The sequence below is a fragment of the Lytechinus variegatus genome, chromosome 4 (assembly GCF_018143015.1).
Source record: "Lytechinus variegatus isolate NC3 chromosome 4, Lvar_3.0, whole genome shotgun sequence".
Classification (NCBI taxonomy): Eukaryota; Metazoa; Echinodermata; class Echinoidea; order Temnopleuroida; family Toxopneustidae; genus Lytechinus; species Lytechinus variegatus.
Window position 1 is genome coordinate 41,361,585 of NC_054743.1, and position 112,685 is coordinate 41,474,269.

General features: G+C 36.0%; 4 protein-coding genes and 1 non-coding gene across 9 annotated transcripts; 3 read left to right on the forward strand and 2 right to left on the reverse strand.

The window, feature by feature from the left end:
- Positions 1-5,650: 5,650 nt before the first annotated feature.
- On the reverse strand, positions 5,651-38,704 carry LOC121414063 (sentrin-specific protease 6-like). Of its 5 annotated transcripts, none has more exons than XM_041607116.1 (22): positions 38,567-38,704; positions 35,488-35,614; positions 32,854-32,953; positions 31,820-31,971; positions 30,307-30,525; positions 29,606-29,683; positions 28,669-28,932; positions 27,844-27,946; positions 26,472-27,354; positions 25,220-25,303; positions 23,103-23,170; positions 21,741-21,951; positions 20,580-20,762; positions 17,952-18,071; positions 16,950-17,184; positions 16,041-16,160; positions 15,125-15,346; positions 13,252-13,834; positions 11,308-11,465; positions 11,024-11,092; positions 9,375-9,525; positions 5,651-8,261 (listed from the first exon to the last, which is right to left on the reverse strand). In XM_041607116.1, exons 1-22 carry the CDS (start codon positions 38,601-38,603, stop codon positions 8,127-8,129), a joined length of 4,302 nt encoding a protein of 1,433 aa, XP_041463050.1. In that variant the 5' UTR covers positions 38,604-38,704; the 3' UTR covers positions 5,651-8,126. The 5 variants fall into 5 exon arrangements, with proteins under 5 accessions (XP_041463050.1, XP_041463049.1, XP_041463051.1 ...); XM_041607115.1 differs by having other exon boundaries at positions 23,103-23,167; positions 27,844-27,944; positions 28,664-28,932; XM_041607117.1 differs by having other exon boundaries at positions 17,958-18,071; positions 27,844-27,944; positions 28,664-28,932.
- A 42-nt stretch (positions 38,705-38,746) lies between these two features.
- LOC121414065 (U3 small nucleolar RNA-associated protein 14 homolog A-like) lies at positions 38,747-52,802 on the forward strand. Its single transcript, XM_041607119.1, has 13 exons — positions 38,747-39,177; positions 40,995-41,073; positions 43,016-43,086; positions 43,464-43,531; positions 44,328-44,470; positions 45,272-45,427; positions 46,256-46,378; positions 46,833-46,927; positions 48,030-48,153; positions 48,835-48,912; positions 49,254-50,311; positions 51,659-51,758; positions 52,221-52,802. The coding sequence occupies exons 1-13, from the start codon at positions 39,161-39,163 to the stop codon at positions 52,515-52,517; spliced, it is 2,409 nt and encodes an 802-aa protein (XP_041463053.1). The 5' UTR covers positions 38,747-39,160; the 3' UTR covers positions 52,518-52,802.
- A 3,650-nt stretch (positions 52,803-56,452) lies between these two features.
- LOC121414066 (centrosomal protein of 57 kDa-like) lies at positions 56,453-74,052 on the reverse strand. Its single transcript, XM_041607121.1, has 9 exons — positions 73,963-74,052; positions 68,728-68,959; positions 67,962-68,147; positions 66,662-66,903; positions 64,338-64,415; positions 63,132-63,290; positions 61,902-62,116; positions 59,317-59,461; positions 56,453-58,568 (listed from the first exon to the last, which is right to left on the reverse strand). The coding sequence occupies exons 1-9, from the start codon at positions 73,987-73,989 to the stop codon at positions 58,311-58,313; spliced, it is 1,542 nt and encodes a 513-aa protein (XP_041463055.1). The 5' UTR covers positions 73,990-74,052; the 3' UTR covers positions 56,453-58,310.
- LOC121414590 lies at positions 60,818-60,971 on the forward strand. The gene has a single exon (XR_005969892.1). It is a non-coding gene; the product is annotated as a U12 minor spliceosomal RNA (small nuclear RNA).
- Positions 74,053-77,929: 3,877 nt separating the features above from the next.
- LOC121414067 (importin subunit alpha-7-like) lies at positions 77,930-106,707 on the forward strand. The gene is made up of 14 exons (XM_041607122.1): positions 77,930-78,048; positions 79,196-79,331; positions 89,611-89,691; positions 92,802-92,898; positions 93,851-93,942; positions 95,017-95,148; positions 96,150-96,238; positions 97,002-97,101; positions 98,547-98,710; positions 99,637-99,715; positions 101,886-102,011; positions 103,024-103,151; positions 104,085-104,260; positions 106,103-106,707. The coding sequence occupies exons 2-14, from the start codon at positions 79,209-79,211 to the stop codon at positions 106,285-106,287; spliced, it is 1,572 nt and encodes a 523-aa protein (XP_041463056.1). The 5' UTR covers positions 77,930-78,048; positions 79,196-79,208; the 3' UTR covers positions 106,288-106,707.
- Positions 106,708-112,685: the final 5,978 nt, after the last annotated feature.

The window sequence follows — 112,685 nt, forward strand, 5'->3', positions numbered from 1 at the left end:
ATGATGAAATTGTTGCCTTGTTGCTCTATAGCTTAATGAGCCTTTTTACATGTGTCTATTTCTCACTTTTTGTGGTTTACATGTATGTGTTTCATGAAACTGTTCAGAAGTTTCAGTGGATTTTACGGACAATAGATAATCCTTTCTTGTGGAATACGATACAAAGCAAGTATTCATTGGTGTTGATTCGGTTGTTAAGAAAGTGTCATCAGTCATTCGTAAAGTCACTCGTAACTTGCAACAGCTTTATGAAACACTCCACAGGTTAAACTGATTACTTGCAGACACATGGCAAGTTCGCAGACAACCGTAATCAGGATTAGGGAAAGTAATTTTTATTCATGGAGGAATTAAGGAATTATACAGTATTTGTTCATCATCTCAGACTAAAGCATTTAAATATAACTGAATAATTAATCACAATTGATATATGTAAAATGATGAAATAATACCATTTGCATTTGACATTAAGGAAAAAGTTTATCAGAGACACCCCCCCCCCCACTTAAAAAAAAATTACAGATTTCAAAATTTTGAGATTTAACTTACCAATATGTCAGATTTTAATGCTGCATATGGTTTCAAATTTGATTTGCATGAGATAGTACAATATTAGTGCATGGTTTTGTATTTGTTTTCATGGGCAATAATAATAGTGCATGGTTTCTTATTTGGTTGCATGGGCTTGCCGTGATGTATTGTTGGTGAAGAAAAAAAATACCAGTTCTCTTTTAGCTATAATAAATGCTAGATCAGAGATATCTATTGGTATTATTGTTGAAATCTGTGTGGCCTCTTGTCATTTGTCCAGTGTATACATGTACATACTCTGTATAGTTTTGATTACATGCACGTGAATGGTACGTTAATGGCAAAATATAATAACTGCTGTCATTGGCTAACTTCCAATGTAAAACACCAATCAGCCAATCAAAACTTATGTTTCATTTGAAGTTGATGAATAAAGCAATCAATGGTAGGTTTGTGAAATTAGGCCCAAGGAATATTTCATTGTTATGTCAGTGCTGTAACAAACACACAAAAAAAATACAATCAATTGTAAAAATTGATTTCAAAACTTGATGTTCTAGGGTCCTGTTTCACAAAACTTGTTATGATTCACAAATTTCAAGGAATAGTCTTAAAAGCTTCTGAAATCATTCAAATTTGATTGGCTGATGTTAGGCTTGTTATATAAACTGCATGTTTATGTTATTATAACAAATCTATGAGGCAGGACCCAGATGTCTTTGCGCCTACTTCAGTGAAGTTCTCTGAGACAGAGTGTGAAGAGATAAAGAATATTGAGAACAATGAGATGAGAGGAAATCCAGATGATACAGATAGAAAAACAGCTGCAAGAAAAGCAGAAAACACAAAGAATGGAAATAGCTTAAGAGTGTGGATTGGGGAGGAAATAGACAAGCAAGAGGATGAAACGAAGAGAGAGATAATACAGAGGTGATAAAAAGTTAGTGAATCCCACCAGAAATGCACTCCTTCATGCTTAGTGTTACAGAGAAACAAACTTTATTGAATGTAATATTTCATCACCTGACATCACAGTTAAATATCAAAATGGCAGAACTTGAATATTTGTCAATATTTTCATTGTCGGGTGGGATTTACGAACTTTTAGCACCACTGTACATCCAAGAGAGAATGGAGTGAATACATGTAGATAGTTGAGAATAAGCAGAATTGTCTTAATGAAGAAAATTGATTAAAGATATGGGTCGATCAGCCCCCTATTTTTCTTCAAATCTGAGTTTAAAAAAGTCTGCAATTAAACTACATTTAGTCAAATTAAAAGGTTGTTGGGATTTTATGTCTAACCTTGCTGAACAAGGCTCTAAATGGCTTAAAGATAAGGGCCCGATTGGGTTGTAACAAGATAACCTACTAATTCTCAATCATTTGTTTAAGCCCCCATCACACTTATTCGGAATCAGCAGTAATCAAGCAGAAGCTGGAACGAAACAAATATTCAAAAAATCTAGAAATTTTTGAGAGGAACATATTTATTCAAACTGGAGTTGAAATTCAGTTAATTGACCAGGTGAATCATACACTAGTCAAAATGGACTGCAATGGAGTCAGATTGATAATTCGTGCTACATTCTTGGACATTGTCGGTGCATTCTAAATATTCTGACTGCATTTTGAGTGCATTTGAAATATTTTTGTCATTTCTTTTGGCCGTCCCGAAGGTTTTGGTCATGTTCAAAATATTTGAGGGGTATAATTTCGAACGGTGTTCGAGGTAGATTTAAATGACCAACTGGTGGTCAAACAATAGTCCTTTCATTCAGACCAATTCTGCTTGATTCAGAATAAGTGTGATTGGGGCTTTAGGTAGACCTTGATAAAAAGAAGATGGTTAAATAAATACACCCACACTCTATTTGCTATTCTTTCAAAACCTGTCTTTATTGCATTTTCTGCTTGTATCTGTTTTGTAATCTTCTCTGAAATGCTTTCTTTTTATTTATTTTACAATATGTAGAATATATACAATACAATATTACATAGCTCCAGTCAACAAACATCCAATTCAAAACATTCAATCTGTGCCACACATTTGACTCAACATCCCCCATTTGTCTTAAGATCTTCCTCAGTACAAATCTAAGTATCGTTGTGACAAAGGAATGAATCTGACATAAGTAAATTTGGCTAGGGTATATGGTAAAACTTTTGACAACATGGGAAACGAATATTACCTTAATACAACACAATATGATTGTCATTTATAAGGCAGACATGGGGGGAATGCAGCTTGAGGGTGATGGTCAACTATAGAACATTTCAATGTATTTTCAAAATACATGACAAATGATTATGTTCGTTACATATACATTTGCAACAAGATTAGATGTTTTATGCATGAAATATTTTTCATTGACTTACAATGTATCCACTAATGATTCAACATTATATTCTATGTAAAGAATAACCTAAAATGCCAAATTAAATTTTCGACCATTCGGGGGAAGTGGGAGGGGGAATTAGGCATGTTTTCTGTGGCTGGTAAATTACACTTGTCTTAAATGACGAGTACACTCTGCACGACTTGAATCTGGCCTGAACTAAACATCCAACCATGAGAAAATCTGATGTATGAAGCAGAATCTAATGTGACATACAAATAACATCTTAAAATATGCAAAAATATATATTATCCTCAGTGAAATAAGATACAGTACAACCTTTAACACATAGCAAATTATTGACTGCTGAAAACTATTTCTCAACATGTTAGCTTTCTTTTTCTCAATTATATATGTTGCAATATATCTATTTCTCTATTTTCGATATACTTTTCATATTCTTCTGCATCAAATTGGAAAGTACACTAGTTTAGTTGTTAGGCAGTATGCTTAACAGGTCTGATCAGTGGAAAGTATCATATCGTAAATTTTCTTATATATTAGAAAAATCCATCAGTTTCTTACCTTTAAAAAAAGCATGAATACTCGTGTTACTCTGTAACCTGTAAAGTATTAATAAATTTGCCAGATTTTATAACAGAATTCTCTTTACATCCACATAATGCATCCACATAGAGCATATGAAGATTAAATGGTCTGTACAACATCCTGCCCCAAGAATCTGGTATCTTTTATCAGTTTAATAGTTTCTCACACAAATTTCTTTGATTTTCAGTTTAATGCATGAAGATTTCCATATTAATTTTTTAACATATGGGCAATGCCATAAAACAATCAACCTTTTTGTACATCCGACCCCCATTTTTCTAAATTCTTGATTCACTTTATAAAATGGCCAAGTCATGGTCCTTTGAGAACATTACAGACTGTCAAAAGAACCAAAAATCAGATACAGATAATTTCATGAAGGTCTCACATACATGGGGTCGGACGCGCATGTTTTATGGAAATGCCCATATGATACATAAAATACATATTCTACGTTTAGTTACAACCTAACCTCAAAAATCTGATGACTCTATCATTTATTCTTTTTTTTTAAATGACTGAATTAAAAGCATCGCTTCCCTTATGACCTCTCACAATAAGGTCGCCATTTCAGATAACAGAAATGGCACCCAGCCAAATGTCAATAAATAATCTTACATTTTTTACATGCATGTGCATCAACTTTTAGAGAATTTATCAGCTATTAATGGGAGCATTTCATGACAAATTTTGTCAGTGATTTTCACCAACAGATGTTAAAAGCTACTGAAAATCCTTGCATCTGATTGGCTGAAAGGAAGTTAGTCTGTGAAAATCGCTCACTAAACTATTCATGAACTGCTCCACAGATCTCCTTTGAATTTGATTCCAAGTACATACTATATGGGTAATATCACTAAAATTTTCCATCAATAGGACACATATACCTAGTTCTTTGCATGGCCGTTCGTGTACATGTACTTACTGCGTATTGGTGGTGAATATTCAAGGTACAAACAATTCAAATAAAAATGACATTTCACATTTTGACAAATTAAATTAAAAAGCATTCAGAATAAAATTTAATAACTTAAACCATACATGTACACTGAGAACAAATTTCTTCCTGGACTCAATAACAAACAGTATTTATGACTGGTATTTTCTTTTCTTATCCCCAAAGCTCCAATCTACAGACTTGCTTTACAGATCATGTTAAATTATATCCATGTGTATCTTATAAAGTACAACAAAATACAACTAATTCTATAGACTATAATTCTGAATACATTTCTTTCATCATAGAATTAATTATACCAGACATTCACATGGGGTTTCCATGGTGGGACTTTCCATATATTATTATACACAATAGACAGTTGAACTGAATTTTCATACACTCAACGACCATTAGGTTTTAACCATTGAGTGGTAAAATAACTCTGCCAATACTGACCTAAAAAATAAAACTGCCAATTGATTGCAGAATGCAAAGATAAACTAGATTGCAATAAATATTCACTGCAAAAGTATTCCAAACCAATAAATTGTGACTATGATTAAATAAAGGATCCTGAATGTTTTTAACGCAAAGTATGAAGCACTGTGTCTGTGGTTCTTTGCTTGTAAATCTACTTCCTTAATATTCTTCTTGCCAGAATCCGTAATCAACTACAACCAAATTTCTTAGATAAAGGTTGAGTTTTCGGGGGTTTTTTTATTTGCGAAAAGGGATACAAAGTGCTTTTGATTCTAAATCTATCAATTTGCAAACTTTGATGTATAATTACCATCTGCACAATGAAGAATAGATAAACTGCAAAGGTTTGAAGAGCATACTGGCCCATATTAAACTATGGACAACCAAATGAGACACAAACCTTCATTTTATAGATAGATATTTTACAGTTATCAGCCCATTTTGGAATTCAATTTAATAGAAGCTGTCAGGGAATCTTTAGTACACTAGTTTTGTACAAACATTAAAAGTTTTTGATATTTTTTTTGTTAAATAATTTCTAATTCACTTTTGTTCATACATTTCAAATTTTCTACACAATCGAGTTCTTTGATATGGATCTCATGAAAAGCACTATATAAGATAAAATTCTTATTATTAAAGTATTACAAAGGACAACAGTTAATGTAAGATCATACAGCAAAACAGAGTTTTCATATTTTTGGCGTTCCATGATTTTGGCAAAAAGTTCAACAATAGAACGTGGGTCTTTCCCAGCCTCCACAACATTTGGCTCCTTTGACCTTCCAATGACCTTGTGACACTTACTTACAGCTCTATCAATGGAATACAGTACCCGTAGCCTACACGAAGAAACCCTGTAAATAATATATGCATACTGACTGTACTGAGCATGGATTTCGACAACTATTTCTCCATGAGTGGATTTATTCAATTCATTTATTATTACTCTACATTGTTACAATATTTAGATGGTTCATTTGTGAGGCAGTTCAATAACTGCACCAGACTACTCGCCAAGTTTTCTCAATTGAAATAAATACATAAACAAAGCTAGTCATAGTTAATGAAATTAAATACTGAGTATTATTCTAAGTGAAAAGAAGAATATCATATTGTAAAAAGATAAATTAATGTCTCAATTTGATGATTTTGAACTGTGCAATTCATTGCCAATTTGAAGATTTCAAAAAAAATGTAATGATTGTCCAAAGATGATTACATATGGGAAAATTTGAACACTTTACTTGTATCTCACTGGAATACAAAGCTGACCAAAATGAAGTAGAACATGGGTCTGGGTCTCAGATTTCTTTTTTTCAATATCAGCATAGCCACAAAATAGGGAATTCGATGAAAGTATCAATACTTTATTCATCAGGTGAAGTTTCGCCCTTAAACTCATAAATCAATGATTCAAATTTCAATTCTTAACAATAAATTTCATATCAATTTGCCACTCAATCATAATAATGACAGAAACTGAACTCAATTTAATACAATATTTTTTTACTGAGTAGAATGAGTAATCAAGTCATACCAAGTTAACTAAAATGAATTGCATTTCATTAATTCTCAAATATATGACCTCTTATTTTTATATTATTGTTTCTCATCTCATATTTAGCTTGATACTTATCTATGAAATACTATATATAATTGGTTTAACTATGAGGGAATGGGAGGTGAAGATGATTCTAGGTTACATGAGAAAGGGGCTATATTATTCTTACTCACAACACAGCTTATCAATTTCATATATCATAAGATCTAATTAACTAAACATCACATTTATTAACAAGCGTTTCCATTTCTTTTCAGGATTTTGAATTAAGACGAGATGAATTGTGATCAATAACAAAAATTGCATTTAGAGTGACATAGACTCATATCACAAACTTCCTGTGTAGACCTTTCAAATTCCTAACTGGAAGTATGATTTTCAGGATTAGCACGGACAACTTCCTTAATACGCAATAGTTATGAAGGGTTTCATGGAAACAAACTGAATATAAAAAGAAATAGGGATAGCCCTCAAAGAGTATTATCCACATAATAATAGTAACAATTGTAAATGGAAATTGACTTTTTGAAATTCGAGGCATAGTGAAAACTGAAAGCTGCATTCTATAAATGTGTATTGTTTTGTTCCTATATGGCATAACTAAGCCCTGTATTACAACAAGTTGGGACTGACCCAATCAATCTGAAGTATGAAAAGCCAAAAGTGTCATGATTCTTTATCTAGAACAATGTGCTCACACTGGTCCTTCATACATAAAAAGGTGCTGATTGGTCTAAATAAATGGTTGTTTGACTGATTTGGAAAACATTTCAAGCTATTGCCTCTTAGGGGACCATTTCATTAAAGAGTGTTTTTAAGGGCGACTGGTGACCCTTCCCTGTGGTAAATAGTATTCACCATTAAATGTACACTGGTGATTATTTGGCATGTAAGAAAGGTTCACCAGTCATTCACCTGGGGCCTGTTTCATAAAGAGTTACAACAGTTGCAACTTTGTCATTATGGCAACTACCATGGTAACCTTGATTTTGATCGGCTGCTGAGCCCCGTTGCCATGGTAATTGCCATAACGGCAAAGTTGCAACTCTTTATTAAACGGGCCCCAGAAGTAGTTTGTACCAGTGCAAAGCCTATAGGAATGACGGAATGAATTCAGTGGTCAACAGGGTAAATAAATACATGACTGCTAGGGAATGGTGTTGGTGGCTTTCCATAGTTGCGACTGATAGGATCAAACTAAATTCCTTTGGAAGATGACAACCAGGGTACTGTTCAATAAAGCTTGTGACAGGTTGTCATTTCTCTGAAAGTCACCGTAGGATCAGTCAGAGACAAAAAGAGTGTTTCATCAACATCTGTCATCTGACAAATTGCCGGATCCAACAACTTTCCTTGATTCTGATTGGCTGGGGGGGGGGGCACCGTTACTACTTGAGCAACTGTCGGATGAAACAGGACTTGTAGGATAAAAGTTCCAACAAATCCTTTCACCAAATGCTCTCCTCGGCTTCTCAGCCAATCAAAATCAAGGATTTCACTGAAATTGTCAGAGCTGAGAAATATAATAAATTACCCTCTGGTTGTGCACAACAGTCATTAACACATTTGTCACAAAAATGCAATACTTTCTCTAATTTTTTAATGAACATGGATGGATGACTTTCCTTGGATGCTGGAGAGGCAAGGAATGGTTGGATTCTTGTCACCTCCTTGCTTTGTAAGACTCGTGGAGTGCCTTGATGGCATTACAGATCTCTTGACGTTTCCTAGCGACCACCTCCTCAGGGAACCAGTTCTGAAGACCTCTCATTGGTGAGTGGTAGTTCCTGATTGGCTTCTGCATAAAAAAGGATTGAGATAATATGTTTACATAGGAACTCTGGTGCTGATAACAACAAAAAATAAAATTTTCACAGAATTAAACAAAATTTGTGCATAATTATGAAAAAAAAAAATTATATCTCCCAAACGATAATTCCGGAACAGAGTAAAATGTTATTACAGAGTAATGAGAAAATGGAGATTAAAAAAAAATTGCTCAAAATTCCTGTCTGTTAATCATGTCATCCCACATGTTTCCTGGGTTTGTTTCCTCAGAAGAATGTAGTAAAAAAATGATTATCATTTCAAGCAATGCCCAAATTATTTGAATTAACCTTTGTTGTCCTAAATAAGCATTCTAGTGTCTGACAAACACTGTAGGATTGCTTTCAACCATTTCCTATCATGATTAGATTTTCAGACCATAACAAAAGCTTAAATAGCTTTAAATGCCCAAGTTAACAATTATAAACTTTTGAATTTTCTAACTACCGGTACATGGCCCCACATTTTGAATAAATGAATGTAAAGTAATACAGAATAAATTATGCTCTGAAAGTAAGCACATGTACAGCTGAATAATGTGCAGAATAAATAATGAATCCATTTGTTGAACTTCAGTCTTGTTTTTCAAGCACAATCATTACAACCAGACACTTCAGAACTTGTTATCGATTGATTGGAACACTTTAATATGACAGAATTTAAAATTCAATGGTTTGTTTTCTTTTCACAAAGCTTTTAAAAAGCTTCAAAATTACTTCATTATTTTTTTTTTTATTCTTCAATTTACATAAATTCAAATTGGATGAGCTTACTTTGCATACAGTACAAAAGATACATAAACTATAATAGCACCTATTTCAAAACAGAATTCCAATATCATTCAGATATTTCACAATGTATTTGCACATCAAACTGTTGATCTACATTTTTAATGGTAGAAAGAAAGAACACAGGAAGAAGTGGTGAATCAAACAGTGCATTTTTTTCAGAATAGGCTTTAATGTTCTTTTATCAATGAACACTATTAAATGTAACAAACAACAGGACAAGGAGAAAATAAAGAAGCGTATAAATTGCACAAAAAGGATGTCAATGTAAAGACTGACAACATATTCATTCTTACCTCAAAGAAAGTTTCAACATACTGGCAGACATACAATCCACAGTCACTGAAGTTATTCTGTTGAGGTATCTTTGGATTCATGCCCTTCATGTTGGCAGTAGTAAACTCACATTTTCCTCCTTTCTTTTTCTCCCATTCTATCGTCAAATAGCTGAAATCAAATGAAAATTGGGGAAAATATCATCTAGGGGACTTCTTTGCCTGGAATCTGTATAAAAAATTATTTGCTTTGTGATGATTTTATGAACATAGATCCTGTTCATACGGTGATATGAAGAAGCTTAAAGAAAAGTAAATAGTTATGCAAACTTTCTATTCATAGCCTAACTTTTCAATCACAAAGTATTCAACTGCCTGTGAATATGTCCCAGCATTCTTTACAACAGCCACAGAATATTTCCAAGAATCTATTTGAATTTATTTCTTGCCATGGTCGATGTTTTCCAACATGGTATTGCTGATATCAAAGTGCATGAGATGTCCTTTGGCTGCAGCTGCCCCTCCGTTGACAGCTGGTGCCTGGGTCGGTTGGGTCTATAGAGCATCCAATTCATCAAGCCTTATTGGCTTTTACGGATGCACCCTTTCCATTATTTTCAATTATATTTTGTACTTTATTATTTGTATGCTATGTATATTACATTTCCTATTTGTATCGTTTTAATCAATTTGATATTTCCATTTTTACTTGTATATGTATTTTAATGGAAATAAATAAATGAATGAATGAAAATAAATTTTGTTTGGAGGCAAAATTTTGAAGGCAGACTATACATCTTATTCGCTTCATTCTGTCGGATGGAATGTTAACACTTGGCAATACTCTTATTAGACAAGTTTGGCTTATTAGACGAGTTTGGCTTTCGCACAAACAATTGTGATATTTCCTTTGTTTGTCAACAATAATGTAAACTTGAATTTCAATCATAATCAGGAGGGTGAGAGGGTAGGCAAGAGAATGGCAATGACTTGCAAGTCAATCTTTTACAGGGGTCCATATCACAAAACTTGTTATTATAACAAATTTACAATAACAGTTAAAAGCTACTGATATCGTTCAATCTGGTTGCTTGATAGTAAATTTGTTACAAAAATTGCTCATTTAATATTATGACAAGTCTTTGTGAAAAAGGACCCATATTTGCAATTGAAATTTGCAAGTAATTGCAAATCATTTATGTGCAACACCCTCCCCTCCCATACATTAGTCTCCCAATGAAAATGATTTCAAATAGGTTCATTCATTAAAGGTAAATTCCAGTTGTGGTAACGATATCAAAATGAGTTCGTACAGAATCCAATGAAATGACCACTAAAGTGTCTGTTTGTATAAATAAAAAAATATGTGCCAAAGGATTCTGGAAAAAATTGTGTAATTGCTGAGAAATAAACAAATAAGCACAGGATTTGGGTCAAGCGTCGGGCCGACATTCAGAGCAATAATAATACACTGTCCCACGTGCGCTTATCTGTGTTGGTGATCTTCAGTGTGAACATTTTTCAGCGTAGATTTCAAGATTTCACAAAGTTCAGTTTATGTAACTGTACCAGATCTACTGACAATTAAGCATGGTTTTACAGACTTTCTCATGAAATCAGTGTTTACTGCAACTACTGGTATTTCTCTTTAACTGCTCATGTATACTTACTCTCTCAGTTTAGCAATGACATTTCTCCTTGGTGGCCCAGCCAACGAATCAAAGACAAGGATACATGGCCTAAGATAGTAAACAGAAAAACAAAATTGACACTCAATATAAAGCCATTATTGCTACTGGGGAAAACCAAAAAACATCATATCAACAAGTTCAAAGTCCAGATGCCTATTGCAGAATAAGCCAAGTTTAAAATAAATTGTTTTTCACACAAATTGTGCACAAAGTCTTGCATAACTTTTTGAATCGTCCACTTGATCACTGGCATAAGTACTTACTGCCTGAAGTTCTTTTGTTTTCCAACGTGGTATTGCTGATAATCAAAGTCCAGGAGATGTCCTTTGGCCGCAGCTGCCCCTCCGTTGACAGCTGGCGACTGGGTCGGTTGGGTCTTTGGATCAGGTTTGCTGGATGATATTGCACTGTCTGACGTAACCTAAAGATAATTGGTTAAGTAATTAATTGATTAATAATTTGACTTAAATCGCACCAAATCCACTCTGTAGAGTGCTCAAGGCGCTTTTTAGGGAATTGTAAAAAAATTAAGAAAAATTGAAGAGAAACGTTTTAAGGTAATGTTTGAAAGTTTCAGATGTCAAGCACTGTTTTATGTTTTCAGGGAGGCTATTCCATAACTTAGAGGATGAGTAAAATGATCTTTCCCCTCAGGTTTTGGAAACTTTTGGGGTAACAAGAGAATAGGAAAAGCAGGAACGTAAGGATCTTGAAGGGGTATAACTTTTGATCAGTGAAATGAGGTACTGGGGAGAAGAGCCATGGACACAGTGGAAAGGGGGAATATACTGGACACATGAAGACATGGAATTCAGGGCTCCCATCTTACAAAGAAATGCAATTGATTTGATCAACTTCAGCTATATATATGGATCAGGTTTGCTGGATGATATTGCACTGTCTGACGTAACCTACATGTACAGAGAATTGGTTACGAAAAGGGGGAATATATTGGACACATGAAGACATGTAATTTAGGGCCCCCATCTTACAAAGAATTGCAATTGATTTGATCAACCTCAGCGATATTTGGAAATCCATCATTGTCATAACTTTTCCTACCAGATATTTGCACAATGTGATTTGTAAACAGAGAGGAAGCACACAGAATTGTCAAGACAATGAAAACAAGTGTCTACAAGAATTATTTGTATACTACATACAGCAATGCAAAATGAGAAGATTAATCATGTTTGAACCCCAAAATTCCTAGCTTGGCCATCACTTAATATAAAGAACTATATACCATATGAAAGAGGGAAGTATAGCCATTGTTTTGCACCTAGTTGCAAATTGTGATCGGTCCCACATGAATAATTATGGCTTATGAAATGCGACAATGCATTTTTTCAGACCTTGATGTGATCATTGAAGCATAGCACGTAATACTTCAAATCTTTCAGTGTTTATAATGTACAGTGTACAAATAATTCTTGTAGAGACTGAATGATTCGAGCAACCTCAGCTATACGGAAATTCATCATTGTCATAATTTTTCCAACCAGAACTTTGCAATATTCTTTCTAAACAAAGAGGAGGCACACTGAATGTCAAGAAAATGATGAATGTATGAGCATATAACATATCTATTAAAACCTTTTTTTGTAAGGGATTTTAAATGTGGATGCTGCTGGCTTTCCATAGAAGTGGTTGATTGGGTCAATTGCAACTCTTTGTAATACAGGGCCCTGGGATATTGCACAGAACTGAAAATTTCATGAAATTTATCATCAAGATTTAGGCCCCTTGCACACAATATGCTTTTATGGAAGAAAATACGAATAGGAATTGTTACCTACAGTGTAATGTCTGAAAAGGGGCATTCCAGGGGAGTTCTAGAATAAAGGAGTTCATACGACCCTCTTTATCACATGAATTTGTTATATAAGGAAATAACCCAAATGAGAGAATATAATGATTTAGGGAACTTTCACACAAGTGGCCTGAATGAATTAATTCACCATATTTGAGAAAATCAACAAAATTAGAAAATGTGGATGATTTATATGTCTTATCCTTCATAAACTTGAATAAACAATAGTGCTTTAAATAAAGTAGTTTTTGAAACTGCAATTTATGAATCAGCTTTATTCATCTTGCTGGGAGTAATACAAGCATGGCCTGCTTTCAATGTGACACCCATTTTTGATATCAGTTCATGATTCGAAACTGAGAATAGCTTTCAGATGGACAGCATCATTAATTACCTTTTCTGAAGCTGTTGTACTGTTTGAAGCTTTAAGTGCTTCTGTACTGTTCCCTAAGGACTTGTTAAGTGGATTGTCTGAAGGGTCATTCGTATTTTCTTTCAGCTCTCGTGTAGTTCTTTCACTTTCATGATCGTCCATCCTTTCATCCGGACTCTCTGAAGTGTCCATTGGCTCCTCCTCATTTGTGCTATTGCTTCCCTGAGTGGCTGGTTGCTGGCCGACATGCGCAGCCTCTGCCATCCGATTGGCCGATTGGCTAGTATCATGCACTGTCTTTGTGGTCTGTCCTGAAGGTGACTTTGAGCTTTGAGAACTTTGAGATGCTGGTGCTTGAACACCTGGGTTCCCGTGATTGGCTGCTTGGTTAAGAGCTACGTTATGATTGGTTGGCTGTTCTGATGGTGAGGGCGTGGCTCGTGATGGAGTGGCGGGGGAGGGTGTGGCAGGCGATGCTGCTGATGCCGGTGATGGTTGATTTGAAGATGATGGACTGGGGGATTGGGATGGAGATTTACTGTTTCCTTTCTTCATGTTGATTACATCCCCAGCAAAACAGATGATTGCAACAAACCAATGTGCACTGAAATATATATTTAACAAAAAAAATACATGAACATATTCATTTTCAATTACATACAAACATACAGTAAATAAAGTAAATACAGTAACTGGAACAGTGGAATGATGTGGAATGGTGTATCATCTCTTAAAGTCTATTTTATATCTCCATTAGCAATTTAGAATATTCTAATTTGTTCCATTCCGTTAACACTTTTTTCAACTCTATTGTCATTATGTTTTTTTTGCAATGAAAAAAAATAAATAAATACCCGGTAAGTGCACGCAAAAATATGTTGATATAATTTTTTTCATGATCTCATAGTGAACAATTCATGCATGTGTCACCATACGGATTGTGTGATCCAGTGGTTCGAGCATTGGACTCATAATCCCAAGGTTGTGAGTTTGAATCCCTACTCTGCCATTGTCTCCACTTTGATAAAAAGGCCCGAGAGTAATATCTGTCGTCTATAAGGTCAGCCACTATAACTGATTAACCTAGACGTAAAATGTTTCCTAGGTAATTGGTTATATACCAGCTTGGCGTTTACCAGCAAAACGCTGTCCTGCCGACTTCCTACGGGAGTTACCATGACAGAAACAGAAACATAATACAATAAATAATGCACAGTGGCACTAGTTTATTTATTCCCAACATGTCCAGAAATAACCCTGGTAATGTGCAAAAATAACCCAAATGATTTCATATTCCTATTTGGTTCAACAGAAATTCAATTTTGAATGAAAAAGAAAAGGGAAATTAGTCCCTATGATGAAAATCAATTTACCTCCTGCACTCCAGCCCCATTAATAAAAAAATTAAATAAAAATCAACACTGTAAACATTGGCAAAGAATATTATACCAGTACTCATGCACAACTGTGCATTGTGACTTGCAAGCTGCAAAGAGGAAATCAAGAATTGATGCAGAGTTTGAAGGCTCAAGCACTTTGTCATGTCCTTCAGATGATGATGTTAAATGACGGTCCCAGACATAAATAATCATACAGTTGTGCTCAAAAGTTAGTGAATCCCACCATAAAATGCACTCCTTCATGCCAAGTGCTGAATGTAGATTACAACACTACGATGTTCGGCTAGCCCAGAGACACAAACTTTATTTAATGTCATATTTTATCACCTGACTTCACAATTAAATATCTAAGACACAACAGAACTTCAACACTTGAAATATGTTCATTTTCTGGTAGGGTTCACTAACATTTGAGCACCACTGAATGTGATTGATGAATATCTGTAAAAAGTAAAAAACCTACACATTTTTTATTACCCTTGTTCCACACTCACCAGTCATTGATGGGAATTATGATGAAGTCTTTGGCAAAGATATCGACGTGACGAGTCCACTTCCTGACCTTCTGATGTCGTTTCTCCTTCGGGGTGAGTCCGTTGAGGTCCGGTGAGATGTTACCTCGTGTGTCCTGTTGCAGCAATCGCTTGTAGAAGAAGCAGCTGAATAGATGGGTCCTCTCCCGGTCGACATCACTCAGTTTCTCCATCACAATGTACCTAGTTAACATAATATGATGTGTTAGTATATATTATACAAATCCCAAGAATGTTCTGAATCTGATTGGTCCAAATCGGATCACATGATATACTGCAAACTGGACTATTGCATCCAAAATGCACTATTCTGCACTCTGACGTCATACCAAATGCACTATCCTGCACTCTGACATCAGAGTGCAGGACAGTGCAAGTTCTCGAATGATCTCATATTATCTAGAATTTTAGATCAAATATAGCATTCGGGGCAACTCAGTAACATGGGTAGGGGGGTTGTATAAAACAAACAATACACTCATTCTTGTGCATAGAAGACCTAAAAAATGAACTCTGTGCTCGACTCGCAGTCCTGCTGACCTTGGTGCTGTATAATCATTGACTCTTCTCGCACATTGTTCATTATTTGGCCCTGCATGCACGCACTTACGTGCATTATTTGTATAATAATGCACATCAATAAGGGTATTAGTAAGAATATACCCACCGGGGTAACTTTGAAATGGCTCAAACATGCCTGAGGTAATGACCGAGGGTGTCAGAACATCATGTCATGGCCGGCAAAAATTACATAACTTGTGACTGATCATCACCTATTATATTGCACACTAGAAAATATGAATTGATGGCCATGTGAAAAAAGCAACTAAAATCCTTTTCCCCATTTCTCCTTTTTGTTCTTGAATTGTTTACTTACTTTAGATAGAAATCAATAATGACATCATTCAGGAATTCCCCTTCTTCAAGGCAGTCTCTGTCTTCTGTTGTCACAGTGATTCCACCAAACTTGGGTGGTGGTGGATACACAAATAATTTACTGAAAGAATTGGAGAAGAAAATTATTTTTCTTATATAATTTTAAGAACTGTACATGATTGCCACATTATTATCAATATTCTTAAAGAATTTCACAAAAGAAACAATGATTTCCAACTCAAAGAATGACACAGTTCCCCTTCACGCACAAATCCCCCCCCCTTCCCGAGATGTACAAATCCCCCAATCAAATAAATTTACTCTGGATATTTCTGTATAGACTTCCCTCCCTATTGATACAGTTCTGAATAGACTTTCCATCTATTAATGATAATAATAGCTAGTTTTTATATAGTGCTTTCCCCAGAATGGCTCAAAGCTCTTTACAGCATATTATTACCCAGATCATTGGATTCATTTCAATCCCGCACGAAAAGTGCACAATTTCCACTCCCTGGGGAGCATTCCATGCATTCATCGCAGCCTCATAATGGTACTGGCAAATTCAAACATACAATAACTTTTGGATCCTACCGGGTACCTATTTAGCACCTGGGTCGAGAGTAGCAAAGTGTGGATTAATGCCTTGACAACGGACACTAAACCGTGGTGGGATTTGAACACACGAGCCAGAGGGTCCGAGTCACTACACCACGCCTCTTCCACTGCTCTTCTATTCATAGTACTCTGAGTACTTCTGAACAATATCCCATCTATTCATTCTTTGATGTCCTGGTTGAGAGTACTGCCCTTATGGAAGTATCCCTTTGTATCACTACAATAAAGTGGAATGAATAGAAGAACTCCCAACAGGTTAATATCATAAATTGTCAAGGTGTAACACACTTACTTATCAACCTGGTCTTCAGAGCTGGCTTTAGTCTTGACCACTGCACCCTGACCACTCCCTAGCCTGGTGAGTTGCGGCATGGTAATGGAAACTGGACGGTCAGCTGAATTGAGGGTAGCTGCATGGGACCCATTGTTTGGCCTTGTAATGAAGACCGTGCCCTTCATCTCAGGCCTCGTTGAGGATTCAAGGAGGGAAGTGGTCCTCGCCTTGTCTATCGGCTCAAATTTCAAACCTAACGGGAGAAAGGGGGATTTATTCTGTATTATCTTCCGCATACTAGCTATAGGATTGGTCTAAAGTTGGTCATGTAATAAAGTGTAGTTTCCCATCAATCATAACTCACATTGATGGAACTGTAGTGTTTCGCTAATATTTTCAGCCATACGGCCATCAAGGGCAGTGATGATCATGCAATATCTAGATGCGCCAGCAGTGTACATACGCGCTAGCAGTAAAACTTTGCACAAAATAAAAGTATATTGCCCCTCGATTGTTTTGTTGTGACAGTAAAATTCCTTTGTGAGGTCACAATAAATCTTGCTGGAGCAAGACCTCGGATGCATACACACAGTTTACATACACGCAAGCATTAATACAAGCATAATTGTCTCAATATACTTTTTTTCAAAGGAAACTGATTTTTTTTTTAAATCAAAATCCTTCTTATAGAGACATATTGGCATCCATTTCTTTGTTTATAGTGGTTCCTGATGCAGAATATAAAGCATATAATCACCTCTTGATTTCAGGTGTCGAGGCAAACTATCACTTCCTCAGCAAGCTTGATGTGCTCGCTATCTTTCCTCATCTTCACTTCGGAAAGATAGCTACATGGTTTTTGTACCATGATGTCTCCCTTTGTGAATTCAAACCATTATGAGCAAAGTAAATAGTACATAAAAATAAAATATTGGGGAGGTGAGCAACATTTGCTTTGTATCAAGGAAAATTTTGAATTTCTGACATTGATGGTAGTTCATCCGGAATTCATGTACTTACTCATACCAGAGTTATCACTCTTTTCAGCCATAGCGGCGAGCACCTTTTGGACCTTCTCCCTATAGGAATGGGCATGAAGCTCCTGGGCAGAACGAATCACAACCATCTTCTCATACTCCTCTGTAATGAATGACACAGGTAACAGTAATGACATGTAATATGCATTTCAAGTTGTCCATCCGAGGGTGTACAGAAAACCCATGTAGTAATGTTGTAACCCGCAAGTGAAAACCCGAACCGTACCGTCCCGTATAATCCAATAATTTGCAATCGGGACCCGCTGACCCGTCGGGTTTTAACCCGCAAGTCAATTCATCTCTGAAAAATGAAAAACATTATTTCTGCAATCCCCACACTATACAGGCTCAAATCAGGAAAATATATGTCTACTACTACCTAGCCTAGAGTGAATTTACTTACAATTTGCAAATTCGCCTTTTATTCCGGAGAGAAAATGTTTTTTGGGTGACTTTGTACCACGAAATGGGTCCGCTCTGATCTCGAAATTGAAAGCATTACGCAATTAACGCCTCGGATCGATCGGAGCTAGCGAGCCGCAGCTCAGCGCGCTAGCTAGCCCAGGCTGCCCAGCAAGGATCGGCAGACGGCAATGTTGTTTTTCAGTCCAGGTCGTTCGACACTGCGACTCACAACAATCATAATTACAATATTCAATTCTATGGGACCTCGTCTATAAAGTAATCAAAATTGCAATAAATACCTGGATAATGATACAGTCAATTTTTTCTTCTCGTTTATCTCTATATTATTTCCTTCTGTTTTTGTATTTCATTCGATAATATGGCCGCTAAAACTCGATGTTCAGTTTCCCGTCGCCCGCGTTATGAAATTTGGCCCGCGTTTGAAAATCAAATTCTGAAAATAAACTATTTGGATATCTAGATTCAAAACTGATTTAAAACATTAATATAAGCTTTTCAGTAAGACAATTACTTGTATATCTTGTAAATACCTGCAAATCTTTTCTTTCTTTTTTTGTGAATGGAATGACGCTGCATGCTCAACCATACCTCGAGGGATGTTCGTGCAGGCTCCACTCAACAACCGTAGAAGTGGTTGAGCTACCTCAATAAATCCCAAAGTCTAGTAACCTCGCGTTGGTGAGTTATCATACGGCCTAGTACTCATCCAAAATAACTTATCTTATTTGCTAATTATTACTTAAAAATCATTTGTTTTATTTTGCCAGGGGATGAGTTAAATATCAGACAAAAAAAATCATCAAAGCTCAATCTGTTACAAGGCCGACGGGAGACTCACCCACGTACGCATTGGCGCTTGTGCTAGCTAGTCTGAGCTCTGTCTCTCTGCCAGAGCTCTGGGGGACAATTCGCTCTGTAAAGGCCTCAATGATGGTGATTTTCTGCTTCAGACAGAGTTTATATTTCGGGTATATTTTTCAAAACTGCCAATGAAGTTTGATGATTTCTTCATTGTCATGTATATTTAAGTTATTAATGAGTTCATTCTCACCAAATTTAGACTCCCCAATAGAGAAATACAATTTTCGTGGAGATGTGCGTTTTCAAAGAACTTCAGGAAAAGTAAGGGTATGTGGGCCTTTATTACATGGCCAAGTACTGGAATTAGATGGAGTAAAAATTAGATATTAAATTCATTTATATCAAGTTCAACTCACAGTCTCACCCACACAAACACACCCACATCCAAGATTCTAGGCATGAAAAAAACTTTAAAAATGATACAATATTAAACAACAAGTAATAATTAATTTAATAAGTGAACAGGTATTCCTCAAAATACAAAAACGTAGCATTTGAAAAGAGCCCCTGAAATGTTGCAAAAAAATGAAAATGGACCCCCCCCAAAAAATGATTAATTTTTCCCTGGCTTCGAGTTCCACGGAATAAAGTGCGTTAAAAGGTTACAAAAGGTCAAACTTTCATCTTCTGAAAAATAATGAATAATGAAATCGGTTCCTCATTATGAGCTGGAAAAAATGGGACGGGAAACTCAACATCGAGTTTCATTGGCCCATGCAGTTGCTTTTGACTGCGCTGCATGCACGCACTGGCGCTGGCCTTTGAAAGAGAGCAACTCGATGTATTTATCATGTTGAACTGTCTCAGACTCAGTCCTGTTCACTATTCACAAGACAAAAATACGCCGGCATTTTTAAAAGGAAATATCTACATCTCTAAAAGAATCTGCCACGTAAGAAGCACATGATCTTAACTCAATTTTCACTGTGAATGTTTTTATTATGCGTCGTTTATTCTCCCTTTTTTTCGCATGACGGTCTGCGGGTTTGAGAATGAACTCGGCCCGGCCCGCAACCCGCGATCGGAGGCATACCGGCAGGTTAACCCGTACCGCAACGGGTGCGGGTTACAACATTACCATGTAGTCCTATATATCTTGCCACAATGGTTATATACATCTCTCGCTCCCTGGAAATAAGTCAAAATATTTGCCTGCAATCACTGGCTCAAATGAAATTCTAAGTAAATACTTGACATGTGCAATATAAAGCGGAAAAGGATATGAAGATCATTACAGCAAAGCGTTGTTCTTCTAAGCCCTTTCCAACTCACATTATTTAACTAACTGAAAAAGGAGACTCATCAAAGATAGCATAGTACTCACCTTTACTGCCTGGATCAAAGTGCACTACCTTGCGATACATGGCGAGACGGGATCGTACAACTTGAGCAAAGTGAGGCGTCGTCATGATGAAAAACGTTGAAAAGCCATCGTCGCTAAGGTAATGATCACATTTCTCGATGTCCTTTACTAGCAGCTCAATCTTACCACATTTGTGGGTTGATTCTATGCAAAATAAAAACAAAAAATAAAGGTTCTAAGCATAAGCATTAACTGTCATATGGAAAATTCATACATGTTGATTGTAGTAAAATTTGATGCACTATTAACCAAGTCCTTCTTGCTTGCATTTAAGGATTTTAAAAAATCCTTAGAATTAATATCAACAGGTACACAGTACTATCAACTATCATAAATAGATATTGTTATGCTCAATGATAAGCTTTCTGGGGATTTTTTCATCAACATTTTTGTTCGACAAATTGTCAGATCTGACAATTTTCCTTGATTCTGATGGGCTGAGAGGCACTGCTACTATGATAATTGTCGGATAAGATAGTTCTTTTTAGGATTTTTTTCTTCTGCAATTTTATGCTCTATATGTATTGGCTTGTGAAATTGAGTTGAAATTTGAGTTGCAAAACTGTTAATATCAGGATTCTGCAGTATCTGCATCATTGCGGGCACGTCATGGTCTAGTGGTTCTGACTCTCACCTTTTAAACAGAGGGTCATGCATTCGAATCCTAGCCAGGGCGTGTTTTCCTTCAGCAAGAAATTTATCCGCACTGTGTTGCACTCGACCCAGGTGAGACGAATGGGTACTCGGCAGGATTAATTCCTTGCATGCACTGAGCGGCCGGTGATGGTAGCTCGAGCTAAAGCCGGGGTAATAATAGCAGCGCTTTGTATCCTCAGGCAAAAAGCGCTTTATAAATACAGCTATCATTATTGTTATTATTATCTTTTCAGCAATTCAAAAGCACCTGTCAATGTGATGTTCCTTACATTTACTGCGAAATAAATATGTCGAGTTTGCTTGTCCATAGACTTCATATTCACCAAGGAGTTGAACTTCATTTAGTATCCTCAGATTTTTTTAAAAAATCAACAAGTCAATATAATAGCAAGAGACTCCATTTTTTCATATTTAGAACATCGCTATTCAAATGAAGTAAAGTAAAAAACTGAGTTTCACACTTACGTTGGAAATGAAATTGAAAGCCATCAGGAGTCATTGACACAGCAGGAAGTCTCAGCATGGTCCCTACCACGTGCATAGGCCAAGAACCAAAACGGAGGATTGAGACATTGAAGGCTACATTTAGAGAGTTAGGATTGCCCTGGAGAGAGTGATGACCATCAGAAGAGTCTTTGCCACCTTGAGTGTCCGGTCTTCCCACTAAATCTCCTCTCTGTAGCAAATGAGTAGAGTGTTGGTCTTTAAAATATTGATGTCAAATTAAAGACAGTTAATTATCAATTAGGAAGAAGTTTGAGAGCATTTGAAAACATGCATTCCATCCCTAACACACTGCCAATCTTTTCAGATTATACAGTGAATTTTGGCTGGGTTAACTGTCAATCTATCCTCTTCCCCTTTCACCTACTCCCCAGACCTTCAGCATGTTCAATAAGTATTGTGAACTTAAAAGTAGATTTCTACTGCAGAACATCATATTTTTTAAAGATATTCCTTAAAAGAATGATCTTTTCCACATAATTTAGAAATTTTGTGGACTCAAAAATGTCGAGTTGGTGTGTATAACATCAGATGTCAATTTCAAAAAATTTTGTGGGGGAGTCGTGGTCTAGTGGTTAAGAATCTAATCTTTCAATGAGAGGAACATGGGCTAACATTTCAGCAAAAGCATGTTTTCCATCAGCAAGAAATTTATCCACATTGTGCTGCACTCAACCCAGGTGAAGTGAATGGGTACCAGGCAAGATTAATTCGTTGAATGCACCAAGTACCTTTAGCAGCTGGAGCTACAGCCAGGGTAATATATGTGACCTGCCACCCCAAAACCCACAATAAGTCAAACAAAATGAATATCGAGATTTTTATTGAGCTTGAAAATTCATTTCCTAAAGCTTTAAAATGATATATGATATCTTAAAATTGACCAATAATAACCATTACAAGTACTTGATTGAATGCTGTGGAAATTCAGCAAGAGCTTAAAAAATAAGGAGAAACGAGGTTTGAAGTTTGGGGGGTTCACTCAAGCATGAGATGTGCATACTGTGTAATCTCAGTGAAACTTCCAAGCAGTCCCCCAAAAAATGGGGCCAAGAAACTCTTCTGTCTTTTCTTTTATTTAACTTAAGGACCTCTTTTTTTAACAGTATGAAGAAGAATTACCCCTTATTGCTATTATTCTAATTTTATATTTTTGGAGACAAAATTACTATTTTGGCTATTTACAGAGAACCTTACCTGGTGACTTATTTGTGGTTTTGGGGTGGTAGGTCACATATAGTGCTCCACTGAATAGGTAACTAGATAACCAGCGCCTCGTAAATGCTATATATTATTATGTCAATTTCAAAAAAAGGTTCTTACCTTGTCCCTCATCTTGGCTTTCACCGTCATGAAAGACCGGGCCAACTCCTCATCTGATTCTGTGGCTACTCGAGTGAAGGAGAGAGATTAAACATAATTGTGAGACGTGGTAACAATCTAAAAAGAGCTTGACCAGAATCCAACAAAATGTCCAATCAAGTGTTATGTATTCAGAAAATATGTGTCAAATGATTCTGGAATCTGGTAACCGAATATTGATGAAATGAACATGGCATTCCAGCTGGGTGTCCGGTTTTTTTTCAAAGCAATAAAAATCCACTGTTCCCAACATGCTAATATAAGTAAAATATCTTCAATGTGATCATTTTCCAGCTTATATTTCATGATTTCACCAGACCTTCATTTTTGAGGAGGGCGATCGCGCCGGCGCTCCTACCATGCTCCTTAAAAAAAATAAGGAGAGCAAAAAATCACGCTTCTCAAAAAAAAAAAAAAAAATGGAAAAAAATTGCTAAAATTTCACATTATTTCACATCTTCAAATCCATGAAAAAGCCTTCTTTTTTCCATAATTCCTTGAAATTACTTTGATTTAGTTGAAATCTATCAGAAAAATGAAGAATATTCATCTCTTTCCCGACTCTGATTTTTATGTAATCTCGGTAAATAATGCAGTCCCATGTAGTCCCATATGTAGATTTTCATGGCAACACCATGGAAGTCTACATGTGGGACTACAATATTTACCGAGGTGAGTTCAAATCAGAGTCGGGGAAAGTGGTGAATATTCTCCATTTTTCTGATAGTTTTCAACTAAATCAAATTAATTTCAAGAAATTATGGAAAAAAGAAGGCCATTTCATGAATTTAAGAATGTAAAATATGAAATTTTAGCAAATTTTTTTTCATTTTTTTTTTCTAGCAGGAGCGTGTACCACATCTTGTAAACGTATTGACGTGACCCAGGCCTAGTTTCACCACATATTAATTAATAGCTAACACAGCTATTGCATATACAATGTTAAGAAAAATCTACAATTTATCATATATGTATTGTAATGAATTGATTTGAGCTCCTCACGGAGAGCGATTCTGAGGAGCTCAATTGAGCTCCTCAAAAAAATAAGGAGAGCAATTTATTGAGCTCCACGAAATTATAAACATGAAGGAATGATTTCACCACATTTTCTTAATGTAACTTATAAAGCTCTCGATCCAAAAACAGATGGTGATAACTAACCTTCATTTCAGATACTTTCTTAAGAAATCACTGCTTGCTGCCAATACATTAACTTGGCTTCTACTCCTAAGAACCAAATCCATTTAAGAGGCTTTACCCTACAAGTATACAACCCAGGATATTTGAGACTGTATAGCCCCTGACTGAAATCTTGAACATCTTGAAAAATTTGCAAAGAAATTAAGACACCCGTAATGGGTGCTGCTTTTTACAAGGTATTTCCCCTACAAAATTGTTTTGCATTTTCTTATAAAATTAAATGAGAAGCATGTCTTTCAATTTGTTTTATTTCTTCCCACAAACTAGGTGTCTTGATATAACAAATTTTGCAAACAGTTGATGGAAAGCATTTCTAACATTACCCTCTGACGTAAACTTAGTTATGAGAGGTGATAGATAGTGAGTGGCAACTAATACCAGAGCTGCCAACCTGAAAGGGAACATTTCAGTATTCGTGAAGCTGAAAAACAGTACTTCGGTGAGGAAATCAGTATTTTCAAAAAATACCACAGAACCACACATACAACTGAAACTTTAGAAATCAGTATTTTGCATGAAACTATCAGTATTCTTCTCACTTTTCAGTACTAAATACTGAAAATCATTACTACTTGGCAGCTCTGTAATACCCAGTAAGGATAAGAGAGCATTCAAGCATGTGATCTATCACCTCTGGTGATTGATAACTTTATCCATCATGAGTGGTGGTAACTAAATGTACACTTAGTGGGCCGAATGGTTAATATTAAAAAGCTATATCATAATTTCTATATCAGTGTAGGAGAGATAGGTGAGTGAATATTCAGATGATCCTATTTCTTTAATGTGCTACATAATCAATAATACCACATTACTTTTGAAAATCCCTTTGTTTTCCCCAGAGAGAAGTTAACACATATATATATATATATATTTACCATCTTCAGAAGCAGCTGCAGCAGAAGGCTTTTGTTTGGCACTTTCTTCTTCCTCGTCTTCGCTATCCGATATTAGGACAATTTCTGCAAGTAAAAACAAATATAAGTGCTGATCATTAATTCATACCAAAAACTTGATTGGAGTTTAGAGCTAGTGGGAAAAATAAAGAGCCACGATACTGAAATATATGACCTCCTTGATATAGATAGAACAAACACTGGTTGGGGCCCAGTAACATAAACCTTTGCAATTAATTGTGTAACTGATTTCTATGATTGATTGCTTTGATTATAAAGAAACACCACCACAATCAATCTCTAAGCTTTATGAAACACGGTCCAGGGGAGTGTTTCACAAAGATTTAAGTACGACTTAAGTGGCACTTAAATGCCGACGCGTACATGATATGCAACGCGCAATCTTATTGATAGATACGCAGTAGTGCGCGTCCTCATGGCACGATCTGACCAATGTGGTCAAGCCTTTCATACCATACGCAACTCGGCATTTAAGTGCAACTCTAAGTCATACTTAAATCTTTGTGAAACACCCCCCAGGTCAAGGTAAGAACAAGATGAAACTTTGAAAATGAAAAAAAAAAACAACGGATGAACTGCGTTGTTGAGAAGGAAGTAAGATGAGAAGACATCTCACACAGAAAATAAGAGTAAGCAGTTGTAATTCAGAAAAAGACTGAAGATCCCCATGCAAAGATATCAAGGAAATGTGTGTAGAGTCCGACCTTATTTAGAAACTTGATTCGGAAACGGCAAACACCTCTTAAATTAAACGGCTAGATATGAGGGTAAATCTAGTGCGACACCATTTCAATGAAATTTCCTATGGTACATGGTTTGTTGTAGTGGAATATTTTGAGATCATCACAAGGTTAATGAAAACGAAGATGACAATTAGGATAATGTTGGCTGCTCATTATTGATGATGACTAAAGTTTACACTACATTCAACACATGAACAAAGGATACAATTCATATTAAACCATGGAATGCAAATTCACATTATTTAGCAGTGAATACATTTGTGCACAATATGTGTTGTGCAGTAGATTACTGGTGTATTTGTTGCTTTAAACCTCACAATATTTCAGTACAAAATAAGAGCAGGATATATAAAACAATTCTTCATTATCATCATAAAATCTACAGGAAAGAATTTAATTATTTGTTTATACACACGATACTTTTTAAAAATGTACATGCATGCACTTCTCTTCATAATATCATGACAAACCTGGTTCCTTTCGCTTTGGAGGAGCTCGTTTTGCAGGTGTTCTTCTTCCTCCATTTGACTTCAGGCTCCTCTTCCTATTATTCTGGGCGCCACTTGCCTTTGCATCAGCCGGCACGGCAGATGACGTAGCAATGCCTCCCGTGCTGACGGGCGGCGCAGGGCTGACCGCCGCTAGTTTGTTCACGTAGAATGCCTTTGCACTGATGGATGGCGTGCTGGTTGAAACCGAGACAGGTTTGGTCTCCTCCTCTGGATTTTTAACAATAATGTATCTCTGCTTAGTGGTTGGATGAGGCTTCACACAAAATCCAGAAAACGCTGATGAGAAGGTGTTGATTCTCACTAAATTTGATTTGGAACTTTCACCCCCCGTGGTCCCTGTACTTGTGTTTATTTGGCCTGTCCCATGTGAGTTCTCAGCAGGTGCAGAACCAGGGCAAGATGATTTGCTTGACTCTTGTGAACTCGTCACTAGAGCAGAACCAGGATTTGATGATGTGCCAGACCCTTGTGAACTTACCGCTGTTGTAGACTTCAAAGATAAGCTATGTGAACTTGTCCCAGAGGCAGATTTTGAATTTGATACTCCAGTCCCATGCGATACCTTCGCCATGGAAGAACTGGACGTAGACAGTATGCTGGTTCCATGTGAGGTTGTTCCTGTGCCGTACCTAGGTTTTGATGAAGAGTCTATTGGTGATAACATCACCGAATTTCCAATTTTCTTTGACGTCCCTTTACGGAAGGTTTGTCGTGGGGCTGGGATAAACTCTATAGTCCTTGGGCGAGTTTTCTTTGGCTTACGTTGTGTAAAATCACATTGACAGGATAAACAGTATCGATCATCCATAGACCATATCCCACAGTTTGAGCACAATGCTTCCTGCACAAGATTGAGAAGAAAAAAAAATGACAGTTATCCATTCATGTAAATCCTTGTGGTATCTTACACATATTTGTACATACTAACAAAAAATAATCCCATGTTTTACACATGTACTTTCTTGTAATCAATTTCTTACTTTGTTTTTATGATATAACGAACTTACATAGTATAATTTTACCCTAATTCCTTTTTTTCTGTTTATCACAAGTTTAAAATCATTGTCAAATTTTTTCTCTTAAGATATATACTAAAAACTGAAATTTAACCATTTTATTACCAAAATCACACTTGATGTCCTCCTACACAGTAGGCATATTTGTAGGTTTTTCCACGCCTGGCCATGAATATGGGACGGCCAAATGACCCAGAAATATAACAGATGTACTGAAAGCCAACTAACACTAGGCAACAGCACACATAAACAGATATTACAATTTTTCTTTGAATCTTCCATTACCATACTTCTTATGTAATAAAGGGACTTGCCATTGGTTCTTCTTTAGGAGAGCTAGCTTGGTCTATGATCTCACAAGATTCGGAAGACTCCTTACTCTCTGACTTTGCAGCAGGTGCAGCGGTAACATTTTCTGAAAAGACAAGAGACACTAGACAAGGTTCACAAAGAGAAAATGAATCAAAATTTTCAAGAATACAGCAGTGGGGACGGTGACTTTCCCTTAATCAGTATTAATAAAAACGGAAAATCCTTTTCAGTTCTTTACTTTTCTTGAGGAAATTCATTGAATTTACCTCTCCAAATCAGAATTCACATTTTCGCTGTGTACATTTTCTTTAACAAAATAGACTTTCCATTTTTGATGAAGTTTAAAACAAAATTAACCGGTTTTCATAAATGGAAAAGACCACTTTTCAATGGAAAATCGCTGCCCCTACAACAGACCTCCCAACCAAAGGGGCTAAAAAATAGAAATGGTTCTGCTAAAAAATAGGAAAGAAACAGTATTTCCCTTATCATTGAGCAGTGAATTCATCAAGAAAAATAGGAAAATTATACATAGAAACATGACCTCGGAATTATTGTCAAGATCGATTTCCTCCAAAGTCAGTAAGTCTGAGTGCTGTCATATTTTGGTATAGAATAAGCAAATATCTACTATATATTTGGCATAATATGCATTTAAAGCCAATATGAACAAGCAGCCTTGTATAGCACCACCTCATGTGCTCAACTCCTTAAATCTGGCCAGATTTCTCACCATCAATGCCATGTTCTGGGCAGCATAGTCTTGTAATACAGACCCACTTAAAAATGTCCCTCACAAAAACCCAACTATTTTCAACACACCTTCTTCTCCACTTTCAGTTACTCCAACCTCCATCTTCTGTGGAGTATCTTCGGGTTGTGTGGATAGCGTTGCCACCGACTGGGTGGATGAGACAACAGAGTTATTGCCACCTTGAATGGTGGTGGAACAGTTGCTGGCAACACTGCTGGCATTCTGGGATTGGTTGTTCGCAAAGTTGCCGGTGGCACTGATTGTTGCAGCTGCGGTGTGTGGTATGGTTAACACTGACACGGCGTGCTCTTGGACAGGCGGTTTGGAGCTTGAATTGCTACAAGGTGACATTTCGAACAAAGAAAATTAACAAAATATCGATATGTTTCAATTCATCATTAAATCAAACGAGATAAAGTTTTCGCAAAGGAAAGGGCAGAGACTGCGCCACCCTTACAAACACTGTAAAGCTGTCAGATACGAAAGTGTTCCATGAAAATAACAAATACCAAATAACCTAAATATGGACTTTTTACAATTCGTATGACAAGTTTACTATCGGCCAATCAGGTTGAAAGACTTCAGTAGCTTTCTACCGTTATTGCAAATTTGTTATAACAGGTTTTATGAAATAGGCGCCTGGAGTGTCATAGCTAACAGATACGAGTGCTACACTGTACATCATTCTTATTGTATCTACATCATGTTAGTTAGCAGAGCACGGACTTTAATAAATCTTTATAACGGTAAAAAAATCAGTGACCATTGTATTTTATCCCAGCATGTTTTCCTTTCATCTTTATAACACACACACATTCAAACTGACTTCTTAGATTTATTAATTTTTATTCATTTATTTATTTCACATCTTTATACAGGGTAACCAATACTGCTAAACACGATAAAAACATTAACAAAGATAAAAAGCTGGTTTTGCTATCGGGCCCTGTTAATCAAAATACATACAAATTATACAGTACATAATGTGCAAAATTAAAGTTGAGTCTGACCTGTTAGCATAGCGCCAGTTCCTCGCTGCTACTTGAGTAACTTGCTGTGTTAAAACAGGAGTTGTCTGCTGCTGTCTCCTAGATTAACAAACATACCAAAAGATCTTATCACAAATAAATCCTGATCACGTCGAAAAGGTCAAATATAAATTTCCCTTATACCCTGATGGAACAGTTTACCCTTGAGTGTAGTAATAAGCTCATCCACAAACCCATTTCAGGGTATAATTTTCCTGGTATCCCATCACAATTTCCTCAATATTCTTTAAAGACTTATACACAAAAAGTCTTTTGTGCAGCAATTTTTTTTACCTAGGGCTGTCAGTTGAGAGCCTTCCTCTTGTGACTAAACAAAGCTAATCAAATTTGGTAAGCAAAATTATTCCCCCATACTGCATGGAGATATATATCTACAGTTAGCGCACGATTTAATTAATTTTTCCTATAATTTTCCTGGTATCCCATCACAATTTCCTCAATATTCTTTAAAGACTTATACACAAAAAGTCTTTTGTGCAGCAATTTTTTTTACCTAGGGCTGTCAGTTGAGAGCCTTCCTCTTGTGACTAAACAAAGCTAATCAAATTTGGTAAGCAAAATTATTCCCCCATACTGCATGGAGATATATATCTACAGTTAGCTTTAATTAATTTTGTTTTTAACAAGCTTTTTTTTTCATTCAGTATTCTTCAATATCTTACCCTGCCATATTCAAGCCTGTTGCGTTGCCTCGGAGAGCTCGCCCCCTTCCTTTGGTTTGGTTGCCTTGGTTACCATGATCCCCTCTGCCCCTCCCTCTTCCTCTCCCTTGCCCTCTCCCCCTGCCTTGACCTCTTCCACGACCCCCACCCTTGGGCGGGGAGGTATTCATTGCAGTTCGGCACCAGCCAGCCTTCTCAAATTTTCCAGTTGGGGTGTTGCTATAACAACAATGTAACACCTTGATCTTACTTCATCATCCAAAACATGATAACTGATGACTATTAATACTATTTTCATGCAATAATAATATTAAAGGGATTGTTTCACTTTGTAAGCAGCTGATTTAAAAAATTATCAATTAACAAAATGAAACAATCACTTTAATGTGCAAAATGATATAAGTGCTTGAATAATTTGCATGCAGTCTGAGTTACAGGTGAATTCAATCTTAAAAATATATTATGCTGTCTGTTTAAATTTTGAAATGAATTTCTAATCCAAAACTAAGTATAAATTTTTAGAAAAATTAAACCAAAGAGCACTCCCAACAGCTGTTTCACAAAGAGTTAAGTTAGACTTTAATAGAGTCGCACTTAAATTCCCAGTTGCACGTGGTATAAGAGGCATCAACCCATTGGTCAAATTGTACCAAGTAGACAGGCCCTGCTGCATATCAATCAATAAGAATGCGTGTTAAATAATCATGTGCACGCTAGCATGACTGCTAGTCACACTTAACTCTTTGTGAAACACCCCTTGGAGCCAGTAACACAAAACTTAGCAATGATCGTAGAACAAATTTTCACGATTGATTGCATTGTCTACAATGTACAATCAATCAAAAAAATAAAGCGTACAATCAATCATTATGCATTGTGCTACAGACCCAGACTATATGAGAATACTTTGTGAACCTGAAATATGTGAATTTTAACTCGTAAGAGAAGAGAGATGAACAACTAATGGATGAAAATAAAAAAGGTGATGATGTTAATGATGACACTGATGGAATTGATGGTGATGATGAAGATGATTATGATACTGGTGATGATGATGATGATGATTGATGATGATGATGATGATGATAACAATGGTGATGATGATGATAATGATGATGATGATGATGATGATGATGATGATGATGATGATGATAACAATGGTGATGATGATGATAATGATGATGATGATGATGATGATGATGATGATGACGATGATGATGATGATGATGATGATGATGATAACGATGATGATGATGATGATAACGATGATGATGATGATGATGATGATGATGATGATGATGATGATGATGATGATGATGATGATAACAATGGTGATGATGATGATAATGATGATGATGATGATGATGATGATGATGATGATGATTATGATAATGATGAGGACAATGGTGATGAGATGGCAAATAGTGATTATCATGATATTAAAGATGGTAGTGATGGCAATGATTATGACGACGATCATGATGATGATGTTTGAAGATAAACTGTAACCAACCTGTCAGCTCCTGTACTCAGTACATCATGCTTGACTTCATGTTTCTGTACCTGTGTACCATTCCAAGTCTTCTCATTGGCAGTTGCAGCACTCTCCTTGCCTGGTGAGGAAGCTTTCTTTGGAATTGCTTTCGCAATTGTCCTGTCATACGTCTGGGGAAAAAAATTGCATTAAGTATATCAGAATAGATGGAGCGCTTGTATTTATTGATTCTACTATTAACCCTATCTAGGCCAGGGGGGGGGCCTCGGAGGCCCCCCTCAACGAGTCACGATATTTTCGCCGTGCAAAATTTTTTGACCGTGCTGCTCACTGACTTTTTACTTTCAAATATTGCGCAACTTTTGAGACCAATTTTGCATCACCCCGATACGCAGTTCTGAAGTTGAGCAACGTTGTATTGCATGTCAGACCAAAAATTGCTCAAAAACATGATATCGTGTACAAAGTCAATGTAAATTGTGTTTTCAACCAAAAATCAAAAATGTACGATTATTTATAGTTTGCTGGCCTAAATGTATGTATTTTATGCTGTTTATGATTGTAGAAGAGTATGGCACGCTCATAGGGAAACAATTAAATATATATTTCACTTGAAAAAATATGTTTCTCTTCCACTAAACCATTTCACTTTTAAAAATTGTATTCCACTTTTAATATTAAAAAAAAATATATTTCACTTTTCAAAAAAAGTATATTTCACTTTTCAAAAAAATATATTTCACTTTTCAAAAAATATATTTCACTTTTCCAAAAAAATATATTTCACTTATCAAAAAAAATATATTTCACTTTTCAAAAAAAATATATTTCACTTTTCAATATTTGTCTTGATATGCATAGTAAAGCAACTGTTTTTTCTACAGTTTCTATTTATTTCAAGGTCCATTTGCATTCAACAGCAAATTATAGGGGGTCCCATTGCAACGTATAAGGGATTTTGTGGCATTTTCAGATGCTTTGCCCTTTGCCACACATAGATATATTTTTTTTCATGGGTTACATATACCAACAGAGAGTTGTTTTTGTTTTACCTGTGGGTCACGATGTTGAGGCGACAAGATTAGCTGAAACTTTGGTGCAGAAGAGCTAGAAGAACTTGATGTATCCGAGCTGATCACTTCAACATCTTCCCTGAAAGATTTAAAAAATAGACAGTGAGAATATCAAAAGATATGAAGATGAACATTTACCTGCATGCAAAAGGGGTATATTGTGAACATTTCTAATAAAAGGCACTTGCAAATGCACCATGCCCAGTGAATTATAGCACACTATACCACAATTGGACTTGATGATTTAAGTTACTACCGTTGTGTTAAAACTACTTCAAAGCCCTTCATAAACCAGATGCCAAAATATATATCAAAGACAGCCTTGCTTCCCATAGACCATCTTGTCCTAATCTCTGTTCATCCAAAGACCCGTACAAAATCAGGTGATCACATTTTTACTGTGATTGCATCTAAAGAATGGAACATCATCCCCTCTTTCATCAAATCATCAAACACTACAGATCAATTTAAGAAATCTCTAAAAACTCACCTCTTTTCTAATTAGTCATTTTCTTTTTATCTCCTTCATACACGCATTTGTATTGTAATACCAGTATGCAGTTTGATATGTTTGTAGATGCTGTGATATATTTTTACTATGGAGAGCGTAATAAATAACTAGTTATTAAAGCAAATGGTTCACTTATATTGAGAGATAATTTTGGCAATCAGACCCATGACAAGGAAGTATAATCGATATTGACAATTTGATAAAACCACAGGCCATTTAATACTTGACCACATGTAGGTGCAAAAAATACCTTGGGTAATGGGGGAAACCAAAATAAAATGAAAAAATAAATTGAACAGATTGAGGGCAATACCAGGAACCAGTTCGACACGTTTGCCGTTCTGGGTAATTTCTAACCAGGACTCAGGTTTAATTAGAAACAAATATGACATGATCTTTGCTCTCTCCTTTATTCTATATGAGATAGAATCAATATTCTCAGGAAATGGGTGGTCCACAGCTCTTAAAAACTTGTTTTCGCATTTAGTGAATACCCCCTGTAACTAAAATAAAACTTAGCAATTACACTATAATGAAGGTAGAATTATTACTATTTGCAAGCAATCATACTGAGAAAAATGTTTAACTGACCACTGAGCTTTATATGGTATTTTGGGGCCCTGAAAGATGTTTCAAGAATCTGTGAAAGTTGTCAGCATTTTCTAAATGTAAATTGTTCGCTTTGACAATTTCAGTACAATCCACGGTTTTAAATGGCTGTGAAGTACATGCAAGATACCCAATTAACCCTATAAAGACTGGGGGGCTGATTCAGCCCCCCCCTCGACATTTTTCGCGATAAATCCGCTGCGCAAAATTTTTTGACCGCAACGCTCACTGACTTTTTACTTTCAAGTCTCGCGCAAATTTTGAGACCAAAATTGTGACCCCCGGGTACGCAGTTCCAAATTACGCAAAATTACTCAAAAACATGAATTTGTGTACAAATCCAACGCAAATAATGTTCTTAGTCAAAATTCATAAATGTATCATTATTTTTCCTTTTACTGCTTAAAATCAATTAATCTTATCTTTTTTATAGTAAAAATAAAGTCCCTGACAATTTCCATTGAAAAAACAATAAAAAACAAAAAGTCGAAAAACAAAGAAATACATAAGAAATTTAGAAAACAATAGAATACATAAGAAAATAAATTTGATTTTGAAATTTGTTTTAAATCAATTTGATCAGATGCCTATCTAGAGTATGTGAAACAAAAATTAGCATTTCAGGGGCATTCTTTTATTAATTAGGGCAAACTTCTGATTTTACGCATAAACTAGCATAATTAATGAGACATGAGATTTTTTGCAAAATTTGGTGATATAGATTTGGAGATAATGCCATGGGTAACGCGTGTGCCAATTTTCGTCGAGATCATAAGGGGGGGTGAATCAGCCCCCCCCCCCCCCCCCGTCTTCTTAGGCGTCGAAATAGCCCAGTCTATTTAGGGTTAAGCCAGTGCTGCCATTACAATAACAAATTCCCAAAGAGTTTAAAGCCTGTGTATAACTTTGGTAAAGGGTCAATAATGTGATTGATAATCGAATATCATCTAATATGACAGTCTTACTGAAGCGTAGAGAACGTTAGATATTTTTCCAACTGCACTTCTCTGAGAAAATTTCAAATATTCAAATCTTGGATATATAGCGCCCTCTCTCGGCGATGCTTGTTTTAAATTAAAAAATGGGCATTCAAGCACTTATCTTATAAATTTAGTGATTAGATATCCAAAAGTTACAAAGAACATATCTTGAAAGTTTCAGCCCATTCCATGATTTGGAATAGGATTTAATTGAAAGACAAAAACACACAGATATTTTAATTTGATCGGGTGACCCGATCAAGTTAAATTTCCATGTAAAATCGCAAAATTTATCCTGTAAAACACATTTTCATTTCATATCCTCCACATCATAACTGTTATAGGGCATATCCATTCATATTTATAGCTAGCAATGAATTGGAATAGTGATACATGTACATGTAGGTGCATTTTGGTGGATTTACCAAAACTATACACAAGCTTTAAGTATTAGCTACTGAAATCATTCGATTTGATTGGCCATCCATGAAACAGGTCTACTTTGTTCCTTACTCTGTTGATGATGAAGCTCTTGTTGAAGGGTTGCTTACTGCCGGTGAAGGAGACTGTTGATTGAAAACAGTGAAAGTTGTCTGCAAGAAACCCAATGATGCTGGGTTATTATCAACTTCACTCAGAGCTGCAATACAAATAAACACAAGTGGTACAGTATCAATTATATTAAGTTCAGTAGAGGGACTGTACATGTATATACTGTACATTAAATTGACAAATTGAAAGGGAACAGTTCAATTTATTAATTGCATAATTTCTAATGAAAATGAAAATCCATAATTTATTGTTCGAAATAGACATAAAATGAAAATATGAAATACTCCGAAAATTTGCTTTGCCCAATTGATCATGAGCCCGGCAGCCGCTGTGCAGCGCCAGATCGACGAGGCTCTATCCCTTTAACGGTAGCAGCAACTCCCATCTTTTAACGTCTTTTGGTCTGATGCGGCTGCTTGTTAAGTATAGATCCCCCTTTAAATGTAATTGTAAAACTTCATATTACATGCATATGAAAGAAATGAAAAAGGTGGAGATAAGTTTTGTAAGTTGCCTTTCAAAACATGAAATTTGAATAAGTGAAATCATACAAATTCTCTTGAGCTTCCAATCGTGGCACCCTGCCCCCCCAAAAAAAAAAACTATCAATCAATAAAAAGCAACAAAAAAATACAAATTTTGTCAAATTGGAATGCAGAACTTTGCACATAATTTGGTCTCCACTTCAGTTCAGGATACAGTTTTTGTTTGCACACCTCAGGCTAGCATTAGCAGCAATTAAAATTGTGATATACCGGTAAAGTATTTTGTCAGTTCTGATTCTGACAAAATAAATCTCACTAGTAAATTGTCTTTATCTACTTTTCAAAATAGGAACCAGCTTGTACACCCCTATAGAGAATTTCCCAACTATCTAGGCACAAACTAGCTCCCATTTTGAAGACTAAATAAGCAATTTAAAGATTCATTTTGTCATCGATGAATGAGCAAGCTGTCTTTAATCTACATTGTACAGGTACTCGTCGAAAGGGGAACCATGAACCAGCAGTGTATACAACTCTACAGAGAGTTTTAGTTAGATTTTACCAGTGATGACTCTTGTTTAAATTTATTTAGTTTCTGATTTTGTTTCTGATATATTTACTGGTAGGCCTAGATCTAGTGAATTTCCATTGATTTGTTTTTTCCTTCATCTGTTTGAACTTTGTGAACTTTATAAAAAGAGTGGGGAAATGTGGGGCCAGGTAGACCTTCTCAAGATGAATTTAGTAAATTACATTAAATGGCAAAATAAAGTAATGCGAGGCATGATTTAATTGTCATTAATGTCATCTAATAAAGTGTCAACTAATGGAAAGTAGGGCCGAGGAATATTGCATGCGTAGAAAGCGGAAACCAGATTCGCGGAGAGCCTCGCATTGCCCTGATTGGAAACTAAGTCATTTTGCGTTAATTATTTTGAAAATCGATGAAGCCAGGGGCCGATTGCACGAAAGGGTCTTTCCAAGGACCGTCTTTCGTGTCGCGCATCTTTTATGATGCGCTATAAGCGAGGTGTTCCTGAAATTTATGATAAAAAATAAGATTTGTTAGCTTGCTTTTAAATCAACTTTTATACAATTTCATGATATATCACATCATTTTATAAACAAATATTTTGTTTATTTTAACGGACGAATAAAATATGTTTGCAGATAATTTATTTAAAATGCGTTTCACATGGCACATCATAAAAAATGGGCGACAGGAAAGACGGTCCTTGCAAAGACCCTTTCGTGCAATCGGCCCCAGGATTCTTCACCAGTGCACCAGTAGCTGTAGAGGGACATGGCCAATATGGGAGACTGTCTCCCATGAGAGAGATAATCTCCAATATCAGAGACTTTTGTAAAGAATTTGGGTAACCAATTTCTGAGACAATCTCCAGTTTGGGAGACCATTTTCCTTTAATTTACATTTGCTGCAAAAGGATTAGCTTGGTGGCAAATAAAAATGTGATAAGCTGATTCCTCATGAAAAATTACCCTTTTTTCACTGCATACTTTTGTTTTGATAAGGATTTTTGTTGTCATCCAACACAAAACAAATGGGCTTCTGACCTCAGTGAGACAAAATTTTGGATGGAAAAAATTGCGCTTTTGTTGGTGTGGTTTCTTTTATTCTTTTACAAAGCAAGTTTCCAATATGCTCCCATATTGGCCATGTGCCTTTACTGTTCACATATTGCAAAAAGAAGGTAGAGGTTTGTTTTGGCGACCATTTCCCAAAGAATGGAATGGCCAACTTAAATGTTTGCGAAAATGATGTTCCTGTTTTCCTTCCAAAGATTTTGTAAAATTGTAAAAACACTGACTAACAAGTTTAATACTTTATACTGTATGCAGGACAAATTTAAAATACAAAACAAAAAAACAGACAAAGCTTAACGTTAGCAATGACCGTAGGTCCCATAGAACATTTTTCTACAACTGACTGCATTGCCTACCATCGATAGTATTCCCAGTTTTTGTGTGTCCGGACAGGTTGTGTGTCCGGACGATCATTTTTAGAAAGTCATTTGGAAAAATTTACAAGCGAAGTTTGAGCAATTTTTTTTACAAAATGTTAGAAAATATTATTGAGAACAAAATAGAAGATGGCTACAAATATTGAATTCATATTCTTAGTGTAACCCAATGACAAAAAAAGAAGACTTCAAAAATAAAAGTGTCCGGACACCAAACCCGTACCCCCCATCAAGCGTACGATCAATCGCCAACCTTTGCCTTTTTGCATTACGGGACCCAGATTTACAGCTTATTTAGATCTACAGTTAGGACATGGCCTAATTTATAAGGATTTGGTATAACGTTACACAAATTTCAGAAAAACGCATAGCAATCATCACAGGCTAGGCCTATGCATCGACCATCATCCATCAACAACCACAACACGCTACGACAAACTCTTCTCTCGTACCGTACCGTACCGTACCGTACTCGTGAACAACAAAATGTGTGACTGTGTCTGTGTCTGTGAGCTGAGCTTGATTAATATAAAAATTAAAATTTTAAAAAAGAGTGTAATGAAAATACAATACCTGCCAACAATGTCTTGGCACGTGGATCGGAACTCATGTTTTAAAATGAACACCAGCTGACATTTTGTAGATAGTTAAATACTAAATAAATAACGATTTTTACGTCCAAAAACTAGCAGCAATGACTACCGCAGTCGAGAAAAGCTAGCAACCTTTTCTGGATCTGCCTGCGAAAGGTCAAGTCGAGGTCATCATCGTTGACCCAACACACGGACACCAAAACTCATAATTTCTGTATTTATAGTTTTCAAGTCTTTAAATAATCTTCATCAGAATTGATTTATATTCAGCGTCATATTATTTCTCAAAATAATTTCCTTCGTGACAAGAAATTCAATATTTTTAGGCCGAACCGATCCTCGTACACAACTAACACGTGCCTCGCATCATCAGAACTGCGTGGAGAGCGAGTTCGTTTTTTGGGAGCGAATGTTTACGGGGCCGGGAAGTATCTTCACGGGGAGATAGCGGGTGGGTTGTGCGGTGGTGTGGTTACATCTTGACTGCTGCTGTGGAGAAAGTTTGTGTGAACTTGTGAAGTCTTCGATTCGACCATACTTTAAGGTGTGAAGGAGGGGAATATCGCCATTTGTCATGGATGTTTTGCTGAGGTATCTAAAGATATTTGGTTAATATTTTTTTAGCTTAAAATGAGTACGAGCGAGTCTGTTTATTGACAATCATGAATGATGAAATCTTTGCCAGACAAATGAAACGGCATGTTTGATTGGTTCTACTTAAGATCAAGACCCTATACCGGTATGGTTGGAACTACCCCTTATCGACCACCTAATCTTCTAAGCACAGTAACTGCGAAAATATTCATCAGTTAACCAGTTTTGGTCTCATTTGTGCAGAAAATTGAGCAGATTAGATTCCCATATTTCGCTCGGCGACTCTGATTCAATCCGTGTATATATCGACGAACAACGAATGCGACGATTTTACATTTGCTCATTTGCACCCGTCTTTTGAAACCGACCACCCTCGGTACACTAAGTTTACGGCCGACTCTTGTTGCGGTGGCGAAATATTTTTAGTCTTTCAAATTAGTTCTATGATGGCAACATGCCAAATGATCGCCTTACTACTTCCACTGCGAGCTCCGGCACATGATTCGACGATTGACGACGGATATTTGTTCTAAAGCCGTTTCCTATCCGATTTCTTATTTTTTCAGCGGGTCTTGGGTTTGGTCAATACCATTTTGATTAATTCTACTAAATTTTTACTTTTTATTGCTTCTTTTTTTCTCGTAAAAATCGATTCTTACCGTTTCTATGGACACTGCGCCTACTCTCGATCTCCCGCGCGTATCGTTGGTAATACGCAATAATTTAAACGCGCGCAAGGTGGTCGGTTTCAAAAGAGGTGGTCGATATGTTGTAGTCCCACCATACTCAGTTTATGTATCTTTTCTGGAATCTAAAAACCATATTGCCCTTAAACCAACCTGTGTCTACAGAGCGAATAATATGATTAACTCACATTGCACGTCGTTGTACACTGCAAATAAATAACCACTTCTCAGAGATTCTTCATTTCTTGCGCGGGTAATCCACGCTACATAAAGACATAAGTACACGTGATGTAGGGCCTATTGAAAAAATGAAAAAAATATTTATGGTGGTCCCCAAGCTAAGTCTGCGCACCTAACGATTTGAGTTAAGTTGAACATCAAACTTCTTTTTATTTCACAAAATCTTTCTGTAAATGATGTTCCTTATATTATAATCTCATTAAAATTTGAAAGAAATTATTGGATTTTCTTTGAAAAAACTTCAGGCAGTCATTCCAGATTGAAAACAAAAATGGTACCCCTTGTCTGCTCACCCATTCACTTTGCACTTTATTCGAGTATTTTGATGAAAAAGGACGCATTTGCCCCTCACATGAAATGCCCAAAATTCATTATTTTTCCATCATTTTTGTCAGAATTTTTAATGAATATCTGTTCGAGGTTCTATGTGGTGCATATGTAGTTTGTGTTCGTTGCATATCTTGTTTTACTAGAATCGCGCAGATACGCGTGTACGCAGACAAGGGGGACTGCGCAGACTTGGGGGAACTTGCCATACAAAAAAATAATGAAGGTTGAGGAAAATCTATCAAAGATTAAACAAGATGTAAGTTTTTTTTATTTGTGACGTTATAGTAGGGTGACTGCACACAGCCACAGGGGTCTTGAGAGCAGGGTGCAGCATCTGAACAAAAATTTTGTCTGATTAAAGAAAGGGATTTATCAAGCTAACCCCAGTCAGTCGGAAAGACATTAATTATGGGTGCAAAAAAATGCCTTGTTGTTGATGTTCCTTTAATCATTATTGCCAGAAGTGGCATATGTCTCCAGTATTGGAGATTGTCTCCTGTTGAGTCTACATGTATCATATCCATTGTGTTCCTCTAACATTTTTTTTCTTTTCTTTAGCCTTCAAGCTTCTGGTGTTGAAAGGGATAATGATGACGATGATGATTTACACTCTGACATCAGTGCAAGTGAAGATGAGGTAAAAAGCCTTTCACACACCTCTCGGAAGGAGTCTCAGCCATTTGGCTCATACCAGACCATTTTGCACAGCTTGGCAGTCCGCAGTTGATGAAGTTTTCATGATTGATTGCAGTGCCAATGACCACAATGCATTTCAATCATGAAAATCAGTCATACGATAACCCTCAAAGTTTTGTGTTATGATGGGGAGCATGTCTGCTCACCTTAACTTTAATTGTAATATTAACCTTGAAATTCTTTTCATTCCACACAAAAAAATATGGTTGAAAATGTTCCTTATATTCTTATAAGAGTGCCAAAAATCTCACCAAAATTGGGAGAATTTTCTTGGAAAAAACCTTGGCCAGTCATTTTCAGATTGAAGAAAAAAAATTGAAAAAAAACTCTTAAAGCAGATAGTGAGACTATTGCATGCTGTCTTCATTAGATGAGAAATGAGTAGAAACAAATTATAAAGATATTTTTCTTAATAGAATTGAAGCATATTCTATTTCTTTTAAATCAGTTATCAGTATACTTGTACTGCAAAAATCAAAATGACTTTACACATAGTACTGATGTTTTGCCTCCTTACTTTACTATGGAATATGCTGTCTTCAGAAGATGGCTGTTTTTCTCTTGTAAAGTTTGAAATACATGTATTAAAAAAAAATATTTTTTTTTTATTCCTGATTTTTATTTTACTTAAAGGTAAAAGATGCATGTAGTAGTTGCAGCAAACTATTATTATTTAATGACAAAGTCTTTAAAATCAAGGTTAATTGTCAAATTAGTGATATCGTGATCTGGTACATTTAAGTAAACTTAATGGGAAATCATATTTATGGTCTGTAATGGAATGAGTTATTTATTCTCTTTTATTCATGCATACAGACACTTGGGTGCTTTATGGGTGGTAATTTTATAGGATTCTGTTCGAACTCATTTTTAGATTGTTACTACAACCGGTATTTATCTTTAAATTAACTTGTTAGGTGATAGCACAGAAGCTTATTATTTTGTAATTTGAATAGCATTTTGGGTAGTAAGAGAAAAGCTCTCAACTAAATGTGGAGCAAATTACGATGCAATACCAGGAAAATTGTTCCCTGTAGGAGATAATACTTTTTACAATGGGTAAAAGACCATTAAACAAATGAATAGGTTTCTTTTGAATTTTGTTTAATTGGGCTACTTCTTTTCTTATCAATTTTATTTGTACTCTAAATGATTTCATCATTTTCAGGTAATAGATTTCTTGTCATTTTTCTTGTATTTTTTTTCAATTTAGGGAAGCCTCAGATCATTGAGCAAATATGTTTGTTTTGTTTATTATTGTTCAAGTGTCTTACCCTTATCAGTGATTTCATTTTCAGAATTGCTCTCACTGACTTGGCCAATCATATGAAAGGATTTTTTTTTGCTTCCGTTTCCGTATATTGCTGATGCTGATGAGGAGCTAGTAGTAGTTGCTTTAGAAAATTGCTATCCAATTGATGCTTTATTGCTGAACTGGGTCCCCATCTTACTAAGGAGTTATGATGGATCAGATCAATCACAAAAATATAAAGCCATTACCCCAAATTCTAAAATGTCTGTTCAAAATGCTATCTAAATATGATGTGTATTCAAGCATGCATCACTGTATTAACAATTCAGTGGAACATTTCATCAACATTTGTCAAGTTGTCGGATCTGACAACTTTCCTTGATTCTCATTGGCTGAGAAGCACTGTTAGTGTTACTGTGCTAGGGTAGGATAAAAACGTCAAACAATTCCTTTCATGACGTGCTTCCCAGTATGCTCCTATAACTTTATAAGCTGTTTACAATGGGATATGGTGCAAATTTCCTATATGAAAATTATGACATGAATGGCTTTCCATAGTTGATTTTTTTATGTGATCAATCACAACTCTTTGTAAGACAGGACCTCGGTTTCATCTTATCTTTACAAACAGGGTGATTTGGAGGATGAATCAAGACATTCTAAACTCTTGGAAGCCATTGGCTCCATGGAAACCAAGAAAAGGTAAGAAATTACAAGTTTCAGGATACTTTTCTCTTGTTTTTTTTCTTTTGGGTTTGACCATCCAGTAGTCAAGTTATTATAGAGAAAATATGAAGACTAATTCTTAGATCAAATTTAAAATCAAGCCATTTTGTGCAGTTTTGTTGAATAAAACTTGATTCAACAGAACTTATTAAATGTGATTTAAATTTTCAAATGGTACTTTTTTCTGTTTGAGATAATCACTAGAGTGTAAAGTAAATTTATAAAAGAAATGCATAGTGACCAAATATTGAAGATATTTAAAAATAAACTGTATTTCTCAAATTTTGAAATATATTTCTAGAGGATGTCATCCACATTATTTGTGTTGTTACTCTCTGTTTGGTGATGTACAGGTCAAAGGTCAAGCAAAGGTCCGAAGCAAGTGCAGATGTTTCAGAGTATCAGCTGAATACTAAAGATGGTAAGTGTTTTATTTTTTTTACACATTTGCCTATTATTTGCAGAACAAATACATGTATCATTTTAGGTACTTATCAATTGTGAGAACAAGTGCATGGTAATGCTGAAAGAATATTTATGCTAACGCTTACCTACCTACATGTACATCAACCTGCTGCTGAAATGGTTTTCGATGTTAGCCATTGTGTTTCATCAACACGATGTTGCCAGGCACCCTTGAATCGCAAGTGTCAACAACGGCATGGATGAGTTTGGGGAGACAGTAAACTCAGGATGAATGCATTGTCAAGTCAGATGGTGAATGAGGGGTCAACATTGACACAAGCACAGTGTATAAGATCTCAACGTGCTAATTGAAAAGTGTCTGATATCGTGTAGATAGCATTCATGAAAGCAATTTTATGTACTTTGTATGTTGGGGCTAATATCTCTGTGACAAAGTCGAATTAGCATCGTAATTTTTTTCTCCAGCTCAAATGTTACATTCAAACAAATTGTTTCTCCCAGGTTGTTTTTGTTTTGCACTTGTTTTTTTTTCCTTCATCTGTAATTACATGATTAAAGGGGAGTGCATTGTCTCACAAACAGTAATGACAAGCAATAAAATCTAGCGTATGACACATACATGTAAGTACAGTGTATTTCCCTGAAAAAAGCATTCAAATTTGGAGTTAAAGGGAAAAAATGAGATGAGATAAGGGTCCGTAACACTATATTCTAAGTGCATTGAATGTTGTACTGTGATTATATATTTAAGGTCTGTAATGGAATTAATTATTTATTCTTGGTTAATTCAGTTCAAGGGAAAGGGATTTGGATCCATGATCTTATGGGATCTCTGAAGAACACCCCATCCCACTCCGCGCTGAAGAAACAGATGAACAATGTGAACAAGCGGAAGACACTCCCTACTCCCTTACATCAGCATGAGGCGGAGAAGGTATGGGAAAAGATTTAAATGGCAATTGTAATCACAGGCCATTTCACATTAATGTCTGCACTGAATGAAATACTGGCTTCTGATTTTATATATGATAACTGTCAGAGAATGTGTTGTTGGTGCTGACAAAAAAACTAAGCTAGTGTTGAAAAAAGATGAGTTTTATTATGTGAGGATTTGAAAGAAATCCTCATGAAATACTCCCTAGAAGTAGAAGACTGTCTTATTCCTTTGGCATTTGGCAATAGCGCTATCTCATGCAGAATGATTATGTCCATTTATATAGCTGGCTATATAAATGGACATAATCATTCTGCATGAGATCTATTGCCATGCCTCCCAAAATCTGAAAGATTCAATGAACAATTCTTATGAATGTGAGTGGTTTCATGATGACAAGCATTTCATTTCTTTAGTATGCATTGTGGATACTTTTAGCTCATCTAAGCTGTAGAACTTCTTTATGTTGATTGACTTTGTTGTTCTGTAAAATAAGAACAAAATAAAAAAATCTGATATGGTAAATCTTCATGTGGTTCACCAAACTTCTACACAGAATTCTGAAATTTTGGGTAAAAACATGCACTTCCTCAATTTATGTTGACCAAGATATGTTTGCATTGTTATAATACAAACTATAGTGTCAACTGGGCTAAAAATAAATTTGATTCAGTTCAAGATAACATGATTACATTTGAAGATTCAAGATTACTTTTCTTTGCTAGATGCCGGATTGACGCCACATCATTGATGTGCTAGTTTTAGATTTTAATACTTGTATTGTCACCTTTGACCCTTCAGATCCAGCGGACGATGGCCTATGAAGGGGTCAGCAAGGAGGTCTCTAAATGGGACCAAGTGGTACAGACCAATCGTAAGGCAGAGCATCTGTCCTTTCCTCTCAACCAAGAGGTCGTCGGACTTCCGACCACTGACCAGTTCGTCAAGAAGTTTAAGGTAGGTCAGTGACTAAACATTTTGGTCTCTAATGCCTAAAATTCCAAAATTTTTAGGGCAGAGCCTTTTCTCAAAATTGGCTTATTTCCATATTACAGCACAAAGGAGAAAAGTTGACAAAGATACAACATATCCTAGGCCAGTGAAAGCCCTTCTCTGAACTGAACTGTGATTTAGAATTATTTATGAAGATGTATGTCCAAGATTTAGATCTAAATGAAGTCCAGGATTGTGATGCCAATCTCTTTAGATTTGATATAGGATTTTGTCTAGCTCTTGAAATTAAACCCTTGATGCACTTATATATGTGATGATGATAGATCCAAAGTTATTTAGCTGTCACCTGGAGGTGTTGCATCAGTGCCAACAAATGCCATTTTTGTCTAAATTCAAGATTGTTGATTGGCTGAGATGCACTGTCCTCTGACTTTTATAATAGCATCTTTCAGAGAATGACTCTTTGTTGATAATGACAAATTTCATGAAGTCATTATAGATGTTTGTAATATTGTAGAAATGTGTAAATCAAGAATCCCAAGTAACAGTTAAGATAACAATTTTCAAAGCTTCGATCATATTCCTCCATCATCATTGGTGTTAAGAAAGAGTCAACGCTGAGTTTTGGAGACTTTTGCCAGCTGATGATGCTGGATGCATTTTATTGAAACTCTCTTCACATTAAGTTTGAACTCTATGATTTGAACTTTATTAGTGAATATTAAGGTCCCATGATGCCATTTTGCATGGTTCGGAAAGCATCCACTCAAGTATCATTCATTAATGAAGATACAATGGTAATAAATGCATCCTTCATCTGTTTTCTTACAGCCAAGTACACCACTGGAGCAGGAAGTCTACAAAATATTGCGTGGGAGTAAGTTTGCTGAGAGACCCAACAAACAACTCTCTCAGGCTGAAGAAGAGGCCATCAAAGCAATGAGTTTGTCTGAGGTATGGTCCACATCTATATTTTATATTGAAATTGTGGTGTAGAGGGGTATTGTGAAGAAAGTTATTTGCAAAATGAAATGTTTCAAATTTTTTCATGATTTACAGGACCATTACACAAATTTTACCATTAAATAATAAATCTATACAGAAAAAAAAGATGTAAATGTAGGAGATGATTTGCTAGAAATACAGTGTACACAAATTCAGGGGTGATGACAGCAATTGCAAAATTGGTGATTAATCTTCAGTTTCTTTGAAAGACCAGACCAAGTACCATCATCGAGACACCTAATGAGTTTGATTCTAAAATAATAAGTTTTTCATCCTTCTCGTCATTACAAAAGGTAGAAGAAGCAATTGATAAATAAATGAACTTCCTCTCCCTAAATACTACTACTAAAGAATGCAGGATTTTCCATCAATCTATTCCATTCATTCTTTTTTTTTCCATCAGGCACGTGAGCGGAGAGCGGAGCTACAGAAACACAGAGCTCTTATGTCATTCTACGAAGCTAAGTGCAGGAGACATAAAAAGATCAAGAGTAAAAAGTGAGTCAATTTACTTTCTGTAGTAAATTTTAGCAAAAACGGGTCCTTGTACCTCTATCGAGTACATTCAATCATTGTTGGCTTTCATGGAGGGTGCTTATCCGAGAACATATACTGTCAATTATGCTGAGTTGAAAGACATAAAATGTGTATTTTGCGCACATTATCCTGTGCTGAAGTCATTATTTTACTCATCATGGCCCAAGCCTTTGATAAGGGGTGTTGCTAGAAATTATTTGTGATCAATTACAATTTCAGAAGCAAATTTTACGATTGAAGTATCAATGGTAATGAGAGCCAAGAGATTTTTACTGCTTGTTGTAAGAAGTAGACTAGCAATCACGTGCAAATATGCAATCAAAGCTAAATGATAGTAGTTGCAGTAAAACACTAATTTCGTGAGAAAGTCTGTAAAACCAAGGTTAAGTATGACTATATCATCATGGATTTTGATCTGGTACAGTTACATAAACTGGACTTTGTGAAATCATAAAATCTAAGCTAAAATATGATCACACTGAAGATCACCAACACAGATAGGCACACGTGGGACAGTGAATTATTATTGCTGGAATAAAGACCCGATGGAAGTGACCGAATCCACGCTTAATTTGCTTATTTCTCAGCAATTACACAATTTCTTCCAGAATCCTTTGGCACATATTTTTTATTCATACAAACAGACACTTGGGTGGTCATTATATTAGATTCTGTAAAAAGTCATTTTGAGATCATTACCAGAACTGGAATTTATCTGTAATTGCCAGACTTATGATTTTTTTTTTTACCCAAGTTGATTTGCAACTTTCTTGCAATGGGTTAGGGTTAGGGATATATACCTTCAGTATCATCTCTAGAATAATTAACATTATCAATGGTTTGATAGTACATTAAGTTAAGCAACTTTTCAAAGGAACATTAGTAAAGTAATTTTTAACCTCCTGACATTTATTCAGCACACAAGGAGTTAAATGACATTGCTCTCCTTGTGCTATTCGAAAGAGCCACTGTTTGTCCTTTCTTTTGTATTGAATCATACTTTATGACCCTTAGGATTTCAACTCAATGATTTATGATTAATGATTTTTGTTCTGTGATACAGGTACCACCGTATAGAGAGGAAAAGCAAAGCAAGGCAGGAGTCCAAGAAGATGGAAAAACTGATGGAAGATGACCCAGAGGCTGCCAAAGAAGCAATGGAGAAACTAGAAAAAGCAAGGGCTACGGTATGTCTGAAGGGTGAAATGGGAGCTCTACATTTATGTATAGAGACAATCTTTTATATTCAAGGTCAGGACTGCCACAGTAGAAAGTTTATTTCAATAAAAATAAAGATTCAAATAAGCATAACAGTGAAAATTCATCAAAATTGGATGGAAGATGAAGAGGTTATGGTATTTTAAGTTTTGCTTAATTTCACAAAGAGTTAGTACAACATCATGTTTATATGTAAACAAGGGAGCCTGTGACACCACATATTCACTGTCTATTTTTTATTTTGAACAATTTAAGATATTAAATTTTTCTCTGTTAAAATGGGAAATAAACTTTGTGTCACCCTGAACCTGAGGATTTGCGATTCTTAAAAACTACTGAGGTTCAATCATGAGGGTCCTTAATTTCAAATTTTCAGCCTTATAATTGTTTGATTCATTTATCTTTTTATTCAAGTGAGCTTTATATTAGGGTAGACTGCCCCTTTAATCTCAGATTCACTTTACATAATATACATTGCATGCTTGTATTTTATGACATGACTGTTTCCTTCTCTCTGTAACAAAGTTTGTAAATATCGCTGTTTGCAAAGCTATTTAATGATATTTTTTTACCTCTATTTTTAAAGATTATACTTAGTGTAATATTCATGTATTTGTAAACTTCTTGTACATTTGTTTTTCCACACGCAGGAGAGAATGAGTTTGAAGCACCGTAACACAGGAAAGTGGGCAAAGACTATGATGAGATATGGGAAACACAACATATCAGTAAGTGGACTATCACCTCACTGCCTTGTCTGTTCTACTTTCATTCCACTTTCAGTCATTTATTGTTCCCATTGTTTAGTTATACCAAGTTTAAGTATTAACAGTGAGCAATGATTTTTTAGAACTTTCATACAATATAGTTGTCTGCTTAGACTGAGTTCTAATAGCATTGTTTCAGTAAGCCTAAATATAATTACTTCAGACAGCAGCTACTGTGATAGAAATGCAGTCAAGTTTTTCATTTGAAACTATTCACAACATTCACAACTATAGACATAATTCAGGAAAACAAGTACCTTGTTCACTCAACTTTGTTACACCATTCTGTTGTCTTTGTGTAGGCGAGACAAGAGCTTGCTGAGCAGCTCCAGAAGAGCCATGAACTGACTGAGAAGATTGCCGAGGTGAATGAAGACAAGACTGAAGAGAGGAGTGAAGCGGAAGAAGAGGAGGAGGGGGACACTGTTCAACCTTCGCTTAGCGATATCAACAACCCTTGGTTCACTGGCAAAGTGTTGGGCAAGGGAGGAGACAAAGAAGAAGAGAGGGAAGTGGAACAGTTCGTAGCCTTGGAAGAAGTACAGGCAAAGAGAGATGATGATGGATTGGATGAAGAGGAGAGTGGAGATGACGATGATGAGGATGAGATAGACAAAGACCACAAGATGTTGAAGATGATACAGGAGGAGAGAAGAAAATGGGAGGGTGGCAGTGACGACGACGATGACAAGGAGGAGGATGAAGAGGAGAGAGACAAGAAGGTGACTCAAGCTGATGAAGTTGAGGTGGTGAAGAAAGGGAAGAAGAGCAAAGGGGTTGCAAAACAAGAACGGACAAATTCAAGGAAAGCCGACAAGAAGGGAAAGCGGAAAAAAGTCAAGGTCATTGAAGTGGATGTTGAGGAGGAGGATAAAGAAGATGATGATGATGCAGAGGAGTCCCAACTGGAGGAAGGCGTTGATAGACGTCAGACACACTCCTCCCTCGACGATCAAGACTGGCTCCATAGACTGGAGGAGCAGAAAAGACAGTTGCCACAGAAGTCATCCGATGATGTTGTCCAAGGTGTCAAGAGTGTGGAGAAGGAGGAAGGCACAAAGAAATCCACAGGCATTGTTGATCCAAGCAAAGTCTTTGTGGTGAAGCCGAAGGATATGTTGAAGTCGGCAATGCCGGTGCTGGTGGAACAAGGGGATGATGATGATGGAGAGAGTAAGGGGATGGACCATCGCATGAACATCATGCAAGCATTTGAAGATGACGATGTAGTGGAAGAGTTCAAGGAAGAAAAGATAGCAAAAGTTGAGAAGGACAAACCAAAGGACATTGACCTTACACTCCCAGGATGGGGAGACTGGGGAGGAACGGGAGTAGAGACATCAAAGAAGAAAAGGAAAAGGTGAATAATACAATGCAATAATATCTGACCCATTAGCCCTAAAAAGACTGGGGGTACGGAATCTGCCCCCCACTCTCCCCCCCCCCCCTGCGTTTTTCGCGATAAATCTGCTTCACAAAATTTTTGAACTGCGCCGCTCACTGACTTTTTACTTTTAAATCTCGCACAACTTTTGAGACCAAATTTGCGATGCCTGGGTAGGCAGTTACGAAATTATGCATTGTTATGTAAGTGCATGTCAGACCCAAAACTGCTCAAAAATGTAATTTCATGTACAAATCCAATGCAAACTGTATATTCAGCCAAAATCCATAAATGTATCATAATTTCTACTTTTACTGATTAAAGTGGATTAATTTTGTCTTGTTTATGATCAGAAATTTTTGCAGCATTTGCACGATCCAAGGCTATGATAAATTCGCCCCCCCCCCCCACCCATCGGCTGTGAGATGGGTCCAAATAACCAAGCTCTATAAGGGTTAAGCACCTGGTCAATAGCAGAGCCATGTTTTTTCCCCACAGGAATCTTATGATTACCAATCTTCACATTTTATCATAGACAAAATAATGGAGAAAATGGGCAAGCAATTCGGAAATGACATAGCTTTATAGTGAGATTCCAGCCAGAAGATGCAGCACAGACTTTTGACAAGTTACCTTTGTTAAATGATGATCCTTTATTATGGCAATGGGAGTGATGGAAATGACTAGCTAACAATCTGAATATTGTATCAGGTGGTTTGCACCTCTGAAAGAGATTAAATTAAGTATGAAATTATCTGAAGATTACATCAGACTTGGAGTGCCACCCCTGCTTCCCCCCCCCCCAAAAAACAAGGAACTAGAAATGAAGTGATATTACTGTATGTATATAGGTGTATATAGGGGCAACTCCATATGACAAGGTCAAAACAATCAAACTGTTAATTCATTATACTCCCCCCCCCCCCCAAAAAAAAAAAAAAAATGGATGAAGAGAAGCATGTAAATATAGGAATCATTCCATGGTAATACATGCATTTGTGTTCTGTGAAAATAACTCAATTTGCTTGTAATTTTGTTAATTAACGTGATACCTTGAATGTAAACAGAAATTTGCTAGAATGAAAATGTTTATTGGTCACGTCAAGAATGATAAGAAATCTCAATTTTGTTTGGGAGGGAAGAAAGAAATTTTCCTTGGTAAAATGTAGGAAAGAGTTGAAGTTCATAGGGCAGATTCCTTTAATCAGTCTAGGGATAATTATTAAACTGTATTTGTTTTGATTTAGCATGAATGACTCTAATTCTAGTCAAATTGCTCTGTAGCACCATTGAATGTTTGCATGTTTTTTGTCAAATTCTCAGGTTTATTATAAAGGCCAAACCTCAAGCCCCAAGACAGGATGCACAGTTAGCTCATGTGATCATCAACGAGGATAGGGATAAGAAGATTGCTATACATCAGGTGAGATGGGGGAAAGACATTTTTTGATTGCGATGGTAACAATGATATGGTGGTTATGATGATATGATGGTGGTGATGATGATGATCATCACCGTAGTGGTAGTCATGGTGGTGGGTGGTGGTTGTGGTGGTGGTGATGATGACGACGACGGTGGTGGTGGCAGTGGTGATGGTGGTGGGGGTGGTGGTGGTGGTGATGATGATGATGATAATGACAGTGACGAGTGATTATGAGAATTGTGTTTTATGGTAAAGCTACCAGTAAAATTTTTGCCTCCGAGACAATATCAAGATCCTTCACATTATTGAGAATCTGTTTCGTTCCCTTTCATTTGCTCTTTATTTAGCCATACTACATCCTGAATAGATTCTACGCATGTCAAATTCATTGTAATACAGTTTCCACATCCATACATCTTGACAAATTCTAATGTGTAAATGAATTGTCTATCTTTCCTACAGGTGAATAGCCTTCCGTTCCCCTTCACCAACCCCGAACAGTTTGAGAGGAGCATACGAGCCCCCGTGGGGAGCACCTGGAACACCCCATCCGCCGTCAAGGCCTTGACCATGCCCAAAGTCAGCACCAAGATAGGTACCATCATACGACCAATCAAGGCGGAGGAGGCCTTCAAAGAGAAGAACAGGAAAAGGAAGAACATGGAGGAGACGAGGAAGAAGAGGAAAGGACAAAGACCAGATATCGTGTTTGATGAGGGGAGTAAAAAGAAGAGGAGAAAGGGCAAGGGAAAGGGATGAATGAACTCATCTCTCTTGCAATTGAATGTTGTTACTCTTTGCCTTGTGAACGAGGAAATCTTTCAGGGGGAAGTTTCGGAAATAGAACGTGCATATATGTAACACACAAGTTCATGATTAATGTGCAGGAAAAGCGTCACATGACCTGATCATGCGGTGGTGTTTAGTAGTTACCACATACAATTGGCATCTCATTTCTATTTTAAATCTGACTTAATTCTCTGTGAAACAGCCCTGATCTATCAGGGTCAAAAGTGAATGGAGCAAAATCTTTAAAAATTTATTGCGTCTTACACAAAATCTTTAAAAATTTATTGCGTCTTACACATTTGAAGAAATGGTATGCCCTCGATTGGAATTTACAATTTGCCGCCTTGGCTTGAGAGTTTTCAGTGACAACAAATTAAACTCTTTCTTGAGAAATGTCCTAAAGAAATTTATTTTGCCATTGTTCTCTTTTGTTGAAAGTATTGTGGGGGGGGGGCCTTGACAAATTGCAACTTCTCATGAAGTACATATATCTACATCTAGTGCCAGTTATAGAAAGAGTTCAATTCCAAAAATCAAACACATCTTGATTTTTAATCAATTGTAAAGTGTGCATTAGGACTTGCTTATCCTTTTACAATAAAATAAAACTCTTTCTGCACTGGAGCCACTGTCTCTTGATTATTAAAAGCTCAAGTTTAAAGCTTTCGTAAAATTCTGATCATGTAAATTATGTTCAGATATAATTTTAAAACATTACAATCTTAAATGAGTTTTGTTTCATCCACTGATTCTTTGATAATTTCAATTTTTACAATTGAAAAGATTCAGATTCATTGCATTCTCTATTTTTAATAATAAAAAGAAAAACCAATCATGCCTAATGCTGAAATTTCATGAAAATCAGATGGGAGAGAATTCAGTCTTATCACAATTCTAATTTTTGAAGACCAAATTACTTGTTCTGCTTATTACAAATAACCTTGTCTTGCGGCATATTGTTTGTTTTAAGGCAGATGTTCTCATTTACCTTTTGTTTGTATTATCTTTTTAATCTTTCTTTTTTCCAGGTATCAAGGCTCATTGAAACAAACACCACACAGTAGCTTGGTATAATAAGTACTGAAAACAGATTTTATTTATCTTGTTTATTGTATGTTGATTGACAAATGGTAGGATCAATGAAAATAAATATACTTTATTTACAAATTACAAATATCATCCAATCTAGTTTGCAATTTCTCTGTGTGTGCACCATAGTAAATACTTCTACCTTCATAAAATATGTTTAATAAAATGTATTTCTCCATTCACAAATGCACCAAAGTCAGAGTCTTTACAATATTCAGAAAACTGTTGTATCTTATTTTCATTAATTTTATCATGGCAACCAGTGTTCTAGCTAGACCCATTTCAGTGGTGGTTACTATTTCTCGGCATATTACAAAGTTTTTTCAGTGGTCTTACAGCAAAAATGAAGGAATATCAATGTAATAACAATCTGACATTCACAAAGTAAATTATGCAAATAAAACAAGATTAAAGATGGAAATGAACAAAAGTGCAATTCCATTTTGCAAGGAGTTGGTTTTGAAACACTTCATTTGAAATTAGTGCTGGATGGAAGCGGTGTTTTTCATGAGTTGTGGTCAGAAATCTTCTGTGCTGGTTGGGCCCGACCACTGTTGTCCTCTGTAGCTGTAACACTGAAATGAAATGTGGCTGGGGTAACAGAACCTTACATCTCAAGAGAATTGTTTTTTTAATGAATCAACTTTCCATGTCGAAAGGAAAAACTTCTCAATTGAATGCAGTATAACTGCAGCCCTATTTATCACTCTAAATATTACCACCTCTTAAAGGTCAAGTCCACCCCAGAAAAATGTCAATTTAAATAGAGAAAAATCAAACCAGCATAACGCCGAAAATTTCATCAAAATCGGATGTTAGTTTTGATATTTTAAAGATAAAGTTATTTTTTTTACAAAACAAAGATATGCACAACACAGTGACATGCGAATGAGACAATCCATGATGTCCCTCACTATTTTTTTTTTGTTTTCTATTGTTTGAATATTCAATTTTTTACGGATTTGGCAATAAGGACCAACTCGACTGAACCATTTAGTATTACGTAATGCTGATTCCACATAATTAGGGAGGAATTAGTATTTGTTTCATTTAAAAATGAGGAAAAAATTAGAATATTTCATAAAATGAAATAGGAAAGAAATAGTGGATGACATCATCAGTCTCCTCAGTTGCATACCGTCCAGGATGTGCATATAACTGTTTTGCGAAATTAACTGAAACTTCAAAATTTCATAACTTTCTTACATTACATCCGATTTTGATGAAATTTTTAGTGTTATGCTTGTTAGATTTTTCTTGTTTTATTCAAATCGACTCTTTGTTGGGATGGACTTGTCCTTTAAGTTTGTTTCCCACAACACAATTTCAGCCTGTGTGCCGATCAAGAGTTACATTCTTTAATCAATCAACATCAATAGAGAGTGTCATAACAAATGAAAATAAGATGGAACAGTTTTCCCCCGTCCCAAATAATATAGACTGTGAAAGTAGCGACTAGGCCCGTTTTGAAAGTCCATTTTTTATGCACGTGTACACGGCGTGTTTTTCGGTCGTGTACACGTTGTAAACACTGTGAGAGCGAGTTCTGTTTTCATGTCGACACGGACCCGCATCAATATGTCATAAAAAGGGGTCTATATAGCCTAAGTCACGGTTTTAAAGCATACCTGAGAAGTTTGAAGTATCAATCCACAAAAATTGGTGCAAATTAAAAGTTCACTCGGCTTAGCAGCGCATTAAATTAATAAAGAATGCAAAAGAAAATCAGTGCAGGGCCCTAGCTATCGCCGACGCTCGGTGGATGCGCATTTTGTATACTGTACCGTACATGCATGCACAGATCGCTGCAGAATAAGTGTAACTGAAGTTATCGATTAATTTTCATTATTATGTTGCCAATTTGAAGAGCGTTTGTTTGTAGGCTTGTGTGCGAGCGTATAACACGTAAGTTGTAGCGATGATTGCTATCGCAATTGGTGATTCTCAAATTGACTCTGAGTGTGATTGAGCAACGCTTTCGAGCTTTTGAGACCGGAGCAGACCCATTTCGTGCCGATTTCGTGGTACAAAAACGTGAGTCTCCAGAAAGAATGTGGATTAAATTGGCGATTTTGGAAGTGAACTCACTCTGGATTAATTGAAATATGTTGACATATTAGTAATTAAAACATGTGCAGTGTCTGAGAACTAAGATTTAATGTGAGGCTGTGAGCTTGTTTATGCAGATGCTACCGTGTACACGGTGATGGAATTTAGTACACGTGCACTGACTTGACCGTGCGTGTACACGTGTACACGAAACGGGCCTAGTAGCAACCATCTACTGCAATTCAGGATTCAATTGTCTTTATAACATGAATGGTGTCGGTGGGTCATCGCTAGTTTGTCAAACATGATGGCCAATTTCAAACAATTCCAATTGACCATAATCAGCTCTGGGGTCGGTTGCAGAATGATTGCATTCAAATGCAACAAAGAAAAAAATAAATGCATGCTTTTAATTGGTCGAAATTCAAGTTGCCTTTGATTGTGAGTCTTTCTGCAACCAAGCCCTCGATAATATTAGCTATGCAAATTTGGGTATTGTCCTGCCAACCCTTGGATTTAGCCTATGTGAGTTTCAAAAAGGACATTAAACACAATGGTGAATGCTCTGTGTTACCAACACGTATGTGAAACTTCAGGTCTTACAAAGAGTTAAGATTGATCCAATCAATTGTAACTCTATGGAGATCCATCAGTGTCATAATTTTTTCTACAGGAAATTTGCACAATAAAAGAGACTCTCACTGAATCTTCCAGAGAATGATGAATGTATGAATATTCATCATATCTAGAAAATATTTTAAACAAATTAGCAGGTTAGATGTTGATGTCTATAGTTGTGGTTGATCGGATCAATGGCAACTCTTTGTAAGACGGGCCCCTGATCACCCTCCCAGTCTGATGGGGGTTAATAGAATAATGTTTTACACCCAAATGACTAAAGTATAGTAACAACAGACATACTTCCCCACCCCTCTGCAACCACTATCATTTTAGACTAACCAGACATACCAAATGGTCAAAGATAAAGGAAAGGTTCTGATTATAAATTTCAGTTAGTCGTAGAGAGAAAACAGTCAAAATATCTTTCTATTCTTTTGGCCTTTCTATTGAATACTGAGCGAATACTACAAAGAAAAATAATGAATATGAATTTTCCACATTTCCCATATATACAAAATACTTTGGCACCCTTCAATAACATGGATACATACTTTTGATATATTTGGTGAACACACATTGTTAAATTGGAAGAAATAAATTATAATCAAGCCATATGAACATAGACAACAATATACATATGCAGCCGCCTGCTTTGTGCATCAACAAACATTTCAAATTTGTACATAAATCCAGCAAGATTAAAGTACAAAGTGCAGTACAAGTTCAATAAATTAATTTTTGGAATTAGTACATGTACTAATATAGAGAATATGAATTATGCATAAGTGCACATGAATATTCGGAAACAAATTAGACCACAGATTTTAGTGCCAAGTGTGGAGTTTATGGATTTAGTTCCGACAAAATTTATATTCAACACATGGTTTTTCTCATTTGAGAATGAGAGTTGGTAAATTCAATTTGAAATATCAGAATGGGGTTTCATGTTTATTTCATCTGAGAGCAGCAAAATTGGACTATCCGAAAGGTAAATGTGAAGTATTGAATGGCTTGACAAATCGCAATCTTGAATCGAATTTCGTGTTATGTAATGATATCTTTCAGTAACGGTGGGGGGGATGCCTGCTAAACTGATTTGTTTTGAAGTAATGATAAATGAGTGATCATTGGCACATGAGTGTCAAGTTCGTACTGAGATGACACATTTACGTGTTTATATCACTCTATGTCATTGCCAGTTACCTTGATACCTCTACTTTGAATTACATGAACAAGTACAACCCATGGATTTCCATGATTCAACAACGAGGTCATAATTTGAAATTTTTGAAGCTTTGGTTACGTTTCATGTTCCAAAATTTAAAATAACTTTACAACTTTGCAAGTTCAAGACTTCTTGTAGGAATTAGTAGCACTGTGATATCCTTTGTTCTATTTCATTGGAATTATTGAAAACTTGATGGCTCCATGTGCTAAAATTACACACAAGACTGTGGTTGATTCAGATCAATTGTAAGTATGGAAAGCCAGCAGCACCACAATTCATTGTCTTGCAAGGGCATGATGCTCTGGAGGAATGTGTCAGATCATAATAAACCTAACTATGGAAAGTTGACAGCACCATAATTCATTATCTCCCAAATTTATCTTTTGGCATGATGCTCTAAAAGGCATCATTATTTAATCTCAATTACTATGGAAAGTCATGAGCACCATAATTCATTATCTCACATACTTATGTGAAAGCATGATGCTCTATAAAAAGAATTTATATTATATGTCATCAATTTGAAATTAATCTTGTCTATGGAAAGCTAGCAGTATCATAATTTATCATCTTACACATGTTAGGTCACGATACTCTGAATGTTTATGCATGCGTCATCAAATTTAACAGTGCTATTTTTAGTATAGTTAAAAGGGACAGTGCATACGCCTTTCCCTTGACAGATAAGCCGTTTACACAATAAATTAGGACACTGAAGGCTTTCCATAGTTAAAGTTTATCTGAATCAATCCCAAGCATCTGAGACCTGCTTGTTTTTAATCCCAGCTGACATCGTCTTTGCGTAATGATGTCTGCAGCACTTGCATGTCCCGCAGCATTTGTAGATTTCGTTTGGAATCGCCATTTGACACATGGATAGGCCCCGCCCCTCGGCCTTTGGTCTTCACCGTGGTGATGACCTGCACCTCTGCTCCATTTGAAATAGAAGGAGAAGATGCTTGTCTTGTTCCTATTGATCTAGGCTTGGTCTTCTGCGCCTTGGGGGCTTTTGCCTTTTTTGGCTTTCCAGAAAGCTGAAAGTAATACACAAACATAAAGTAAAGTTAAACAAAATCTTCTGTTAAGTTTGATGATAAAGAGAGTGTTGTTAGCAAGAGGTCCTGATCCACTGTATTATAACGAATTATCTTAAATTTGTCACTGACGAGAAGTTATGGTTAGGACAAACCTTTCATTAATAAGAAATAAATACAGCCACCTTTATAAGCAAATATTTCTGCATATATATCTTAATAACTTTAATTATTCAAAATATTTACAAGTTGATTTCTTTGTGATATTTGTGTTGTTTACAAATACAACAATGATAATAAATGAAAATCAGAACTGAAGCAATGCTCGTAATGTTTAGGAAAATACCTCCAAAATAATGTTTCTTTCAATACTAATTTGAAAATAGCAAGAGAGCTATTCAAATGGCCAATCGTGTACAGCACAAATTTCACTTTTTAAAAATCTGAACCAGATCCAATGTATAAAACTGATTTAAATTAATGTTTCAAATACAAGTATGACAAGTTCATGTACTATAGCTATAGTAAAGAAAACTGAACGATCCTGAGAAAAGCTGATTCACAAAAAGTTGATATGATAGCAACTCTTGCTGGAATGTCAACTACCATGACAACAGTGGAAATTTCTGCTTCCTGATTGACTCTTCCAATGAAAAGTTGACATTCCAGCAAGTTACTACCATAACAACTTTTTATGAAAAGGATAAATCAATGTTGTAATCTGCATTCTGAATGCAATCAAACCTACCTGTTCTTTATGTTTCTTGAGTTTAGCAATCTGGTCTCCCTTGGCCTCCATCTTGAAGACTAGATTATCAAGCTCCCTCTCTAGATCCTCCCTGATGTGAGGGTCTTCCGTCTCGCGGATCTGCTTAGCAAGATCTTGGTGTTCTCTGTGAACGGAGCAAGAAAGGGGAAGGGGAAGAGAAAATGAGGTAGGGAAATGGAGAGAAAAGGGGAGTAAAATTAGATGGTAAGCAAAAACAAAAGGGGAGGAAAAGAAAGAGATAGGATGAAGTAGAAAGAAATGGAGAGAGGGAGGAAGAGGTGGTGAGGACAGTAAGAGAAGTTGAGAGTGACAGAGATGGAGAGAAAAATAAAAAGATAATTATGAAATAGAAAGAAATGGAAAGTGGGAGAAATAGGTAAAGGTGAGAGAAGTGAAGTAAGTATGGAGCAGAACAAGGTAGGGAATGCAAGAAAGAGATGTGTGAGAAAGATAAATGAAGAATTAGCTTTGCACAATACATGTACATACCAATAGAAACACCTTGCATGCTAGGTTGGGAAACCCTCACACAAGTCTCCCTGACATACTTTCATAACAAATTATCTAATACAGACATTCTTAATATCTATGAGCATGGAATTCATTCAATCATCTTTCCAATATGATAAAATATGTTTCAACGACAAATGGAATATATTGTGTTGCTATGTCAGAAAACCTCAGACAATGTAACAATAAGAACAGCATTTGGTCAGACTATAAGCCTAATTCAAAGTTTAAAAAGCATGCCAACTTACGGCACATAATGTAAACTAAGGTCCATAACATAGCAGATTATCGGGGCTTTGCCAATGAACAAAAAACGCAACTTGGTGCATAATACCCTCAAAGTGGACATTCACTCTTTTTTGTCTTATTTCTATTGTTTTTCTCCTCAAAGTAATTAAAAACAATTAATAAACCCTTACCCATCTATAATGTCTCGGCATTCATTCAGACAAATATCAAATAAGAGCCCTGTCCAACAGTAACAACCATAAAGAGCTTGATGTGTGCTGTATGCTTGAACTACACATCATGAATATGCACCAACTCATTTGCATATCTCATTATATATGCAAAAGCTGAATTATATGATTTGGACACCTACGAAACATAAACCCCCAAACACTATCCTCAGAAAAATAACCATATCATGTAGCATGCCCCTCAAAAATAAGGAAACGTCTGCTCTGTCTGCTTGATCTACACATCATGAATATGCATCACCTCATTTGCATATCTCATTAAGTATGCAGAAATTGATTTTTTACATAATATCAACACTTTCAAAATGCAAACTTCGACAAAACTAACCTCACTATCTTCAGAAATTATTCAGAATGCAGATGGAAACAAATTTGTTGATATTCAGATAAGATTTGCAAAAATAAGTGAATTTAAGTAAATTTCTGGTCACTAACCATCCCTTCACAAATGCAGTGAAAATACATAAATGTGAGGCAACCCTTATCTCGCCATGCCTTAAACTAATGAGTAAGGAAAATAACGAGCCTAGGTAGCCCTAGGTTCCACAGCTTATTAGTCTGTGAGGAATTTCTCTAAGGGGACAGGTTGCCCTTGGTGTGGCCCACCATACTTCGGTGGGATGCCCATGATTGGCGATCTTCCCTCGTCCCCAAAATACAATCAAAAGACAAGAAAACTTGAACAAATACCTAAGAACAAAGATGAAATTAACAATGTTTAATCTTGTAAATTTTGATCTGAATTGCATCAGCTTCTTTCTGACATAGCAACACTATCATGTGATAATGCATAACAAGGTTGACCCTTAGTCTGCAGGCACAGACCTTTGGTTTTCGACATTTGTCTAGTGCATAATCTGAGGAAGAGTCTGAATAAGTGAGACTAGATTCACTAAGTACTGTGGCTATACTTTACACATACTGGAAGTTTGTAGTCTAGTCTTGACTCTAGACATGGTATGAATGACTAAAGTGTAAAATTTTAGTATGTGCTTGCAGACTTAATGGCCATGGTGTGGCCTATCTTAATTTTCTGGATGCTTAGTCTGCACGCACAGACTAAAATTTGACACTTTACAATTAATACCACGTCTAAGGTGGAGACTAGACTCCAGAGCCAATGTGTGTGTGTCAAATAAGAAGTAGAAGCAACCACACCACGTAAGTAAATGTAGTAGTCTCACTACTTCAGACTGCATTATGCACTATGCGAAAGCCATGATAGGTCTGTGCCTGCAGACTACTATACCCACGCTAGGGGATTTTCCCTCATCCCCAGTTCCCGACAGGTGACCATGCAATTGTGCAGAAAATCAGTGCGCATGTCGCTAATGGCATGATGTAATCTACATCATCGGAAATTCTTTTTTTTAAATATTGTGTGAATTTATAGATAATGCTAATTAACGTGTGAAATCAGAATTCGCTCAAAGAAAATTTCAACTAGAATTTTAATATTTTTCTTTCAGTTTTTGATGTGTTCTTCACTTCTAATGAATAGAAAATATAAAATTCTAAAATCCAACAGGTTCTAGCTCTTTGCTAAAATGGGTCACATTTTACGACAAAACTTACAGTCCCATGAGGGCAAACTCTTCCTGGAGTCCAAGTACGAGGTCGGATAGGTCACTGCCGGCAGATGACGACACCGATGCTGACCTTTTGACCTTTGCACTCTGAGGTCGGTGAGGTGCGAGAGGTCCGTTGCCACACCACGCTGTGTTGTGTGTCTTAAGAATGGCAAGTACATTCTGGAGATTGGCATTCACAGAGTGACTGGGAGTTGTTGACTGAAAAGTGAGATATAAAGATTTTGTTGTGCCATGTCTCAATTAGCCTTTATATTTAGTTCTAAAAAATATACACATGATTATCAAAATATACAGTTGGCATATTTCTCTCTCTTTATTAACATTTAAAAAACACTATTCCTATTTGTCTCAATATCCACCATTATTTCTAATCAACAACAGTTAATCAACAGCTATTATGTATGATGCTGCTAACTTTTAAGTTTTTCATATTGACGTTTATCCACATCATCCCCTACTTTTCTTCATCTTCTTTGGAATAATCTGCCTCCTTCAGTACTGAAGTTTCACCAGGGTCCAGTAACACAAAGGTTAGCGACTGATCGCACACTTGACTTTTACAAATGATTGTACATTGTAGTCAATGTAATCAATCGGGGGAAAATGTGTCTACGATCATTGCTAAGCTTTGTGTTACGGGGCCCGTAACACAAAGGTTAGCGATTTGAAAGAATGATTCTGATTGGTTCCCAGTCAGTCTACTGAGCAAAATGCACATGCAACGATGAACATGATAGGCCAATTCATTTAGCGATCAATCACTAACCTTTGTGAAATGGGCCCAGATGTACTTGTATGCATTCTAAGAGGAAGGTCATATTTACAGGTGCATCTTACGTATTTACATGGCGCAGATAAAGAGTAAAAAGCTTTTATGTTAAAACTGAAATATAATAATAATTGCTGGATTTATATAGCGCTTTTTGCCTGAGGATACAAAGCGCTTGATATTACCCCGGCACAAGCTCAAGCTACCATAACCGGCGCTCAGTGCATTCAAGGAATTAATCCTGCCAGGTACCCATTCACCTCACCTGGGTCGAGTGCAGCAGTGTGGATAAATTTCTTGCTGAAGGAAAACACGCCATGGCTAGGATTCGAACCCACGACCCTGTTTGAAAGGCGAGTGTCAGAACCACTAGACCACAACACACCCATGAAATATGGAGCTTTCACATGTTTAATATTTTACTAATTGTATGATAATATTTACCTTGCCTACAACAAATGGGATCTGCCCCGTGCAATGAGGCCTGGGAGACGTTGGCTGTGGAACCTTTTTCCTCTTCTTCTTCACTTTCCTGGGTCTTCGTTCCTCCGTGGCCTGTTCTGTGGCGAGTAGGATGCGGTTGGTTTCTGCCAGAGTCCTCAACTGAAAGTGACATTGAAAAGAACTGGAGATTTTTTTTGCTGATAGGAGACATATATGCATTACACTTTCGGGTAAGGGGTAATTTTTTTTTAAGGGTAAAATTACAAGTTGAATGTTTTGGGGGGTTTTCCTCGGATGAGTAAGTTAGCAGAAATATAGCTAAACATGGATAACTTTAGCCAAGATATTTACAAAATCATACACAATGAGAGAGATTAAGTTTTATCTATTATCTTTGAGATTACTTACCCCCCCCCCCAACTTGACACGGTACAGTGACATTTGCTCTGGCGACAATTGCTCCGATGGAAAATCTAAAACCTTACCTCCAACTAAATAAACCCTAATCCATAGCTTTACCTTATTCTGATCCAAAAACTCTATTAAACCCCTAACTTTAACCTGATGCCCTCTGAAATGTTAAAACTGGAGCAAAATGTTGCAGGAGCATATATCATGTCACCCTTCACATTCATATTAAGCCAAATTCAGTTCACTGAGTATTTGATAATCACTTTGTCCTTCAATAAACAAATCGCTTCAGTTTGCTACAGTTTGCTCCATGAGATATACATGTTGGCCCACTCAATAGTGATAACATATCAAGAGACCAGTTGAGCAATACATATGTTGTAGATCTGGGCCCCGTCTTACAAAGAGTTACGATTGATCCGATCAATCGTAACTATTCATAACTATGGTCGTCCAGGAACGTCATCTATTATGCATGTTTGTTCAAACTATTTTCTCGCTATGATGTATATTCATGCATTCATTTTTTTCTTGAAAATTCACTGCACTTCTCTTTGCATACAGAGGACATTGTGCAAGTTTTTCATAGAAAAAATTTATGACAGTGATGGATTTCCATACAGTGAGGATTGATCGGATCAACCGTAACTCTTTGTAAGACGGGGCCCTGATCATTAGGGAGATCCCAAAGTGGTTTGTTAGAGAATCAATACATGATGCATCATACAGGTAGGATGCTAAACCGCGAGGTATAAACAATGCAAAGTATGATAAGTGAGAGACATAATGGCAAACCTCTGCTTCACGATCTAAGAGCATTTTCCTTTGCCTTCTCTCTTCCCTGAGCCTGTTTTCCAAATCTCTGATTTTACTCTATAGAACAGAAAGACAGAAGAACATATTTTCAGTACATAAATCCATATTAATACTGTCATTACAGATAAAATTTCTTTATGTGTAAAAGACATCAATCATCTCATGATGAATGAACCTGCTTATAAGACATCAAATTATCAGGGGTAGTATTCTGAAAATTGTCTTAACTTTTCTTGTAACTCAATAAGATAACAGCTCGTTAAAAATTCTCTTAAATCAGTATTCAAAAAATTGTCTTATCTCTGTAAGGACGTCCCCTATTTTATCTCTGACACGCCCAATATTTCATCATCAACCATTCATTAAGCTAGTTATATGCTTCGGTCAACCAATAGAAGCATCTCTTCTGAAAAATAATAAAGCGCATTTTTGATATCAGGCTTAATTTCCTTGCGCCCCCGACGCTTATGCCTGTGCGCTTCTGTCCGAAAAACAAAAGTGGCTCTTCTCAAAGACATATTTTCTCTGAAAAGATTCATCGTCTCGAACACCAACTTTAAATTGTTGAAAAGTCTACCGATCCGTCGTTATAATGTATTTGGAATGTCTCCTTTTGTAAAACATGATGTTATTGCAAGATGCAACAAGAAATAATTATTAGAGACGGACAAATATCGCATGCAACATTAAGTTACAATAGCCCCCTACCTCTTGTAAATTTTCTTGTATTTTGCAAGGAAGTTAACAGAACTCAAAGATAAGAGAATTTTCAGAATACCTTTTATCTCGATATGGTATCTTGCGCAAAGAGATATTTATGCACCATTTTTACTTAACACATAATTCTAGCTCTGACATCATACGTGCTCAGTGAAAGTTATAAGAGAATTTACAAGAAAAGATACAAGAAATTTCGGAATACAGATTTTATTGTAACTCTAAAGATACAAGAATATTTCTCTTAAGACAATTATCAGAATACGGCCCCAGTTTGTTAAACTGTGCAATTACAAAAAATAAATAAATAAAATAACACTGGTGCTATTTCATATTAAAAGTGGCTTGTAAACATGAGCTGAACCATTTGAACCACCACAAGAATATGGTAATGGAATGGCAAACCAAATGGACGTCTCAATAACAGTACATAAGCTGAATTTGAAATGTGCAGATATTAAGATATTTTACTACCTTATCTCAATTTCTGGCAAAATTATTTGTTGGCCTTCACATGAACTAAAATATCTCAAAGTTTAATTCAGTCATAGATAAATATATCATGACAAACATTTGGCTCATACTCATGCCAGCCAACTCTTTATAATGAAAAATCGCACTGAAAAAAAGAAAAATCTAATTTGGGGGCAAGTAAGCACTGAAGGTATACTGCCCATACTTTAAAAAAAAATCTTGTTTGGTTTTTTTTGCTTTTATTTTGCTATGTTGAACAAAAAATACCGATAATCTAACTGAATCTGATAAAAATCTTACTAATTGCCAGGTATGAATACTTTGGTATGTCATATATTCAGTGACTAATATGAACTGGCTCAAACCTCGGCTGGTCACCAAAATATGATTTCGATATAATCACATTCAAAGTTTGGATGTTTTTCAGACCCTCATAATTTCGCACTTTGAAAGAAACCAGATCAATTATTTATACCAACTCAAAGTATACATTCTATTCTTTAATAGTATACAAAATTTTGTCTGCAATTCGTATTCATTCTTTAATATTTGAAATTCATGAAGTGCATTCATGCATTTCATAAACTGCTAATTTTGACCAAAAACCGGGGGTTTGAGTCATTTATAAGAATCACGGGCACCATGCACACTGTTTTTTAGCGGAACAAACTACGGTTTGAGCTGGTTTGTGAAATCATTATGCCATGCGTACGATTGTTTAGAGGCACAAACTACATACGCTTAGCATCTAGGTCGGATCTTTGACTTGTGCGTGCCATTCCAGAGACCTTATAGTACCGGTACATTAAGAATGGTTTGAGCCAGTTTGTAAAATCAAAGGAGGGGTTGAGCCAGTTCGTAATTCAAATATGCTCTTATTCTTTGAATAATACAAATTTTGATGTGACATTTGGCAAATCAATAGATTGAATCACGGGCCTTCAAAAATATGCAAAAAATAAATTTCTAAAACTTGACCGAAAATTAGGTTTGAGCCGGTTCGTACAATCACTGATGATATTACAGTCAATCCGAAAGTCATGCATTCCTTTACAACAGCTTTATGAAAAATCCTACAGATCCAAGTAATACCCATGGTAACATGAAATTACCTGTGAAACTGATTGGTTATCTGTCAAGCGATTGTACTCCCTCTCTAGCTTCCGCAGCTTCTCTTCTTGACTCATCAGTTCCTCTCGTTGGGCGAGGGTGTCCTGCGTTCTCCGCGCCTCAGCCATCTTCAGTGCGGCCTGCCGATCGCTCTCGGCGCTCTGCACCATCCTCCGCATGTACTCCAGCTGTTTCTCAAGCAGCGGTATGCGCTGGTCGGCACCAGATAATTGGCTCTGCACCTCTGTGAAAATGATATCAAGGCATTTAGTGTCCTTCCCAATTAGAGAAATTTCATGGATAGTAGCTTTAAAGGTCAAGTCCACCTCAGAAAAATGTTGATTTGAATCAATAGAGAAAAATCAGACAAGCACAATGCTGAAAATTTCATCAAAATCGGATGTAAAATAAGAAAGTTATGACATTTCAAAGTTTCGCTTATTTTTAACAAAATAGTTATATGAACGAGCCTGTTACATCCAAATGAGAGAGTTGATGACGTCACTCACTATTTCTTTTGTTTTTTATTGTTTGAATTATACAATATTTCAATTTTTACGAATTTGATGATTAGGACCTCCTTGCCTGAAGTACAAAATGTTAAAATAATGGAATTCCACGTGTTCAGGGAGGAATGAAACTTCATTTCACATGACAATGACGAGAAAATCAAAATATTTCATATTTATAATAAAATACAAAAGAAATAGTGAGTGAGTGATGTCATTAGTTCCCTCATTTGCATACTGACCGAGATGTGCATATCACTGTTTTGTGAAATGAAGCGAAACTTTAAAATGTCATAACTTTCTTATTTTACGTCCAATTTTGATGAAATTTTCAGTGTTATGCTTGTTGATTTTTTTCTCTTTTTATTCAAATAATCTTTTTGTTGGGGTGGACTTGTCCTTTAAAAAACAACAAACAATGCAACAAGATGTATCAATAGGCATTTTCTCTTTGAAATCTAAACTTGCAAAATAAAGTAGATACATGCTTTTGAAAAGAAATATACCAGCTTCTTCACAATCTGCCTTTCAGCACATTTTCCTACGAGATAAATCACTTGCATACTAGATTTTTTAATCATGCTGCCTTACCTAGCACCAACAATGTACAGTATGTATATTTCCAAAAGTGATACTAATCGCATAATTTATAGCTCAAGAACCAGTGATGTCATTCCACACGTAAGGCCTCATTCAGTTCTGCAAACAGTCTAACAATTGGTCCAACAACAATGCCTGCCGATTGTCAAAAATTAACCCGACATCAATCCGTAACTAGTTCGTGGATTTATACCTTGTACATCCCGAGCTGTCTGTGTCTCCTTCTGCGTTCTCCTCTTGGTTGCTGTAGGCTCCTGTAAGGTTTGTCTGTACTGGCTGGTTTCTTTGGATAGGGATTTCAGGTTGGTCTCTGCCTGGGCTCTCTCTAGCTCCAGCTTACGGATCTTTTCCTGCAAGCCCCTCAATGCAGACACCACCGCTGTGAAAGATGGATAATGACAAAATAAATCAAACAAAAAATATTAACTTAAATATTGAACAGTGAGAATGTACACCAAAATGGTAACTCTTTCTTGGGTGCTATCAGATTCTCCAACATTTTCATTTCTGTCAGCTAGATTTAAACTCATTTTTCAAGGATAAGAGCATTGTACAAGAATGTAATACTTTGTCCTGCTTGATAATTTGATCCTACTTAAAAAGACATGGGCTCAAGTAATAATAATAGATAAGATTTATATAGCGCACTTTCCATCTTGATTAGATGCTCAAGGCGCTTCAGAGCAGAACAACAGAAACTATTTACACATGTAATACATGTCTGAACAATAAGTCAATGTCTATCAAAAAACACATTTATACAGGTATGTTTTCAGGTTGCCCTTGAAGGTGGTCACTGAAGTCTGGGTTTTCAAACTGTGTGGGAGAGCATGAGGTGAATCAGGCAAACCAGTGACTGGCTTATTTGAATTAGAACAACAGGTAACCAGTCTAGAATAAAATTGCGCATAAGTGTATGAAACAACTCTAAGGAAAGTGTGGATACATGCATCTCTCACCTCTGCTGTTGCTTTCTGGGACAGCTCGGACCTGTTCTGGGTGCTTCCTCCTGGCGATCTGATCCCCCAGGAGTGGCCTGGCTGTTGGGTAGTCCTGGTATGAGGATACAGACTCCACGTTGAAGGACATATCATCTCCTGGCATCCTGCCGTCCATCCCTCCGAGTTTACCTGTAGTTTTGCCATAGGGCGATGCCAGACCACCTACTCCATCTGGTCTCCTGGTTGACGTCTTGCAAAGGGAAGAGATATTTTGAGAATCAAATGAACATGACTTTAAATGTTCACATATTGCATCTAGCAACTGAAATTCAGTAATGTTGAACTTCAGGAACCAAAAATTGATGTTGATGCAGCATCATTATTCAGCCTTTTAAAGACCCCTCTTCCTCTCCTATTCCTCCTCCATCCCCTTTAGCTTTGGGACATCCTTCCTTAATCAATTGCTACATAGTGTAGTCTTTGCAATGCCTAAGCATGTGGCAATAAACTACATGTATAAGAATGTAGGAGCAATCAAATTCAAAAGATGGTATGTCATATTTTTCAGCAGTCAATGCGCATGTGCATTTTAAAACTTGTGCATGAATTTTTACACCGAACTGTCTTTGTTTCACCGTGTCTGCAAGTGCAACTAAACAAGTTGCAGTCTCAACATGCACAAAGCAAAGCCCACTTGTTCACTGCTACTACCCTGCCTGTCGGGAATCCAAATGTAGATATATGCAGTGTACAACACACACTTTAAAATTCATTAAAATGCCACTTTTGTAACAAAAAAATACGAATTTTCATACAGTTGCAATCTATTTTTCAATAGTAACGCGGGGATCATTATTGCACAGGTCTGTATTCACCAGATCCGGAGCACTGAAAAAAAATTTGGCATATTTTTGTGCAGGCCCTCTATTGTGAAAAGAAAATTTTAAAATAAATGTCATTTTTCAATCTCTATTTTCAATTTAGAAAAAAATAAAGGACTTTAATTTACTAATGAACCAAGTTATGTGATGAATAGTTGTAATGGAAACTGAGGGTCAAAAATCAAGCATTTGTCCACCAAAAACAAGAGAAAATGAGCCAAATATTGCCAACCTTATTTCACCACACAGGGAATACATGTAATAACAGAGAACAAGGTTATATCATAACCTTGTTCATTGAATGAGTGGCAAAGCCAAAGTCCATAAAACACACAAAACATATTCAACACATACCTTTATGGTTAATGAATGCAATGCATCATGGGATGGATTTCTAGTAAACAGGGAGGCAAGCATAACCAAAAGATATAGTCCGAGGCATTGGAAAGTATCTCACACTCAATATTTATCTTTCAATGTCACTCATAATCATTGTTCATAATTTTGGGCATATTTTTGTGTATGCCCTCTATTGGTGGAAAGTAATATGGCAAGAAAATTTTCATTTTTCAATCTCTATTTTTAATAAAGAAAAAATAATTTAAAGAATCAAATTTACATAAGAGCCAAGTTATACGATGAATAGCTGTATTGGAAACTGACAGTGAAAAAAAATCAAGCATTTGTCCCATAGAAAAAGAGAAAATAAGCCAAAATTGCCAGCCTTATTTTGCCACACATGGAGATGTAACTGAGAACCACCCAAGGGTCACTTGTTCACCACTTGTTCACTGCTACCACCCTGCCTGTGGGGAATCTACAGGTAGGACTATGGTATGCCAATGTTGTACAGAGCACACACTTTAAAAAATCATTAAAATATCACTTTTGTGACCAAAATTACTAATTTCCATACAGTTGAAATCTATTTTTCATTAGTAACTTGGGAATAATTTTTGTATTCACCAGAGCGCTCAAAAACTTGAATTTGGGGCATATTTTTTGTATGCCCTCTATTGGTGGAAAGTAATATGTCAAGAAAATTTTCATTTTTTGATCTCTATTTTTAATTAAGAAAAAAATGATTTAAAGAATCAAATTTAAATAAGAGTCAAGTTGTATGAATAATAGGTGTGATGGAAATTGTCAGTGCAAAAAAATCAAGCATTCGCCCCAAAGAAAAAGAGAAAATAAGCCAAACATTGCCACCCTTATTTTGCCACACATGGAGATATAACTGAGAACAAGGTTATATTATAACCTTGTTCATTGAATGAGTGCCAAGGGTCATTACCATCCTGCCTGTGGGGAATCTATAGGTCGGACTATGGTATGCCAATGTTGTACACAGCACACAATTTAAAAAATCATTAAAATATCACTTTTGTGACCAAAAATACTAATTTCCATACAGTTTAAAGTTATTTTTCATTAGTAACTTGGGGTAATTTTTGTATTCACCAGGGCGCTCGAAAACTTGAATTTTGGGCATATTTTTGTGTACGCCCTCTATTGGTGGAAAGTAAAAATGGCACAATAATTGTAGTTTTTCAATCTCTATTTTCAATTAAGAAAAACTAATTTTAAGAATCAAATTTACTTAAGAGCCAAATTATATGATGAATAGCTGTAATGGAACCTGACAGTGTCAAAAAATCAGGCATTTGTCTCAAAGAAAAAGAGAAAATAAGCCAAACATTGCCAACCTTGTTTCACCACACAGGGAGGAGTAACAGAGAACAAGATTATAATTTTATATCATAACCTTGTTCATAGAATGAGTGACTGAGGACAAGGTTGACATAACCTTGTCTTCTTCATTAAAAGGACAAGTCCACCCCAACAAAAACTTGATTTGAATAAAAAGAGAAAAATTCAACAAGCATAACAATGAAAATGTCATCAAAATCGGATGTAAAATAAGAAAGTTATTACATTTCAAAGTTTCGCTTAATTTCACAAAATGAGAGAGTCAATGATGTCATTCATTCACTATTTCTTTTGTTTTTTATTGTTTGAAAAATGAAATATTTTGATTTTCTCGTCATTGTCATGTGAAATAAAATTTCATTCCTCCCTGAACACGTGGAATTCCATTATTTTAACATTTTGTGCTACAGGCAAGGAGGTCCTAATCGTCAAATTCGTAAAAAATTGAAATATTGTATAATTCAAACAATAAAAAACAAAAGAAATAGTGAGTGAGTGACATCAGCGACTCTCTCATTTGGATGTAACTGGCTCGTTCATATAACTATTTTGTTAAAAATAAGCGAAACTTTGAATTGTCATAACTTTCTTATTTCACAATCACATCCGATTTTGATGAAATCTTCAGCATTGTGCTTGTCTGATTTTTCTCTATTGATTCAATCAACATTTTTCTGAGGTGGACTTGACCTTTAGTTTAATGAGTGGGCATGGCCACTCATTCTGGATGCGAATCTGAAGTGACAATGCCAATGGCAGTTTTCCTTTATTTTTAGCCCCTCGGAGCTGATTCCCAACAATTTATACCGACTCAGACATGATCAAGACAAGATGATCATGACATGATGGACAGACTGTCTGTCTCAATTCTTGACAAAAAAAAATCTTCAAAGTTCAACTCAAGTCCCAAGACTGGCCACTCATGGTTACAAATCGTCGCATGTGTGAAGGATTCATATGCACCTGGTGCACGCGAATCTTTCACACCATTTTTACTAAAATAACTATGACTTTACATCATAGCTATGAATTATACTTGTTCTATGACACTTACCGAACCATATGAATCGTTCGTTGAATACTCTTTGCTGTTTTTTTTAATAAAATAAGAGCATTTTTCGTGATCTTGATGTAGATGCCTCTTGATCAGCGTTGATATCAACTTTTGCCTAAAGAGGGCGCGCGATATTATTCACCAGAAGCCGGTAGGCACTTAAGAACCAAGTTTGAAAGGATACTCGTAAAATTATGTCACTCTCGCCGATGAATATTCATTTGATCGTGGCGTGCGTGTTCAATACACACTGAGTGCATGCATGCAGAGAGTTTGTATTGAACACGCACGACCACGATCTAATGAATATTCATCGCGAGAGTGACATAATTTTACGAGTGTCCTTTCAAACTTGGTTCTTAAGTGCCTACCGTACCTTTGTTTACGGTGTTGCAAGCTAGCTGCATTCTAGGCGATCAGCATTATTTTCTTGCTCGTTCAATCCACTTTCATCATCATCTTGTCAAAAGATGGCATACTTTACCAATACATGAGATGCAACCTGTTGATTTTTGGTACAATTTCCTATTACGCGCTGACGACTTGAATTGAGAATGTTCGATACGAAAAATTGCTTTTCGATTGTTGTTTGCGTACTTTCCACCGCAGTATTAAGGACGGATCGAACAGAGTATCCTGGTTGAGACTTGGAGGTAAGCGATAAAAATAGTTTTATAAATAATTTCCAATTCATTTTTTTTTTAACTTAAACTATTAAAAAAGAAATCATTAGTGGAGAAATACTGAAACGTTTGGCGTTTTTTATTCCCTCACATTCGTGTGATGAATGAAAACGTCAAAGTCCACTATGAAACCACATGCGTTGTGCGAGGTTAGTATTACTAACCTCGCATGTTGTGTGAGTGAAGACTGGCAAGAGTCAAGTTGTCAGTAGAGGCGCACGGCCAATATTGGAGACTGTCTCCCATGAGAGAGATTATCTCCAAAATCAGAGACTTTTATAAAGAAATTGGGTATCCAATTTCAGAGACAGTCTCCAGTTTGGGAGACCAATTTTCTAGGATTACCTTGGCGGCAAATAAAAATGTGATAAGCAGATTCCTCATGAAATATTACCCCTTTTCACCGTCTTCTTTAAAAATTCACCGTCTACTTTTGTTTTTATAAGGATTTTTGTTGTCATCCACACACAAAACAAATGGGCTTCTGACCTCAGTGGGACAAAAGTTTGGGTGGAAAAAATCATGCTTTTGTTGGTGTTGTTTCTTTTGTTCTTTTGCAAAGCAAGTCTCCAATATGGGAGATAGTCTCCCTTATTGGAGAGAGTCTCCCATATTGGCCGTGCGCCTCTACTGGTACTGGTTGTGAATGATTTTTTAAAGTAAACTTCCTTTCTTTTTTGTTAACATATTTATAAGTTATATCAATAAAGCTTTATAATTTGGTAAAGACAGACCACTTCCATATCAAGCTACAATGGTAACATAAGGCCCAAAAATGAATATCTGTTTAAAAATAAAACAAAAGTTAAAGTAACAAAAACGTCAGTCAACATTTATCCGGCAATAACTAACACAAAATGGCACGTCTCGGACTGCACACAAAAAAATGGAAGCTGAAAATTTGCAAAAGGTACAAAATCATTACCGAAGCGTATGTTGAATATCTATCCATAGAATTAATTGACAGTGAAAGTGTCAGCAGAATATCCTATCCTGATCTCGCATCTAGCTTGTAGGCCTAATGTAATAAAAAGATGAAAATCTCCACGAAATCTCCAACTACCGCGCACAAACAATTTGAATGACTCAACTACAGATGGCGCTAGACCACTAAAATTGTGCGCATCGCATAATACAAATGGGGATGGCGTATTTCGATCCGTTCGACACCCTCAAAATGGGTCAAAATATTTACCACTCCATACCCCCCCCCCCCAAAAAAAAAGGAGAGATCGGGCAATAAAATGTGTTAAAAAAAAAAAAAATGAGTGGTAGGAAGAAGAACGATTTTTTTTCTTTCTCTGCTGAAAATTTTAGGGCGTATAGGTAAGGATTTTGACTTCTCACGACAAAAAATAGATTGCTTCATAACTATTATTTTATTTCTAATTCTATACATTTTTATTGAGGCCAATTTTAAAAGGCGCAATGGGGACAATCCATAGAGATCTAAATATCCATACATGGGCCACCTTTTGGGGAGGGGGCTCAGTGAGTAAATGTGTAAAAAAAAAATCGGTGACAATAACAGGGCCGTTACATCTTTTTCAAAGATTGGTATTGAACATTGTGTGCAACGAATGCCCCCAGGGGAGCAGTCAAATGTATTGCTGTGCACATGCATGACCAAATTATTTCCAAACACCCCCTTAACAAGTTTTTCTCTGTGTGCAAAATAACCCCCTAAACATTACACATTTTTGTCCCTAAACAAGTTTTGTCTAGTTTCTAACAATTAGCTTAAATATACAACAAAAAATACAAAACTATATTCATTATGAGTGATGTCCCCAGTGCAGTTATGGGGTCAATATTCCACAATTGGGAAGAACCCGAACACTTTTCAGAAACAAAGCCCCTGGGAAAAAAAATCTTGGAGGACATAAACACGTATGGCTAGTCTTTAAAAACAAGCTTTGGGGAAAAAATACCCTAAATAAGTTTATTTGCTCTCATTTACTCATATCTGGCTTTATTATTATCATGTTATTCTGTTATGACCAACATTATTCTCTAGTCGGATTTCGTTGAATACCATTCTGAATATCTTATTAAACCCGATAGGGCCTGCTTCTATAATATTTTCTTCGATACGGTGCCTGAGACCAGAAGAATAAAATCATCTTCCAAATATGACAGACTAATTGTCAGTTTTGTTGCATTCATGATCTATTTCATAATGTTATTATCATTTTACAAAAAATATGGAGTGCAAAGAACCATTCAAAATCAAACTGAAAAGTCCGACAAAATTATGTGTCAAATAAACGGGGAGTCGTGATTGGGGGCGGGAGCAAAAAAAAAACATTTTACATGCACTGTGAAAAATGAAGTGCTAATTTAGCACTTACAGTGCTTGTATTGGGACTGCACTATTTTATTGCTGATATACTCTAGTTCAAATTTAAACTAGAAAATCAACACTCGTATAGTGCAGTTACTATACAAGCACAGTGAAATTAGCACTTCATTTTTTACAGTGTGAACTTGTATACTTGTATTCGAAGTTTTGGCTGTTCCCCCATGGTGGAATCCCCCCCCCCCAAAAAAAAAAAACACACAGACACACCTAGCCGGGTATCCATTGATAAAGTATACACTTAACACTCACAAAATAACTTTAACGTCAACGAATGTTCATTTTTTTAAGTTGTGATATATATAAAAAAAAGATGCGTCAATAAAAATGATTATTTCGTAACATTCTTCCAAACTAGAGAGATGGGGTTTGAGGAACACGAAAGAAAGGGGAAAGGAAAGAAAGGTGGGATGAATTTGCTGTCAGTGTCAAAATCTATAAAAAAAAAAATTGTATATCTTTTTTTTATAAAAGGGTCCAAATTTTTGTAAGCCCGCTTCGCTCTCTGCATGGTATTTTCTATGCATCATGTTAAAGATTACAAAAAAAGTGCTTAGAATATTAAGTTTTTATAAGATCTTAATGTTGGTAAAAAAAAGTAGGTCGATTTTCTTATAGGGGAAGTTCACCGTGACAAAAAGCCGATTATTGTAAAAAAAAAAAGAGTAGAAAAAAAATATATTGCCGAAGGTTTGAGAACAATCCATCAGAGAATACAAAAGTTATAAGAATTTTAAAGGTCAAGTCTACCTCAGAAATATGTTGATTTGAATCAATAGAGAAAACTCAGACAAGCACAATGCTGAAAACTCAAAATCGAATGTAAAATAAGAAAGTTATGACATTTTAAAGTTTCGCTTATTTTTGACAAAATAGTTGTATGAACGAGCCAGTTACATCCAAACGAGAGAGTCGATGATGTCACTCACTCACTATTTCTTTTGTTTTTTATTGTTTGAATTATACAATATTTCAATTTTTACGAATTTGATGATTAGGACCTCCTTGCCTGAAGCACAAAATGTTAAAATGATTGGAATTCCACATGTATAGGGAGAAATGGAACTTCATTTCACATGACAATGACGAGAAAATCAAAATATTTCATATTTCATGTAATGAATTTACAAAAGAAATAGCGAGTGAGTGATGTCATCAGTTCCTCATTTACATACCGACCGAGATGTGCATATAACTGTTTTGTGAAATGAAGCGAAACTTTAAAATGCCATAACTTTCTTATTTTACATCCGATTTTGATGAAATTTTCAGTGTTATGCTTGTTGAATTTTTCTCTTTTGAATCAAATCAAGTTTTTGCTGGGGTGGACTTGTCCGTTAAATATTTGTTTTTTGACGTCATAATCATGTGAGGAGCATTCATACATAGGGAATGGAAAAAAATCGATGAAATGTTATTTTATCAGAAAATTGAAAATGGTTTACCTTTTGTGTATCAATAGACAAATCACTTCACATCCGATCATAAAAAAAAATCACCAGGAACCACTAAAAAATGAAATTCATATGGGGCAGCTGCTAGTTATGACGTCACAAATCCTAAATTTAAAATTTTAATAACTTTCTTAATCTTTCAACGGATTTTCCTAAAACTAGTCACCAATATTTGTTCCCGATATTTGTTTTAATTATTTTTTTCTGCTATTTTTACAACAACCTTTTCTTCAAGGTGAACTTCCCCTTTATAATGAGATCCCTATCATAATTCATGATTCCCTAAAAAGGATCTTTAAAATGTTTCTTTTTCAAGTCCAAAAATCAATAAGTTTCAGCTCTCGCTCCGTGCTCGCATTCGTTGTTAAGTTAGATACGAATCATGTTTATGAATAAAAAAAAAATTAACAGAATATTCCGCCCCAACATCTGTTGAAAAATATACACACTCGCATTGATATAGGCGGTGATTTTTGCACTTGCCACGGGCACTTCTTGTCCTAGATACGGCCCACTGCTTGCACAGGATCACCCACGAAAGCTCAAAAGCTTGATCTAGTATGTCCTCGAGATGTTTACGATAATAATATGATAAAATTATACTGTTTACATAATGAAAACGAATAAAAACAAAAATCAGAATTTACTATTAGCAATAAACAAGATGTGAAGATAATTATATGCAAGAAGAATATAAAGAAGGACAAGAAGAATAAGAATTAAGGACAAGAAGAAGAAGAAGAAGAAGAAGGATACTTGCCATTAACGTGCCGTTTGATATGATATTTTGAATTAAATTCAACCCACTCTGAAAGTTTTCGAGATACAGTGGCAAGTGTTATCAGTCATCACCATTTCTCCTGAATAAAAAAAAAGGGAACAGTAACAATTAACCCCCCCCCCCCCCTTTCAAAGAAGAGTTGTGTAGCCCCTCTTCAGTCTTCAGACGTGTGGGAGGATTTGGGGATATTTTGCCAGTGTTAGACTTATTAACCAGTAGTTTGTATATTGACGCTCTCATTGTAGCAGCTGATATCTGTGCTGATTTAAACTCACAATAGAAATAAGAGACTGGTACGAAACCCACGAATACGTCGTAGGGAAATTGCGTAGTGAAGAACCGTACCGGTGTGGCGATCTTGTCGTTTGTGGCTTCAAATCGACAACTTTATCTCCTCAAATACTACATTTTCCAAGAGTGAGTATGTATGAGATTACTAACTTTGTAACGATTGTTTATTCTGGAAAGTGATCATGTCACTTTAATACACTCAAATAGTAGTATATTGCTTTATTTAGTGATGTTCTGTACTAATGTTTTTGCTCGTGTTCTCTGGGTCTTGCGATTTATAGGCCTTACGTTACTGCATGTGTGTGTGATGGAGAAAGGCATACCGGTACACGTTGAGTGCAGAAAGACGCAGTGCGACGTCGACGGATGAATGAAAATCTGATTCTGAATCTCATGTTCACAAATGTGGCATGCTTTGGGTTTTGTGCACTTTAAGATCTTGTAGATAGGTCTAGTCTAAAGAGATCTACATGAAGTACCATTTGTATTGTTGTCTGTAGGAAAAAACAGACACATGATATTGATAGGAGAGAAAGAAAGAAAGAAAAGAAAAGCAAAGAAAGAAAAGAAAGGAAAGAAGGAAGGAAAAATAACCAAAAAATATAAATACTGGTTGATTCAAAACCACTAGCGTACCTTTTTTTTGCTTGTAATTTTTTTTCTGGTAGTACGAAATGTCTTTTATTTGTGATTAAACTTAAAGACCCCTTTTTTGTTTACTTGTCAATTTTTGGGACCTTTTTTTTCCTTATTTTTGCTTGTCAAATTTTTGGGCAGATGAAATGTCCTCCAAAATATTTGCCCCCCATTTGGAAAATCCTGGGTACTGATCAAAACCAAAGAAAGGAGAAAAAGACATTTCAAAATAATATGTCATGGTTAAAGCGCGATGCTCATAAATCATAGGACTTGTTCGGCCTGTTGTAAACTCTGATCATTGCGGTGCTATTAAACAACAACGCCCTTTTGATTAGCCTATTGTTTTGATCAATTCAACATACTTTTTATTTGATTATATGTATTCTTGTTGGAAAGTAGTATATTTTACAGATTTTTGTACTTTTTTACAAAGTCAAAGAGCAATTAAAAGAACAATGATAAAAAAAAGAGCAAAATAAGAGAACATTGCCAATGCAATGAATGTAATGGCACTGCAGGTTTTGATTGTAAACAGTACATGTAAAAGCATTGTCTTTATCATTGTCACTCTATTTTGTATTTGTATTCTAATGATTAAAACATTTATCTCCCATCAATTTCATTGGATTTGCAGACACAATCAAATCATGGCATCGTCTAACAAAGAACACTTCAGGTTATTCAAGAACAAGGCTCTGGATGCAGAAGAACTGAGGAGAAGAAGAGAAGAAGTTGGAATTCAGCTAAGGAAACAGAAGAGAGAAGAACAGGTAAGGTGTTCATCATTAGGTAGCATTTCATGAAACACTGATGTATGTTATAAGCTACTGAAATTCTGGCTTCTGATTCGCTCATAGCAAATGTGTGAAAGTGAAATCATCGACAAGTGGCTTTAATGAAATACTCCCCTTGGTGTTGAGTTATATATAGCAGCCTGTTGTTGATTTTTGCTCCCAAATGTCCCCTTGGCCAATCAGATGCAAGTATTCAGTAGCTTATAACAGTTTATTGCAGACAGTACTTCATGAAACACTCCCTTGTTCTAGTACACCCATCTCATTCTAATCTTTAATGATCATGCTCATGATGATGATGATTGTTTAGATGATAATGGCGGCAATCATACATGTAAGAATAAGAAGATGATGATGATGATGCTGCTGCTGATGATGATGATATGATGATGATGATGATGATGATGATGATGGCGGTGATGGTGATGGTGATGATGATGATTAATGATGAGATAATGGTGATAAAGATGATGTTGATGATGGTGATGGTGATGTTGGATGTTTATTTATAATGCTAATGATTTCAATGATAATTGCAATATACATAATGTTAAGAAGATGATGATGATGGCATAAAATGATAATGTGAATATGATGGTGATATTGATAAGAGTTCAAAGAAGATGATAAAGAGGAAATCATGGTGATGATGATGATGGTGGTGGTGGTGGTGATTATGATTGTGGTGATGATGATGTTGGTGGTGAAGATTAATGGTGATGATGATGAATAGTGGTGGTGGTGTGGTGATTGATGAAGATGATGATGATGAGGATAATGATGACGGCGAAGAAGATTAATACAATGATGATGATGATGGTGATTGTGAGTTTGTGACGGTTGATGAAGATGATGATGATGTTGATGATGATGGTGGTGGTGATTGTGAGTTTGTGACAATTAATGAAGATGGTGATGATGATGGTGAAGAAGAATAATACAACGATGATGATGATGATGATGTTGATTGTGATGGTTGATGATGATGATGATAATAATTTGACAAGGGATCTTGATGCTGAAAATGGTAATGGTCCAATAAACAAATTACCCAGTATTTCTGCCCAAATCAAATCCAAGTAGAGTAGAGGAAATGCTACAATTTATTTATCTATTTTCCTACATGTAAAAGTTTTAGTAAATCCCTCAATATTTTGGTTAAAAAAAGATTGACAATATGATAATTGAGAAGAATAGCAAATGGGATTGAATATAAACTTAGATTATATGGCACCTCATATTAAAAATATTATTTTGAGTTTTTTTCTTTTTTTTAGGGAGGTGCACTTTTAAAATTGGAGACAAGGTGTTTCATTTTCCACTAAACATTGAAGTCTTTTGCAAAATGGCAAACATCGTTTCTTATACTTGTAGCTGTCATTTAAATGCTGCTTATAATATTTCAAGGAACCCTTACTTTTATAATAATGGAAATGGCAACTCATAAAAGCGCACAAAATTTTGTTTGTTTGATACAATTTTGTCATGATACTAATACTACAAATATTTTATTAAAGATTGCCATCTCACAATATCGTCCACTGGACAGTGGACAATGAGTGTGCCTATTTTTGCAGATAGTCTGCAAGTACAGTAAAGATACATGTACATACTGTACATACATGTACATACTGTGCATACACCATACATGTATGTACACACTGAGCTATTTTTACTGTACAGCAGAGTTAATATTAACTAAAAAAAAAAAATGTTCTGGATATTTGCATACAGTAGTTTACTCAAACATTAGTCATAATTTTCTTATCTAGAAAATTAGTTTGTTTCAAAGAATTCCTCGCTTATCATCTCTGCTGCATATGTACAGTGCAGTTATTTTCGTTTCTTTCTTTGACCTACTTAACTGGTGTGACTGTTTGATGTTTGATTGAAATTGAATATAAAGTTTCACTTGGTGCCAGGTATTCTGTGAAAGAGGAAGTGCAATATTCCCAATTCTTTTGACTTGTTTGTATTGAGTCAATTAAACATAGCCGACTGCAGCCATATTAGGTCGCATGTCATAAGGTGGTCCAATTTCGCGAACAGGGTAAAAATGGTCAAAAATTTTATTTTTTGATATGTTATAGCTATTACCATTCTCTAAATAATGAAAAAGTTTTAAGTCTCGAATACATTTATTTTTCCTTAAAATGACTAATTAACAGCTAATTATTACACAGATGTCAATGTAAATGTGAATTTTGAAATGCTTTTTTCTCAAATTGGACCTGCTGCACATAAAATGGTGTCAAAAGTTAATACAACGTTGGATCACCCTAGTATTTTTCAGTTATAATCTTTAAACATCAATAATTAAATCTGTACCAAAAATCAAATAATTATCTATTATTATATGCATATTAATTATGATATTAATTAACAGTATTTAATTTCACATTTTTACCCCCAAAATACCTGTCACTGTATTTATATGCTTGGCAAAATGACAATATCATGGGTAGAAATGTTTGTTGCAATGATAAACAACATTTGTACTAAAAGTTAAAATTACAAATTAGATAATTAACCAAATCTCTCCGGTTTATTAATTGATTAGGCTGCAGATCAGAGCTGACATACACATGTATACCATTGCTGCATATTTTCAAAATTGTCAAATTTTTATGACATTTAGTTGTTCCCTGCTTTAAAACGCCCAGAAATATGAGGATAACAGTCATATTACATATTATAGTAAGTTGTTAATTAGGTTTAATTAATATTTTATCATTTACCACATCCACCGGCTCCGCATCCACCGGCTCCACCACCCCTGTTACTTCAAACTTAATGTGCTATAGTTTTTGTTCCTGATATTGTATTGATTTAATTCATAGTAATATATTTAGCCTATAGTTCTAGCTTCAAAATGAGATATTATTCAATAAATTTGGTCAAGATGCTGTGATGTAGCAACAATTTATCCATGGCACCATGTGGAAAATTGTTCATACGCCACCCTTTTTGCATACCCAACTTATGAAATGCGACCCTTACTGTTATCAAGTTTTTCCAGTCAAGCTTGAAATCCAATAAATCTCTCTATATACAGTGTAGTTTCCTCATCACATGATAATGTTAAACATACATGTACATAAGGTTCTACATTATTTTATTGTTCCGGGGGGTCCTAAAATGTACATGTACCTGCATTGTATTATAATGTGATAATTCACATCAAGAGGAAATATATTCTTACAGTAAGGATGATAACAAACAATTTTTGTATGGTTTTCTGTTTTCTGTTTTCACAACTATTGGTTGTGGGAATTGCTTTTATTTGTAAGTTGTTTACAATGTTAAAATCTGTAGGTACCAAATGAAATGACAATGAAATAGGACTTTTTAACATGCCAATCGTAACCTTCAGATTTCTAAAAGTCTCATGAAATAAGAAATTAAAGGCCTTTATATAAAAGCAAATAAGTGACAAAAATACATGTGTACACATTTATTTGTAAGCAGGAGGGATCATGTACAGTACATGAAAATGTAGGAGATGAAAAAGGATGGGTCATAGAGAAACCTATGATATACAGTACGTATGTGGATGAGTGCCACTGAGACAGAGGGGGGGGGGGGGGTGGTTATGGAGAGAAAAAGATATGCTTACTAATGGGTTAGCATCCATCATCGAAATCTTACACTCCGGCTGCTTCAATCTGCACTTGAAAGTGGGCTTGGGATAGAATTACACATGCCTCCACAGTGCAGTGGCTCTGACTATGAGCAATGAGCTTGGCATTGTAAAGCAGTACATCTAGCAGTGCAGTTTTAATAGAGGATAGTGACAGGATACTTCATGCAGGGCTGCTCTATGAAGAAGACGGGATGGGCATGTACAAGACACTACAAGAGAGAAAGAAAGGGATGATTGAGAGGGGCACAAGTCTAAAAGCAAATTTTTTATTTTTATTAAACGAAAACTCATCTCAAAACACTGGCACACCTGGGGGGGGGGGGCGGGGGCACTGCCGACCCGTCCCCCCCCTTATGAGAAGCACAATTAAAATTTGTGATAATTATGTTAGAACACAAAGTGTGCCTTCCCACCACCCCCCCCCCACCCCTCTTTGAAAGTGAAGTCTTTGATGAAAGAAATATCCTTGGTTTTTGGACAAGAACTTTTTTTTTTGCTTGTCAAAGACCCATGTTACATCTGAGAGATTCCCTACCTCGGGCCGGCCCGGGGCCTACCTCGGGTCGGAAAGAAATCAGATGTAAACATCCCAAACCTACCTACCGAGACCACATCCAGAGGTAGTCTCGGGTAGGTATCGGGCCGGCCCCGGTCCACCGATTCGTAGATGTAAACGCACACAAGCTTTCGAACCTATCTCGGTCCGTTCGCCAGCTGTCAAATTACGTCATAGCGCGCGCTATCCCCTCCCCAGCCCCGTCGTTCTTCGAATGTTTTTGCGGCATGCGACATGTGAATTGTGATTGATAAAGTCTTTGATTTGAGTGAAAAGAAGCATTTTAACCGTATCCTTTTCAAGTCGATCATATCTTCAACGACTGCTGGGATCATCAGCATTCTTTCAGAATCTCGGGTAACTTCAATTAGCACGCGCGAATCATTCGGAGCCTAGATCGAGAGCGCCTTTTAAAGGTGTCAGCAATCGGATGCCGCTCGAAACAGTACAGATAGGGCGATAGGGGAGGGAATGAACACTGTGATGTAAACAGACCACATTTCGGACTCGGTCCGTTCGCGAAGCTAATCCATCAATAATCCAGTCAAGGTTGCAAGTGGACTCGGTCGGGTCTCGGGTAGGAAACTTTCAGATGTAACAGGGGTCAAAGTTTCTTCTGAAAAATGTGCCCCCCCCCCTTGGAAAATCCTGGATCTGCCCCTGCCTCAAAACAAACAAACAGGGAAGGAGATTTCAAATAATGAAGTCAAGCGCGAAAGAGAAGAGACAAATCCTGGCAAATCGTTGTACATGTAAATGTATATTTTAGAAGCTAGCACTTTTGTTGAGGGGAGAAAAATGAGAGAGATTGGGGGTGGTTGCAATGATATGACAATAATTTGAAGAAAAAACAAGAGAACCAGGAAGCAGAGACTGGGAGAAGTGATATTCATAATATCAAGATGAGAGGATTAATAATATACATGTACACAGGCCACATGGTAGGAAATTACTGATATAGAGGCTAATTTTTGTGTCCACCTTTTGGTGATTGTGGAAATTTGAGGACTATTTGTTTTGTTCAAAGAGCTACTTTATAGGGGTATCAAGTATTGCATGTATACATTAAAATCCAATATTATTCTGCCATAGTTAGTAATAGACATGTATATTGCTTTACTAAATAATTGTGACTTTTTTTTGACAGATCTTGGAGCGACTCTAGAAAGAATGGTAGCCCCAAAGCATGCATTCTGGGGGAATTTTAGGGGGCGAATTTGGCCGTCATGAGGGCAAAATGGGCCTTCTCCCTCCTTTATTTCCTACACTGCATGGGAGGAAATGAACAAGATGGGTGGGGCATTCACGGAGAAATAATTTGAAGAGTGGTTTGTGCATGTACACAGCAAGAGTAAGACACCATCTCACTACGTTCCTAAAAGTAGTTTAGTGTAATGTTGTAAATCGGCTCAAAAATAAGATCGAAAATCTGATCGGCAGTTAAGCTTCTAAAATCGAAATCGAATCGAAAATCGAATCGGCGGTGTTTAAAAACAAAGGAATACATCAAAATTTTGTTCGCGGTCGCGCGCATCTTCCTGACAAAGTCAAAAAGACGAATGCATTGGAATGGAAGTCGCCAACATGCGCGATCATTTGGAACATGTTTTAAAGTGTTTTTGAGGTGCTATTAAAATAAACAGAGTAAATGTTATTAGAAAGATAAACGAAAGACGCATCTTCCCAGCAAAGGCGCAAAGGAAAATAAAATGAAAATATTTCTCATAGATCACAGGTTCATGAACGATCGGCGGGACACCTTTTTAAAGTATTATTAGTTGATAGCGATTTAGAATTATTTGAATGATCTATTGACCTCGTACGACGCATCATCTTAAAGTCGCAAGTGCAATTAAAATGTAGTAGAAGACGCAAGCACGCACGATGATTTGAAATATTTTGTTAAAATGTTTTGATATCTAAGAAGAAATATAAAAGAAAAGTTGCAAAGACAAATATATCATTGAGGTTTAGAAGATATATATCGTCATAAACGATGTAAGAGAGTAATGCAATGAACTCTGTCGATGGCGTTGATAGTACGACTTTTAAAAGTTCACGGCGGGGTCTGCTATCACCACGAGGTTGAAAATAGAATGTATATCATCCTAAACGATGTAAGAGAGTAACGCAATGAGCTCCGTCATTATCACGATCTTTAAAAGTTCACGGCGGGGTCCGCTATCACCACGAGGTTGAAAATAGAATGTATATCATCCTAAACGATGTAAGAGAGTAACGCAATGAGCTCCGTCGATAGTACGACTATTAAAAGTTCACGGCGGGGTCCGCTATCACCACGAGGTTAAAGAGAAGATTTATATGATCATAAACAATGTAAGAGAGTAGCGCAATGAGCTCCGTCATTATCACGATCTTTAAAAGTTCACGGCGGGGTCCGCTATCACCACGAGGTTGAAAATAGAATGTATATCATCCTAAACGATGTAAGAGAGTAACGCAATGAGCTCCGTCATTATCACGATCTTTAAAAGTTCACGGCGGGGTCCGCTATCACCACGAGGTTGAAAATAGAATGTATATCATCCTAAACGATGTAAGAGAGTAACGCAATGAGCTCCGTCGATAGTACGACTTTTAAAAGTTCACAGCGGCGTCCGCTATCACCACGAGGTTGAAAATAGAATGTATATCATCCTAAACGATGTAAGAGAGTAACGCAATGAGCTCCGTCGATGGCGTTGATAGTACGACTTTTAAAAGTTCACGGCGGGGTCCGCTATCACCACGAGGTTGAAAATAGAATGTATATCATCCTAAACGATGTAAGAGAGTAACGCAATGAGCTCCGTCATTATCACGATCTTTAAAAGTTCACGGCGGGGTCCGCTATCACCACGAGGTTGAAAATAGAATGTATATCATCCTAAACGATGTAAGAGAGTAACGCAATGAGCTCCGTCATTATCACGATCTTTAAAAGTTCACGGCGGGGTCCGCTATCACCACGAGGTTGAAAATAGAATGTATATCATCCTAAACAATGTAAGAGAGTAGCGCAATGAGCTCCGTCAATAGTACGACTTTTAAAAGTTCACGGCGGGGTCCGCTATCACCACGAGGTTAAAGAGAAGATTTATATGATCATAAACAATGTAAGAGAGTAGCGCAATGAGCTCCGTCATTATCACGATCTTTAAAAGTTCACGGCGGGGTCCGCTATCACCACGAGGTTGAAAATAGAATGTATATCATCCTAAACGATGTAAGAGAGTAACGCAATGAGCTCCGTCATTATCACGATCTTTAAAAGTTCACGGCGGGGTCCGCTATCACCACGAGGTTGAAAATAGAATGTATATCATCCTAAACGATGTAAGAGAGTAACGCAATGAGCTCCGTCGATAGTACGACTTTTAAAAGTTCACGGCGGCGTCCGCTATCACCACGAGGTTGAAAATAGAATGTATATCATCCTAAACGATGTAAGAGAGTAACGCAATGAGCTCCGTCAATAGTACGACTTTTAAAAGTTCACGGCGGGGTCCGCTATCACCATGAGTTGGAAGAGAAGATATCTATCCTCTTAAACATCGTCAGAGATAATACCGCGTCTTTCTCCCTGAATAATGCGACCTCTAAATAGCTAGCACCTCAAAAACAATCTTGAAATATGTTCTGAACGATCGCGCACTGTAACTAGATCTACGCCGATTTTTTATTTTCGATTTTTTCCTTCAAGGGGCATGATCGAAGATCGGCAAGTGATCGCCGATTGTGGTGAAATCGAATGGAATCGGTTGCCGATTGCAAAATCGGTTACAAGCTTAGTTTAGTGGAAACTAGTTAACGCGTAGTGAGAATGTTCGAAGCAGTCTTGGAAGCGATCTTCCAAACCAGTTCAGAAAACCACCCCGTGATATACATGTAGTTTTCAAGATCGCTTCGGCTCGGTAAACTGGTTTTAGCGCGAGTGATCATGTGGACACAACCATTCTTCGTGAAGCGATCTTTGCACATTTTGAGTGCGCTACATGACAGGTGTAGAATGCCTACTGTACGCTGCGGTTTTGAATTTCACGCGAAACATGTCACCCCACTGAGAGCGTTTCCATAGCAACAACATTGATTTACATGAAGTGATTTTGAAAAAACACTTATGTGTGATCAAGTGGGAACGCTACATGTAGCAAAGCGATCTTCCAAACCTGTTTTCCTGAATCTGTTTCCAGTAAACTAGTCTTAAAGCGTAATGAGAACGGCCTCTAAGTTTATTTTTTTTTTTTTTTGGGGGGGGGGATTGGAGGTCTATATAGAGCATCTAAACTTGCTATTGATAGGAGGGAGGAAGAGTGAGTGAGGGGTGGTGGTGGGGGGGGGCACAGTGCATAGCACTCATGAATGCATTTTCAAATGAGTGTTTCATCTGCAAATACCAGCTCTGCATCGTGTGTATTCAGCCAGTTCGTTCCTCTGAATTGTAAAAGATAGATGTAAACGCATGAATGAAATTTGCATGAAGGAAAACCAGGGAGGTGGAATTATACACTTTCAGGCCCTGGCACTAAATTTAGACAGCAATAGGCTTTACATGTAGGCCTATATGTACTCAACATTGTACAAGATGTTGTGCATGAGACTCATTATGACAAGATCATTTCTCTAGATGCAAATGATGCTTGGATGAAGGTGAAATATTAAAAAAAAATGTTTAAAAAAATCCAGGTACTTGTATACATGCTGTACAATGTAGAATGTGTTTTTTTTATTCTTGAACATTTTGTGGTATACTGTAATGCTCTGGATTCTGTAGTATTTCATTGGCATGCACATTTAGTATCTGGTGATGTGCATGTACATTGGGGACCAGATACACCCGTACATATACATGTACATGTACATGTATGTACAACAAGGAGTAAATTATTGGCAGTCACTTTTTGACTTTTTGTGCAGTATAATTTTCATTACACACTTTAGGCCTAAATGTCATTTGGAGGTACAATGTAAACCATATTTATGTGTACATATCATGTACATGTATACTGTCTCTACCATGCTATGTACAGTGTTACATCCACATCACATAGAGCTCAGAAGATATAGGCTAGCATTATGTACAATGTATTATTTGTTCTCTTAAAATCCCCAGCGTACCTTGCTCTTTAGTACTGAATAGTGCAAACCCAAGTCTGCTTGCATTTTAAAGGTCATATTTTCACCACGAAATGATGATGGCATTGCAAATATGACATGGTAATTAGTCATGAATTGGGATCTGGTTTTGATTTTTAAGCGCCAGAAGGACGTTGTTAGAAGGGGGTGTCCTGTAGATTATCCAGTGAGTCAAGATTGATCAGCTCTGTGTGGATTTGTGTACAAGCGAGGCTCTGGTGATGCGTGATTGACGATATCTTGACGTCATCTGTCCCGAGAGTTGAGTGAAGAACATCCTCTGTTTGACATGGGAAGTTGGGGGCAGAGGAAACTGAATGAAATGCAGTATGCCTACATGAAGGAGAAATATTTAATGACGTCTCCAGCCTCGCCCTACCTGCCTGTCCCAGTCAGTCTTCCTGTATTAAACACAAACTTAATGTTGATTCTTCAAACTTTATCTTATTCACAGGCTTTAACAAAAAAATCATTAAAATCGTAAAATTTATGAAAGTCTAGACCTACATGTATTTGTATTCTTGTTGGGGAAAATAATTCATGTATCATTTTTTAATATCTTTCTACATGATGATGATAATGAAGTCCAAGCTCAATTGTGGTTGATGGTGATAATGATGATGATGATAATGATGTCCAAGCTCAGTTGTTGATGATGGTGAGGATGATGATGGTGATGAGGATGATGATGCTGTTCGATGATCTTTTTAAGATGATTGGTGATGTGTTGATGTTGATAATGTTGTTGGAAATGATGAGGTGTTTTTTTTAATGATGATGATCATTGATTTGAATAATTTTGAATTCTAATTTGTCATGAAGTATTGATTACCAAGTAGAGACATTTCTTGTGAGGGCTTAAATTATGCCTTGCCTGAAACAAAGTAACTATTTTGTCAATTCTCACCCTTTTTATACAGCTTTTTAAGAGGAGAAATGTAGATGTTGTCTTAGAACCACCTGACATCACTGTCCAAGATAACTACATCACATCATCTCAGGTAAGTGATAATAAATATGAATGATTATATTTTAAAAATATCTTTCCGAAGGCAAAAGCAAATTATGTTGTAATTTGTCTATCAAATGCAAGATGGTGTTTTACATTTCACTGATCATTCAAGATAACAGATTTGATCTATAATGGCACAATGAGCATTACTTGGAGTACTCTGTGTGATAACACACAAAATGAAATAATATTGCAGTGTGAACTATCTGGTAGATTGTGTTTTTGTCTCACCTGCGAAGCAAAGTGAGACTATAGGCGCCGCTTTTCCGACGGCGGCGGCGGCGTCAACATCAAATCTTAACCTGAGGTTAAGTTTTTGAAATGACATCATAACTTACAAAGTATATGGACCTAGTTAATAAAACTTGGCCATAAGGTTAATCAAGTATTACTGAACATCCTATTAGAGTTTCATGTCACATGACCAAGGTCAAAGGTCATTTAGGGTCAATGAACTTAGACCATGTTGGAGGAATCAACATCGATATCTTAACCTGAGGTTAAGTTTTTGAAATGTCATCATAACTTAGAAAATATATGGACCTAGTTCATGAAACTTGGACATAAGGTTAATCAAGTATCACTGAACATCCTGCATGAGTTTCACGTCACATGACCAAGGTCAAAGGTCATTTAGGGTCAATGAACTTTGGCCGAATTGGGGATATCTGTTGAATTCCCATCATAACTTTGAAAGTTTATGGATCTGATTCATGAAACTTGGACATAATAGTAATCAAGCATCACTGAAAATTTTGTGCAAGTTTCAGGTCTCATGATCAAGGTCAAAGGTCATTTAGGGTCAATGAACTTTGGCCGAATCGGGGGTATCTGTTGAATTACCATCATAACTTTGAAAGTTTATTGGTCTAGTTCATTAAACTTAGACATTAGAGTAATCAAGTATCACTGAACATCCTGTGCGTGTTTCAGGTCACATGTCCAAGGTCAAAGGTCAATGAACTTTGGCCGAATTGGGTGTATCTGTTGAATTACCATCATAACTTTGAAAGTTTATGGATCTGATTCATGAAACTTGTACATAAGAGTAATCAAGTATCACTGAACATCCTGTTCCAGTTTCAGGTCACATGATCAAGGTCAAAGGTCATGTAAGGTCAATGAACTTTGGCCATGTTGGGGTTTTTTGTTGAATAACCATCATATCTCTGTAAGTTTATTGGTCTAGTTCATAAAAAGAGGACATACATGTAAGAGTAACCATGTATCACTGAACATCTTGTGCGAGTTAGAGTAGTATTCAAAGTCAGCACTGCTGCTATATTGAACCGCGTGATGCAGGTGAGACGGCCAGAGGCATTCCACTTGTTAAAAGATACTTATTATTACCACTGTACATAAAAATTCGCTTTCACCTTTTAGTTTGCTCCACAACAATTGGTAAATTTATTAACAGAGAGTAGGGGAAACATCAGTTTTTCACAATAGTTTTTTTGTATCATGATGTTGGTGATGATTGATGATGATGATGATGATGATGATAATGATGATGTAGATGATGATGATGATGATGATGATGATGATGATGATGATGATGATGATTGATGATGATTGATGATGATGATGATGATGAATGATGGTGAAAAAGAATGCTAGTCATGGTCATAACTGCATTTAAATTTCCTGCATCACCACATCCAACAAAAAATATCAGAATGTTATATATTCCTCAAGCTCTGTAGAACACATAATGTGCTAAATGTTAAGTATACCTAATAGCTGCCAAGGTTGTAACCTCTTTCCTCAAGCAAAACCGTTCATTGCCCTGTGGAAGAATCACTAATTGTGAATACCTCTGAGAAATAGAGCGGTACATTAGCGTTATCCACCGAGGACAGTCAATATACATGTAGACTTTGAATTATTCTAGAATTTTAGTTACCCTAGTTTTGGTAGGAAAATCAATAGAAAAGAGGTTAATTAATCTTAAAATATGCAGAGTAAGCTCGCACCACATCTTGGTGCCAAAAGCATGTATTTTTGCACATACATTTTACTTTACTTTAATACACATGTATACCATTACCATCAATGTACATGTATGTACAATACAATCAGTAGTTGATATGATAGAGCATTAGAGCTATAGGCAAATAATCATTTATCAAGAGCGTTGGGCAAATCAACAATTTATCAACCAGAATCTCCATTGACCAATCAGACATGTGGAATATAATGTTGTTTTTGTTATTTAATATTAAACAGGTCTCTGTTCTACCCCCCTGTTATATTTTTCAGCTATATGATTAAAATTTAATTCCAAGAACAACATATAGGCCTACGCCTGTACAATCTTACACTGCATATGCATGTCATAATTTTTCCTCCAGGTTTTTTGGTGGGAGTTTCCTTAATGTTGGTGAACTTTATACATGTACATGACATTTCCTGTGCACATTCAAATCTTCCGTCCCTCCTCACTGTACATGTGTCTGGAAGCACTGATTCATGTAATATAATTTGTGTAATGTATATTGGTGTGCACACCCGGAGGCTGATCCTCCCACGCAATTTTCACATTTCTAATTTGTTAGCATTTGAGTGGGTGCCTTGAGGAAGTTTAACTATGAACTATACATGTAGATATTGAACCTTGGGGGAAAGTTGGTTTGATGGTATTTTTGTTGGCATTGGCAATGGATTCGTGTGGGAGGGAGGAAGAGATTTGAGAGAGATAGCGGGCATACATGTCGGGGATTTAGAAGTGTTTCAACCTATTGAAAACATCCTATCATACATGTATGCATGCAATAATTCTTTATGAACAATTCTGAGGGCATCGTGGTCTAGTGGGTAGGACTCTTGTTTTTCAAGCTGAGGGACGTGGGTTCGGTTCCCGACAGTGGTGTGCTTTCCTTCAGCATGAAATTCACCCACATTGTGATGCACTCAACATAGGTGAGGTGAATGATTACCAGGTATATGTTGGAAGAAATTCCTCACATACTTGAGTGCCTGTAGACAGCAAGTTTAAAGCTTGGGTAATTTAATGAAATGCTCAGTTGAGAACATACATGTATACTGTAGAAATTGTGCAGTATACTGTACAATCATTATTTTTCTCATATCTTCTCTCAGAATTCAGTCACCCAGGACATGGTTGAAAGAGTAATGTCGGATGACCCTGAGGCTCAACTTAATGCTACACAAAGGTTTAGGAAACTGCTATCAAAAGGTAATTACTTTTTTATAAGTATTTTTTCAAAGAATCTGGGGCTTTTTGTTATTTTTTTAATGTACACTGTATAAATCTACTTATTGCATTAAATCTGGAGAGAAAATTGAAAAAAAAACAATCTTACATTTGTTTCCCCATAGGATAAGGTAATGAAAAATAAACATCTGAATAGACCAATAGATCGATTCATGAATGAGTGACTGGTTAAATTAATGAAGGAATAGATTATACACATATTAATGGATTAATAAAAAAATAAATGAATGAAATTGAAAAAAATGGAAATGTTGCAATGTGTATTGCAAATGTGACATTTAGAGTGTTTGCCGCTCTCGTATACTATCAGTATCATGCTGCCAAATGAACACTTGGCAAATCATTGCATGAATAGCTATTAATTTATATTTAGTGCTGACTGATTTATATTCAAGGCTTTAATTTCAAGGACTGAGTTATGTACTGTCAGCCCCCTTTTACATGTAAGATTAGATCAATAGAACTTAAAAACCGTAAAAAAAAGTCTCTTGCTCCTGCTCAGCATTTTTTTATGTTGATGTACTGTATGCCAGGGCTAATGATTTTGTATTATTTTTATTTTCGGCAACTTTCCAAATAATATATTAAAAAGGGCCTATCTATGATGAATGAACTACTGTACATGTCTATTTATATATTTGTGTTTCATTTGAAAAAATAATACATCTAGTTAAGTCTTGCATCTTGATAATCGTCCTTCTCCTTGAATAAAATAAATTTTGACTCTTCTGTCTTTAATTTGATATTCCATTCATTTATTTTTCATTTCATCAGTTTAATACTCTTTGGGCTAAAAAACATATATCTGTAATAGATCCCCCAACACACAAGTAAATGCTATTATAAAAGTAGTCTGATTAAAAACACAAGTCTTGACATGTTGGCATCTTAATGGCCTTTGACCTTTATACAGAGCCTAACCCACCAATCGATGAAGTCATTCAGATGGGTGTTGTTCCAAGGTTTGTTCAATTCCTCCAGGCTGAAACCAATAGTGTCCTCCAGGTAAGCAATGTGTTTAAATATAAAATATACTTAAATAAATATTTAAGTGTGTCTTAAAGTCATGCTACATAAACCCTCTTTTAACTGGGCTATTTCAGACCAAGATATAATTATATATTTGTATTAATTAATTATGCAAATAAGCATATGAAATTTGCCCTAAATTCAGTTTTTGTGTATGTTTTTGATTTTTTAAAACTCACTTTATTTACATCTAGCTAGTAGAATGCTAATTTGTGGTTAGAGTATAATTGTTTACATTTTAACAAATGTCTACAAAAAATTGCCAAAATATAATTAGTTTCTTATGCATTTTATTGTGTTTAAAATTATCATGTATTTTTTTATTTTTTTTTCCGCTGAACTTTGTCAGGGACCCTTTTGCGATAAAAAATAAAATGAAATAAATCCATTTAAACTTACAAAAGTAAAAATAATAGGATTGGACAGGAAAAAATGCTGAGCAGGATTCCTCTTAAAGCGAAAGCCAGACTTTCTTAAGATACCTTTCACCAAGGCTCAGGATGGAGGATGCACTGACTCGTGCAAAGTGGAGAGAGGGGCAAGGGTGATCTGTGGTTTTGTTCCAGTTGAAGATGGATGCTGCATTCTTCCTCCTTCAACTAATACCGTATATCCATGTCAATCTATGGCTTCCTGATTGACTGACTCACCGTGGGGTTGCCAAAATCACAAATGCATATTAACTTGGAGCATTGTGGCCCAGTGGATTAGTCTTCTGACTTTGAAACAGAAGGTTGTGGGTTCGTATCACAGCCATGGCGTACTTTCCTTCAGCAAGAAATTAATCCACATTGTGCTGCACTCAACCCAGGTGAGGTGAATGGGTTCCAGGTAGGAAGAAATTCCTTGAATGCTGGAGCGCTTAGGTAGCCTAGCTAAGCTGGAAGTCTTTTGGAAGCACGTAGAGACTTTGTTCATAATGTATCATGCGCTCTGCAAAACTGAATATTATTATTATTAATTTCTTTCATGTATCCTCAATATGGTGTCTTCTGTAATGCATTGCCTATTATTTGTTAAATTATTATTGCTTTTATTTGTTTTTATTAGTTTGAAGCTGCATGGGTGCTGACAAACATCGCATCTGGTACCACCGCCCAGACGGGAACTGTTATAGATGCAGGTGCTGTACCAATCTTTATACAACTGCTTCAGTCTCAATACGATGATGTCCAGGAACAGGTGAGGGCTATTCTGCCCAACTTTGGCAAAAGGAAGCAAGTGACACATCAGTCAAATTTGAGTTATTGTTGTTTCTGAAACACCCTTTGTATGGTGCTCGATCAGGCAAAATTTGAGAAGAAATGATCATTCTATGGAAAGATATTGAAGAAAATGTACTGTTAAATTGCATTAACGCCTGTGTAAATGAGGAGCGAACATTGCTCATTTTCAACAAATTATACTTCTTAACTTGCTTCCTTTTGCCAAAGTACGGCAGTATTGTGTGTGTTTGTGTTTGAATTAGTTGTATCCATTTGGTATACAAGCCATTTGATCTAATTACCATTTGATCGAATCATTCTTTATTCACTACCAATCTTGTCTGTAGTGGTTATCCTATAAGTTGTTCATTTAGTATTAAAAAATCTGTGGGCTTTTGTGGGCACGGGAAAAGCAGTAGTTTTGATTTTCTAATAATCCATCCATTGTTTTTGCTTTTTGTAATGATCCACCTATCCTGCATGTTTAGTCCTGAATGGCAGTGTATAAGCTGAAAAAAGGTGGCAGATTGCAGCGTGGATTGGTGGTGTTTTGGTGGGTGGGTGAGTAGTGGTTTTGCTCAAATAGAACAGTCACATCCTGTCATCAATTGATCCACCAGGATCTCATCCAGAAGAGGATCTATTGTTCTAAAAAGTCTGCTATTTATGCTGGTAATCCATCTGTTATTCATGGCTGCAGCTGTCCATCACCTCCAAAACCACTTCTTTTTCCTTGCTATACCACACAAAGCTGTAAGATTTTTATATACCAAATGAACACTTTTTAACAGTTATACCACTGTAGATATGGATGGTAGTGTATTGTTCAGGTTACATTGCATTGTGTATTCCCTCTACATGTAGATGTACATGACATGATATGTGTCTATACAGACATGTTCCAGACAGTGATCATGTTGAAATATTTATTATAACAGTTTTGTTCTCTCTTTCCCTCTCTCTCTCACTCTCATGTAGGCTGTATGGGCTCTAGGTAACATTGCAGGAGACAGTGCAGAATGTAGAGACCGTGTCCTGAACTGCGGTATCCTCATCCATCTACTAGCGTAAGTATCTCATTACATAATGCAAGGCTCCACACTAACTTTTTTTCTTGGTGGCCCAGAAAGCAAATTTGGTGGCCCTAAAACAATACAAAACATTTCAGTTCATCAAAACTTTGGTAGCCCGACTTGGCCACCAATTGTGGGCTTTTACAGAATTTTGGTGGCCCGACTCTCATTTTTGGTTGCCCCGGGCCACTGCTAATGTCGAGCCCTGCACAATGAAATTCAGGAAATGTTCAATTTACTGCATTTAAATCAAAGATTAAGATAGGTACAGATTTTCCTTTATTCCAGTTCAATCTCAATATTTGGCCCTTTTCATAAAGAGTTACAACTACCAAAACTTTGATTTCGATTGGCTGCTGAGCCCTGTTACCATAGAAGTTGCCAACTAAGTTACAACTTACAGTTATAAGTCTTTTATGAAAAGAAAAATGAAAATCCATATTTCATTGTTCGAAATAGACATGAAATGAAATACTCCAAAAATTTGCTTTGCTCAATTGATCGTGGGCCCGGTAGCCTCTTTTTTTTTAATAGATTTGTTTTTTTATTTGGTATTGTTTTGTTTTTAGCAGGTTCCTTGTCCATTAAAAGTGATGGGGTTATGAGTGGGAAAGAGGAATTTAAATGGAACAGGCCTATTTGCAATTTATTAGAAATAGAAGAATGGATGAAACTGTTCACTATCCCATTTAGCCTTTCAGGTCATGATGTTGGTTATCATCTGATGATATCTGTTTCCCCTTTTGTCCTCTTCCAGGGTACTTTCAAAATCCAATAGGCTTTCAATGACTAGGAATGCTGTATGGGCCCTGTCCAACCTGTGCAGAGGAAAGAGCCCCCCTCCAGATTTCAAACAAGTAAGTCTAAACAGTGATTCCAAGTTCAGTGCTAATGTTGAGATCAGGGGCCCGTCTTTCAAAGAGTTACGATCGATCCAGTCAATCGTAACTCTATAGAAATCCATCAGTGTCATAAATCTTTCTCCAGGAAGTTTGCACTATGTCCTTTGTATTAAACGAAGAGAAGCACAGTGAATTTTTAAGAAAACAATGCATGAATATACATCATAGCTAGAAAATATTTTGAACAAACATCCATAATACTTGTTGACGTTGCTGGCCGTCCATAGTTGAATTGATCGGATCAATCGCAACTCTTTGTAAGATGGGGCCCTGTTCTTGGTTTAAAACTTTAAAAAAAATTATATCCCTCGTAAGTGGTTGCTGGAGGCATTCTGTTTTAGGGGCCTTCCATCTGCCCGTTCTTTCTCGTAATAACTATAGAACTCTTTGATGGATCAACTTCAAACTTGGGTATATGGATACATATAAGAGTGGTTTATTATTAGTTTTAGGTGATCATGAGGTCGAAGGTCACAGAGGTCATATATCAGAAAACATCTTGTTCTTGCAATAGAACAAGACAGAACAATACAAATTAATAGATCAACTTCTCTCGTATGCATATAGGAAGGATTATGATGTGATTCTATTTGGGTTCATGAGGTCAAAGGTCACATTGGTCATTACATAAATTGTAACATATTAACATATCGTTCTTAAAACAACTGAAGAACTGTTTGAGCAACCATCTTCAATCTTGGTTAATGAATCTTGGTTAGTGTGGAGCGTTGTGGCCCAGGGGATAAGTCTTCTGACTTTGAAACAGAGGGTCGTTGGTTCGAATCCCAGCAAGAAATTTATCCACATTGTGCTGCACTCGACCCAGGTGAGGTGAATGGGTGCCCGGCAGGATTAATTTCCTTGAATGCATGAGCGCTGAAAGGCAGCTCGAGCTAAAGCCGGGTAATAATAATAATAACAACGCGCCTCGGAATAGAATATTTCTAGATAGTTGGCGCTATATAAATGCCTTTTATTATTATTATTTATTAATGCATATCGGGGTCCTGTTTCATTAAGACTTGTTATGATAACAAATTTACGATCAGCCAATCAGATTGAAAGATTTGAGAAGCTTATGTTTGTTGCAAATTTGTTACTATAACATGGGCCCAAATTTGATTTTGAGGGGGACAGCGTCAAAGGTCAGAGCTCTTAGAGGTCATAGATAGATAGATAGATAGATAGATAGACAGATGATTTATTTAAATAAATATATAAATAAGTGCACAAATCTCCATGCATCGTAGTTTGACAACTAAATTGTGCATTGGATTACAAAAGTATTTGAAATTGTTAGAAATTATTTGTGACAATGTTGACTGTGCCCAATCAGAAATCCATCTACATGTAGTTTTATGATCCTTTTCTATCTTACCTTTCATGCTGTCTATTTTCAGGTATCCCCATGTCTACCAGTGTTATCCCGTCTACTGTTCAGTAGTGATCAAGACGTTCTAGCCGACGCCTGTTGGGCACTCTCCTATCTATCAGATGGACCTAATGAGAAGATCCAGGCTGTAATTGATAGCGGGGTTTGCCGCAGACTTGTAGAACTACTCATGTAAGTTAGACCAAGAGGCTTGTAGCAGTTTCTTAAAAATTGAACCTTTGCTAGCATCTTTAATAATACCATTACCAAGCAGTCAGCAAATGGCAAGTTAACAAAAACAAATCAATAAATTACAGATATATATATATTTCTGCTGTCTGGCTACTGCAAAAAACAAAAATTAACTCAGTTTTTTTTTTCCTTTCCTCAAGATTTTTAAATTGAAAAGTAACAAATACCTAATGCGAGGAAGTTGATTTATGACAAGTTGTATATATTTCTCAACTCTCGCATATTTTGCATATGCTAGGTTTGGTGAACATTATTATGTATTTTAAAAGAAATATTGATACCAAGTTATATTTTTTTTGTAGATTGAATTAGAATATTAGTAACATAGCTATACATCTTTTTTTTTCAGGAAAACAATGCATAGATTATTATGTGTCACCTTGAAATGGAATGAATAAATGGATGAAATTACACATAGACAAGGCATTAAGATATGTGTCCCATTGTGGCACCTTGAATTCAAATTCTGTGTGCAGTCATGCATCACTCGATGCATGTGAACACCTTGAGAAACATCTCTGGATGCCCTGTCACTTTCAGATAAAATACCATATTATTGGCTTGGCCCGTATTCTGAAGTCGGGTTCAACTTAAACTGTGGTCTAACTCTGTGCTAAAATTATGGGAAGCCAAAAATGTCAGAATTTTGTTTACATGGTATCTCTCTTATGTTCACTTTTTTTTTTTGGTTCTAATTCTTGACTGGAGAAGACACTATCTTATTTACCCTCCCTAGGATTTGAGAGCAAAATGAGCCAATACATTGAACCTTTAACATAAGAGATTTATGCCACAAGTGGCTGTCCATAGTTAAACCAGAGTTTAATTTGAACCTGGCTTGATGTTTTGATTGGGCCCTGTTGCAGGCATTCTTCCAATAGTGTGGTCTCAGCTGCCCTGAGAGCTGTAGGTAATATAGTCACCGGTGACGATGTCCAAACACAGGTCAGTATATCAATTGTTATTCTGTCATTGTATCTGGGCCCCGTCTTACAAAGACTTGCAATTGATCTGACCAACCACAACTATGGAAATCAGAAATGATGTATACTCATGCTCTCTCTTGCTCTTAATTAATCCCTCCACTATCCGACCTTCATTTTTGAGGAGCGCGATCGCGCCGACGCTCCTACCGCGCTCCTTACAAAAAAATAAGGAGAGCAAAAAATCACCTCGGTAAATATTGCAGTCCCATGTAGTCCCATATGTAGATTTTCATGGCAACACCATGGAAGTCTACATGTGGGACTACAATATTTACCGAGGTGAGTTCAAATCAGTCGGGAAAGTGGTGAATATTCTTCATTTTTTTTTTTTTTTGGAGCGTGTACGACATCTTGTAAACGTATTGACGTGACCCAGGCCTAGTTTCACCATAGATTAATTAATAGCTAACACAGCTATTGCATATATACAATGTTAAGAAAAATCTACAATAAATCAAACATGTATTGTAATGAATTGATTTGAGCTCCTCACGGAGAGCGATTCTGAGGAGCTCAATTGAGCTCCTAAAAAAAATAAGGAGAGCGATTTATTGAGCTTCACGAAATTATAAACGTGAAGGACTGCACTATATTGGAGATTCCTTGGGTGATTTCAAGTTTGGTGTTCGGTGTAGGTGTTGAGAGCATGAAAATACTGCTGAACTGAGCTCTAACACGTAGGCTCTGGGCTGCTGATCATCTCCAATTTACGCAAGAACCTCTAGACGACTACAGTGAAATTGGGGATAATTTACAGTAAAATTCCATCGTACAGAATACAAAAGGCTAAGATTACTTCAAGAACCCGAGAATGAATATTGTCCATTGAAATGTATAAGGCTCTAATGATTTACACTCATCTGTAAAAATCATAATTTTACAGGGATGTTTCGTCCTGTTTGCCGCCTGTACATGGCTTCAAATTACCAACACCAACACTGAACTTAAAATCATGATTTTTCCCAATCCCTGGTTGTTTTTTTTTAATCCCTGGGGGCTGGTGAACCATGGGGAAATTACACGTAGGTCTTCAGCACCAGCTGTGATGATCGGTTCAGCGGATGACTTTCAACACCAACACTCAACACGATCTGCCGGAAATACGTCATATTTTCCGAGGTCAATCCCAACACCAGCATCATTTCAAGTACGGTGTTAGTGCTGTCACAACACCAGATTTCAGCACCATACTTGAAATTACCCCCTTGAGTCCACGTAAAACAGATTGGCTCAGTGTGCTTAATCGTACAGGTTTGGGTGCTTAGAACATTATCACAGCAGCATACATCGTTTTAATAGAGAAAAAAAAAACACTCATCGTTGTCTTGAAATCCAGTGTGCTCCTCTTTGTTTTATAAAAGACATTATGCAAATTTCAGGTAGGAAAAATTATGACAATGATGGATTTCCTTATCAATCACAAGATGGGACCCAGATCTTTTTGGGGGATATCAGGGTCAAACATAACTTTGGTTCATTATTTTTATGGAAATGGCTTGTTCTTGCCCTAAAGAAGAAAAATGTTTGACGGATTAAATTAAAACTTTGCACATGCATCCATATATGTGGGATTGACAATGCTCTGATCAGATTTTGGGTTGATAAGTTAAAATGCTGCAGTGGTTCTCATGATGACTTAGAAAATGTTTTAAAAAAACCAAGTGTGACAAATTAATAGGCCAGTACATGGTAAGCTAATGATCATTTTTTTCTCGAATGACCATTGCGATTTTTCATTAGGATAAGCACTAACATTTTCAAATGAAGATTTCCAAGCAAAGCTAGACTAGGTGACTAGAATAGTACATCAGGGGTATAAAGTTTGGAAATCTGTTTGTTTTATTGTCTGCTTTATGCACATTTAACAATTGTTTGGGCTACTGTCAAATACCAGTGATTATGAAGACTTCGCTACTCTTCAGCTTGGATGTGATGAAAAGAATGTTTTAAAGGGAATACATGAATAATCGTTAAATCACAAATGCCTTTGTCAGTGAATTTGTGGATGGTTTATCTTAAATTACCCTTCCCTGCTCGTGCACAGTTTATAACCATGAAGAGGCTTGTTGTGTCCAGCTTGTTCACTTGATTGCTCACATGATATTGATTTTCAATTTTCTTTCCTGTAGGTGGTATTAAATTGTTCAGCCCTTCCCTGCCTTCTAAGCCTCCTAAGTAGCTCCAAAGAATCCATCCGAAAGGAAGCATGCTGGACGATATCCAACATCACCGCTGGTAACCGCGGACAGATACAGGTAAGGGATGTTTGATGATTTGCTACAGACCTGTCAAACAGTTTTGTTTCATTGTATGGAACTACTGAATGAAATTTATTATGATTGGTATGATGATGACAGCGACAATGATGATTGATGATGGTGCTGCTGCTGATGATGATGATGAGATGATGATGATAGTGATAACAAAATTGATACTGATGGTGATGATTATGATGATGATGATAATTGATAATGATGATGATGATAGTGAAGACGACAATGATGATGATGATGACGATGATTGATGATGATGCTGCTGATGATGATTGTGATTACAAAATTGATACTGATGGTGATGATGATTATGATGATGATAGTGATAACAAAATTGATACTGATGGTGATGATGATTATGATGATGATGATAATTGATAATGATGATGATGATGATAGTGAAGACGACGATGATGATGATGATTATGATGACGATGATTGATGATGATGATAGTGATAACAAATTGATACTGATGGTGATGATGATTATGATGATGATGATGATGATGATAATTGATAATGATGATGATAATGATGATAGTGAAGACGGATGATGATGATAGATGATGATGCTGCTGCAGCTGCTGATGATGATTGTGATAACAACAGTGATACTGATGGTGATGATGACTATGATGATGATGATAGTGAAGACGACGATGATGATTATGATGACAATGATTGATGATGATTGATGATGGAGCTGCTGATGATGATTGTGATAACAACAGTGATACTGATGGTGATGATGATGGTGGTGGTGGCGGTGGTGGCGGTGGCAGTGGTGGCAGTTGGTGGTGGTGGTGGGGATGGTTGAGATAATGATGGTTGTGATGATGATGGTGATATTGCTGATGTTGAAGATGATGATGATATTGATTATAGTGTTAGAGATTATTGTGATAGTAATGATGATAATGATTAGGGTGGTGATGATGATGTTTGCAATATTTGTGATCATACATAATATCATTATTTTATATCATACATCCAGGCTGTGATTGATGCTAATATCATCCCAATGCTTGTAGAAATCTTAGCTAAGGCTGAATTTAAGACTAGAAAGGAGGCAGCCTGGGCCATTACCAATGCTACGTCTGGAGGTCGCCATGAACAAATCAGGTAATTGCTATTTTAGCAACCGATTTTACACGAAATACATTTCATGGAATGTTCTAATTGATAAAAAGAAAATTCAGATTATTTCTTTGACTTCATTATGTTCTTTCTTTATAAATTTACTCAAAGAATTTCTGGTATTTACGGTTTTAGTCCAGGCAAAAATTTTATTTTTTCATTTCTGGGGGCTAGTTATCACGACATGCAACCCAAATCTAATGGACAAGCTTTACCACTGCAGTTATTGGAGAATTCCAGGGCTCTTTTGAGCATTTCGGGGACAAAATTACCCTGGTATCACCTTGGTGTAGTCTACACACTAGAATTGCGTATTAAAAAGATAATAATATAGTATAGGTATATTTACCTGGGGTAGCCACTTCAGTTTCGAAAATTGTTCTACCAACGGGCTGTGCTATTATTATTACCTCGGCTTTAGCTGAGCTGCCTAGGTGCTCAAGCATTCAAGGAATTTCTTCCTACCGGGTACCCATTAACCTCACCTGGGTTGAGTGCAGCACAATGTGGATGGGTTTCTTGCAGAAGGAAATTACACCATTGCTGGGATTCGAACCCACGACCCTCTGATGTTTGCCTTTGGAACATCTCTTTTATGGGCCTAATAATTTGAGTATTATTGCCATACTAAAATGTATTACCAAGATGACTATGGTACATTTTGAAATTCATTTGCCATCTTCTTTGTGTAAAAAAGATACATCAAAGGTAGCATTCAATAATACTTGTAATGATAATAATGATATTTTACTTGTTCAGCACTTCATTATCATAATCTCTGTGTGCTTCACAAAGTGCATGAGAAATTTGATAGAATCATAATGAAAATTTCATTAAGAGTATGCGATTACACTACAAATTATAAGATGATATGATACATTAACTTGCATTGCATGAATCCTAATTCTCTTCATCCAGGTACATCGTTAACCAGGGTTGCATCAAGCCTTTGTGTGACCTCTTGACCGTAATGGACACCAAGATCGTCCAGGTGGCCCTCAACGGACTGGACAATGTCCTCAAGCTTGGTAAGAGCGATAGTAAGGACACCGGAACTCCCAACAAGTACGCCCTCCTGGTAGAGGAATGTGGTGGTAAGTCACTTTCAGTCAATCAGATATCACGAACAAATGAAATTCCTTGGTTCCTGTTGGGTAAATTGCCAAATCGTCCACTGCCAACTCGTCTACTCACCACAAGGTCTAACTTCATTTAGTCTAAGAGTTACAATTGATTCGATCAACCACAACTATGGAAATTAAGCAATGTCAATATCTAAAATGCATGTTCAAAATATTTTCTAGATGTGATCATTATTTTCTAGAAAATGGAGTGTGCTTCTCTTGTTTACAAAGGACTTCATGTAAATTTCCTGGAGAAAAAAAGGACAATGTTAGATTTCCATATAGTTTAAAATGATCAGATCAATCATAACTCTTTGTAAAATGTTTTCTAGATGTGATGTGAATCATACATTCAATCATTTCTAGAAAATGCCGTGTGCTTTTCGTTGTTTACAAATGACTTCATGTAAATTTCCTGGAGAAGAAAATGATGACATTGTTGGGATTTCCATATAGTTTATTTTCTGATCAATCGTAACTCTTTGTAAGATGAGGCCCTGGATAGCCCTCACCCCTCTTCAATATGTTTTTTTCCCCTTTCTTTGAACTTCATCACAACAACCAATGAGCAGAGCCTTTATTCTGAAATAATAATTCCTTTTCGGTAATTCCCCAGGCATCGGTTGTTGTTTACTTTATGTGTTTGCTAAGTAAGAGTAATGAGAGAATTTGTAATTATGTTATAATATGCTATGTGTTCCTAAAAATTAAATAAACATAAGTGATAAAGCACATAACAATTGTGTTAATATTGTTATTAGTACGCTCAAAGAGCTTCATAGCCAGGTATGGCCATTGGATAGAGCACAATGTGTAGGCTTTCAAAATGATCAATGAAAATGTATTCATTGAAGAAAAAGGTCCTAATCCACTCAAGGATTTTTTATGCAAATTTGTTCATATTGATTAGAATTTTGCTTGCAGTGGCAGAAAGGGAATTATTAAAGGGCAAGTCCACCCCAACAAAAACTTGATTTGAATGAAAAAAGACAAATTCAACAAGCATAATACTGAAAATTTCATCAAAATCGGATGTAAAATAAGAAAGTTATGGCATTTTAAGTTTCGCTTATTTTTAACAAAACGGTTATATGAACGAGCCAGTTACATCCAAATGAGAGAGTCGATGATGTCACTCACTCACTATTTCTTTTGTTTTTTATTGTTTGATACGTGAAATATTTTGATTTTCTCATCATTGTCATGTGAAATGAAGTTTCATTCCTCCCTGAACACATGGAATTCCATTATTTTAACATTTTGTGCTTCAGGCAAGGAGGTCCTAATCATCAAATTCGTAGAAATTGAAATATTGTATAAGTCAAACAATAAAAAACAAAAGAAATAGTGAGTGAGTGACATCATCAATTCTCTCATTTGTATGTACCTGTAACTGGCTCGTTCATATAACTATTTTGTTAAAAATAAGCGAAACTTTGAAATGTCATAACTTTCTTATTTTACATCCGATTTTGATGAAATCTTCAGCATTGTGCTTATCTGATTTTTCTCTATTGATTCAAATCAACATTTTTCTGAGGTGGACTTGACCTTTAATGATCGTACATGTGCTTCAGCCTTTTGTCTTCGATACATGTCTCAAAGGTGAAGCGCAAAAACTGGTGTTGCGTACTGCTTACTGGCGTGGCGGAGAAGAATGGTGCACTCTCACAATGAAAAAAATAATCTTAATATTAGTATTGAAAATATGCATCGTATTTTTGTACTTGAATGCAAGTATGCACATGAATTTGATTTCATTGTCAAATTGTGCTTTGATGTGCTTTGATGTACACTTTGCTTATGCTTCAGGTCTCGACAAAATTGAGTTCCTCCAAAGCCATGAAAACCGGGAGATTTACCAACGAGCCTTCGAGATCATCGAACACTACTTCAGCGCTGATGAGGAAGATGAGAAAATCGTTCCAGAGGTCAACGCAGAGGCCCAACAGTATAACTTCAACCCACAGAACAATGCACAAGGTTTTGAGTTCTAGACCACCGGTCCTCACATTCAGGCATAAGGGTGTGAAGTATAACTCCTTTGGCCAGGGGTATTAAGTACCACCCCCCCCCCTTGTACAATGGAATCATGAGTGTATACAGAATATGTGAATAGTTTGGGTACAGTACATATACCATGTTTATTGTAGGAGTTCAAACATCCATAGGTGCACTAACGATGGTCACTTCGGGAATTTAAGTTCTTAAGTCACAAAAATCAATTTTCAAGTGAGACTGTAGAATGTGAAGAAATGCTTTGAAAATACTGGATAATGTAATAAAAACAAACTTTATAGGTGATCAGTACAACTCTTATGAAAATATGAAATTCAAGTTGACCTTTTCATCATGGATAAGATATTGCTCAAAAATTTTGATGTCACAATTGCATTTGAAGGGTGGAATTTAAGGGAAGTCGGTCATGTAAACAATTGTGAGGATTTGGAGATGGCTTCCTTGCTAAAGACGTCATCTTTACAAATTGATGAATGTCATTATCAAATATTTTGATGGCAGGTGATCTAAAGTTTGAGTGAAAGGTGAGAATTCATGAGGTGGGTCAATGACCAAAATATTGTGATTGAAAAATTGCAGTCTGCCTGTATGAAGAATATGAGATGCATAAAAAAAGAACATACTTGGAGAAATAAGGATAGAAAGGTACATTACATTATTTTCGATTTCTGACCCGATTTATACCTTCAAGTAACAATGTGACCAAGTGGAAAAGTTAAAACCAAAAATATGAATTTTGGAGAAAGAAAGACAATCTAAATCAGCACCTGTACATATATGATAGAGTCATTTGTAAATACATCATACTCTGTTATGTATTATAGATTATGAGTGTGTATGTATATATACAGTCATGGGGATTGGTATTCCAGGTTCTCCGAGTTGCTCTCTTTTATTTTATTCTGATTGCACATCAAGCTTCTTCTTTCAAACAGGTACCAAAATACTGCTCGAAATACCAGAATTTTAAAGGTACATGAATAAGTTATGACTAGATTCTCAAGAATGATGCTAACTTGACAAATAGATCTGTGGCCTGTCTTGTTGCTCAGTCTCACTATATTATCTTCCACTGTATATCTTGCCTTGTGCTCCGAAAGAGAAGTTTATTTTGAAAGCAATATGTGACCTACTCTTGTAAGCACCGGGCTGCTGCCTTTATTATTCAAAGGCATTGGTATTCAAAGTTAGTAGAGCTTGATTTAGTGGAGAATGTTTACAAACGAAAATCTATTGTCTTTTGAAGAAAAAAAAAATCTAGTATTGCATTACATTGAGTTTTGGGCATATCTCCTGTATAAAAACACATATGTACACTTGTACATTAACCCACCATCGTGTGCAGCATGCGTGATACACTTTCTGTCATTACATACCATTTTCCTTGTAGGTTCTTCACATTCTAAGTTTGCATTGTAAATAATCATGCATATATTCACATAACGGACACGAAAGGAAATGAATGTAATCTATTTCCACATGATGGGGAAACTGCTGCAAGTCGAGAGCTATATCTAAAAAGTGCTATTTACTACTTTTCCGCAGGGTTACGGTTAGACCTCCATGAAAGCGTGACTAACTCTGTAAAGCTTCCCAAAGATTATCTTGTGTTTTAATACCTCTAGAACATATTTGAAAAAAAATAGATGATCTGCCTTATTGTTATGATGGTATATATACAGCCTTGTGGATGAGATTATCATATAGTCCACCCAGGGTATTAGGTCAGATGCTATGATAATATATGAACAGTATACAACTTAAACAAAAAATTGAAAAATCAGAAAATTGAAAAAAAAAAAAATGAAACTAAATGTGAATAAAAAGCGTTGTTCAGCCATTTCCTCTTGTGATATGAAGGATGAAATGTGGAAAGGGGAAAAGAGTTATTCTTGAAAGAACATGGAGGAAATATGTGATTTATGGAGATAAAAAGAATCTCGATTATAAAAATCTTGATGTGGAAATTGAAAGTGAAATCTTCCTCTTCATGAATATTCTTTGAAAGATCTGAAGACCGAAATCTTAACAGATATGAATAGGTCATCTTTTAAAGAGTAGGGGCGGTGATTTTCCGTTTTACCGGTAAATAAAATGGAAATTCCATTTGGTTCTCATACATTTCATGCAAAAATTCATGGAATTCACCTTTGCAAAACAGAATTCAGGTTTTTGCAGTGTACATTTTCAGTGACAAAACAGAATTATCATTTTTTAGATCAAGTTGAAACGGAATTACAGATTTTCAGAAACGGAAAAGACTATTTTTGAAACGGAAAATCACTGTCTCTAAAAGTGATGTATAAATAACTACATATAGTGTACCTTACATGCATGAAGTGTGATGGGAATCTTTACCTTTAACTGATTCAAGTTGAAGGGAATATTTTTATGTTCCTGTTATAAATGCAGGAGTCAATTCTGGCAACGAATGTTTTTCGCATCTCTCTCTCTCTCTCTCTACTCCAAACAATTAATCGTTGAGTATGTTTCTTGAGCAAATGTAGCTTTAGATCTTACTGATAGTATGAGAAACTTAGATTATAATTGTAGTTGATTAGTAGTACATTTAGATCAACAATAGGGTAATTTTGAATGGAATTTCCACGTGAAATTATCATCCACCATATGATATACATGTTTGTCAACAATACATTACATGATAATGAGACAAAATTGACATCAACATTATGGACACGTTTACTTGCTCTTTCGCAAATATACATGTGAAACATAGTGGACATGAACTTATTATGAACATGAATTTTTTAATGTTATTTTTTATTGTGTATTTTATTGAAAAAACATTTACATGAACATGTACATTTTCAGCCTCTCCACAGCTGTGTCGTTATCACTTCAGTTGATATTGCCAATTTTGAAAATATTTGTTGCAATTTTCAACCCATTTTAATATGAAATAATGTTTGTTTGTAATGTAAATTTATTAAGATATTTTTAGGAATTCAACTGGAAATGCATTGAGCATCAGGAAATCTTTAATGTAGTCTGTTGGAGAGGCTGAAATATCATTTTTCACAAATTGTGGAAAAATATATTAACATTATTATCTTGAACATGAATATATACAAGTGCAATACATACAAAACTATGTACAAAATATAAAGAGAATACTATATTGACAAGTTTATTATTTACATGTTACACTAAATATTTGTACAAGACTATAACATATTATATATACATGTCAAAACTTTTAACATGCATTTACGTACTTAAAGACATTAAAATTTATACACAACATTTTGCATTTTCCTTCTACCTCTAACATTGATACATCAGTACATGAAACATGACATTTAGGAAGAAGAAAATAAAATGGGAATTTGAGTCTTATTTAGTATTTTTTTATTTCTTGTAATTTCAGAATTTCTTAAATGAAATGTAATGACAATCTGTTTGAAAAAATGCAGTTCAGATTGCATAAAGGTCACAATCAATAATAACGAATGTCCCAATGTGTTGGGATGGTTTTTGTTTTATTTTGTTGTTCCTATTTTTTCAGCAATACCAGTCACTGAAGGCCAAATTAAAAATTGGTATCTTAAAGACAGAGAGCGATTGAGATAATTTATCTCGATTTTATTTTGAATCATATAATGCATTAATGAGTTTCAAATTCCATTTTTCAGCTACAGTTGTAGGACTGTTAAACAGAATAATTGGATTGATACAAGAGTATTGATCTCTGTCTAATCGGGGTCACCATGTAAATTTGTTCATTACTTGCTAGTGAGATAAAATTCCCATTTTCTTTCATTTTGCTTGTGCAGAACCATCAAAATCTAAGCATTCTTTTAAATGTGGACACATGCATTATTTACTTATGAATATATTAGCAATACATCTTTTTGCCAGAGGAAAACAGGGACCTATTAGCCATTAAGAAGAGCAATAATTTTGTTTTAAAAAAAAATAGCCCCCTAATACATCAAATGATGAGGACCATTTATGAAGTCTTGATTTTTTTTGTATTTTCCTATCAACATCCACCTAATGACGGTGAATGCAGTACGTTTACTTCATTAACATTGCTTATATGTTGCCTGTGTAATAAAGATTAGAAGGGCTTGTGTATTCTGTTTTGATATTCATTGGGCTTCTGTAGCTTTCATCACAATATACTGTGTTATGGACAGAGTATCTTGTCGATATGGTTCTGCATAAGCACGTCAACCCCTTATTGTACCTTACTATAAACAACAACAACAACACAAACACAACATGTACATATGAATTTTTTTATTTACAAAGTTTATATTTTTGCACATGAAATATTGAAAACAGTACATGAAACACATGACAAAAGAGACTGAAGTATGGACCGACTTTTAAAGCATTTATGAATTCGACTTGACTTGACCTCTGAACTTTGACCCGACATGACTTGAACTGACCTAACCAGACTAGTTTGAGTATGAATCGAAGCTTGAGAAATAATCCTGTATGTGTGTGAGTGGGTGCGTGTGTGTGTGTGATATAATAATAATTGATGATGTATGTCACAAATCATTGAATTTCCGTGTTAAATATTGAAATATGAAGTACGAATGATTTTCTTATTTTTGTTGTGAATTTTATACCACTCCAAACAAACCTTTGTAACATTGGTTTCTCTTTGATTAAATCACCCTTATGGCCTTAATATCTATGCAAAAGATCAGATTTTTTCCAGCCATGTATATGTTGTTATTCCAAGAATGCTTTGATATACTGCCAACGTCATTATTTCCGAGCATGGCAGTATTTTTCTACCATGCTGTTGGCTCTTTTATCGATCTAACCAGAATCGCTTAGAAAAGAAATAATCGATATTTGTCCCATTTCGATGGCTTGGTGCTATATATAGTACTGATCTAATTAATTTTGTCAATTCTTAATAATGAATTGCCATGTATGAAAGATGCTGTCCGACCTGATGAATTGCATATTTTCTAGTTTTCATTTAATGACATTAATAAAATGTGTCTTTTTCAATTTCTTCCTTTTTCAAAAAATATTTTAAGAATGAAAGTCCTTTTAAAAGCGTAATGTATGAAGTTTGCAAGCATTTACCTCATTGTAAACAAATAAATGGGTTTTTTTCCTTGAATATTCCAATACCAAAAAGAAACTGTTACAGTTTCATGTTTTGGGGGTGTTTTTTCAAAGTGCAATTTTTCCTAGTTTGGATTCTTTTATGATGCTATATACCTTCTATCATTCCACAAAAAGTAACTTCAAAGCTTTTGAATTGATTATGTACTTACAAATGTTTTGATACTTTAATGTCTGATGTCTGTGTCTTTGAATGATTACTTCGTATTGAAACCTCTGAGCAATATATTGTGGAAAAAGCCTATGAATGTTGTTCTTGAATATTTTGAAACTGTGAATTTTGTTGTCGCATAAGTATTGTTTTTTTTTCCAAGTCTCTTTTTTTTCTAATTGAAAACAATTGTATTTTGCCTTTCGTCAGCATTTCTGCCCAGTACCTGTTCAATTTAAGAAACCTGATGGTATGTGGGGGGCGTCGTGGTCTAGTGGTTAAGACTCGTCTTTGAATCTGAAGGACATGGGTTTGATTCCAAGCCATGGCATGTTTTCCTTCAGCTAGAATTTACCCACATTTTGCTGCACTCAACCCAGGTGGGGTAAATGGGTACCGGCAGGAAGTAATTCCTAAAAAAGCTGTGCTCACTGGAATCAGTAGACTAGCTTAGCCGGGGGTATATAGGAGCGTCTTTACAAATTCAATGTGCGCTTTACAAATTCTAGATTATTATTATTAATTTATTTCTTAAAATGTACAAATAAGTGCACAGAGAACCATATTATGGAACAGTTGCCAAGACACAGTTACTTTTATAAAAAGAATTATCAAATGGCTACTCCTTTTGAGATCAAATCTTAGTTACAATAAAGATGCTTTTTCCAAGGTACAGATGTCACATGCATCCATGGTACATGTGTTTTGTAAATGCCAGATAAAAAGAACTTTACCAAATACTCAATGGAATGAATTGGACATTATTATTTTAGTTATTACTATTGTATGGAGTGCCAAGTGTGATATTTGATGCACCGCATGTAAGTTGTGGATATGATATTTACTATCTACTAAAAATCTACATCTCTAGATCAATATTTCCTTGTTAAAGGTGCTTCTAACTGTAATGATGTAATGTTAATGATGAAATCGGTGTTGCAGTAGCTTTATTTTGCTCAAACATGTAAAGTGTAGATCTTGCATCAAACCATTTTCATGCAATACCACTTCTTGAAATTGCCAAATATTGATCGCCATGATGATGTTTACTCCTGTGAATGTGTGTTGAAAAAAAAACTCATTTGAATTGTCACTTTTGAATATTAT

What these genes read in the sequence shown, in the direction of transcription:
- LOC121414063 (XM_041607114.1), bottom strand. Translation starts at nt 38,603, where the DNA reads ATGAGTTCCGATCCACGTGCCAAGACATTGTTGGCAG. An exon ending in ACAGGCTTGAATATGGCAGG is followed by an intron (nt 29,684 to 30,306) that starts GTAAGATATTGA and finishes TTGTTAATCTAG; the next exon opens with GAGACAGCAGCAGACAACTC. An exon ending in AACTGGCGCTATGCTAACAG is followed by an intron (nt 28,933 to 29,605) that starts GTCAGACTCAAC and finishes GTCACCTTGTAG; the next exon opens with CAATTCAAGCTCCAAACCGC.
- LOC121414065 (XM_041607119.1), top strand. An exon ending in TCCATGGAAACCAAGAAAAG is followed by an intron (nt 43,087 to 43,463) that starts GTAAGAAATTAC and finishes GGTGATGTACAG; the next exon opens with GTCAAAGGTCAAGCAAAGGT. An exon ending in TCAGCTGAATACTAAAGATG is followed by an intron (nt 43,532 to 44,327) that starts GTAAGTGTTTTA and finishes TGGTTAATTCAG; the next exon opens with TTCAAGGGAAAGGGATTTGG.
- LOC121414066 (XM_041607121.1), bottom strand. Translation starts at nt 73,989, where the DNA reads ATGGATAGATATTCAACATACGCTTCG. An exon ending in CCCAGAAAGCAACAGCAGAG is followed by an intron (nt 68,148 to 68,727) that starts GTGAGAGATGCA and finishes CATCTTTCACAG; the next exon opens with CGGTGGTGTCTGCATTGAGG. An exon ending in TCTTAGATCGTGAAGCAGAG is followed by an intron (nt 63,291 to 64,337) that starts GTTTGCCATTAT and finishes TGTCACTTTCAG; the next exon opens with TTGAGGACTCTGGCAGAAAC.
- LOC121414067 (XM_041607122.1), top strand. Translation starts at nt 79,209, where the DNA reads ATGGCATCGTCTAACAAAGAACACTTCAGGTTATTCAAGAACAAGGCT. An exon ending in ATCCTCATCCATCTACTAGC is followed by an intron (nt 96,239 to 97,001) that starts GTAAGTATCTCA and finishes GTCCTCTTCCAG; the next exon opens with GGTACTTTCAAAATCCAATA. An exon ending in GGTCGCCATGAACAAATCAG is followed by an intron (nt 103,152 to 104,084) that starts GTAATTGCTATT and finishes CTCTTCATCCAG; the next exon opens with GTACATCGTTAACCAGGGTT.